Here is a 143,607-nt window from a genome sequence, read left to right on the forward strand (position 1 = left end):
CCGTTCGGACTCACCAAGACCCCGACAGTCTTCCAGAACCTGGTAAACGACATCCAGCGGAGTCACATAATGGCATTGATGTGTTTAAATAGAAATACATTTTTGATGTCCACTTTTTAATCCAAGCTGTGACATGCACGAAAAGGCAACAATAAGCAGTTATAATTATCTTAAAATGGGCGGTTTCACAGTCAAGACTTAAACCTAATCCCAGACTAAAATGCTCATTTAGGCTGTTCTAACTCTAAGTGACCTGCACAGACTCATCTTAAAATAGTCCTATATTTAGCTTGTTCTGGATTAAACTAAACTGGTTGCAAGAGGGAGGATTAGAACTACTCTAGGACTAAATTGAATCTTAAATTAATCCTTCAAGGAGGCAGGTTTAACCTCTGCTTAAATCCAACTGTTTGTTTGTGAGGTAGCATGGACTACTTGGAATACCTAAATGAAGATGAACATGCACAGCAGAGGCCAGCCGGACGAACACTTGTTGATAATCCATTAAATTACTATGATGAAATAACCTTTTGAGACCGCTTTAGAATGTACAAAGAAAATGCATTGCAAATAATATATTTGCTTGAGCCTAGCCTTCCCTCCTTGTCTCAAAGAGGAAGGCCTTTACCCACTTCGCACCAGGTTTTGCTCACTTTCAGGTTTTTGGTAACTGGAACTTTTCATCGGGAAACTGGTGATTGGTCAGTGAAGCAACTGTTTGTAGAATAGTTCACAAAGTCTACAAGGCCATTTGTGAATTGAGGAGTATTTATATAAAGTTCCCTGATGCTGCTGCCCAAGCCAACTGTAAAGTGCAATTCTATGAATATGGCCACTTCCCAGGAGGGATTGGCTGCATAGATGGATGTCATGTTCCCATCAAGTGTCCATCAACTCCTGATGCTGAGGAGTACAGGAACCTAAGAACTGGTTTTCCATCAATGTCCAGGATGTATGCAATCCTAATTGTAACGTCCCATCATGTGTGTTAATGTATTTATTTTATGTTTCATGTTTAGTTTAGAGTCTATGTTTAGTCTTGTTAAGATGGAGTTTAAAATATGAAATTAATTTGTTTATTCTGTTTATTATTAGAGAGAAGACAGAGGTTACAATTAACATTTACCTGATTTGTTGATTATTAAAGAAAGTCAGGACCAAAAGGTCGGAATATTAAGTTTATTAGCGATTAGTATTATTTTGGACCGTGTGAAGTGGTCACAAATTGCGGTGTTTTGACTTGCGCTATTAATTCATATTTATGCGCGCTTCCGGTTCATCCGTACAGAAGGTGGATGATTTCGGCCACGTATTTCCTTTGTTCCATAGTCTCATTGCTTGGGATCAATGTAGAGAAGAAATAAAGAATAAAGAAATAAATTCAAAATATGAGTTGAGTTGTCCAGGCGTCCTCTGTATTCTTCTGAGCCTTTCAAGTTTGGGCAGACATTGACTGAAAACCCACAGTAACTTGACACTCATTGTTCACTTGTTAAATTCAGTGGCGCCGTTAGGGCCAGCAAGGCCTTCTCTGCTGGCCTAAACATCATCAGAATATACATTTAAGTTTTATATATTTTTTCCACAAATATGTATTAAATTATTCCCCATAGTCTATTCTCTTCATTTCATAGCTTTCCTCTTGGTTGCGCTGCTTCCAGCCTCAGATCGAGATTTGGAGGGCTGGCCTTTACGTTAGAGCTTTTATCCAATCATATTTCAGCCATGATGTGTTGCCAGGGTCCACGAAATCTGCCCTGAGGCCTTCAGAATCAACAGTGCGGGCGCCTGTTGCTTAAAGTGAATGGAGAAAAAACTGTGGGGTTAACCAATCAGATTTCGAGTTGGGGACACCGGGGCCAGCTAGCAGGCGTACGATAACGTCAGCACGTCCACGTCTTTTGATTGGATACGCACTATTGAGAGGCAGAGCTATGCAGAGCTAGCAAACTTTGAACGAGCTAATTTGTGTAGATTTCTACAAGCTGTTTTTTCAACCCACAATGGCTGAAGGAGGAGAAGAGATCGATGTAGTCGCAGATATAATTACAACGCCATTTTCAAGACGAACTTTTCAAGAAAAGATAGACATCGTGAGAAGAGAACGGCCAACCCTGACGCTAGCGAGCCTATCGTAGCTGGGAAAAGGGTTTGTCCGCCACTTTCAAATCACTAACTATGAGCAGTACCCCCGGCTCACAGCCTCCGAGAAGCACTGCACATTGTACTGCTGGGAATGCCTGCTATTTACAACTAAATGTTTCGTGAATATTAATATAACTCTGTTGTTAGGGTGATGCAATGCCCGGTTATACTGCGTTTCTGTCTAAACGTATAGTTTCTAGACCATAATGATGGTATTAAGAGGTGGAATAATTCAGGTAGGACTGTGTAGAACAGGGGTGGCCAACCAGTCAGAGGTTAAGAGCCAAAAATGTTACTATGTTACTGCAAAGAGCCACATCATACACACAGTCACAGATGCGCACCCCCCCCCCCCCCCTTCTCGCTTTTGTTCTCAGCCTTTTTCTGTGCTCCCTCACTCTCTTCCTCCCCTCTCTCTCTCACACAGACTAAATTAAAATCTAAAACTTTACACACACACACTCAAAGACCCTCCCTCCCAAAGACACACACACACTCTGCTCAGACAGATTTATTGTAAATGTCACACACCATAATATTGACAGAAATTGAATTAAACCTCTCCTACCAGTATTCAGAGGCCAGTTATTATCAACAATGAACATTGTGTGCACTCTCACACACAAACTCTCAGTAAAAAAAACGTGAAAACGTTTTTTTATCTCCCCATGCATGTTGCTTCTTTAAATTAATGGGACTTCTAACATTCCTTGCCTTGAACAATCCTCCTCAAATCTGGCTTGTATTCGAAAACATATGGATGAGAGTCACAGTGAACGGGAGATAGTTGGAGACGCAGCTGTACCTGCCAAACAAGTTAAAACTTTATGCAAGTACCTGACAAATGTGAGGAGACCTTCCCTTATTTATTAAAAGCAGAGTCGGGCAAACTCGTGCTTTTTGTAAAGTGTGCCATTCAGATGTTAGCATCGCACACGGCGGAATAAGCGATGTTCACCAGCATGAACAATCGTCCAAGCACAAGCACGCCAAGAGGCACAAAAACATACACTGTCAATGACTTCATTTGCGACAAGAACTGTTTCGGAGGCAAACCAAGTGACCAAAGCTGAGGGAAAGATGTCGATGCTTTGCGCTAAAAAATAATGTAGCCTTCAGCTCCTGCGATGATTTCAGTCGCACTGTAGCGGACATGTTTCCAGACTCTACCATCGCAAGGAAGTCCTCGTGGGGAAAACAAAAGCCACACAACTCCTCAATCATCAAATAAATTGATGATAATAACTCATCAAATAAAATACATAAATCTTCTAAACATGTCTGTACAAGTAATACATATTTTAAATAAACATGTATTTCCTGAATGTCCCTTATGTGTTTACGTTTACATTGGTGGCTGAGAGCTGTTGGAGAGCCGGGCGGAGTCCGGCAAAAGAAATTCCCTTATTTTGAAATTCCAATGTTGACAGGTATGGACTAGCGGGGCTTTCAAACAGTCTGTCTCAGCATTAAAAGGGTTGACGAGGAACGTAATCTGTGACCTTTTCAGCTGTAGATCATGGAACCGGGTCGCAAAGTTTCCGTGCAGTTTCAACCAATGTTGCATTTCGACTTGTCTGCTTGCTTTTAGCAGAGAGGGAAAATGCGCTAATTCTCCCTTTTGAAGAAGTGTTTTAAACAGTTTCAGTTTGTTAACAAACGCAAATACACTTTGCACTAGGTCAGACAGCATTTTTATATGAATAGGAACTCTCCCACTCTACTAAAAACGTCTTATGTTGGTCTTCATATTTTCGCTTAGCTGTGCATTTTTTCCCTGCAATTTTAGGATCAAACTCAGATGGTCAGATAGTGTTTACTCTACGATAGGTTTTTCCCCCCTCGAAGGTGATTGGTTCACTGCATCGCAGGCATTTTTGTGATTGGCTCTTGGGCCACATCAAAATTAAACGCACTGTCATGCTCTCATACTGACAGCACACATACACTCACAAATAAAATTCGATATGAACTGAAGAGCCGCATGATACTGGGCAAAGAGCTGCATGCGGCTCGAGAGCCGCGGGTTGGCCACCCCTGGTGTAGAACATCACTGAAGGCCTAGGTGGGAAATGCATGGCCCGCCACTGGTTACATTACAGTTACTCATGTCTCGTCATGCACTGTCCATCATTGCACTTCATGTTTTATTTTGTAATTAGCTTTCTCACTCGTTTCAGAGCACTTCCTGTCTGTGAGGTTTCCCACCTGTTCGATTGTTGCCACCTGTTTCCCATTACTCTGTGAGTGAGTGAGTGAGTGAGTGAGTGTGTGTGTGTATAGTCCTTGTCTCCCTTTATCCTGTGCCAATTTGTCTTGTGTCTTACCACCGAGAAAGCCAGCGTTTTTGAATCCAGAACCATTGCAGAATTTTGCTTAAGTCAAGTTTAGTTTTGTTCATGTTTTTTGCAATTCCTTTTTTCTATGTTTTTTTCCTCAGCGAGTGGTTTTTTGTTGTACTTTAAACGATCTTGAGTAAAAACCTTCTTACTTTTGAAACCTCGTCTTGAGTTGTTGCTTTTTGAGTTCAACCTATTGTGTCACGTTCATAACACTAATTTAGAGTTTCATTTCATTTTTTGCTCATAAACTTCTATGGTTAACTTTTCATGCATGGTCATCTTGTTCTCTGCTGAAAGGTGGTGGCATCATCTTCTCTCAGGGACGTTACAGCAGATGTGGATGCACACACTCACTGTGCCCTGGCTCTTCAAGCCTGTTAAGATTCCTTTCCTCTGGGAATAGAACACCATTAGAAACACAAATATAACCATATGATCCACAGTCATACTCGTATAATACCAAATACCTATGTAAATTTATGTACAGTAGTATTATGTTCAGTTGTGTGTGTGTGCCACTGTGCTTCACAGATCAGCAACATGAAAGCTGTGGAAAAAGATAGACTGACAGTATAATTACCTGACAACGTAACTAATTACATTTCTGTGGTGTATTTACCATTTGTGCTCAGGTCTTCATCTGAACTTTCTACATGGTCATCGTCTGGTATACCACCCAGAGGTCGCTGGTGCTCTATAATTCCAGACAGCAAGTCACTGAATTCATCGGTGTTGTTTGTGTCACGGTAGAGAAAAGGTGAGGACTCAAATGCAAGATGGCAGACGAGGAGATTAAGAAAAAGAGGGCTTTATTCCAAAAGCTTACAAAATAACAAAAATACAAAAGGTAAACAGTAAACTGAAAAGACAAACCAGGATGGCACGAGGAAGCACAAGGAAGCATCTGCAAGGGTGACACTTGGATGATAATCTGACAAGGAACACAGGGATATGCACAAACAGACACTAACGAGGGGAACGAGACACAACCGGGGAGAGAAGCTAAAACACAAGGGCAAGGTGAACGGACACAGGAGGAACAAATCAACAATCACAGAGGGAAAACACACAGACAGGAAGTACAACTACACGTGACATAAGGGGGAGTGAACACTTCAAAATAAAACAGGATATACAAAAAACTGTGACAGTTTGTTTCTGGTGGTCCTCCACCAGTCTTAAATCTCTTCTGGCCTTGGCTTTCAAGCTTTTGAAAGCCAGTTTAAGGTTCTTCCACAGAGTCTATAAAGCCAGATATAATTCTACATGTGATTTTGGAAAATATAAATTTGAGAAATATGAAATAATTATAGTATGGTTTTTACTTTCTATAGTTGGATGGTTGGACACAATTTGCTTTAGAAGCTTTTTTACATATTCACTAAAGCTTTTGGAACGTATTCTTTTTGCATCTGCCAGACATCTGTCTCTAGATCCACATCAGAATTGGTGTTTTTGATCCATTCTGGGTTTTTATGATCACCATTACATCAACAGCATGTGCTCATACTTAACCTAATGACTGGCTTAACCCAGGTGTTCTTGTTTAGTCTTACTTACCTTACTCCAAGACTCTATAGTCTGCGACTAACTAAACCAAACTCAAGCCACTTTTATGCAAGCTACTTAAATGTTTTAGATTAACTAGTCCACATTAAGGCCTATTCCTGGCTTAATCTAAACTCTGTCTGTGAAACCGCCCTTAAGCAGTTATTAAACCGTTTAGTAAAAATGAATGCTTTTACTAAACAAGTGTTGATGCATTCTTGGAAAGAAATTGGGCAAATATGAATATAGAAAAACAGTAAACCCAGTAAAAGCTATTGGACACACTGGAGAGGCTGTGCCAAACTTGTGAGAGTGTGCTGTTTTAAAATGTCTCCCTACATTAAACTTCATTTTCATGGGAATGCTTTAAGTGCACTATAACCGTGTGAGTAGCAAACCAACAGGAACTGCTTTCCACTTATTGTTTTCATTGTGGCTTTTTGTTTACTAGAGTACGCCACATAATTTGGTTAACAGCTTAATGCTGTGAGACAAGTTGAATGACAAAAAAAGAAACGAAACACTCACTGAATAAGATCGCCCTATGTAATGCTGATATCAGCAAATGCGGTTTAATACTATAGGCTCCAGAATACGAGCGGCAGCAAAACCAACTATTATCGTTTTAATGCAGAAGTCAGGCAATGATTGGCCTTTTTCCATCATTCTGTTTTATGCTGCACATGGCATGAGTCTGCAAACAGTGTGAGTGATAGTAGTTGGTAAACTCGCTTCATGAAATAGCATCATGTGGCTGTTCCTCCTTGTTCCATTACTCCCTGCAATATTTAAAACTGAACCACAAAAAATGCAGAAAATATATATTTTTTCTTGTTTTGTTAACGCATTTTTGATGAACAAAAATAGCAGTCAGTGTCAAGCTCACTGACACACTGAACACAATGCATGTGAATACATAATGAAGGTCAACTCGTGTTTTGCCAGTTAAATGCTTTTAATGTGAAGCTGCAGCAGCAGGAAATGTTCGGTTTGCATTAGCAGTAACTTAATACAGCATCTATTCCAGGAATGTCTACACAGACACCCAGTTAATAATACTGCAAATATATAAATATTGCAATACTTTCATCAGTGGACCATAGGCTTTATCACCATTGTGTCACCTCATTCGTCAATAGTTAGTGACTTAACAGATATTTCATTCAGTGAAAATCTTCAATATTGAAACGTTAATTAATGATTGAATGCACCACTTGGCCAGCATGCTAAGTGACCCAAATCAAACACCCTAATGAGGTTGCGTGTGGCTAACATGCTAAATGCTAAAATGTTCTCCTCCAGCGGTTACTTATGCATTCACTGAGGAACTTTTACCTTCAGTGAGGTGTGTAAGGACCTTCTGCTGTGTGACAATAATCCCTGAAGTGACTACAGAGCCTAATTCAGCTCAGGTTGTTTGAAAACTCTTGAAATGCAAAATGACGTTCAGATATGTGAGTACAACAACAAACTTATTGAACTATCAAAATGAGACGTCAACAACCACTGCGTTGCCTTGCAAAGTACAGTTGTGTAAAACTGATTATGTGCAGTATCTCCTTTGCTTTAATATGTCTGTTTTTGGTCTGCAGCTGGAGTTTATATTGTTGTCCATGTTGTTGGTTTTGGCAATGTTTTATTGCGCTGTTAATTCTATAACGTAAGTATATTTATGTGTCTTTATAATGCTTGTAGCACCTGTCCTGGTGTCCACAGCTCTTTTTATATATTGTCAGGCTGCAAAGTGCCATCTATAGAAATGTAATTTAGTGTTGGTTTGGACATCAGGAGTCATGTTGCCGATGTTGGTCCACTATTGTATGTTGACATTTGACTCACGCAATTTATTTCGTAGCCTAACGATATTCTTGTACCACATTGAGTACTTCCTGATTATACTTACATACTTATACTAAAGTAACATTGCCAATAAAGGACTTCCACTGTTATTTTTACGGTTGTAAAAGTAATCGTTGTTAATCATTTTTGGAGCTCTATCGGCACAGAGGAATCAGATATATCAGGCCTTGACTACACAGGCAATCCTTGTTCTAATTTGTTGACAGTGAGAAAAGTATAGAACATCGTCAGGTTACTTTTTTAACATATATGTAATCCACCACTCCACGCAACAGCAAAGTATATGTCTCCCTGTGGTTTTATTAGCTGCTTTGGACCATGGAGGTTTCTGGACTCATTTGGGCCTGACTGAACAACGAATGGTTCAATATAAAGGACTCAAGCTGTCACACAGTTTCTACAGAGTATACCAGTGGTAGTGAGGTAAAAGCACAACAAAAGGACTGACAGTTCAGTTGTCAAGAGCACAAATGATATATTATTGTTGAAAGTAGTGATAAGAATAAAATATGCAAACTGTCAGGGTGTGAATGCTTTCCAGACGGACTATAAATAGTCTCATAAATCAAAGCTCAGTAATATGCCCTATAGCACGGGTGGCCAAAAACGTTCCCTTTTTTTTTTGACGTGTTCGATATACTAAAGGGCAAGATATCACAATATCATGTCTTGCTCCTACTTTACAGGGTTCCTCATGACACTTTTTGTTTTCCAGCATTGTCATAGAAATGTCTTTGTTGTCCCTTATAGGTTGATACAAGCTCATCTTATTCTTTTGAAAGAGAGAGTCAAGAGTAATCCTCATCATTACCAGGTGTGAATACAAAGGTTTTTTTATGATCAAGCTCGACAGAAACAAGGTCATTGACTATTATATCAGGGTGGAAGTAATCCTCATGCTGCTCTCAGTAGGTAACATAAGGGATAGCCTCCAGGGATCTGTATCAAATTTGCTGAAGACTGCTTGAAACCACTTGGCCTGATGGAACTTGCTTCAAGAGTTGTGATGCGTAGGAATGTCTGCAGTGTTAAACTCCAAAGTGTTTTCCTTGAGTGTACCTGTGGAGGCAAGAGTGGCAAATGTAGAGTGAAGAAGAGGAGGAGGGAAGGGTCCATTCCCCATGAGGAGAAGAACAGACGACAGAGAGGCGTCAAATTGTCATCCGGGACCAGGGACTCTGTGGAGACTCCTGATGGACACTGTCTGCAGGGGGCTTTGAAGAGAGAACATTTCACATTAAACCTGTAATATTACAAGGCTAATCCAGTGATTATTATTATTATTATTATTATTATTATTATTATTATTATTATTATTATTATTATTATTATTATTATTTGTTTTCTAGTAGGGTTAACTCATTTCAGTCTTCACTTATACTTAGCTTGATGAGATAATGTTAAATATACCTAATGAGACTGAGAAGCATCCAATGAAGGTCATTTTTACAGAAAGAATCAGACTGACCTTGACAGGCAAAACTTGTGGCACTCAGGGTCTGCGTCAAGCACAGCACAAATGCAGCGCTGAGTCTTTGCCAACTCATGTTCAGTTGCTTGTCCACTGACGGCACGTCTGATTCGCTGGGGTCCTCTGTAGCTTGACATTCCATAAGGCACAGTGCGTCTGAGAAGGTAAAACAAACACAGGCCATTGTTTTCAGTAATACTTCAAACGTGAGATAAATCATATTTTTGGGCAGAGAAAAGCAAAAAACTGACTAGATCACATGTCGTGGAAGTAGCACATGATACATGCAGGGGCGTCGTAGCACCCAGGGCCTCTGGGGCTGCTTATGTACAGGGCCCAGAATTTGATACACTTGCACATTCAAAGCAATTTAAAAGATATGATTTGCCTGTGAACATTTGTTTTTAGTTAAGTGACCATTGGTATGGGTATTGGTGATGGGAAAACAAAGGTGGCCAAAGAGTCTGTGAAAGTGAATAATAAACTTGAAATATAACTTCCATAGATCAAATTGAAAGTCAAAAGGTTATACTACTGTATACTTGACTGTTCTAACCCCAATCCTCCCATCTGGATGCTACTGTTAATGATTAGTGTCAGGTTGGCTTTGCTTCTATCTTTTTTCTCCTTTTTTCACTCATGTGGTTTTTCTTTACAATCTGTCATGGATTATGAAACAAAACTACAAATGTGTATGTGGCTTTAGGAGCTATAAGGTCTTAGTGGCTGAAGAGGAAGGATAATGTGTTGTAAAAAACAATTAAGAGCATCCGAGCCAGATTTGTGGATAGCTGAAAAAAAAGTCTGCCTATCAGTGCAAAACACTTCCCTGATCCATGAAGTCTGTTTTCATTACAGTACATTGACAGTAAATATATAAATGGCTTTCCACCATAGATTTGCCAGATTATCAGATTTCCTTGTTGCTACCTGTATCTGATTGACTACCTGCTGCTTCCACTGTGTTTGTCCGATCCCGCAGCCCGTCTATTTACGACTGTAAACCTGAATGACGTCGGCGTAAAAGACCTTTTAAACTCATGGCTGTTCAGTCTGAAGTGGCTGCTGTGGAGTTCTGTCTTAATGTATCACAATAGGGTCTGGATTAAACAATACGGCGAGCTGAGTAAAAGCACTTTAATTATAATTGTATTGTAGGGAACAGGTCACAAGTGAAGAAGGAGACATATATGCAAACACACTGACACTTGAAAGCTGTCTTGTGATTCTGGTGCGTCAGGGCTTCACTATGGGAGAAACGTAAAACCCTCCCTTTTTCTACTTTCCACTACATGCTGAGATTTTATGTAACTTTAGCTTGAAAGAGCCACAGCATTTTTTAGGGGTTTATCTTCTATCACAGCGCAGAGCACCCCACAATGTGAGCGAACATATATGAAAACAGACATACCACTTTTACATTAATTTCAGTCTTTAAACTATGTAAATTTGTCGTAACTTGCTAAGCAGTAGTATTAATGTTGTTCTTGGCACAAAAAGAAAGAGGAAGAAAGAATGCTTTCCTACTGTCTTGCCAGAGATTATAATGTGCAGTACGGATGTGGCAAAAACTAATTCCTGCAAACAAAAAGGTGTTGAAAATAAAACTTTAATGTTTCGCTACTAATCTGCGGTGTACAGGTCACATGTTGAACACACTTTGTGTAAGCACACGTGTCAAAAAAACTGCTACTCACTGTAATGCCAATTGGTAATCTCATTTTGTCATGGTTCCTCATCGCCTACAGAGCCGACATAACTTATCGAGTGCAGTTGGCGTATCTGTGGCCAGAACAGAGCCCTAGTTTCATGACTAACTGCGTTGGTGGTCCCAGGACCAATCCATCAAATGATCAACCTTAAATTGTGTTGCCTTCCTCAATGTTTGTCCATACACGACAACCTAAGATGTTTATGCCACAGGCCAATTCTGCCTGTCTCTCAAAGAAAAGTGTGTAATTTTAAGTTTTTAAGGTTTTTTTAATGAATTCATTTGGTTTTGAAAAAATAGCAAATACAAAACAATCTCATTGAGGACACATTTTCCACACACAGTAACTACTGTAGTACCACAAAACTACATTTAGAACAAATCCAGCTCCGAGTGATGCCCTCAACAGCCCTCATGTAGACTATTAGGTTTGTACAACATATTTGTCTGATCTCTGTCCACTCAGCCTCACAGACTGTCCACGCCGCAGACTGACAGTATTTCAACTGCTCTGCTCATGACAGGATAGTTAAAACGGTACCTTCATCTGTTATTACATCTGCACAGATGTCTTGGTGAAGACGTCATCACATGATTAAAAGCTTCACCAGTGATTTTTGTTCACATTCGCCTCAAACTTGTCAGTGCTTATAGAGAGATTTGACTATGTTTGATTAGAGCATGCATTCGGTATGTATTGTATCATGGATTTTGGTTTTCCGGTGCCTTTGATGCACATTGGATATGCATGCAAATTATTTTAAGCAACCTACTTAATAATCTTTTGATCATGGTGCAAGAATCATCTTGATGAAGATATCAAGCTGTTACTCATATATAATTCCCTATGGTTGATTCAGTTTTGCCAGCAACACAAAACAAAATACAGATTTTAGTCAAATTCTTATCTTTATTCTAATTATTCTCATTATTAGAATAACACAAATTTTAAAACTGAACTTGAAAACACAGCATCATTGACATTAACCATAACTAAACTGGTAATTAGCCACAGTTTATCGCTCATGTGAGGATTAGAAGGTGAAAAAGGAGTACCTGGAGTAAAAGTCAATAATAACCTCCACCCCCCTGACAACAAACTGTGATCTTGGGCAAGTTTGTGTTTTGTTGGGCTTGCCATCACTTGAACCATGACGGTCTGACGCCCCAGGAAAAGATTTACCGGGCGTGACTCTCTACAAACCAGTTAACCAAACCAGCCACATGTCAATCTGCGCATTAAATAGTCAATTACCGCTGTTAAACCCCACCGACGAAAAAAGTATTGTGCAAGCCCGGAGATGCTTGCACAATCGCTCGCCTAGGTGGATTGTTGGAGAATTATAGATATTTTTTAGTATTTAACAAAGAATGTCTTACTCGGGAGTGTTGATCCAGATGATATCCAAATGGCAGTAGTAGACGCACTCTTTGTCCTTGTAAGAATAACAGGTACAGCGCTTAGGTCTGGACTTTGCCTCCGTTGCCTCAGACACCGGCAAAACTGCGGATCTCCCGGAGTCAAAAGCCCTGCTGGAGTCTGGTGGACAACCGGGGTTGACCTCCGATGTGACCGAGATGTCGGACGTCACGACACCTTGTATATTACAAGAAACAAGAAAAGGTTAGAAATGAGCTAAGTAATAATTAAGTAAATACATCAAGGAATGAATGATGAGGCAAACAATTAGAAGTTCGTTGCAGTTTATCAACATAAAAGATAACCTACCTTGGAAGATAATTAATATCAGCATTTTGAAAAGCATGATTTTCGCGAGGATGGATATTATCCTTGCCATGTCAGATATTCCCAAAATGAATCATAGCCCGGTGAGGATGCAGCGCACTTGTCAAATTAATCTCCCACCAGCACAGAGTGAAAATCCATTAACTTCAGTTATGTCCATATTCAGCTCATCTCAAAGGGTCCAGATGTCAAATAACGGATGAGAGGATGCTGGTCGCGCGGTTCTTTTCATATTTATAGCTTCACGTCATAAATCATACCTGTAGGATGCACATTGGAGTCAGTCAAAACTGCGGTTTAGTGAAAACTAATTGCTCGCCAGTCACACAGCAAAGTGTGTTTTGGGAAGGAGATCTGTGGGAGCAACGATGCTCCTCTAAGGCACTTCGCCGTCTAAAAGCCCAAATCAAAGGTAAACGGCTTAGGAGAGTTTTTCGTACACGCCCACCCCATGCCCCACACCACTGTCAAACGCAGCAACACAAAAGTGTGTGTGTGCTGAGATGAACTACTCCACTTGAGATCCTGCTGATGCTTAACATGCAAATTATAATACTTTTCTTGTTTAAAGATAATAAAAGAGATCATTTTGCAACATTTAACAGCATGGGACATTAAAGGTTCAATGTGTAAGATATGCCAGAATTTAAACTTAAAACATAAAAACAATTAACTAACATTACCAACAGAATGTGAAGCGGTAACAGTGTTGATGTTATGTCAAAGATGTCTAGTGTATTGAGTTGCAGAGATAGCTACTGAAATTAGCATGCTAACTGACTAGCTGCGCTCAGTCCAGTCTTGTAATACCACTTGTTCCTCTAGAGGCGATAGTGAGTCACTGTCCCGCCAGTCTGCTCTCAGACCAGAGGGAGAAGAAGCACAGCTGCCTGACTCTGTTGTCCATATTACAGCCATGTGTCTGTTTATTGGATTATGTTCAAAGGGACAGAAAAAAAGAAACCCACCCACACCACCTCACTTTGTTTAGCTGGGGCTAGTTCTGGCTAGGCCCAAATCTCTTCGGCCACTGACTGGGGCTCCGTCTGACGATATCTCTCCTCCCCCGGCGGGCTGCTCTCCTGGCTACGCTTTCCATCTAGATAATTAGACAAATATGCCTGTTCTGCCACTTTGGATTTGTCCAATAAACAAACTAACGTAACGTTACGCGGACTACAGCCCCCGGTTAACATTAGTGCCCCAGTAAACACAGCTGGATAAGCCCCACATGAAGATTATAAAATAGCTTTGTTTTTTGACCTGCTCTCAGACTTTCAGCAGTTTGGTCGAATTTTACATATTCTTGCCGACTGACTGACTGACTGACATTACTCAAGAGTAAAAAAAATACACAGTAAACACTAGAAGAGAGCGATTTATAGCTGTAGAATGTAATACACAATATAAAGAATACATTAGAACACAATAAATATGCCAAACTACTGCAACTAAGATATAAACATTACAGATTGTATGGACCCGGTTTAGAGGTGAAATACTGCATGTGGCTCGGAATTACACACTGAACCTTTGATGATATAGCCTCAAATACGTCACATGAAGCCAACTGTATGATAATGAGGGCATTTCCCTTTTTTGTTGCTGTAATTTACCTATAAAAAATAAGACCCACACAATATGGTATATACACATAACTCCAAAATAATATTAAATCAATAATACATGTATTTCTGCTTAACATGTCCCAACAGTGGGACAAAATATCAGATATATTGAAATAAACTCTTTGGTTCAGAAGTTTAAAAAATGCTAGTGAGCTCATGTATTGCGATTTACCTGGTAGACCATGGAGGACCAACATAGTGAGATCAAGAGCCCTCTCCTGGATCTGGGTGGAGGTGTACCAATGACACCAGCAATATTTCAGAAGGTTCACAAGAACCCTCTGAATAATACAAAGACAAGGTTGCACTTTACATCTGCAGAGTTTTGAAACTAACTATTATGGACAGAAAGGTCAAACTGTTTCAGTATGGAAATGGAAAAGAACAGTTCATAATCCAAGGTAAGCCACTTGAAACACAAACATAGAGAAAGTAATGTAGCATAGACAATGACCCTCAACATGAAGCCAAAAAGCTAATGTGTTTTATTGGTCCAAAGTGTGGAATGCTGTTGACTGATTGAACCAATCACCCAACCAGTCAAATTTAGAAATGTGTTTCTCTCACTGTAGAGCAACCAATGATGCAGTTCTGGCCAGAAGAGTTGTTTGGTGAAGTATGTGAGACGTAGACGTCAAGCAGTCATTGACTGATTTACAACCAAATATAAAATGCCAATCAGATTCTTGTTAGGACCACGCCTTGCTCCTGGCACTGAAGCCACTCTGAGCAATTCAACGCAATTTAATTGATCGAACCACCGTGGGGCGTGATTGTGTATGTGAAACACACGTAAAATAGCTGAAGTAATCATGGAAGCTGAAAGGGAACGCCTTTGGGAATTTGAAGGAGATATTGTGTGCGCATAGGAGAACTGGAAAAAGGCCAGCAGATTTTATGAGGGTGTACCGAGCTGTCGGATCACTGTTATGTAAACAAACTTAGCTCACTGAGCCTCCAACTCCAATTTCCTTTCTCTTTGTGTTGCCTCCTTGGGCTATCATTACTATCAAACATCCGACTGCCATTAAAGGTTCAATAGGTAATTCTGAGCCACCTGCTCTAAAGACATAGGGGGCAGCATTTCACCTCTAAACTGGGTCCATACAATCCATCAGAAGGAGCCCCAGTCAGCTGACTGCTATACACTTGGCAAAATAGCCTCCTAACAGCTGAGAGGACGAAGTGAGGTGGTGCAGGTGGTTTTCTCGTTTCTGCCCCTTTGAATGTAATCCAATAAACAAACTATAAAACAGACACATGGCTGTAATATTTATAAGCGAGTCAGGCAGCTGTACTTCTTCTCCCTCTGCTCTGAGGGCAGACTGGCGGGACAGTGACTCACTATCACCTCTAGAGGAACAAGTGGTATTACAAGACTGGACGGAGCGCAGCTAGTCAGTTAGCATGCTAACTTCAGGAGATCTCTCTGCAACACAACACATAGACGTCTTTGACATAACGTCACTGTTACCGCTTCACATTCTGTTGGTAATGTTAGTTAATTGTTTTAATGTTTTAAGTTTAAATTCTGGCATATCTTACACATTGAACCTTTAATGTCCTACGCTGTTAAATGTTGCAAAATGATCTCTTTTATTATCTTTAAACAAGAAAAGTATTATATTTTGCATGTTAAGCATCAGCAGGCTCTCAAGTGGAGTAGTTCATCTCAGCACACACACACTTTTGTGTTGCTGCGTTTGACAGAGTGGTGTTGGGCCTATGGTTTTAAGTTTACATTTTGGTATATCTTACACATTGAACCTTTAAGACTGGAACAGAGGAGAGTAAACCTGTAATAATCTCGTCTGACTGAACTACTGTATTTCTCCATCACATGTTGAAATAATTATCCAAAGTTGAACTCATACATGTACTGTAGGATGCAAATTGATTTTGAAAGTATTTGAAATAAAAAGGTTGAGTCTTTCCTGCTTGGCTTGATAGTCAAACATACACAGAGAAACTGGAACATTCAAACAAAGAAAACAATGCAAAAACAAATGAATACCTGCATGGGAAGATTGTGGCTTGTATTTCGATGCTTTGACACGATGATCTGAAGTATCCCGTACTGTTTACCTTCTCAGTCTCTGGGTATATAAATAAGTGTCCTGGATTTGTACTTTGCTGCATCCAGTAAACCTAAATCTATCTCACTCATGATTGCCCTCTGGTTGCTTCCCAAATACCCCAAGGCCATGATTTTGTGCCATACCCCAATTCTCTGGCACGTTCCCCAAGCTGGGGAAAAGAGAGAATTCCTGATAAATTAAGACCATATTTTGTTTTCTTTCCCCTGACCAGAGTTGTGGAGACAGAATACTATCAGAAAGTTGACTGTGTGTGGTTTAACGGTCACATGATGCATGCATGCTTTCAAGGTATAATTCTGGGGGGTTTTCTGTGAAAGACCTGGTCTGGTGAATCTGATGTCTAATGAGTGTGAGCCCATATGATCATGGATGGTTATTTACAATAAATTGGCTGTAAGAAATATAAATGTACAGTACAAAATCTCCACTGGTTTGGCATAATAACTGATTGAGGCAATAAAATGGATTGAGGTATGAAACCTAATAGTAGGCCTCATTTAATTAGAGTTCTCTCACTTTATTCTCATTGTATTATGTAACACATTCAACTACTTAAATTGTTTACCTCGTGTTTATTAGCACTTTCATTGTAAAAATTCATTCTTGACCCGTCAAGCTTTCAGAAACCTCTGTTTTTCCGAGATCAGTTTTTTTTCCTTCGCTTTTTCTCCCTGTTTTACCTCAAGAAGTTAGACATGGTTTCATATTTTAGCATACAATATGTACTGTACATATACTTTCCGCCTGCCCACATGTGTTTGTGTGTAGTTGATTATAGGGCAGCAGCGGTAAACTCATCACTGTGGCTTATTTATGAGACATGAGGGAATGTAATACATTTCAAGAGGATTCCAGCTGCCAATCTGTCCTGTTTGTCTTGGCCTCCTCGTATGTTTTATTAGAAAAGATTTTGGGTGTGCAAAGCCTTGGGATCATTACCCCTGGAGAGCTGTGGAGCTATTGAGGTAGGGAGCATAGAAACAATAAACAGGTGGCATTAACATCTCAGAGGCTGCAAATATGTAAGCCTGTTAAAATGAACAAGAGGAATTGTGATGTAAAATGGTTCCTTGAATCTGATGTAAGAAAATCAGGCACAGAAAGGAAGTGGATTTCAACTGTGAAGCAGAGCCACGGATACACGGATTCAATATAGACAAAGAAACACACTACCTACTCTTTATTTCTGTCAGAACGTCTTAAAAGCCAGGTTGACGTGTATTACTCTTTGTATCAGTGGGACAGATTTAAATAGATGTAGATATATGAGAGGACACCATTGCACACAGACACTTAAAGAAGCCTGCCATGAGGGCAATCATTTCCTGACAGTTTGTCAGTTTCTGCTACCGTTTCACCCTTCAAAGCTTTACCTTTACTTGCCTTTGCTTCCTTGAACTGAATCTGTAACATACCAGACATATTTATTTGTGAAGAGGGGCTTGAACAGGGTAGAAACTATCTCTGGCTGAGCTGAACTTCCCACTAATAAGAACATCATTCCCAGGTGAGGATTATTGTTCTTAAATCAGCGAGATGACTCCCTTATGAATAAAAAAAAGTATGACCTTTGGGATGTTCAACAGTGAGTGGTGGTATTGCGATGTATGCAAAAACTCCACTGTCCCATCAAACTCAGCCATCAGTGAAACATCTAGATTTTAAATGACAATCTAAATTGGATTACAGAGATGGAATTTAATTTCAGATCCATAAAAAATACAATCTACGTGTTTGAAAGAGTCAAACCCATGGGTAGATGCGCAAAAACAATTTCCTTTCCAAGATACATGTGATCAAGTTGTTTTTTCATGTTGCATAAGGACAAAAGTGTATGTGGTTAGCCACAATGATAAGCATAAGAGGTACACATATATATACATTCTCTGAAGGGATGGCTGCCAAACCATAAACCATTGCAAATACACAAATGAAATAAATTTGCCTCAAAATAAAAGCTTGCTGAAAGTGGTGATTTCGGAGGGTTAATGTAGTAATTCTAGATTTTATTGTGTAACATGAGTTTTGTAAATAAACATAGACTTTAAAAGGGTGCGGTGTGGTTTGCCAAAATGTGTTTTCTGCTAAATTAGAAATATCTAAATACCTGTGAGCTGAGAAATCAACATTTTTGGCTTGGATGCTCAGATGGTCTTTAGACACAGGACGTTTATTTTCATCTTCTAGCTCAAATTTTATCGAATGTCACATTGCGTTTTCAGTAAATTGAAGATAAGTGGATTTGGGATTTTGTTATCAATCCCCCACTTGCCAAAGTTTGATATTTTGATTGACTGCTACAATCTCATTCTTGTTTATTCCAACCAGCCAGTATTAGATATGTACAGCTGATCTGGAGAAGATGGAAATATTTATTGACACTTTTATGGAGACTATATTAACACACGGAAACACACTCTGGAAAAAAACCTGATCAAAGGAAAGATGCCAGAGTATGCTTTTCTTGCCTGAGGCTCTCCCAAGCAGATGTTGATGAAGTTTAAAAGAAACTGATGCCATCTTATAGCCAGCTTTTCTGGATATGAAACATATTAGCGATGCCGTATTTCACTAGATTTTATTTTCTGTTCTTCAGCTATGCCATAGTTAGAAATACTATCACAATTCCTACGTGACAGCGCTTAGAAAATCAGTTCTTCCAACCGTATCTTATGTTTTGTAACCACTGCAATTTATATGAAATGACACAAATACAAAATAAAATACTTCTATAGCTTATTTTCATGACTGGAAAGCTTTAGGACTGGGTTTGAGGTCAGAATAGAGCAATATTATTAGACACTGCTGAGAGGTCTGGCCTATGTTCTTTACTACTGACACACACACATTTATTTTAAAGCCCCTTAACTCGAAGCTGTTCTGATTATTTATGTCAGAGTCTAAAGTATGGTTGATTGTTTGATTAGTGGTGGACCGCTGAGAAAGTAAAAAAGGCAATAGGAACATAGGAAACGGTAATCTACCTATTTATTTAGTTTTGCACAGGAATCTGACTCAGGTGTAAGCTCCTTTTACATAATTGACATCAAGGGGTTTAAAACAAGAAAAGGGAAATATTTTTATGAACTGGGTATATATTGAGCTGTGATTGTGCTTTATCATTCATAAATAGGGAAGAATACCGTACCCTGGCATGCACACCAACCCACCATGGTTTTATCACATAAACGACTACCGAAGGATCAATGAGACATGTATCAGCTAATTTCTTTGAGGAAAGTAATGCAGACTGATAAGACTACTACAACTAAGAAGAAAAAAACAAATGAGATGCAATCCATTCACCATTAGGTGATACGTGTATGTGAGGGGTTGAGTATGCAGGATAGTGTGTTTTCTCAATTTGACAAAGAGGTCAACACTCAGAGGTCAAAGATCAAGTGTGATCCATCTCTCTCTACTCCAGACCAATGTCTTATATAATCTTCCTGTCGTTGTAAATTCCTCGTTCACTGGGCCATTTGCCCCTCAGCCATGTTCTTTTATCTTTAATCATATAGAAGATTATCAATTAAAATATGTTGATGTCCTCTTTTTATATTCTTTTATTGGTGGATCACGTTTGGCCTTCAAAAAAGAAGAAAAAGAAAAAAGAATAATAATAGTTTAAGGGATAAATACGAAACAATGTTACTATTTGTGTTGATTTGACATTTATCATGTGATACTTTTGGTTAAGTCAGAATATCACATAGGCCAGTGAGAATAAAGCATTTACAGAATGTTAATAGAGAAACACCGAGTTAGACTAATTCAAAAGGGGATGAAGTTGGCAACTTTATCATTTGCAAAGTTAAAAGTGTTGGCTCATTTTGACTTCAAGCCTATTAAAGGGCCTACGAAATGATAAATATGTATTTCTACTGATGATAGTAAATGCTATTTGTGTTGTAAAATGATGTGTTATTTATGACACAATGATCGCAGTAATTAATAAATCATGATTTAGTATGTAGACCACCGATGTTTACATTGCCGCTACCGGAAACACCCAACGCCGTGTTCTGACGTCACAAGTAGAAAACAGTCCACCAGTTGAATACACAGACATACACAGGCAGAAGCGGCAGACGTGTCAAAAGCGGCAGACGTGGCGATGTCGGACTCTGGCTCGGATATTTCCACAGAATCGAGTGATAGTGAGTCGTCAATAGACTCGTTGCACCTTCAAGAAGAGGAGTTTATTGAAGAGGATGCCGGTGTCGTGGATTTAGATCATGCGGGCGAGTTTAACGTGGTGGAAACAGAGCAGCTCGAGACACAGTATTCAAGATGGAGACACAGACGGTATCGGACAGGCGGATGATAGTGACGGTGATCCTGGATTTGGCGGAGATCCTGTGCGACAACAGAACACAGACAGGTATATACATTGACTATAGTTCATAGAACTTCTCAATATATAGTAAATACATCATAACAAAACGTAACATTATCCTCGATCGTAAATAGATCGCAAGCTATCGATAGCTTGCTAGCGAGAATTGTTATGAACCCGACTAGTTGTCCGCAAATTGCTCGATCCCTAAATATTCAATTACTTCTCTACTTGGACACATCGACGTCTGTAAAGCTTGATAACTTGATTCTTACTCGAAGTTTCTGCGGTTGAGGTTCTATCGTTGTGTCTGATGTCAAACGTCATATATTACGAGGCTATATATAAAGCATTAGCTATTAGCTAACAAACAGACCGGATGACAGCGCTGGTTTATAAAGTATAGTCTGTCTACTGACCGTCTCACCTATAGTGCTTACGAGCCTGTTGTCAAACACAGGCATATAAATAGTATGACATTAAGATGACGTTAATATAGGCCTTTTTTCTGGATATTGCATATTGTGTACATGTCCTTACCACTCTTCTTTTGTACATTTAGGTGTACATGTGAAAACTGTACAATTATGGAAGCAATTGAAGAGCTGCTGCCAAGAAAAGGATGTCATGGAGGAACTCAATGAATATGTGGGACATGGTGCAAACATAACCTGCATAACAGATCACCCAGGATTCAAATCAAAGTGTCTGGATGTTTGGGTGTTGCAGACAGCCTACCAAAGGTATTCGAAGAGGGACAGACAACAAGCAGGTGATGAGCCACGTAATGAGTAAGTTACTTGTGTGCACAAATGTGTAGAGCTCAGAAACTTTGATGTATTTATGGGAAGTCAAATGGTCACTCTGGCAAAGTTACAGAATGCATAGATAAATAAGCAAATAAGGTTGAAGTGATTACCATTGACATGTATTATCTTGTATTTTACAGAATGTATCACTATGTGGCATACCGCCGGTGAGATTCTGCTGGGGGATACTGAACCACAGACTGCCATCATGCGCCATTCAAAAAATCTGTGCTACATTTACATCTGACAACTACACGTCGTTCAAGTATCAGCACTTTATTAGAGTCAATAACAAAACACAATGTCAGTTCAGTGATTGAATCTGCTTCTATACAGCACAACAGCATCCCTCTTGTTTGGTTCTTCCTGCTGAGTGGAGCTGGGACTTCGAAAGGTTCCTAATCAACATTGTCTTGGCACAAAGCGTAGAGTCTCGGTCAAGAGTTCAGTAACATACTCTGCAAAAAATCAATATTTATAATCAAGAATTATATATGATATGTATGTATGTATGTATGTGTGTGTGTGTGTGTGTGTGTGTGTGTGTGTGTGTATATGTATATGTATATGTATATGTATATATATATTATGATGCTGACTTTTGGAACAACCAACTTGGATTGGAACTTGCAGTCCAGCTGACCTGACACGTGGTCGCGTCTGCATGGACTTGTGGTGTGTCCGTGGAGGGGATCCGTCTGCACAGCAATTTCTTTCTGACATGTCTGAAATGTACAAAACACAACTTTACTAATAAATCTTTCAAACCAGCTTGAAATTGTATTGCATGTTTATACATGTCTGCATAAAGAAAATATCTAATAACATTCATAATAAAAGATGTGGTTGAATTGATTGAGAGAGCAATGATATCAAATGAAACAAATATATGAATTATGTACATGCATGTGGTGATTGTATGTTTAACATGTCATGTGCAGGTTTACTGGTACTACAACTGTAATGTACAGATGACGTACAGTCTGTATACTTACTGCTGCACACACAGCTTCCTCCCCAGTGTGGATGTCCAATATTACCTCTGTAATAATAGGGTGATAGTTAAAAGTTAAATAGACTCACACTTTTACTCAAACTACAGAATAAAATGGGGAAGCCTGTTATAAACATTGAATCTATACTTAATTAAGCTAATGAAGTGTAATTTCTAAAGTTATTAATACTACAAACAATAACACACACATATCGCCTAGGGCCTGGTGTAAACTTGTTACATACAGTAGGCCTAGACCGATTATGGCTTTATGCTTGAAACAATAAATACAGTAAACAAGTAGCACGGCTTACCTTTGCTCTCTCCCTTTTGGCGAATGCATTTCGTCTCTTTGGTGGAGGACTCTGCACCGGTGGACGTGTTTGAGTCGGCGTGCTGGCTTGTGCTGGCTGCGGTCTCGGCAGTATTGTAGGCACAACATCTGCGTTCAGTTTTAAATTCTTTTTGAATCTCATTTCCTTGGCGAGCATAATTTGTTCAAAACACGATCTCTCAAAATGCTGCCAACAAATCATCGGTTTCATCAACGCACTTGTCTTGTCCATAAACGCGACATTTTATCCTCTTTTGGCCACAGAAAGCTAGATTTGGAGACGGCCCCACATCCCCATACAACACATCGCTTCACAATTATCCTTGGCGATCGATTGTTGTCCGTTCTTTCTCGTAATAATTGACATCAGTCTTTGCTGGACGCTTCAACGCAGACGAACACTGGCGGCGGCTGTGACGCAGACGAACACTGGCGGTGGCTGTATTCTGCTTGCGGCGGCTGTATTATACTTGTGATGTCATCGCCCGAACATTGCCGAAGTGGATGCTCTCGGCGCAGCGATCAATTGTTGTTAGCGGAAGTCATTTTTATGCTGTTATGATCGTGATTTATTACGACTACATCAATATTAAAAAAATATATATGGCACATTTCACAATAGATATGCAACCTCTATCATATACCAAGCCCAATAACACTGACGAAATATCATTTCGTAGGCCCTTTAAGCAATCCATTGACATATCAAAAACAAACAAACTGATAGGTTAACATATATAATACATATAAGTAAATACGTAGCTGTTCTAATTGTGTTGATTGAGCACGTAATATCTAATGCTGAAATAAAAATCTATTACCATTTTTTGAGAGAACAATTAATCAACATATGCTGCCAAAAAGTTAGATGAGGTTTTGGCGCCACCAAGTGGTGATTTTATAGTAATGTTGAGGGTTGACGATAGGTATAACGTTTTTGCTGTGTCTTAACATTTAATATTTATAAGGTTAGTAGCCTAAAGAACATTATTAACTCAATACTTTTGCTGTAAAGTCAAATATCTGAGAATTTATATGTCTAACTGTTTTATCTGAAACTATGATAACTCTGTTAGACCTTTGAATAAAATGTCAACATCATGTATAAACCATGCAGACTAAACCCAGATCAGCAAAGCAAAAAGCAAATTGAAGGACCCCGCATTTTTTTCTAAAATGAATATAGCCATTTACTATTTATGTGATATGTCTATGTATAGATTATTTTAAAATATTAATTAATAAACGTACATTTTATTGTAAATATCTGCAATCATAATCATTCAGGACATACAATTTGACTTATGCTCTTGAAAGGTATTTTATTTGTTTTACAATAAACTTAATTTAATACTGTGAACTAACCTGACAGGTCATCAGGTGGTTAATTCCGGCTTTCTACGGAAAGCACACTTGGACATTCTCCCTTTGTCATTTGGTGACGTGGTTACTACATGGATGCATAATGAAAACGGGTTACCATGACAACAGTTGTCAAACACCGCGCTGGGACTAGCTAGTTTAACCGTTAACTGGACGTTACTTATTATTACTTGCGCATATTTGAAATACAACGCTAGTTAACTATCTTAGTTTTCTAATATTTCATAGCGTGCGCCACCATGTCAAAGTATAAGGTAAATATAAAGCATTGTTTGTAAATGTGGTTGTATTGTAGGCTTTTTAACTGACAAGATAATAGATGTGTGATATAGCTTCGGTTAATTAACGTTAGTTTGATTGACTCGTTTGTTAGCAAAGTTCCAACTAGTTTTACTGCTTACCCATAAGTTAATGAAAAATAGTACATGGTTGTACTTAAGACTATACCTGTTTCGAATAATAAGCAAGTAAATTGAGTTAGAGTTAACTAGCTAGCTAGTAATTAGCAAAACACTAATTGACGTGTAGTTTGCAGCTGTATAGTGTTTGGAAACATTTATTTTTGTAATGTTTTCAAGACCATGGGAATAAAGCTCAACATTGATTTTCTTTTCTTTTTTACCTTTGCAGACATCTGGACACAAAGGTTCATATGACTCTAGCAAAAGCGAGGAGCGGTGAGTGTTGTTCTTAAGTTGGTTTTAAATGAACAGTCTTTCACATTTTATTTCTATTTGCTACAATGACACAGTGGTGGAGGGAGTGTTCAGATCCTAATATCACACTGTAAAAATACTCTGTTATGAGTAAAATGTTACTTAAGTGAAAACATGGAAGTATAATCAGGAAAATGTGCTTAAAGTATTAAGTAAAAGTACTCAATGCAGAAAGATGTTCCCTGTATTATTACTCATGCATTCATTTAAAAGCAGGATTTTACTTAGTTAGTTTAGGTGAAGCTTATTGAACTATTTTGTATCAGACTGTAACAAATGATTATTTTCATTATGGTTTATTTGTTATTATTTTCTCCTTGAATTGATTGACAATGTTTGTTCTGTCCAAATAACAGCACAAACCTCAAAAGTATCAAACAATACATAAAAACTATTAAAATAATCTATAATGAGCTAATCTTTATATTTGAGAGATTGGAACCATGAAATGATTTTACAGGAACATTGTCTTATAGTCAAACTCCTGATATGATTTCTTTCCAAATATCTTGACTTGTAAAGTAACTAACTAAAGCTGTCAGATAAATGTAGTGAATTAAAAAAGTACAATATGTATCTCTGTAGTAGAGTAAAAGTAGAAAGTGTCATGAAAATAAAAGACTTAAGTTAAGTAATTGCACTTCAAAATGGTACTTATGTGCAATACTTGAGTAAATGTAAGTAGTTACATTCCACCTCTCAATGACAATAAATTAACTTTGAACCTGAAAGTACTGGTAACAGTGACTATGTCCTCAGGGAGGGAAGGAGTTGTGTGCGTTACAAATGTGGCCTACTCAACACCATACAGGATGTTCTGCGCCAAAGACCCGGTTGGGTTGAAGTCAAAGAGTGAGCAGTGTTGTCTTCTTATCATCATATCACCTTTTATTTTGTCATATATGTGGCTTAAATGTGAAATCACATTTTTTTTTCTCACAGCGAAGGCGAGTGGGACTTCAACTGGTGTGATGTGGGCTGGCTCAGGGAGAATTTTGATCATTCGTACATGGAGGAACATGTAAGGATAAACCACTTTCGCAACCATTATGAGGTGAGCCATCATCAGTCTACCATGCTTTGAGACAATAAACTGGAGATTTCAACAGTAATGATCATATGTCATTCATATCAACAAATTGAGTCATGAAGTTTATTTTCATTTTATGTTTCAGCTGACTCGCAAAAACCTCATGGTGAAAAACCTTAAAAGATACCGTAAAAATCTTGAAAGGGATGTTGGCCGCATGGAGGCAGCCAAATGTGATTTTTTCCCCTGCACCTTTGCACTACCAAGCGAATATCATCTTTTTGTAGAGGAATTCAAAAGAAGCCCTGGCAGCATCTGGATCATGAAGCCGGTTAGCTAAAGTAGACCATAGAAGTAATCCAGTGAAATAAAATGATCTTTATTAGCACCAATTTGCATTTAAGTCATGAAAATGAACTGGTATTTTTATTTAGGTAGCAAAATCCCAAGGCAAAGGCATTTTCCTGTTCAGGAAACTGAAAGACATCATGGATTGGAAGAAGGTAATGTTTTGATTTATTTCATCAATGAATTGGGTGTAAATTAAATGACTAAAAGCAGACATTCTACATACACACCCACATATTTTAATTGATAACTTTCTGTTTACACAGGATGGCACCCGCTCAGAGGAACAGAAGGATGCCGCTCAGGTGGAAAGCTATGTGGCCCAACGCTATGTTGAGAACCCCTACCTGATAAATGGTAATAAACTGAATGTAAAGCCAATTTAATAAAATAAAAACATCGAATGTGCTAATATATAATAACAAAAACTAAAAATGGAACAGGAGGATTAGTGAGCAAATAGCATTAGATTTATATCCCTGCTTACTGTCTATACTTTTTGTCCCCACAGGCCGGAAATTTGATCTGAGGGTCTATGTGCTGGTCACGTCAGTACGTACTACACCTTGTAAATCACAATGTTTTTTACAAAATATACATTTTGCTGCATGCACGAGTCAGGGTTTTCATGTTTATTTGTGTTACAGTATGTTCCCTTGAAGGCCTGGCTGTATCGAGATGGCTTTGGCCGCTTCTCAAGCACCCGCTTCTCCCTTAACAATATTGATGATAAGTGTATCCTTTTCTCACTGTCACAACATCTTTTTCTCCGTTCATTTGAATGTTGTTTTTTTGTGATCAATTATTTATTTATTGTTTGTATAAAGGAGGGGAAGCACCATTACAGTCATAAGTTACATAAGGCAGATTGTAATACTACCTTTTATTTTAATCCCCCCCCCCCCCCTTGTCCCTTTCATTTGAACAAATTAATTTGAATGTTGAATCAGTTATGTGATAGTCTGGTTCTGAGTAATGAGTTGTGAGTCATCGAATATCAAAATTTGAGCCTTTGTCTCATAACATATTCAAGCACAGTCAGTTTAAAATAGCCCTGGCTTGACCCAATTTCCGAGGCTGTTCCAAATTTCGTCACTTAAATCCACATCCCTATGGAAAACGTGATTACGTCATTAAAGTTCCCAAATTCTACTTAGTGCCTTTCTACAGATATGCACCTCACCAACGTGGCTGTACAGAAAACAGCACCAGACTATGATCCTGAAAAGGTGTGTAATTCAAGAACCTCAGAGAATAGGTAAAAGATCATGTTGTCTTGGTGTACCGATCCATCTGTTTCAACTCAATTTCTTCAATCCATCCACCCATCCTATTGGGGATGAAAATCCTTGTTTATTTTAGTCCGTTTTTATGAAATGTCTCCCCTTTGACCAATTCAATCTCCTCTTTATTCCTGCATTGTTTTATTCATCTCTAAATAGGCATGTAAGTGGCAGATGCAACCGTTTCGAAGATACCTGACTGCAAAACACGGCAGAGAGACGATAGAAACCCTGTTTAAAGAGATAGATAACATCTTTGTCCGTAGTCTACAGAGTGTGCAAAAAGTCATTATAAATGACAAACACTGCTTTGAGCTCTATGGGTACGACATTCTACTGGATCAGAACCTCAAACCGTAAGTGCTCATATGATTATACAATGTAAGCATGGCAACACGGTGCATCGTCACCTTCACAAATCCCCTTGCTAACATACACTACGGGATTCATTCTTGAAAACAAAGCAGAGCACATGCACAGACAAGCATACATGGCACATAATTGACTTGTCTTTCTTGATACTCAAAAACAAAGCAGTAAATCTGCTAGTCTTTGGCTCCAAAAATAATCATGTATGAAATACCTCATAAATCTGCACAGCGTATCGGTAAAAATGACAGACATGCAATAATCCTGCTGTAAATTATAGAACACACAACAATGACAGTGTCTGTCAGTATTGTAACATTAATTTGAGCTGTGGATGTGGATGTTTCTTATGGATTGGCCTGATGCCTGCTCAAAAGGCTAAGTGAATGTCATCACCCTCTATCTTTTTGCAGGTGGTTAATTGAGGTGAACGCCTCACCGTCACACACACCCAGTAGTCAAGAGGATTACGAGATGAAGTGCCGGCTACTGGAAGACACTTTGAATGTTGTTGATATGGAGGGAAGGTAAAGGCCTCTTTCTCATCGCATTTGCCTTTTTGTCATCAAGACTTGGGGACTCTCCGTCACATTCAATCTATAAAAATGTGGAAGTTAGGATGTATTTAAAAGTAAAGACCATGGGTGGAAAGACGGACTTTAACAGATTGTGTCATTGCAACGATAAACAATTTACTACAATTTCGCTGAGATCAGAAGGTGAATTCTGTACAATGCTGTGTTGTCTCTTTCTGTCACTAGCGCTGCTTCCTAATTAAGTGTCTTTTGTCATTAGGCTCACTGGCAAGTTGAAAAGGGTGGGAGGCTACGATCTCATGTGGAACGATGGGCCCGTCTATAGAGATGATGTCAACCTAGAAACATTTGGTGTTTCATGTTTCTCTGCCAACACACACTTAGGTAACCTGACCGTGCTGCCAATGCAAACTTCTGTAGGCTCTACATCTTTTTGGCATTCAGATAAATGTGCAAAATCATACATGCAATTCAGACCATGGAATTTCATCATGTGGAAACGCCTTTATTGTGCAATTATTTACCTATAATAATATAATTGCTGCAACTATATACCTGTTCTTTGTTGCAGGGTGTGTGAATGACAGAGATAAGCAACTGCTTCAGCTTCTAAAACCATTTCCAGGCCAGAAGAAGATGTGATTCATCATTTATGTCCCACCACTATAGCACTTGGTATGAGTCTGGTAAAAGAAAGGCTCCAGTCAACACAAATAACTGAAATAAACATTAGTAATATTGAATAGAAAATGAGTTCTCTGTGATGATCTGATCAGATTCCAAGCAGCAGAATGAAAAGTAAATTATCTTAAAACCTTGCAATAATTTGCAGTTAAGGTTGGGATTTTAACAGTGCGTCAGAAAATAAAGACAGTTGTGAACTCTGTCATCATGTGTTCCAAAGAATGGCCAGGGAATGAATAGAGTGCAAAACATTTATTTCTATGCCTTACAAATAATTGCATTCAACATTGAGAAAATACATACCACAATCTTTCTGCGTGCGTCAGCATAATGTACACATTTTTAATAACCTCGCCCCTCCTGACCCCATATCTATGGCTTTGATACTTTACATGAATATTAAGTAAAGAGGTGCAATCTGAATACCTTTTACATTGATGTAGTGTTCCCATGAATCAAGTGCACATGGTAAATCACAACAGATAAGACAATCTAATGTAAACACAGTGTTCTACAGACTTCAAGTATGCAGTGCGATATGTATAACATTACCATGTTACAGCATAACAGCTATGATGTGTTGAAATTCCATTGAATCGCAGGGATGACCAATGGTACAGTAGACATTAAGTTACATTCAGCTCTTTGACTAAATCTTTTTTCTTTTTGTGCATGACAATGTAAACATAATAATAACAATGATAAATACAAGTAAGCCACAACACTTTTCATAAATATAACTATGGTATATAAAATTTGGAAAAATATGCATTTACATTCGTAGCAAATGTTACACTGTCTTCAATGTTAGAAAGAGCTCAGCTCTTTGCAAAATACATTATATTATCGTAAACTACAATTCAAGCTGTTGAACATGAAAAGCCCTTGTAACCAAAAATGTAAAACCATCGCACAAATGTGTCTGAAACAAATCGCATCACTGCAGTACACCACCTCTCACTGCGCCTCCTTTGTCTCAGCCAAAAGATGCTTTAACTGAACATATGTTTTAAAACATGAGGCACCAAAGAAAAGATAAAATGCAACATCAAGTAAAGTAAGAGCATTGAAAACAAATACATTCCAACATGACAAACTCCACTATGACTTAAATGTAATGATCTGTGGTAAACTTCACTATGGAATACTTATGCTGAAAGCTGTCCAATGATAGAGTAGATGCTTACTTTATACCTATTGAACATTAGTAGTATACTGAGAGATGATGAGGAGCAGAGCTGTGTTTTTAGAATCCTAGTAGTGCTTCAGGTCATAATGAGCCTTCTGTCAAAACACAGTATAACATTATGACTGTATACTTACTGTACATTTTGAATGAAAGAGTTTGTACAATTTTTTTTTACTTAAGTGTCGTATTATGCTTTGAAATCATTGCTGTTTTATCTCTTTTCTAGCAGCTCAACCTCGTTAGTTTTGACCTTTAAAAGGCCGTACACCACTGACTGATTTAGACTGCTGTACAACAGTTACAACATGTTAGTATTACACAGAAAGCAAGCATAAGTTCAAGCTCCTGTACCAAGTAACAATACGTAAAAGCACTATACTGTAGGTTTATAGGGGTTACTTTGCAACAAAGTGCACATTTTTTGTTTTGCCATTCTGCTTACTACTAAGCGGAGCTTTGGAGAGCGATTGCGGATCTTTAGCAGCTCTTTTCATGGCAGTTTTAGAGGCCTGACCTACCGCCTCTGTCCTCTGCCAGTCCTTCTCTACTCTCTTTGACGTGATGACCTCTCTCTTACTTGCAGCACAAACCTGTTTTTCTGCACCAGCTGCTTTGCTACCACAAGGCTCCTTTTTAACATCGGTCTCAGAGTTAGCTCTGACGCGGCTTTTCCTCACCTGACCTCTGCTGTTTGGGTTAGTTCCAGATTCCTGGGGTTGCTTACGGGCATTGCCTGCCGCCTGCATGTGCCTGAGATGACTCCTTCCAGCTGAGGGGCTAACTGGGGTGTGGGCTCCTCCTCCACCGTTTCCTCCAACTTGTCCTCCACCTTGTCCTCCTGGGCTCCTACCTTCCGTTGATGTTGCTCGGGTCTCACTGCTGCTCCTCTTCGCTGGTGCTCCAGGCCTGGCTCTGCGCTCCAGCAGTGGGCTGAGCCTTGAGTGGCGCTGGTAGGCATAGGCAGAGCAGCTTCCATTGCACAATGGGAAGCGAATGTGACAGTGAGGGCAAACTGGAAAGCGGGAGTGCTGTTGCTGGGCTGAGGCAGGTGATGGGGGGTTGTTGACGGGTGTAAGTGGGAAGGCTCGCTGGTTGTGCCGCAGCCCTTTAGGGGAGTTGAGTCGGGACGGTGGAGCCGTGTGAGGCCTGGGTGGGTGAGCAGTGGTGGCAGAGGGGAAGCCCTGGGGCCTCGGTCGGCTCCCAGGCGGACGGCAGCTCTCTGCTTGCCCTGTTTGGATCTGGAGCCACTCAAGCTGCAGCAGCCTTTCCAGGTACTTCTCTAAGGGCCCTACAGGCTTGGGGCGGGGAGCGCCACGGCCCTCCGTATGAAGAAACACTGCCAGCTGTCTCAGGCTCCAACTGTTGAAAGGAGGAGGCAGAAAGTCTGGGTAACTGTATATGGGTTTATCACTCTCATCTTCATCACCCACAGCCCCATGAGGTCCTGGGAAGTCCGGTGGAAAGTCATTGGTGTTAATGACCTCGGCCCGGAGGTTGAGATGAGGAGGGGTGCAGGGGGTACAGGGAGAGGGCAGTACAGGCAGCCTCTCAGAGTCTGACAGATCACTGGCACTGTCAGTGTCTACATCCTTCTGGTTGTAGTGCCGCTGTAGTGCCTCTGGGATTAGGCCTGGGGAGTGTGTTAGGGGGTGTGCTGGCATGTGTCGTAGCCCTGATATTGGGGAGAGAGGCAGCGAGAGGGCTCTCCGATTTTTCCCCATCCCCCCACGATTCTGTAATAGCTCATTGCTGCACTGTGACATCTGTTGATTTTCGCGTTGCTCCTCTTTCCTGTGCACAGACAAATGTTTCCGAAGTTGAGGTCTCAAATCTTCATCTTCAGGGCTATAAAGAGACAGAAGAGTGTAATAAAATGCTGTTGGGGATTTAGGGATTTAATGTACTTGAAGCAAAGCATTCCGTATGAATAAAAACCCCTCATCATATACCTCAAGAGTTTGCTTGTATTGCGTGTAGTGCCCGATTTGACCCTGCCACCTTTTGACTGTGCACCCTGTAAAACAATCATAATAATGTTTGGTTCTGTCTTTGGGTTTAATGAAGTACAAAGCACAGAACACATCTTATCATGTATAAGGACAATAATGTTGACATAATCTTTCTTTGATTTACCAGGATGCCATAAACTCACCTTCTGCCCTGTAGCCACTGTGTCCTTATCCTGACCTGGCCCTGGGAGGCCATTTTTCATCTGGCCCACTGCTTTCTTCATCTTGTTACCTTTCTTTGAACTGTGGAAACATGATAGTGGTTTGTCAGAATCGCCTCTAACGTATGTCAGAGACTAAACATAACAGGTTTAATTACATCTTAGATCTGTCACTGTAAAATGAGGCCCACCTTGTTACTGGTGCGCTGTTTTCAGTATATTTTACCCGAATCTTCTCTTTGGACACGACTCGTTTCAGTGCCGTGGATGCTGTGCGCTCCTGCATGATGGGCCCCATGTTGCAGGTCGCCAGAGGGAATGTTGTTTTGAGTCCAGCACAATAAAATAACACGATAGCTAAAGAACCCAACCGACATCTCGGATCATACACTCTATTCTGAGAATGAGGCTAAAAACACCCATTTTCTCAAAAGTGCTGCAATGCATCATGCGCAGATCTCGACAGTCGTTGCAGGATAAACTCGTCCTTCTTCTAGCCGTCGACTCGCCTCTCAGTTGAATTACAATGAAGCGATATTTTTTTTAACGAATTGTTAACAGCAGACGTCTCTCTTTTTCGACTGTCATCCTCCTCGCCATTAAAAATGCAAGACGGTCAAACAGCGCATACGCTTTGTTAGGCTTGCCGTCCCAGTCTCAGATAGGTTTGTTTACCTGCTGCTTACTGGCTCACCGCTTGTGTCGAAGTGGGCATCAGAGGTGCATCATGGGAGTTGGAGTAAAGTCAGACTAGTCGCTCATTCAAACGAAATATACAAACGTTCTTCAAGGATACTACTTAGGCTACTATTGATAAATAATGGAGACGACAAGTGGTGAAACGACCAACGCTGAATTTGAGCAAATACATTAAAAACAATGTACACAAACGTAACTGCTAAACCTAAATTACTCAATTTCCCATGTGACGTATGTGGCGTTCTGGTCCGTTTGAAGCTTCCTGATAACTGCGCGCATGTTAGCTGATCTCCATGGAGGGCACGCCACAGACATGTATGTGTGTGAGAGAGCTGTGAAGCTGGTTACTAGTTAAAGATCAGGTTACGTGCAGCGAACAGTGTAGACTCCATGACGCACGGGAACGCGCAGCTCTAACACATACTACTTTAAATGGAGGATCTAGGCTACACCCTGCAGCTAAAATGTAACTAATGCTTCATATCTGTTTATGGTAAGATGATGTCAGCGTCTAATTTTATTCAACCATATTAAAGACCGTTTGAGTATTGCCTTAACTGTACAGAGAGACGGAGAAATAGGCTGTTTGCATTCAGGCACGTACTCCCAGAGTACACGCCTACTCTTTCCTGCTGGGACTGTGTCTGTCTTGTCTTATTTACAAACAACAACAAAATAGTCCTTGTCAAATTAGCAGCACAACATAATTTACTTTTGGGTACAGTAATGTACTTGGTCATTATGCTTTAGATAAGAGTATGTTTTAGGAATGAATAAGACATAATACTAATAAATTATGCTTCACAATTTTATTTTCAGGTCAGCAGGACTCAAGTTCTAACTGAACATGGATAGAGGGTGGTTTATTGGACCTGAGAAAATTCCCCCTTCAAATGAGGAGACGTCCAGCTCTTACAGCAGTGTCTCAAAGCCCTGCATCACTATCAACTTGACTGAAATGCTTCAAGCTGACAAACCTAGTGCAGTAAAGAAGCCAATTCCAATCCGCCCCCCGAGCCCCAGAGTATCTCTGCCAAAGAAACAAGAGCTCCACCGCAGTCTCTCCTGTGAACCCACACCTAAACCCATCATCCGACAACGGTCACACTCTCTACCTTCTGCCACAGTGAAGAAGAAGCAATTCAGAAATGTTGGTGTACGGTTTGTTGACTCTTTGGGGCTCGACCTGGAAGACATCAAGCTTTTCAAATCTGGAGATGATCCATTTGTACCACATCATGTTGCCTTTCGATTGTTGATGGGTGCAGAGTTGGAAGATGGAAGGCATCTGGAGATATCCTTGCCGTATTTGAAGCCGGTTTTTGCCCAACAACCAGGCGACAAGCAAGGATTCCTGCATCGCCTCCATGAGCGGAAAGTGTGTCTGGAGAGAGTCTTGTGTTTTGAACTGGGTGTAATCGGAATCACCCAGGTCCTCAATTTGGACTTTGAGAAAGATGTCATAGCTCGCTATTCATTTACAGATTGGAAGAGCTGCACAGAAACTAAGGCCTATTGGGTGTCCACCATCACTAAGACCAGGGAAGGAGGAGAGGGTCAACTCAGTTGTGATACATTTCGTTTCCACCTGCCTGTTCCTCCATTCCTACAGCCAGGAGCAGTGTTACAGTTTGCCATTAAATACAAAGTCTGTGGGACTGAATACTGGGACAACAATGACGGAGAGAATTATAAGTTAGTTTGCCATAACTACAAGCTCACTGTGCCCAAAGAATGCGAGGATAGCATGGTGCACTTCATTTAGGATGCAGACTAAAGGTAAAATAAATCTATTAAGAGCACTTTATGACTTTTGTCAGCTAAACCTATTAAATAGGAATATCTGCATTGTGACATATAATGTACATTTTTGTGAGACTAACAGAGGATCTCTTTGAATCGAGTTAGATTCAAGATAAACTGACATCTCTGGAAATACTTAGTCAGAGAGAACACTAACACAAGCACTTATGCACTTCTACCCGACGCCAACTTTTGTGCCACTGTTTTACTTTAGTATTTTCTTTTTTTAAATTGCACTCTATTATTTAATTGTCTTGGCTATTTATTAGCAAATGGAAGTGACATTACATAAATATTCAGTGAAATCTAAATGAATGCACGTCAGTCCACCGTTTTCTTACAGCTGAGTGTCTGACATAGAAAAAAGTTATACAATGCAGGAATTTGGTCTGTGGAACCCTTTTGCTCTGTATTCAGTGTTTATATTTGAGTCAAATGTTGTCAAACCAAATGCCATAACCATGTAATAGATACTATTTTAATGAATCAGAAATGAACACGTATTTTGTTTAACAATAAAGCACAATTCCACATAATTTTCAGCTTGTATTATTATTATTTTTTGGAAAAAAACTTTTTTGTGTAGGTTTTCGGTTAAATGGGATTGAATTACTGTAATCATCAGATGCTGCTACTGTGAAAATACAGCTCATCAAGCTGTCAAAGCTCATGGGAAATGTAGTTGTTGAGTACTAACAAATAATTGTTGTTTCATCATCTTTGTGGAAGTGAGAACCCCCTCTAAATGTACTATCCAGCACAGGACTAGACCTTAGAAACCCTGAGACACATGTTTGACCTTTCCCAGAAAGACTGATGAATGAATCCCTCCTAGAAATAACCTGGTGAGTTTTAAAATGTTTATTTTGAAATTACTTTTATTGTAAAAAACGTTTTGAAAAATATATGTTGTAATTAAAACTTAAGTCTTCAGGGAATTTAGTACAATATAGACAAAGAAACAAAAGAAAAAACAAAGGTTATTTAGTTCCATGACATAACATGGGCAACGAGGGGAACAAAACACACAGACTATATACACCAGGAAGTGGGTGGTGTAACGAGACACTGACGAACAGATTGGGAACACCTGGGGGCAGGAAGTAGACACAACTGAAATGAGAAAGAACAGGTAATTAACTAAATAAAACAGGAAGAACAAACACTTAAACATTTAACAGACAGCAGGTACCCTTATAACATGAACCCACATACGAGGTTCACTTAATCAATCCATCCATCCATCGTCTACCGCTTATCCGGGGTCGGGTCGCGGGAAAAGCAGCTCAAGTAAGGAACCCCAAACTTCCCTGCTCCAGGCCACATCCGCCAGCTCGGACTGGGGGATCCCGAGGCGTTCCCAGGCCAGTGAGGAGATATAATCTCTCCACCGAGTCCTGGGTCTTCCCCGGGGTCTCCTCCCAGCTGGACATACCTGGGACACCTCCCTAGGGAGGGGCCCAGGTGGCATCTTTACTAGATGCCCGAATCACTTCAACTGGCTCCTTTCAATGCAAAGGAGCAGCGGCTCTACTCTGAGTCTCTCACGGATGGCTGAACTTCTCACCTTATATCTAAGGGAGACGCCAGCCACCCGTCTGAGAAAACCCATTTTGGCTGCATGTACCCGTGATCTCGTTCTTTCGGTCATGACCCAGCCTTCATGACCATAGGTGAGGGTAGATCGAGAACTTTGCCTTCTGGCTCAGCTCTCTTTTTGTCACAACGGTGCGGTAAAGCGACTGCAGTACCACCCCCGCTGCTCCGATTGTCCGGCCAATCTCTCGCTCCATCATCCCCTCACTCTGATTTACTGCTGAGTATCTGGACACAACTCTCGCTTTGGGCATACAGGGATTGGATGGCCCTCAGAAGTGACCCCCTTAACCCATACTCCTGTAGCACCTCCCACAGTATCACCCGGGGGACCCGGTCATACGCCTTCTCCAGATCCACAAAACACATGTAGACCGGATGGGCATACTCCCAGGTCCCTTCCAGGATCCTTGCGAGAGTGAAGAATTGGTCCGTTGTTCCACGACCAGGATGGAGTCCGCATTGTTCCTCTTCAATCAGAGGTTCGACTATCGGCCAAACCCTCCTTTCCAGTACCTTGGAGTAGACTTTACCAGGGAGGCTGAGAAGTGTGATAGCCCTGTAGTTGGCACACACTCTCTGGTCCCCCTTTTTGAATAGGGGAACCACCACCCCGGTCTGCCACCCCCTAGGCACTGTCCCAGACTTCCACGCAATGTTGACGAGGCGTGTCAACCAAGACAGCCCCTCAACATCCAAAGCCTTCAGCATTTCTGGATGGATCTCATCAACCCCTGCGGCTTTGCCACTGTGGCGTTGTTTGACTACCTCAGTGACTTCCGTCAGGGAAATTGACAATGATCCCCCATCAGCTTCCAGCTCTGCCTCTACCATAGAGGGCGTGTTAGTCGGATTCAGGTGTTCCTCAAAGTGCTCCTTCCACCGCCCGATAACCTTCTCAGTCAAAGTCAGCAGGGTCCCACCCTTGCTGTACACAGCGTGGTTAAAATGTGATAGTGGTTGAAGATGTATGCTTAGATATGTTTGTTTAAATATAATATAAGATGGTTATTTCTGCAAGAATTTCATTTTATGAATGTAAAGTGTGGCTAAAATAATGAGCAAATTAATGATATTAATATAATAAGAATAGTATTAATAATACATCGTGATCTTTTAGTAAGATTTCCTCACCAAAATAACGTTATGTTTTAATATCCAAATGCAAATCAATCCCAAAACATTTTCACGTGTAGGCCTACACAATAAACTAGTGCATCCACCACAGAGAGGAGACTGGTGGACGGTGCGCGCATGCGCGATGAATGAAAATACTTCGCGCGGTTTCGTCAAAACCTATCAAAACTGTGGAAAAATAGGTATCATGTAATGTTTCTGGACATTTAACTTCACGGTAAGTTACGTTATTAGATCAATAAAATCACCGATTTTAGTTATTCAGTGTCTGCTTAACTTTAACTTAGAAATGTAATGTTAGCTAGGAGAGGTTACGTCAGCTAGTATTAGCAGCAGATATCGTTAAGATAACGCTACTTTTCGCGTAGCAAACTATACTGGTGAAGCCATTAATGGGGCAATATGTTAAACGTTAGCTAACCTAAAATAGTTTAATTTAAGTTAAGCTTGTTGTACAAGGTTAGTTACATAAAGCAACGTTAGCTAAAGTAGGTGGACGTAAATAGTGCTGACAGACAAATGTGACACGGTTAACTTGTCAACGGTTAGTTAACTTCCATTGACAGGTCACGAATCACTTGTAATGGGCCCGTCATTGAGTTTAATCGACTGCCTAACTAGATTAACAAATAACGTTATGTACAAGTAGCGTTAAGATTGGTAGGTTGATATTTACAATGAACTTTTACAGTGTTTCTGAGGACAGCAACTGAGGCCAAGCCGCAGTTGAGCTGTAACTCAGAAGAAACATGGCACCGGGGAAGGACCCTCAGGTGGGAATGAAAACCTACTACAAAGCTTACCAACATCCCTGTCCTTCAACGTTACATTACTTAAATATGTTTTTGTATAAATAGGTTTGAAAAGTAAACTTTGATGAACCCTTTTCATGTGCAGTTGGAGAAAATAATTGATAAAGTGTTAAAGAGTGGGCATGTCCAAGCACTGGATGTGTTCTTGCAAATGAACACATGTGAAGGGACCGCCATAAAATGTTCCCAACAGTTTCTCACCAAATTGAATAAACTTGTCAGCACGGTAAGATGTAGCCCAGCACAATCACTAACATGCCATGATGCTCTTTTGTTTGTATGTTTAATGCAACCACATCTATATTGTTGATGTAGAGTTTGGATCAAAATGATTTAAAGTCAGCCAGTTTGGGTCTCGCTGTCCTCTACAAGTGTGGGAAAAACCTGAAACTACCTGATGGCTGTCAAGGACTGTCAGGAATAATAGCTCAAGGCCTGCTCAAAAAGATAAGTATACATTGAATACATACAGGCACACAGTGTTTGTGCTTTATTAGTAAATGTAATTGGCCAGTTGTTAATTGAACCTGGTTCTGTGCACATGGTGCAGTGGTTTGAAAAATGCAGGAAACTGTGGATCCAGTGTGGCCCGCAGTGGGATGAGTCCTTGTTCAACCTCTCTGAGGACTTCTTTGATGCCTTAATGGTGAGCTGATGTCTGACAGCAAAACACACTTTGTATAAAAGAACAATATACCACTCATGTTGTGTCCATATTATAAAACTGATTTCTCTTCTCCCTGTTACAGGTGGTTCATGAAGCATGCAAAGAAGGTACGCCTTCAGTGTATGCCTGCAACTAATAATTTTTTCATTGTCGATTAATCTGCAGATTATTTTCTAGATGAATCTATTACTTGTTTGGTCTATAAAATGTCAGAAAATAGTGAAACTGTCCAACACAGTTCAAGTCCAAGGTGATGTCTTTAAATATCTTGTTTTGTCAGTCAACTACCTATATTTATTTCGTTTATTATGATATAAAACACAGAAAAGCAAGAAATCTCCATATTTGAGAGGCTGAAAACAACATTTTCTGACATTTTTGCAACGATTAATCGATTATCAAAATAGTTGGCGATTTTTCTTCTGTCAATCAACTAATCAATTAGTCGACTTATCGCTGCAGCTCTTGTGCTGTTTTTACTCAAATACAACTATTGATGACGCAGTGGAGTATATTCCACCTGAAACTAGTGAATGTTTAGAAACTTCATTATTTATTTAACAGTATAATCTGAAAGTCACAGTATTACTTTGTCTCTTTGTTTGTTCCACAGATAGTAGAGTGTTTAATTCTCCTCACCAAATTAGTCATTTTGATCCCACTAGTTTGAGGGCACTATCAAATCAGGTGCTCTTAAATTGTTTTAGGCAATTCTGTTCCTTAAGGACTGAAAGATTGTGGGAAGAGATTAAGGTGGAAGATTATGAGCATTTTAGGACCACGACACTTTTCATGATGAATCTCAGTATATAAGAAAACGCATTGTCTCTATTCACAGTATTGCTGTAACATGTTTTTTGCAGGAACATACAAAATCACAGAGTTATTCCTGTTTCCTGTTGGTCAATTAGCAGTAGACCCCAAAATCTACATCCTGATCCAAAAAGAGGTTTGAAATGGTTTTAATAACTTATTTTTTTAAGTAACATTAAACACTGGAAGTCAGATGTTTGCTCATAAATTAACTTGCTAACAATGTTTTTCCAGGCAATCCGTAAATTTAACTTAATTCTGGACAAGATCCCAGTGGAGCTTAAGAAAGAGAGGAAGATCCTAACATCACAGGAGGCCTCAGATATCATGTATGTCATTTTAGTAAGCATCATTATTACTCATTTTGTAATGTATCAGCACACTCTTGAACTTTTGCTTGTTTCTACAGGATCAAGCTGGCTGGTCAGATATTAAAGGGTGGTGGTAAGCCTTTTTTATATATAGTACCATCTTCTTTCACTCAGAACCATACATAGACACAAAAAATGTACAACACAGTTTGTTTGTGTCAGATTACGACTTGCAGACAGCCCTGATGGAGGCATTGTGCAGAATGGCCACTATTAACCAGAGGAAGCAGCTGGCAGATAGATGGTTCAGCATGGAGCATGTGGCCAGTGCATTTGTCAAAATCTGCGATTCTGAGTTTGAGACGGTAAAAATGTGTAATTTATCAAAGTGCATCTCCTTTGCCTCTTATTTGCATTTACATTTAAAAATGGTTATGTATTCTAATAATATTACAATAGGAGCTACAGCTACATAAAATGTAATATAAGTGTGTGATTTCAGGATTGTCGCAAATTTCTGAACTTGGTGAATGGAATGCAGGGAGACAGGAGAAGGTACACAAATACCATAACTCAGTGCCTCCCAAGACACATTCTGGGGAATTTAAGGGTCCATTGGGGTTAGGTTTATATTTCAATTGAACTGTTATTTTACACCCTTTACTCAATGAGAAAATTAACAAGAGTGACTCTGTTGGTTATAGTTCTGCCTCTCTACCCAGTTATGTCATGTAACTATAGAATAAACCATTTTGTAATTATGTGCCAGCTAATTTCTAGCATATTTTCATTCAATTCTCTAAATACAAACAGTATTTGGGGAATGCATGGATCACATGCAGTGACAGATGCACATAACTGAATAACAATCTTCTCTGTACTATAGAGTGCATTCCTATCCTTGTTTGGAGGTTTATCTGGACAAGCATGAGGTCAGTATCAAGAGGATCAAAAAATGGAAGAAAACAAATACAGATTTAGTCTGTCTGATTCTGCCAGCACATTCAAGGCAATTATATACAAGTCATCAAGAAGCCTTTTCCTTCTTGGTTCAATAAACTGTTCTTTTAAATGTTAAAATAGTTTGCATGTAAGGCGGAATTTAACATTCCATAATATACTCCTAATACTCCTAATATATAAGTGTATTCGTAGTTGTGTTGAAAGGATTGTGGTTATGTTGTCAGCTGCTGATGCCCGCTGATGAGAAGCTGGAAGAATTTTGGATCGACTTTAACCTCGACAGCCACAGCATCTCCTTTTACTTCTCTTTGTGTGATGAAGAAGCACAGGTATCTCACAATCATTCATGAAAGTGAAAATCAAAAAGCATTTACAGAATCAACACCAGATGTATATCTGTTACAGCCTAACATAATGATTTCCTCATCCTATAGGAGGGCCAGTGGGAAACAATATGTATCAATGAGAATGAAGTCCAAAGCTACACCGTTACAGGTAATAAAAGCACTGACACCACTGCGTTTGTATTTACTTGCTCAGCCATCTAGCTGCACATTTCACCGTCAACACAATTCTATGAAATGTATTGTGGTATTCATCCATATGTGGATAGATAGAAACATAACACTGGTTCGTTAAAGCACAGGCATTTTGATGCATGAATAAAATAGATAGATTTATTTGTCTTTATTGTCAGGAAACAAGTTTAACAGATTCATCAAGAGCACTAAACTTCAGGAAGATAACATCCCCTTTTGATTTGCATGTGATTGGCCATGTCTTTTAAATATTTGATGAGTGCTTCTTCTCCAGAGGAGGGCAAGAGGAAAGTCTTGCAGTTAAAGTTGTCAGAGGTGGTGGTCGTGGGTTCGGTGGAAGGCTCGAGTCTTATCATCCACTTCAGCTCCTCCCTGGACATCCTGCACACTGCTCGTACCGTCTATGGACACAGAAAAAACGAAGTAGGTCATGTCCCTATCTTTTGGCCACAATGTTTATAAGAATATTCTATTTTCTTGTGACACCAAAATACATGACTATTAAATGTTAGAGACACAAAAATTACAATTAAAAGAAGTTGCATTCTTGCTTTGGCTCGAGTGTCAGAGTCTAGTGTGTCTATAATACATTTGGCGTCTCTTCCTGTCAGGGCTTTGTGGGGAAGACAGGCAAATCTGTAGTGAAGACTACAGTTAAAATCATAATGGAAGATAACATCTCCCAGGTAAACAATGGTCTGTTAACATAATGCTCTCACTACACAGCTATAATGTGGCCATTACAAAAACCAAGACCTATTAAACTGGAGACAGATGGGGGGGTTGCGTATTTGTGGATTGGACTCATTTTTTTAGATCGGCTTAGATAAAATAGTTGGGATTAAACGTGTAAATTACGTTCAGTAAATGGGATGTTGCTTCAGACAAAAAAATTGTATGGCTGGTGTTAAGGCTTTGAAATGTGGTTTGTGGCAAATGGTTGGAATTATTTTAATATTATTGTATCAGAAGCACTTTAAATATTTTGAAAAACACACGGGAAAAAGTGCAAATCGGCATGACAGCTCTGAGGCATTTGTTTGTCCTGCATGCAGGTTGTTCCAGAGAGTCAGATGTCCCTTGGTGAAAGTGAGAAAAATACTGCTCCCTACCTACCTGCACCGTCTGCACCTTTACAGGTGAAAGAGTTTAGTACTCAAATATATAAAGCACTTCAATGCACAACACAGGTTTCTCAATGACGCCTTCGACAGTTCACTGAGCTCATAAACATACATAACATACATACATACTGTCCAGGTCTTTTGGATTTTTATGGTTACAGTAGTAATTAATACTAATTCAGTCAAAAGTTAATAATAAAAGTACATTAAATTGACGTTATTACACTATATTGTAAAAAAAATATTTAAATAAAATGTAACAATACAATAAATAACACCACTATGTTTTATGCCTTCAAAAGATGACTCGCCAGTGGATTGTTAGAGAGGAAGAATAATAAGAAGAGTTAAGAGGACTTTAATTTAAAGTGTTTAACTATTATGATTTTAAATGACTTCAATTGAGTTTGTTAACAAATAGTGGTCAATTTATAAATGTAATTTGTAACTACTGTAGCATCCTGAGTTATGTTTCCATAACAAACAAAACCTAAAAGAAATCCTGAATATATATCTTTGGTTGCAGTTCTGCTGTAAAAATATGCACCGGACACTTGGATCTCCAAATGAAACACCTTAAAAACTACCAGTCAAAGCCAGTAGGGGGCGTAAGGAACCAACCTTTTGCTGGCCAGTATTTCCCCTAGGCATTGAATTCCTATTGAGTGCAGAATTTTCATATTTCCATTCTGTTTCCATCCTGTGATCCTTCATGTGGAAGGAATTACACAAAAAAAGATTCACAGACACTTTCTGATTTTCCATCCAGATGGTGACCCCAACCAAGATGAGGATTTCAGAGTCGACCACCTTCATCAGCAGCAGTGCAAGGGGAAGTGTGCATGGTGCCAATTCCTTCTCTGCTGTTATCTCATCAAGTAAGTGTCACCAGAAATTGTCCAGAATTGCTGTCACACCAGTTCCAGCGTTTTTTGTATTATGTTCATGGTGGCGGTTCTAGACCAATATCACTAGGGGGGCCTGGCTGGGGCCAAGTGTTTTGTCAGAGGGGCACATTCAACCCGAGGTACATTCAACCCGGGACAAAAGAGGAAGCAATGTTCAAGCCTTCAATACCTTTAGTTAAGTATAAATAATCGCGCACAACAAAAACAATTCCATGATTGGTATGTTCCTGACTGATTACAGCATCTCTCCAGTGATCAATCATGGCATGCGTGTTTATCTAGGTTCCCATGGTAACGAGTCAGACTGTTCATACTAGCGATGGGAGGTCCGGCTCTTTTCAAAGATTTGGCTCTTACGGTTCCCAAATGGCTCTTCATTTAGTATCACTCGGAGCCTTATATTTTAGCCTAATTTAGCAATTATAAATGTTTTTTCTGTTGGTAAGCAATTTTTCATTCAGTGTTTTCATAAAAGCCTTATTTTTATGAATTTATTTCGTTACAGTTACTATTGTTTAACAACTCTTAAATCTCTTTTTTTGCACAATTTGCATCTGCTTCATACCGCTAAATCTTAGGACATAATTCAAGTTAATAACCTTTATCCATCATAACCTTTCTTTAAATCAAAAGTCTTTAGTGCAGTGCTTCTTTTTCTGTTTTCGCTCATTTCTTCACTTTCACCCGACGCACTTCCATTTAAATCCGGCTCTCCGTCTCTCTGTCGCTCTGTTTGTATCGTATCTGGCCTGTACCACTACACTCGCTGTCTTTGGAGCATCTGCCCCCTTCCTTCTTTCACATAATGGTATGATCCTAGCCTGTCCTTGCATGTGATTGACCGCATGGTGTGCCCATCAAAATAAAGTCCCGCCCCTGCCTGGCTCATAGACAAAAAATCAGTACTTTTTGTATATTGTACAATCTTCGTTCGGAGGGGGGGGGGGCACAGGTGGCTCCAGGCTCAGTGTTACAGGGGCACTGGCCCCCGTTGGCCCCACCCCTGAACCGCCACTGAATCAATCCTTAAAAGTGTCAAAGTTTAAAATAAATATAATTTTCATTCTTTAATTGAATTTAAATTCACTCAAAGCAATGATAAAGATTTGTTTTATTTGCAATGGAATAACATATTTGTATATATGTTTATATTCTTAGATGAATTCAGGGTTAATAGTACAACATGCAAACATTTATTTTGCATTAAATCAACTTCACTGTAAACTACTTAATCACATGTTTCTTATTACAGGGCTTCTTGAACTTTTTCATGTCAAGGACAAATTAGCAGTACACTGTGAACCTTTGTTAGATGATATCTATGACATCAAGTTTTTTTTTTTATCATTGCTTAACTGCCCTGTAGTTGTGGATGAAACAGTTTAGGATAGATCCTTCTAGGTCACATCTAATGAGAGAAATATAGTTGTTAAAGTACAATAAATCAAACAATCAAAGAGCATTTTTTATTATCTTGTTCTAACTTTGTTATTGTTATTACAGATTAATTAAACCAAGTTTAGTCAATTTAGTTCTTAACTATGACATTGCACTGTTCTACTTCTTTCTCTTTTCGACACTTCAGCCAAGGGTAAAGGGAAGCCATGTCTCGAGATGGTTCGTTCATGTGAAAGGCGAGGGGAATTGTACCTGGGAGAGCTCCGGACAACGGCTAAGACCTGCAGTAATGGCACAACACCTAACAGCACAGTAGCAGGTGGCATGACAGAGCAGGTATGACGCATCCTGAATATACTCAATGTGATATTACAGTATACAAAATGTGATTTTGTTTAATTTCATGGTGTCTGTTTCAGAGTGCTACATCTCTACAGAGCACGGCTTCCACACTGTCCAATAAGAATAAGGTTGGCAAACACAAAAAGGTATAATCACCAAATTATTATGTTTAATATAAAGTTAAGTTTGTATGTGTTGTCTACTTTTGCACAATCGCTCTGAACTGTTTTCAGTATACATGTTTGAGGGTATGACACGATTGAACTATGAACACAGCATTCCTGCTTTGAATCCTTTTAGTAATGACATTTATTAACTTTTAAGATTAAATGTGACGACCCCAGGCCCAGATTATGTTTGAGGCTATTGGTCCTAACCGGCCCTCAATACAGGATTTCTCTTCTAGCTGTCTGGTGCAAAATATCATTCCGTTGCATTTGTTGTCATTGCTTGTCCTACAGAACATACCACTGACGAAAGCAGTAGAAATGGTTCTAGCTGCACAGGGAGAGGAACAGTCTCTGGGTATTGTATTTCTATAGTGACTTTGACTTTAGTTTAGCCAGGAAATACAGCTACATTGCTATTTTTCAGACACTCTTAAACAAACCACCATCTTTTTACTTACAGATTCTAATTTTGTGCCTGACACCCAACCCAGAACTGGGAGAAACATGTAAGCACTGTGACAAACCTCCACACTGCACATCTACTGCTATCAGAGCAGTTGATGCTCCGATTAGTAATGTTGTGTGTATTTGTGTGTATACACTTCGTGTATATAGAGTGTGTATCTTAACATGTATTTGTTCCAATTGCAGATCTTTTAACTGGAACAAACTGTCAGTTTCTGAAATGCTAACGATGCCTACACAGAAAATCAATTCTCAGCCAAGAACTGGTAATTAAAGAAGTCCTAAAATATCTATATTATCTCCAAGGCACTAAATATGTTGCTCATCAAAGATAATTACAGACACAAAACCTCGCTAGCTAATATCATCAAACCTTTTGTTTTGAAATCAAATTGAATTATTTTTTCTCTTTAGAGTCTTGCTCAAGTTTGGCACAACAGCAGAAGCGCCCTTCCTCAGCACAGCGATTGTCCGTTTCTGACAAAAGCTTAATCAGCCAAAAGCAACTCCATTCCGAACTCACCCAGCGCCTGCAGCAGGTCCTCGGTGAGAGGAACAAAGATCCTGCACATCAGGAGCCTTCTACAGCACAGACAAAAATGTCTGATATTAAAGATGACTCTAAAGGCAGAAGCTGTTTGGACCGGAGTGCTTCAACACTGTGTAGTACCAAAGAGCAGCAGGCCCAGAGCCTGGCCAAAGGGAAGAGCAAACACCAGATGTCACTGGAGATAGATGCCACCCCAATCAAAGCTCAATCCAAGGCCTCCAAAACCAAAGCTCTGCAGAAGAGAGAACCACCGAATGTTAAGGGTAAAACTAATAGGGCCCTTTCAAGCAAAGAGAAGGTATGTATTCTGTTAGCTTTGAGCATCTTACTGTTGATTCTAAGGTGATGTTGTATATTGTGATTCTCACACCTACTGTCTCTATGCAGAGAGATGCAGAGGTTACAGGCAGCATGGTGAAGCTCATCTCTAGCCGTTATGAGCTTACCGCCCAATCTTCAACAAAAGATACTGCAGAAATGATCCAGAATAGCCGGGTTCCTTCTCTCGTCAACAGGTACACACATTGATGATTGAATTGCTAAATTATGTTGTACTGTCTTAATGAACAAATGTCATTGCTAGCATAATTGTTCCTCTTATTGAGTGTGTTTTTGTAATAGGCCTATCTTCAATATGAGCTGGTTATCAACTGCTAAAGTAAGTGATCATTACTTCATTTATGGTGAAGAGTAACTTAAAGTTACCTTTCTCCTGCTTGATTTACTAAAGATCTTTATCTGCTATAGAAAGAAGTATCTGGAGGCGTAAGCCCAATGAAATCCCACAGCAAAACCACAACAAACTCTACGCATCAGAAGTAATACAATTCAGTTACAATATTTGAGTTACATTGGGATGTTCAGTGACTTTCAGTGCATTTTAGGATGTATTAATGCTTTTTTTCTGTTGTACAGAAAAGATGTTTTTGCTTTCAACATGGATGCAACATTGAGTGTTGGGGTAAATATTACTAATGTTAGTTGTTTTTGACCTTGACCTACCTGCCACTGTAGTGTTTAAAGTCTGTTTCATTGGTCTTTAGAGAAAGAGCAAAACCTTCAGCAACACTTCTGCCATATCAAGCAGGTAGGTCTGACAGATGAAAATGTCTTGCGGACTGTCAAGAAATGCAACCTTTGAAACAGTGACCTGTTGTTAAGATTTTGTATTAAAAACTGTCTGATTTCATATTCCCCATATTGTTTGACAGTGGCATTGATGACTCATCAGCACTCCTCAGCACAACCAAGAAAGGACAACCTGTGGCAAAAGTATACTTACATTTTTACTGTAGTGTTTTATTATAGATATTAAAAGTTGAAGCTGGTAGAGGCACTGTGTGTGCATGTGTCCTCATTTAGTTCTGCTCTTTTGTCAGGGAAAAATGTCAAGCATTATGGCTTACACTTATTGAAATACACCATGTACTAATCAATAAACCATCTCACTCACATCTCCAGTGTATCTCTTTTACACATTTTTGTATTTATGTCCCTGTCTTGTGTTGCAGGAGAAGCGGCATGTGAAGAAGCACCTGTTCAGCGACACAGACACAGACTGTGTCATGACAGATGTCAGCTGGCTGAGGGAATCAAACAGGAAACCTAAACCCAAAGTTACCACATACTCTAGGCAGGCGCCCGTCAAGCCTAAAGCTGTTTCTACTCATACTTCATGTAGGCCATTAAAGCCACACATCTGGAATTCATCAGATTAAGACTGAATGTTGATACAATTACTTAAAGAAATTAGTATTTACATAAACAGGATGGTTTTCTTTTCATTACAGATGAATCCCCAGATATACCCCCACCCTCTCAAAAACCTGGAAAGGGCAATACCAAACCCAAAAAGGTACGGCAGTATTGTTTAGTTTTTTTTTTTTTTTTTAAATAATGTGTTTTAAAGGCACGGTGTTGCAGATTTACAAACTAAAAATAGCTGTGGTAACGAGCCGTCGAGTGCAACATCGTGCTATCTTTCAAGACCTTTACGTCGCCCAGAGGCCAACATTACCATAACACTAAATGTTTTTTGTTCTCTATATCCATAAATAAAAGCAATCAATCAACTTTACTTTAGCAGCAATTAAATTCAGGCGGCGGCTGTTTTTACGGCAGAGAACTACAGTTCCTATCTTTAGCCAGTGTTTTGTTTGTCCGCTCTGAGCTACTGTAGAAACGTGGCAGTGTAATATGGCGGACTCCCTAGATATGAAGCGCTCATTCTAAGGTAACAATAACACGATTCTTAGTTTAATTTGATTATACACTAATTCACTAATACATTAATAACAAAGTTATGAATATTATATTCCATTTCTGCTAAAAGATCCTCCTAAATATTACACACTGCCCTTTAAAGCCTGTGATGCACTATCCCAGTCAGCCACAGAGTGTCGTTCTTTAATCAGAAGAAGCCTGATGTGAAGGAGAGATGGGAGCAGCCAAAAAAGACAGTGGAGCCAGCAGCAGCACCCAACAGACCACATGTTGCAGGCAGGAGGCCCCAGAGAACTGCTGCCATCTCTACCAAGAGCTACAGAGAGGCAGACACTGATGACAGCCAGTCAGAATCAGAGAAGGCTCTGTCTCCCAAGGCAAAATATTTCTCTATGTCTTATATCACTTTCTCTTTTTAAAGGTTCAATGTGTAAGATATGCCAGAATTTTAACTTTTAACAACAGAATGTGAAGATGTAACAGTGCTGATGTGACGTGCTGCAGAGGTATCTAGTGAAATCAGCAGTCTAACTGACAAGCGCCGGCCCGTCCAGTCTAAGATGAATAGTGAGTCATTGTAGCGCCAGCCTGCCCTCAGTACAGAGGGAGACGAAGTACAGCTGCCTGACTCAGGCAGACTCAGGGCTTGTCAACATTACATTCATGATCCCTGCACGTTTTTATAGATAGTACATATTAACATGTGAATGGTAAATATTACTTATTCGAAAGACAACTACCTGAAAATGTTTGGTGCCAAGCACAGGTACTACGTAAAGTATGATACATAAATGTTATGGTTGGGCAGATTCCATTTTCCAAGAACAAATGCAAAAACACTGGTGGGATTCCTTCCATGCCGTTGGTGACACAGTCGACAATGTCTTGCACAAAATGTCGATGTATTTTAGAAAGACGCAGTTAATTATAGTGCTGTAGCAAATAGACTAAACTCATACTGTCTTTGTTCACATTATAATAGCACTCCTCCACTAATCATCTGCAGAATGCTGAGAAGACTCATGAGGCTGCCAAAGTGACAAAGAAAAAGACTGCCAGCAAACAACCAACCAAAAGCTATATGAAGCCAGAGAGCATCATAGCAGCCAGTCAGTCAGAGGTTGTAGAGTTTATACCTCATGTTACTGTGAGCCAGTGCTAATCTTTTTTTTTGCATACGACAAAGCGTGAATGTGTGAGTCTGAATATATCTTCCAACGTATCCATATCACCACATGCTCACTATTTATTGTATGTGACTTTGGAACTGACATCTATAATGTTACATCATTTTGGGCAAAATAATGTAGCCTCTGTCCAAACTTGTCAAACAATTTGAATGCAACTACATCAGAGCTCTCAGTGAACTCCCCAGTTGGATGCAGTTGTTCTCCAAGAATCATATATTGTTTTTAGAGCTAATGTTTTTGAAACAAAGTTACACACTGGCAGGAAAAAACAAGGGGTGGAAAACGATTTTTCTTTTGGCAAACAATGACCAAGAAAAGTTCAGCCTCATGCAACTTCTCTCAGATATAAAGCTTGTTGGAAATCCACACATCATCTTAGTCTCAGTCTACTTACTGAGCTAGAATATACAAATTATGGATATATTAGATACTAGATAACAGTCTGTTGCAGAAATATTTCATTTATTTTTGGTTTGTCTGCCAATAGAAATATTCTGCAGGCCAGCGGGGGAAGAGCCGTTTAGAGGTTCCAGAGGTAAAGAAGAGAAAACCCTCCTCTGAGCAGTCCGCAGACACACACAGGAGACTGGACAGCAACAACCAGTCAGATCTGAAAAAGCCATCTGGATACAAGGTGGGAGCCCAGCCCTCTATTTAGGTTATTTTCACTTTCCTTTTGAAAAGTTAGGTTAAATTATGTTGTGTGAATTAGGACATCTGAGGATACAAGGTTAATCATGAAGATTGACTCTTAATTGTCCTATTTGGAAAATGTAGAAAAGCATATGAACATTCTCACCATATTGGACAACTAATATGTTACGTAGTCCTGATAGAATGCAATAAATAAATATTGACTTTACTTGACTGGTAGAAACATTAGAAACTTCCTAGAAACATATCTAGATATAGCATACCGTATCATTTAACACCAAAAGGTGAACAAATATCAAGATGTTACTTTTCAGCTGTATCAAGCTGGGGAAAAGATCAAAATGGTCTTGAACGTGAACATTCACATTATAACCAAGAACGGTTTTCAGTTGTTGTTATATAACAGAAGCACTTTGCTTTTCAGCAGCAGAGGTCTGAGAATGTTCTTCTGGAAACTTCGAAGTTTAATAAGAAAAATGTCGTCCCTGCCCAAGAACAGATGAATGGATTGAAGGATTCCTGGGCTGCCCGCCAGACCTCTTTCTGTCCGTCCCCTCCTTTCATCGAGAGGATGAGATGTAAGACTGTGGAAAGCCACTCACCAACAGTTACATAACAGTCATTTGACTCCTTTGACATCAGTTAATGTCTGTTTCGTACTGGGTCAAATGGTTCGTTAATTCTATCACAGTGGCCACATATATGACTTAAGAGCCCTTTTGACACCTTGGAAGTTGTTTCCCATCATTGAAAAGATTGTATAGCGGGATAATATTTGGTTTTCACTTGGTGTAGCGACCCTGCCTGTTTGTTTAACTAGCTCAAGCCTTTGGAGATTAATCTGCCTGATGGGGGGGCCTGACTTACTCTCAGTCAAGTCCTCATGTGGCCTTTAAAGTGGAGCCCTGTTTGTCAAAAAAACAACAACATTAAGACTTTTATTTTAAAGGCCAGAGAGAAGATTTGTTCTCTAAATATGTACAAAATAATATTCTTCACCTAAAAACCAAATTATTGCACGTATTATATTATTAAACACATTAACTTGGCTAAGTTTCAGTCATGGTATTTTATCTTAACCCCTGTAAAAGTGTAAACTTTGTGTGTGTATTAATCTATGTTTGCACTAGTTGCATTTTCAATGTTACCTTTATGCATAACGTTTCAAAACTTACATAAATGACCCTTTTGCTCTCCAACCTCTTAACTGTAAATGGATATGTGAAAAAGCATGTATATATTGACCTTGTACTCTCTGTCCAACTTCTGAGGCCAGCTGCTTGAACATCTGTGCTTATTTTGGACCCTCACAGCTGCCGAGAGGTCAGCCCCAACCTTGGGTTTGACCTGCTCCCCTCTCCTCACCCCGCGGGGATCCCCTCTCCCTGCCTCCTCCGACCCTCCCTGCGAGGACACCCCCTTGCCAATCCTGCTGCTACCCAAACCTCGCTCTACAGTTAGCAGTGAAGGAAACTTTAGGCCATCCTTTTTCTACAGTGCGGAAAAGAAGCGCAGCTCATCCAAAACTCAATCCATCCTGTCTGGACCCTCTCTCCCTTCACTGACCCCCAAAGGTCAAACCCCTGCTGCCAGTTTTCCCCCAGGACCTCGTGCAGCAGAGGTAAAACAGCACCTCTCTGACACCTTATTGAGGTCACATGGCCAAATATGGATTACTGTGTTAAAGGTTACAATCACAATCAGAGACTTTTATTGTAGCATAATACCACATTCTCTCTTTCACCCCAATGACATACACAGTTACTGGGCAGTGTAGCCGAGAATGTTTTATATTAGTCAATCGCAACTGGACTTTATCTTAAATATGTTTAACCACAAACGTCAGAATCTTCATCAGTTCCATTGACTGGTGGGGAGTCCGCTGGTATTTAACATCTTCCAGTGATTCGAAGACACACCTTTACACTACATGGAAGTCATTGATGTCTCTCAGCAGTCATGCGAGAATCACTACAGTGACATGAATGGAGGTGTGAAATATTAGATAACTGGAGGCCTTCATAAACAGTAACCGAGAGTGTAAGTAAGTAGGTCTGTGATCTCAGCATTGCTGGTTGAAACTCCCAGGTCAGCTGAAGAGAATGTGTGCAGAGAAAGTAAAGAAATAACACTTCTCTCTGTAAAGACTTTCTGAAGTTGTTTTTAAGGTAAATTGGAGGACTGAGGCGATACCAAGACACTCCCAGGGGTTAATGTGTGTGTAACAATGAGTCTGAAGTGGCCATTTTAGAGTTAGAACTTTCTCAGATAAATACATCATGTAATTAAGAAGCAAATGTTGGAATTGCACATGATGATCCGAATGATTAAGTAGCATGATTGAAATGACCTATTTAACTCCCGGCAGAGCAGATAATAGCACTGCAACACTTCATCTGTGCCTCTTATGCATCTTTGAAAATGTCTTTCTCATTGTTCTGTCCCCAATCTATGACAGACATTGTGATTAGACACCCACTAAATGAGTGCCCATATCTCTTCTTGTCCATCATTATTCTCATCACTTTATGTCCCTCTTTATTTTTTATTTATTTGTTTCCAGATAAATCCAATCCAGCAGAGTCTACCTTCAGCATCTCAATCTCCTTTGTCTCTGCCCCTGTTGACATCCACACTCCTCGAGCTGGACAAGCCGTCCATGCCCTCTCCTCCTCAGTCTCCGATCCCTGAAGCCCCTGTCCATAGTAGCCATTATGGCTTTAGTAAAATGTCTTCAGTATCCTGGGTTTCGAGCCAGTCGTCCACTAAATCATCAGTACTCACTAGTACAGTTAAGGACAGCCCCATCGCTGCCCTGGCTGTGTCTCATCAAACGGAGGTAGGGCTTTGCCACACTTTTTGTTTTAAGATTGATTGATTATAATTGGATGAATAGATGGACGGACGGACGGAAGGATGAGAGCACCGAAAGACCACCGAGTCACTGACTTATTGTGACTTTTAAATAGCTGTAGCCGATCAAATACACGACTAATGCATTACTGTCCATCCTGACAGAAAACGCCTTCTTCAGACCGAGACGAAAAGTCTGAAGAGCTTCATATATCAGGTAAATACAATGTACAATGGATTTATCAGTTGCTCCAGGCTAAGCCCTCAGCTAGGTCCCCTCTACACCTAAACAACTCAAATGGGGCTCCACGGTCAAATTAGTGGTTCTGCTTTAGAGGAAACTTCTGTGTTTAGAAACGGTCGTATACTAGGTAATGTATTATAACAGCTGCTTCTTGTTACAGGACCCAGTCGCAAGCGCCACATCTCCTCATCCAGTAATTCCGAAGAAGATGAGAAGGAAGAGAGGAAGAAAAGCAAGATGAGAGCGCAGCATTCTCCTCGGATGAAACCAAGGAAGTTGTTCAAGTCCTGTAAGACATATTATTTACCTACTAGTTAACAGTTAACTGCTAAATAATTGTCGATTCAGTCCGGAATAACACTTCCAAATGTCCTTGTAAAATAAAATCCATTGAGAAGTCTGCCTCTTCCAGAGAAAAACAAATGTGTTAATAACTCAGTGTTATGAATGTCACCACGTTTTTTAACAACATGACAAATGTGTGCCATGATTTTATAAACTAACAAAAACATTTTTTTATATATATTTTTTTTATGATTCTCTGTAATTAAGTTTAGCCGGATCCCGTGAGGCATCTTGGTGAAACATTGTTTCAGCACTAGACCTCATGATCAGGCCCAAAGCTGGGGAGAGCAAAGTAGTTTAGAAGAAGAGGAAAGCAGGCCAAAGGATAAAACTTTCAAGGTTACTAAAGAAAGAATCACAGAAGAATATCAGAATATCAAGAATAAGACTGTAAGACTAACAACTCATAATCCAATTATGTTGTCTGGTGTTCACCACGAGAAACATTTTAAGTTTTGTCTTATAATAAAATATAATGTAATAGTTAAAAAATATATATACATACAACTGTATCTTCCCTAACGGATCAGTGATTAGTCTTTCTGTTACCCTCAGTCGTTGGGGTGTCTGCTGACGATGAGGTGAGCCGCGTGATGTCCTCTTCGCACACAATGAGCTCCAGTCACTGGGAGGCTGAGGTGGGGGATGGAGACATGGACATGGATGAGGATTTTGAGTTGCCGAAAATTGCTGTAAACCAGAGTGGCTTGTGCCAGCAATTCAGCACTGGGCTGAAGAGGAAGTTCAAGGTTATACACACACACACACACACACACACACACACACACACACACACACACACACACACACACACACACACACACACACACACATTTAAATAGTCAACAAGGAAAGAGAATATGCAGCAGTAACTGCATTACTGACATTCTGCATTATAAGGTTCCCCTTTTTCTGAAGGAATTTAAAAGACACTTAACAGCACTAATAAAATTTTTTATTTATTTATTTAAACAGGAAGGTCCCAGTGCGATTATAAACCTGGCCAAGACAAGCAGCAGCATAAACAAAACCCACAGTTACAGACAGAAAACACGAAAGGAGACACAAATGAAAAGCAATCAAAAATCAATCATGTGAACTTGCATTTCAAAAAAGAAATTTAAAAGAAAACCAGGTTATTTTATAAACACTGAGATCTAAAGGAATGTACTTGGATTTAAAAGCATTTTTAACAAGATCTATTCATTCAGTTTCAAGTCTTTCTGCAACATATTCCATGCCAGGGGTGCAAAATACACAAATGCCCTTTTCAAATGTCCATACAGGACAGAAAGCTCAAAGAAGTCCTGAGAACTTTTACTTTAAAAAGAAAAACACAACTTATTTGGAAAATAAAAGGTGATGACCATGTGTGTTTGAGAAAGCAGTAATTTTTAGACTTGATATATTCTCAGAACTTCTCGAGCACTTTGTGTAATCCTGAGCCACTGAAATGTTGTTGGATGATGTCCGGGCTGAACCACTTTCTATTAACTCTGTTTGTATACAGAACCGTCACAATATGGTGGAGGTTTACAACAAGCAGTCTTTGAAGACCGTCCAGCAACATGTCTCCTCCCTCAACATTGAAGTTACCAAATACAGGTCAGTTAGTAAGTAGTTAGTGTTATAAAGCTGACATTTACATCAACTAGTCATAGTGGCTAATAGATTTCAAAATGAATATGCACATTCGATGTTTTTTACCATCAAGATAAAGCTTATTTTGATGGCTGGTTGCCCATCACGGTGGTTCTTAGAGAAAACGAGTACAGTCAGCACAGCAGTCAGTATTCACTTGGTACATAAAGTACTTGTGTGTTTTATGGGCTCAAAGTCTACAGTGTTCTGCGACCCTGCAATCTGAAACACACGGTGTATTTTTTGTCGGCTTTATGTTTTAGATTTCCACTTGACTGGTTAATTCTCTCCTCTGTTCAGGACTCAGAGGCTTGAACAGGTTCAGAAGGTCCTCTTGGACGAGATCAACAAACTGGAGCAGGACGACACTGTGCTTAACCACATGGAGACAGACCTGACTGTATGTCCCTCAGTCTCGGTCTTTTATTAATATTATTCTGTTAAATGAGATTGCCACTTATTATAGTGTGTTCTTGATGTTGATTTAATCAGTGTTTTGTCTCTCACAGATGTACTGGAAAAAGCAGACTGTGGCTTTCCATTCTTACCAGGAGCGGGAAACTATGAGGTGAAAGTTAACTATGTGTGTGTGTGTGTGTGTGTGTGTGTTTGTGTGTGTTTGTGTGAGCACTGAAAGAGACATATTGTTAGCGTGATGCTGTCTTCCTGCCACACTGATCAATGCAGTTCCCACAGGCTTAAACCCGAACACTCTGAAAGGTTTCCTAACACACTCGTTTATAAAGTGGAACATGGATTAAAAAGCTTGAAAAGCTTGGAAAATAAGTTCTTCCTCAGGCTTATCATAAGCTATTTTTACAGGGATGTGAGCAGTGTTTCTTCATATGACTAAGCTGAGTTCACTGATGTTTATTCATCAAGCTTCTCTCTGCCATTATCCAGCCAGACACTGCTGCCCTGACTGCAAAGGGCCATCTTGTTATACTCAGATTCCTCACAGTAAAATGTGACAAAATATAAGGTCATTGTGGTTTTTCAAAATGAATGGCCATGAATGTACTTCATTTTTGTGTTAATAAAGAGCATCCAAGTTCCTTAACATGCCTCTCCTCTCTCCATGCTTTAACGATCATGATCCAATCAGTGTCCTGTCATACATGTAAGAAGAAAATGAGGATTTCAACATTGTTCCTGAAATCCTTCTGCCTGACTTTGCTCAAAATACTCTGTTTTTGAGTGGACGACATTCTTTGTAACTTCTTTCCATACGAGTCGAACGTCTCAGTTCCTTCTGCTGAAATGCAACTCGTATATTATCTCACTGCCTCCATGATTCAGAACAGTGATGGTGTTAGGAAGGTGAGCTGCGTCTTTTTGGCCACTCACGTAAATGATTCAAACTACAGAAATGATGTCTCAGAGCTTTGACCAGATCCGTGCTTCCCCACATTCATAGACTTCATCGCAGGCTTTCTGCTTTACCAGACATAAGAAATGTGTTTGCTTCTCAATCACTGACATCCAATGAAGGGAGCCAGTGGTGGACTTTCTACTGTAATTGTTGATTCATATCATGAAAAACATGTAAAGCAAATCAAGTACATCTTTAAACCATTTAGAATGAATACGTACTGTAATTGTATCAAGTAAACCAAAAATGTTTTTCCACACCAAGTGCACTTTTTAAGAAATAGTCCATTTAATGTTTATCCCGTTTAACCCACAGTATATGTACATTTTTCCTTTACTTTGAGCGTGTGTGTTCTCCCATCTTCTTCGTCTCTCCTTCATTCGGTTGTGTGACCGTCTGTCTCCTTCCTTCCAGCAATGAGGCCCTGAAGAAAGCCCTCCGGAGCAACGTGTGTCACAGCTTGGAGTATGAGGAGAGAATATTCACATCCCAGGTGTGATCCTCAGGCCTGAACTTCACCACTGACATCTAATATGTGCTCCATTGTGTTGCCCAAGTGTTAGTGCTCTAATATTCTGTGTAAATCAAGAGCTCAGCTGGTTTTATATCAAGAATTTATATCTTTCTTTTTTAAATAGAGCTTGTGTCACCTCTGCCCGTCAACCTGTCGGTCCAATGACTTTTCGCTGAGTGGCCTTAATAGAATTTTGCTTATCTCATTGTCTCACGTGTCAACTTGTCCCCTGATTGTCCTGACTGTCATATTCTGTTACCACACCTAAAACCCTGCTGCTCTGCCTGCTGTTCTCAGATGTGCCTGATAAGAAAAGACATGAAGTCGGTTCAGGACAGACTCCTCAGCGAGATGGTGAGTGGACACGACACCGGTGACCCATCAGCGAGGATTAAACCACAGCAATTAGGCTAGCTTTCATTTTGTGTCCTTCACTCTGTCAGCAGAACAATGCTCATTTGAAAGCCTGTACAGAACACACAGCCTTGAGAGAATCTATGACTCAGATGATGTTGTGTAAAGGTTTCTCCTTCTTTGTGCTTGTGTGCCTTTTTGTAGCAAGAGGGGGAGATCCAGAGTGTGAAGAGAGGCCTGCATGCTTTGTTTTTCCCCTGATGGAGTCTGGTGTTGAGCTGAAAAATATCCTGCCAAAGGTCTCTACACTATAAACAAGGTTGTGTATTACACCACATGACGTACACTGCGCTGTTTACTTCAGCCGTGCTGGTTTCATTTCACAAGTGTTTGAGTGCTGATTGTTCCAGGTTCTGCTTTTATTCTATGTGGATGTGTTTGGTTTATTCTGACCTGGATGTGTTGTTACTCAATGTTAGCTTTTTTATTAGACGTGTAATGTTATTCTGATATGTATTACCTAATGAAATGTATTAATTTAATTATTTTTAGTGTTCTTGAAAGTAAATACAGGTAATAAGCGCTTGTTGGCTCTGTGATATTTTTAATACAAATTCCTGATATATTCATGTAGGTTATTTAAGTACTGAAGAATTTAACATTTCACTTGTTAAATACATCATTTGTTTTTAAATACCTCTTCAACCTGATTCTTGATTGAAAATAAAACTGTTAAAAAATGAGATCAGCCATTCTTTAAAAAAGACCTTGTATTTTGAAGACAAGTAGTGCTTACAAAGGTATTTCTCTTTTCAGTGAAGACATTGACGTCCCATTCAGATTGACATACTGTATGTACATCCCCAAAACCACCTCCCCCAGACTGCACAGTCTTTACACAGTCCAAGTGACACATTATTCATCAATTAAGAAAAGGTGAAGCTGGTCACATGCACAACTTCTTTCCACTACACAGATTCACACTGCCTTGTCAAAGGAGTCCATGAAATAGTACAAAAAAAACAACACTGACTGAATGACAAGATTGTTTTTTTCCCTCCGCTCTCATCCTGAGAGTCAGAGGCTCCAGCAGAGACGTCTTCCACCAGCCAGCTTCCATGTGGCGACATTCAGTAGTCTCCAGGACACACTGCCGCAAACATTACCGTCATCTTCTCTCCCACACCCGTGCCCTCATACAGACGATATGATAGTCAAGGGTGCTGGAAGAATGTTAAAGAAACGCTGAAGACAAAAAGGCTCCAGGCTCTTTGAACTGTCCAGAAAATGTCCAAGCTCAGCATTTCTTCACAGAAGAAAGTCCTCGCGTTCATGGCCGGTGGAACCTGGCGAGACAAACATGCAGATAAATCAAGTGTGAAGGGGAAAAGCACAAATCCTGAGAACAGAGGGCGACTTTGTCATCGCACACAGGCAGCTATTATTGCAGCTATTAATCAGACGTGTGAGGCTATTTTTAGCACAGTCAGTACGTGTGCTGAGGGGACATACTCGCATCCATTCCTCCCTCTGGGTCACTATTACAACTAGCAACAAAGACCCCTGCTTTCCAAACAAGCTTAGCCAAGGAGGCCGTGGCCTTTTATCATTTTTCTCTACAGCACGAGCTCTCCAGAGGACAAACCCCCACCCCCCAGATTACAAGACTCCCATCTATCTTTAGCTCCTCTCGATCAGCAAGGAGAGCTAAATTTAGACCGCTGTAGCCCGGAATAGAGCATGTATGCGTTTCCCAAACACAAACTACGCACAGACATATATTTCAGAATACTGACCTCGTTAGGTGTTTGCTTGAGGCATGCACTTCCATCTCGGTGCTTTTGAACTCGTTGAGCTCCTTTCGGATTGCAGCCTGTGGGAAAGAAGAAAAACAACATTAGTGCATCCCTAAGTACACCCTGAGCCATCGGGGTGCTGCATCCTCCGGACAGCAAAGTGACAGCAGGAGGAAGACGAGAAATATAATCAAGCTTAAAAAAGAAATAGTCTTAATGATCAAAAGGTCATAGAAGAATTAGGGGGAATTTTGTAATCAGACTGGCCTTACAGGTGAACTTGCTCTGGTGTTAATTCCAATTTATTAGTGGCAGGTCATTAAGGTTCACATATACAGATGTTATTTCTTCACTGTCAAATATTATTTCTTTCCACACACATACACACCTTGTCTGCTGCCGAGAGCCGAGTCCAGGGCTTGTCTGCTCTCCTGTCATAGTCCTGAGCTTTGGCCACCTCCACATAGTCACTGAAGCGGATCAGAATCTTTCTGTCTCGTAGTTCGTCTACTGTGGGCCGCTGGTTGAGCTGGAGCACACAAGAAATTGGACAAACATTTATAGAAAGCTGACAGATGTGGAAATATATGGAAAATATACAATGTTGTACCTTTCTGTTTAGCCTCTGTTTGATCTCCCTCCTCTCCTCTTGCTCTGTCTGGTCATTTCTCTCTGGGAAAGAAAACAGCCAAATTAGAAATTTACACCATCAGCACATAAACACATTAAAACATATTTCCTTCACTTCAGGGTATTATTTTATTTAAATGATTAAAAAACACATTCTTCACCCATATATGCAGTAAAATTGTAGTAAAACTATGTAAGTGATAACAAGTTTGTCATAGCCAGTCTATAGAAATGCAGTTCCTATAGTACCTTTAGCTGGGTTCACAGTGGTGAAGAAATGTGCACTCATGCATTATTCTGCTCCTGAATAATGTACACTGGGCAATCTGTGCTATCATTAATGCATCATCTTGCCCTGTGTTTTTCCATATATATATATATTTAGTTGTAAATATTAGTACACAGACAGAAATGTGAGTTTTTGAACTTACGTTTCAGGATGTTTCGACCCTCCAGCTCCTCCACATTCGGTCTCTGGCTCAGCCTCCTGCGGAGAAACACCAAAACCACGTTTTGAACCATTTCGACTTTGAACAGCCCCTCTCCTATCCTCTTTAAACCGGCTGTAGTTTCTTCACTGTGCGCGTTCTCGAGAGGAATCCCCTATGTCTCCATCTTGCATCCAAACCGCGGCTGTGCTGCTTCGGCAGAGGCGCTCCCCACATCTGGAATACTGGAGAAGCGCAATTCTCTTGTTTGAGAATCCTCCACCAAATTATTTGTCGATTTCAATATGCTGCATGTCAGGTGCAGCTGCTCTGTAGCGTTAAGTCTACACCGCCGCTGCAGCTCCGGCACTCCTCTACTATCCAACACAGAGAACTGGCGCTTTTGAAGGCGGTCGTGACAAGCTGCTGGTGCGCGACTCCCCTAGTTTCCCCGGTTACTGCATGCATAATTTGAGGAGGCGGAGCCTAACAGGCTCCTACTCACGGCATCCCCCAACCTCCTCCTGGTGTACACTGTGCTACTGGCACATTCATTTTACCCACGTTGTTGCCAAAGCTCATTTTATTTTTAGTCACGTAAAACACACTTTTTCTCTCTCTTTCTTTAGAGAAAGGAAAATAATCTTTCAAACGGGGAATAAAATACTGTAGCCTATTTTATGATCTGATACGATTCCCATCTCTTCTTTGCTATAACGACTAAGTTAACACTTCACAGATCACACTTATAGTGACATTCATTTCAAGCTGCCATGTTCGCTCATAATGAAAGCATCCAAAAGGTCTCCAAACCCAATGTTTTCCTGGAGTCCCCTCTGTGTGTGAACTATTCATACTTTGTATAAATAATAAATGTGAGCTGCACAACAGGGCTCAGCCTGACAGCATGTGGCACACCCCACACAGCACACCTCCAGAGGTGAAAAGGACAGAGAGGGCAGAATGCCGCCACACAGCGGGACTCTCTTCATCCCTTCACCCAAGATAACACTGGGCACTTTGTAGTTCTGTCCTGTAAAGGATCAAAGTTAGGTCACACCGACTGAGACCTGGACACCCACAAAGCAGGTGGTCCAATGTTTGTGTACCACTGGGTAGATGGGCACTGGAACGCTTATACAATCATTTTAGTCTTCTAAACCCTGTTAATACTATTTAAGTGGGACTTAAACCAACTCACAAACACATTTGTGTAACAACAGATGTCACCATCGAAACAGAAAATGCATCTGAACTAAACTGCATTATGTAACAAGCATTTGTCTTAGATTTGTTTTCTCTATCACAGCAGAAGAAAGAAAGCAGGCTGTACAGACACACAATCACACTCGTAGATATCTATACAGTAATGAGTACAGGCAAGCAGTCAGGTCTGTGTTAATGAATACATGTGCGACTAGACTTCCTGGAATAGCACGAGGAATAATGCAATAATTTGACTCCCCTCTGAGAAATGAGATTAAAAGTGGAGCACAAACAAAAGGTGGTCCATTTCAGCATTTAGCACATAATCGGTACGCGGGCGGGTGATTTATTTCTTCCTACTTGCTTTTTATCCTTCTCTGTGAAGTTCCCCTTTTTATTTTAAGTAGTCTTTGATCAGACACGCTTTACGCTACTCTCTTAAAATCTCATCAGGTGGGGAACAGCCCAACACGACGACTCTTTGATAAACAAACCTAGAGACAAAGTGTTTCCAGAGCTTTTACCAAATTACATTTCAAACAGATGACACAGAAAATCGCTTCCAAAGCCCCAGCGAATACAACCATCCACTGTATCATTGACCTGGCCACCGGGTTGCTAAGCAACAACACTTGGTATCCTTGAGACAATAGCGTCTTCTCGCAGAAACTCTCACTTCTCCCTAGCAACACACTAATGGGGTTTTCACGACTGCACACAGAGCTGTGTGGGCTTTACAGAGAGTCTGTGGGTCTATTTTTAGCAACAGACCATTTTCTTTGCCGGTGGGCTGAATAAATCAGAGATGGCTGCAAATATTTAACACTATTTTGGTCCCAAATTCACATGTCCTTTGTGAGCCACAAAACCTTATTACTCGGCTGCTCTCAAGTGACAGAATATATTTAGCATAACTGAGATCATCACTACAACACATGACTACACAGATGTCTCACCCGCTGCTTTCTACATTTGGGTATGACTTCATAAATGAGATTTTGGAAAGGTATCCCCAGAATACCATGATGACGCTTAAACGCCTGTTGGCATGAGGGTTTCCATTTCCTACTCAGGATGTTTTGCAACAAAATTAGTTAGAAAAGAAAATCTAACCGTCAGCCAAGGGAGGAATGAAAAATCCAAACAAAGGAATACAAATGAAAGGAGTGGGTTGCAGAGGCTTCCAGTCTGTTCTTGTACTTCAGCTGCCAACTGCACGGAGATAAAATTGGCCTTTCCCAGCTTTCTTCCTTTAAGTACAGTAGCAGGCCCCCACCTGCCCCCCCTATTATTTCTGCCGATATAACTCCCAAACAACACATTTGTGGAGAGAAGGGTGTGCATGGGGAGATGCATTATTGAACAGTGTCAGGAGCTAAGAATAGAAACAGCAGAGTGCGGCTGCAGCACAAGTGCCGGGCTGGGAGTCTCTTAAGTTAGAAAGGTCATCTATCAATAGACAATAGACAGACAAGGTGTCATTATCCACCATAATTACTGATGGCATTTTATGCTTGATCGGCAACAATGGTAACAGTAGGTCTTCATCGGGAGCGGCAGATAGGACGGGAAAAAGAGCAGATTGAATGTATGATGGGAGTCACCCGGAGAAATCCAGAGGAGTGTTTGATGGATTGTTTTGTCATTCAGTATGAAAGCCCAGGGGAAATTAGATTTCTTTCCTCCTCCTTACCATTTTGAGCTATTTTTAGCCAGGATTTCCTTCCAAAATGGTGCAGTATGCCTTTAATGAATGCATTTACTGTAGGATGAAAAATCTTTTTCTTGCATATGCTTCACTGTAAGTAAAGTAATCAAATTTAAATACCGTATTTTCCGCACTATAAGGCGCACTTAAAAGCCTTTAATTTTCTCAAAAAGCGACAGTGCGCCTTATAATCCGGAGCGCTTTACAGTATATCTCAAAAGTGAGTACACCCTTTAGATTTTTGCAAATATTCTGTTATATCCTTTCAGGGGATAACATTATCCTACTGAAACTTTGATATAACTTAAAGTAGTCAGTGTGCTGCTTGAATAACAGTATAGATTTATTGTCCTTTGAAAATTACTCAGTACACAGCTGTTAATGTCTAAACAGCTGGCAACAAAAGTGAGTACACCCCATAGTGAACATGTCCTAATTGTGCCCAATGATGTTGTTTTCCCGCCCTGGTGTCATGTGACTCGTTAGTGTTACAAGGATTCAGGTGTAAATGATAAGCAGGGCTGTTAAATTTGGTGTTTTGGGCACAATTCTCTCTGAATGCTGGACAACATGGCACCTCATGGCAAGGAACTCTCTGAGCGGCTGAAAAAAAGGATTATTGCGCTTCACAAAGATGGCCTTGGCTATAAGAAGATTGCCAACACCATGAAAATGAGTTGCAGCACAGTGGCTAAGATCATACAGCGGTTTTCCAGGACAGGTTCCACTCGGAACAGGCCTCGCCAGGGTCGACCAAAGAAGTTGAGTCCACGTGCTCAGCGTCATATCCAGAGGTTGGTTTCCAAAAATAGACGTGCGAGTGCTTCCAGCATTGCTGCAGAGGTTGCAGAAGTGGGATGTCAGCCTGTCAGTGCCCAGACCATACGCCGCACACTGCATCAAATCGGTTTGTATGGCCATCGCCCCAGACAGAAGCCCCTTCTGAAACCGATGCATAAGAAAGCCCGCAAACAGTTTGCTGAAGACAATGAATCCAAGAACATGAGTTACTGGAACCATGTCCTGTGGTCTGATGAGACCAAAATAAACCTGTTTGGGTCAGATAGTGTCCGGCGTGTGTGGCGGCACCCTGGTGAGGAGTACCAAGACAAATGTGTTTTGCCTACAGTCAAGCATGGTGGTGGCAGCATCATGGTCTGGGGCTGCATGAGTGCTGCCGGCACTGGGGAGCTGCATTTCATTGAGGGACACATGAATTCCAATATATACTGTGACATCCTGCAGCAGAGCATGATCCCCTCTCTTCGGAAACTGGGCCGTAGGGCAGTTTTCCAACATGATAATGACCCTAAACACACCTCCAAGATGACAACGGCCTTGCTGAAGAAGCTGAAGGTTAAGGTGATGGACTGGCCAAGTATGTCTCCAGACCTAAACCCAATTGAGCACATGTGGGGCATCCTCAAGAGGAAGGTGGAGGAGTGCAAGGTGTCCAACATCCGTGCGCTCCGTGATGTCGTCGTGGAGGAGTGGAAGAAGATTCCAGAAGCAACCTGTGCAGCTCTGGTGAATTCCATGCCCAGGAGGGTTAAAGCAGTGCTAGATAACAATGGTGGTCACACAAAATATTGACACTTTGGGCACAATTTAGACATGTTCACTATGGGGTGTACTCACTTTTGTTGCCAGCTGTTTAGACATTAACAGCTGTGTACTGAGTAATTTTCAAAGGACAATAAATCTATACTGTTATTCAAGCAGCACACTGACTACTTTAAGTTATATCAAAGTTTCAGTAGAATAATGTTATCCCCTGAAAGGATATAACAGAATATTTGCAAAAATCTAAAGGGTGTACTCACTTTTGAGATATACTGTATATATGGATTAATTCTGGTTGTGGTTACTGATCACGAAGCGATTTTGTGTGGTACACGGCGCTCTGTCAAAATGTTTTAGTACGACTTTGGTAAACTACAAAGCCACACCGCTTGCAGCATTACGGCTACCGTAGTCCGCGTCGCGGAGTAATACATACTGTGCTTCACCATAATATTACAGTGTGTGTGTATAAGGACCCCAAAATGGCACCTGTCAAGAGACACGCTTACGACGCGGACTTCAAACTCAAGGCTATCAGTCACGCAGTAGAACATGGGAATAGAGCAGCTGCGAGAGAATTCAACATTAATGAATCAATGGTACGGAAGTGGAGGAAGCAAGAAGATGAACTGCGCCAAGTAAAGAAGACCATTTGGCGGTATCAGACTGTTTTTTTTACGTGTTACAACTGAACAAGGTTGGGAGTTATTGTGAATATGCTCATTAACGTTTGAACAATGTTGAGAGTTATTGTGAACACGTTTAATAAAGTTTGACTGACTGACTTATCTGACTGTTTTGTTTCGCTTAATGCGCCTTATAGTCCGGTGCGCTTTATATATGAAAAAAGATCGAAAATGGACCATTCATTGACAGTGCGCCTTATAATCCAGTGCGCTCTATAGTGCGGAAAATACGGTAGGTTTTTTTTTTAGAGCCTCGTGCTTTATAGATAATAACTCAAGACAAAGCTGAAAACTTGAACATCTGCCAGAAGCCTTTTACACGCGCATACATTAAACACAAGGACCTGGAGCAAAGGCTGAGCGACGTCCACATGCAGCACACAAATAAAGCTGCTACAAGAATCCTTGTTGATCACCCCAAAATCTATTTATTCTTTATTATTCGGCAATTAAAACTGTTTTAAATCAAGACGATGGGTTCACGATCAATTGAACCCGCTGCTGTGTAGAACGAGCTCTTTATGTAACGTAAGCGTTTTGTCTCACTGCTGTGCTACAAGTGGAACCTCTGTCTTGAAAGCACGGACCCTGCTGGCTCTTATGCAAGCCACAGTCATGCTCCATCCTCACATTTTGTATAAGCTGTTTGCTTGTGAACTCCTATTCATTTCACAAATAACAAAATGTGTCCTTGCAGTGAATCTAAGAATAGATCAGGGAGCCAGTATTCTTAGTTGTCTCACAGACAGAACGATACACCTTGTTTTCTAGAAAGTGTGGGTGGCACTGCAACTGCCTGGTTGCGAGTTATTGCACAGCAGGTTATGTAACACCGTGGTGTGGCCCTGTCTGATACGCAGGTGTTAAAGAACCTGGGTCTTGTGACACGTTCACTCACGAGACTGCTGCTGTCAGTCTTTGCACATTAAGTTTCTCAGTTGTTTTATTAATTAATGTCCGAGCAGGGGAGCACAGATACAAACATCAGCGTACGTCTCGCTCAGGGAGATTTCCTGGAAGCAGCGCCTAAAAGCTGATGCTTTTGAAAGCATCCAGGAATTTACTTAACACATGTGTACTCCTTGCACCAACGGACTTCTGGGACTCTACACCATTTGGCCGCTTCACTGGTTTGAATAGATGTATCATTTCTGAACTTCGGGAATATTGTCAGTTTTAAAAGATGGAGCGCTCTTTTAGAATATAATAGAGAAGCTTCCCAGCAGGAGGATTGGCGCAGAGTAAAAAGCATTACACCATCAGAGCAGCTGCAGATTACATAACATAAATCAAGTCTGTGCAAAACAATCAGATAATCCCTGTAAATCAGATATTTTATCCCAACTCCTCCTACTAGTGGGTGTTATGTAACTGAAGCAATCAAGCATACAGGTTTACCCTGCAAAGCATTGCCCAGATCTGTCGTGGGCTTGCATTGTTGCATCATGACAAACATGGACATCAATAACTAACTGCAGAGTAATATTAAGGGCTATTTAAGCAATGACAAAGAGATATGTTGTTACTGATATCATTAAACCATTTCAGATTTACAACACTAATACTCAATGTAGAGAAAGTTTCATTTCTTACTTGGCAAGTTTCATCTCAATCTGCTGGCGGATCTCCTGGCGCTCCTGGTCGCTCCTGACTGGGAAGATATTCCTGTCTTCCAGCTCCTGCTTGCTCGGCCTGTTTCGTAGTTTGACAGCAAGTAACTCCTTCCTTAGCCTGCGAGGAAGTGTGCCTGCAACCATGCATACACACATTAACACTATATGTATATTAACTTAACTATATGGAAAAACATACTGTAAATGAATTAAGCCTTCCAATCCGTCATCTCAAAAATGCCCATGATGAGCACTTTTGCTCTGTACTGCAGCAAATTGGAATTGAAAAGAAACAATGACTATTACTGTACGACTCGTTGCCCCTTTTATATGTAACAGCTAATGCTGCATTACCCAATGTCCAAACAATTTGCAAATTACACATATGTTTAGGGATATTTAAGCACAATATCAACTGAAATAATCAGGACCAGGAGGCATTATGGGGGCTCCTTTTTTTGTAGAGCGGCCAAAGAAGTTGTTATCTTATCTGTCTGCTGTTTGGTGCAGAGCAGGTAGAGTACAGTGTGATGTATCCTGCCTGCTGTGGTTAGAAACAACACTGATGGGAGCAGTGAGAAATGAACCAAAACAATACAGTTCCTTAAAAACCAAAATAATTAGCTGAAGGACACTAAAATATTGAGTCATATCACCCATTGTTGTTATAAAAACATTGATTAAATTGTGCAATTCCCAAACAAATTAGAGTTTTAATAAAATTCTACAAACTGATTGACGCCACAGGTGGGGGACCAGGTCGTTTTTGGGATTGTGCTGTAAAACAATGACGAGGCTATTCTCCCAGTATAGATGTGAGCACTGAGCGTAAGTCAACACTAACCTCATAGTCATTGTTTCATTAAATCCAAGTGCAGAGCCAAAACAAAAACAAAAAAATGTGTGAATTTGTAAATGCTTTTCGGACTGTGTTGTAAATCAAACTTTTAAGCTCTTCAACCCACCAGAGATGACCGAGTCATTCCAGCCTTCCAAGTCGTTGGGGAGGCCTGAGGTGTTGGAGAAGCACTGGTCCAGCCGCATGTTCTCCTTATTCTCCTCCGCCTCCTTCTTGGGCCAGTCGGACCCTCCACCTCCCACACAGATGCCCCCAAAAGATAATGTGTGTTGGTTCTCAGAGCTGCAGGAGCGAGAGAGCCGTCCGTCTGAACACCACAGCCTCGGGGGTGAGGCCTGCTCACACCCTTCATGGACACTGAGGAGGGAACATATAGGATTAATGTGGAAGGCAGTCGGAGGATAATGTCTGGAATTTAAATATAGAATATTTTAAAGGTGTCATTCCACAAAGCAAGACTAAAGGAATAATTCCCCAAATGATCATTTATACATCAACTACTCACCCTGTGTTGCCTTGAATACTTGAAGGAAACTTAGTTTTTCTCGGAAGCCTCCGCGATGAAGGAAGAAAAAACAGAGAACATTTTTGATGAATTGAAGTAAATGGGGGGGGGGGGGGGGGGGGGGTGCGTTCAACAACAGCAAAATGATATACATATATATATATATATTTCATTGATTCTCTGTTCACCGTGGAGGCATGTGAGACAAAAACAAAGGTCTCTCCATGAATTCAAGGTAACACGGGAAGAGTAATGGATATACAAAGGATACTTTTGGGGGTGAATTAATCTTTAATCTATTCAGGGGAACATTTTAACAAATTTGAGATTTGTTAGCAAATTACATTATAGTCAACAAATCTATCGAAGACAGCACATTAGCTTAAACAGCAGTAAGACTGAACAAAGCAACACATTTGTTTTTCACAGTCCCAGTATGTCTGAGTGAGATAAACATATGTATGTGGTGAACCTGAGTGCTCACCTGTCCTGTCTGTTCTTGGAAGCGAATGCTCTCTGCAGTTCCTCCATAATGCAGCTAGGGGGCATAGGAGGGTGCATCATATTGCCTAAATGTGGGGACCCTGAGGTGTTGGCCAGGTGCCCTCGTAGCGGCAGGGTCATTGAAACCATGCTTTCTGTGGCCCTGGGTGGAGGCTCTTTGGGGAGGTAGGAGTTGGGCAGATGAGTGGGGAGCGACACAGGGCCTGAATCTGAAAGGGAAAGATGAGCAGATGTACACGGGAGGTTAATTAACATAATCTCTCTCTTTTTTCTTTCATTTTCTCTTATTCTCATATTCATCCCATGGGGCGCTGGAGTTTATCTCACTGATACTGAGCTGAAGTTTTGGAAACACATTTTTTATTTATGGGAATATAGACGCCCCAGTACACTTGACTCACACATCTTTAATATGAGAGGAACATTTTACATCTGGAGTTTTGTCTAGTCGGGATTCACAAAGGAGTCTACATGAACCTGAGTTACTTCAACTTTCAAACAAGATAACTGTAGCAACATGATGATTTGTCAAACTCCACAGTTGGTAACGTGTCGAGTCACCCTGACCCTCCAGAGTAGCTTTAATGCATCAAGCCTCTGGAGCTCCATTCTTACAAAAGATATTCCCTCATATAGATTTTCAACAGTGGTGAGAAGTTACTAAGAACATTTACTCCAGTACTTTGCTGAAGTATACTTGTGAGTTATTGGTTAAAGCGCCTGGAGTAAACGGGAGATCTCCCCAAATATCTTCTTCAACAATTTCCCTCAGGATAATTAAAACTTATCTTTTTTTTTAGCTATTTCCATTTTATGCCAATAGAAACATTTCAGGAAACGATTGTACTTTTTACTCCACTACATTTATTAACCAGCTGTCGTTACTAGTTACTTACTCAGATTAAGATTTGACATAAAAAAATAAAAATAGTTATATGTAGCTCCATAGTAACCAAAGTAAATATCGGACATATTTTTCATAAGCCACAAATCTTCTGAACATTCTGACACTAAAACAGCATTTTCAGACAGAAAACATCAAATTAGTTGGAGACCAATCTGTGATCGTGCACCACAGAGCGTTAATGGAATTCAAACTGTCACAATGTTGAGCTAACATCAATGTTTGCCAACATCATGATGCTAACTATATTTGATAGCCGCGGAAATATCTAATGTTAGCTAAATAAAATTTAAATAAATTAGACCCCGTCCACTCAGGACACCATAAGTGTTTATCATGTGACACTACTGGCGCCGCTTGTAATGCGTCGTCTTTAGTGATAGAGCAACTTTGATTATTATTCCAAAGTCTAATAAATGTGTACAAAAATGTGTGTAGTAAAACTTAGTTTTTTCCTCCCATTAATCATCTACACCCCTCATCTTACCAAGCCCCAGGTTGGGAACCGCTGGGCTAAACTACCCGGTAACAGTAAAATGCTGCTCACACATTGGTGCATCAGTATCAGTCACAGTACTACTGAAAGATTACTTTTACTTTTGATACTTTAAGTATATTTCGCTCATAATGCTTAAAGTATGATTGTGAGTGCAGCACATGTACTTGTAATGGAGTATTTTGTTACATCGTGGTAGCACTCACCATCTCCAATGCTCAGCGGGGGCAAAGGTTTTGGAGGTACTTGTGGCGGGGACGTTCCTGAAATAATGTCTTCCTCTGGTCTTTCCTCCGACTGCTCGCCCGCGTCCTGCAGCCCCTCAGGTAAATCCCCGTCAGGGTGCACCTCCTCGCCTCCGTCCTCCTCTGGTAGTAGTACATTCTCCTCCACCCGGTCACAGTCCTGAGGAGGGGCAGCTGCTGGAGTACATTAAAGAAGAAAAAAAGCATTTCAATTTACGTTAAATTGGTTTTGCAGTAGCATTTTGCCAATCTGCATGAGTTATGATAATCACATTTCCCTACAATTTACAACTCCAGATTGTAGTGTATTGTACTGGTTTTGTAAATATTTATATACTGTAGTTGACCTCTTGTGGCAGCTGAGAGAGAGAACTCATTGAATTGTCTTTGCTGCCCTCTAGAGGTACATGTGTAGAGAATTGGCACACACACACACACACACACACACACACACACACACACACACACACACACACACACACGTTTCAGCTTCATCAAGTAATTGCTTTGTGGATTACATAAAAATGTAAAAGGTACACAAATCATTCAACCTTTTACTCATGATTCGTACATACAGCCCTACTTAAATTAGGTCATAACGTCAACAACTTGTAAAAAAACTGTAAAAAATCTCTCACATTGATTGTAAAGTTTCTCTTTGTCTTTTCTTCAATGTCCCCCTCATCTGTTGCTCTTGCAGCATTATAATGTCCATTGATTAGTTGACTCTGAGTAGAGCGAGGGTTTGTCCTACCTGGTGGGGGAAGATCCTCCTCAGGACAGAGGTATTCCACACTGCTGCCTGTGAGGTTTGAAGTCAAAGACCCCCCGAATCCTCCAACCAGGACTGCACCGTCTGAGCAGCAGCCCTGGGTGGGGGAGTTTGCACCGTGGCATAGAAGATTGCTGGATAATGCTACATCTGTGAGAGGAGAAGAGAGAAGTATGTCAAGATTGTGGATAAATAAAACTTTGTGACATTCATATGAATTATCTCCAGTAATAGAAATGATTTTCTAGTACTGATGCTGCACCTCCTGTTGCTTAATCTCTTCTGTCTTCTGACACTATTTTACTGCCTTGATGTGAGTACTGCCTGTTAAATTTACGAGATGGTATGAGATAAAAGCGAAAATACACTTTTCTTATAAATAGATATAACGTATAATGTGAATAGAAATCAATATTTTCTTTACAGAAATGAACATATTGTGAAAATGAGCCCATGGAGAGGAAGGTTCATGTACTCTTTATGTCACCTTGATTTAATAGCACTCTCCATTACAGTAAGAGCATCACATTTAGCCATGTGTTCAGCAAATATAATGCTGGACATATTTAGAAACCGGCTATGTACCTGCTTTTAAAGCAAGCACTCAAGGTGACTCATTGTGTCATAACGATCTGATCGAATCGTGTTATCATTTTACAAAATTCGGTTGTCCAAATGTAATGCTTGGAAGAGAACTGTAATTTGAGATCAGCCTGAGCTTGTGTCTCTTGTGTGTTACCATTATATCCGAGCCACAGAGCTAAGCATATGATTTACTGAAAAAATAAATACCAGGCGACATTTTTAAAACCCAGAAGGTCGTTTAACAAAGCTTACTGCTGCTCTGAAGGTGTTTCCAGAATATCAAAGACTCCTCCAACCATCTGGATGAAAGAATATTCAGTTTGATGCACAATGCAACAGTTGTGACTCTGATCCGAACAAAGAGCTGGAAATGTGTACAACGGAAACCAACCTTAAAGCATTTAATGCTTTTTCTTACTAGAATATTATCAAAATAACGTGTTTTTTCTTGTGTTGTACAAAATAAACTATGTGGTTTCTGACTTTCTGGCCTGGAAACAATCGTAACTTGAGAAACAGGTTAAGAACATTTTGTATTGTTTGGAAGAATATTATATTTTATTATTATTATTATACAATGTTTTTTTCATCCAGATTTTTTAGGGGGTTCTGGAAATCAGAACAGAAGTAAGAGGAAAAGATTCTTCTGTTTTTTTCCGCTTATTATTATTTTCTGATTGGATGTTTAGCTCTGTGACTCAAATGTAATGCGAGGCACACACTTGGACTGTGTCTGATGCAACACAACACAGAAATTTAGTTCATTGCAATGACATCTAATTGGATCATGATTTTGTATAGATGTTCCTTATTGTGCTACATTTTGATACTGGCAAAACATTATTGGGTTCTTGTGCTCAGCCAGCAACGACTGTTTGATTGTTTCATCTTTTTTTAAATACTGCACATCTCAGCAGCTTCAACCAAGTAAAAATGTATAAAACTCTTCTCTTACATCATAATAAATGTTGGAGGACTGACTTAATTCAAACAATTGGAGCATGATTGGCCACATATTTCCATCCGCACCCTGTCATTATCTCTCCCTAACCTCCATCATTAGAGGAGATGAGGAGTAATGTGCATTTGAATGTGTGTGGGTGAATCAGGAAATCTACATCCACCCTCTACCATCACTTCCCCCATCCAGCACTGTACCTGTGGAACTCTGCTTTAGCTTCTCATTTTTCTTTTTCCTCCACTTCCAGGGCTTGAAGATGCGCCCCAGGGTGGCCAGCTTGCTGTTACGTCGGATGGGTGGAGTGTGGACACCGCTCACCAGGCAACCGGTCCTCAGCACCCTCTGCTGGTCCACCAACTCTACTACAGGGACAGTTGGAGAAGAAGCCCAGAGAAGAGTTGTTGCAGGAGGATGAAATGGGGTAAGGAAAGAGTGGGGGTTGGTTTGTAGGGGAGAAGGATCAAAAGCAGGGGTAAAGGGGAGGTGGGGATACAAAGGAGGAAGAAAAAAATCACCAAAGGGGCAAAAGTAAAAGTGAGAGGAGACAGGGAGAGAGACCAGAGCACAATTAGTATGCTCACCTTACTGAATAAACCATGATGGACTCCAAGTGCTGTGAACAGATTGAATTAGAAAGACTAATTTGATCAAGGCACACTCCCTCACGGCTGTTATTTCCCTGTGAATCCCCTCCCTCAGAGCCATACGTCACATGTAAAAATAAATATCCAAATTTGGAGGGAACATAGGAGCTCATAGACACAGACAGCCTCATAACGCTACAAAAGATGCATTTCCCCGGAGACCAACAGGTGTGCCAGACTCTCTGCTTTCCCAGAAACGGCATTAGACTCGGCCGGTAAAACAAGGATGATTGTTTTATTGTGACGACCTTCTTTTTTTCTAATACACTGCTCGTCTGCTACATGTGTATGTTCTCTGTCCGAGCTCTCACAGGACAGGTCTCCCAAATGATCAGTGTTCTGCGGAGGTACAAACATCTCTGCAATATGTGTCATAATGCAACAAAACAAGCAGAAAACACGAGTAGCATGCAGTGTACTTGTATCATTTCATCCCACAAAGGCCATGATGATGTGGTTGTGTTCATGTCGACTATATTGTTAAATAAATAGCAAATTAAAAGCTCACAGGTGGCAGTAACCAAACGTACTGTAAACATCAGAAAATAAGTGAGCTGATTTTGCAAATGAAAATGATACAAACAAACATAAAAAGACACAAAAAAAGTCTAAATACCTATAAAAAAACTACATCTATGTACAGTTTCATATACAAACTATGTTTTAGATAAAAGGAATGAAAGCAAATGAAAGTACCGGTATGCAGCGATCTATGACGAGTGCAGTCCATGATGTTAATTAATCTATAATATAAATGTGCTGTCCCCATCTACTGTGCTGCCATCCTTGCACAGAGAGCTCTTTTCTCTCTCCAAAGGCAACGTCTATTTGAATGAATGACGGCTATGACTCATATCAGGCAAAGTGTTGGCCTACAGATCCATGTGCGAACATTGCTGCTGAGTTGTAATCACTAAGAGAGCCAAGAAAGAGGAAATGCACAATATATTCCATGTATTTAAGAGCTATGTGCGTCATTGTGACAAAAATGCCTTCAGGAGGCTGATATCTTTGTTCAAAAATTCAGTTGAGGAGTAGGCAAGGATTTGTGATGGGGGAGGTTGGGGAGAGGAAGGGGTTGGGGAGGGGGGTGCAGAGTGGCTCAGGGTGTGATGTGGAGTACAGTGATGGAGGAGGGAGGATACAGCTGACTCCTTTTCACGCTTTTTTTTTTTTGCGGCCCCTTGCTACTGCCCTGAAGCACATGGGTAGGGTGTAGAGAGAGGATGGTGGTGGTGCTTGGGGGAGGATGAAAGAGTAGAAGAGGAGAAACAAGGAGAGGAGAACCGTTAAGAGTAGAGGAAAGGAGAGAGGAGACAGGGGCAAGGGAGGAAAGGAAAGCTCTTGGCAGGAAAGAAAGAAGAAAGAAGAACCAAGAAAGAAGTAGAGATGAGATGAGAAGGAAAAGGCAGTGGCAAGAGGAACAGGGAGGGAGAAACAAGCAGATGAGAGGAAAGGAGAAACTAACAGCAAGACAGAAAACAGAGGGAGACGTAAAGGAGGATAGATGAGATGAAAGGTAATCATTTCCAGTTTGACGTTTGACCCCAAAAGTTTCTTAAAGGGGTCAGTCGATCATGCACACCCTCTCTAACTGTGTCATCATCACCGCTGTCACACAAGCGGCGTGGCAGACGTGGCGCCGCACGCAGAATCCAGGTCAAGCTCAAAGGAAACGCACCCAGTCGCGCAGAGAGGGGAAAAAAAGCTTAAGAGAAGGAGAGGGGGAGCAGGAGGGGTAAAGGCGTTGTGTCTGTGTGAGAGAGTGTGTGTGTGTGTGTGTGTGTGTGTGTGTGTGTGTGTGTGTGTGTGTGTGTGTGTGTGTGGAGAGAGAGATGAGAAGGGGAGAGTAGAGGAGGTGGGGTCAGGCTGCTGTTGCCATGGCGACCACATCCACATCCAGATGCTGCCGCAGCAGTGGGAGCCAGCGGGTGGAGCGAGTCAGTCAGTAGCTTAGAGGAGAGGAGGAGGAGAGCAGAGGAGCCCCCTACACAGTCACTGTCTGCCACATCCAAAGCCAGTGGCAACAGTGCATTGTGGGTAGGGGGTGAAGCCACATGGAGGACGAGATCTGTCTGCGTTTTTTGAAAGACAGAGGGAAGGAGATTGGGAGGGGGAAGGAGGAGAGAAAGGGGGGATTCCTGGGAGAAGCGGCGAGAAGGAGGGATGGGAGGGGGCTGTTGCTATACGGAAGAGCTTGCAGGAGAATCTGGGCTCGTCCAATCACGGAGCAGCTATTTATAATGCATATCAAGTAACCCTTCATTTTTCATAGAAGGGGTGGTTGTTCAGAGAAAATGACAGGAGCATAGGAATTAGGTGAAAACACATGCACAAGGAGATTTATTTTATCCGCCGGATGAGGATGTATCGAAATGTGTGTAAAATAAGCTTGAATGAACTACATGCCCCATGTGGCGATTCTAATTAATATGCTAATGCAAATAGGATTTATTAAATCCATGTGTCATACTGATGCAGTAGACCAATAGCCGTTTGCTCTAAGCACATAGTCCTCTCCAACTTAAGTCTGCACATACTTTAATTCCAATGAGGTGGTGTCGTCACAGCTTTACACGAGTTAAAAGATTAAATTCCCAATAGAAAACCTAATACAATTCATAAACCACCTCGGGAGTGCAGGCAAATATAAACTTTGAATGCTACTCTCTATGGGGCATTAGTGCAGTGTGAACTCTAAAATGATTTAAGAGTGGAATAAAGTAAGCAATATGATAATGTGACTTGGCAAGAAAACTACATCAGAGCGTGTCACCAGGGACCACACCCCACTTAACCAGCTCGTCAGCACATTCAGGAGCATAAGATCTCCCCCCACATGTACACAATGAGCACATCCCCTTGCCCAAGTGCCTAGGGTGAGCAAACCAACAGGAACATAAACTGTAGGAAGTCTAAAAGCATGCGGAAGTTCCTCAAACTTGCATTCTCCCTAATATCCATCGGTTACAAAAACAAATTGTATAGAAGTCTATGAGAAAATGACTCTACTTCTTACTTGATTTATTTACCTCAGTAAACACTCTCCTGATGAGTTTATGGTCTTAATTGCTTTTTTAAGTCTTCTTCAATACAGCATGATCATTTTGTAAATGATGATAATATTTAGAGTAAAATAGACAATAAAACAAGGCACGCTTCAGGGCGTGGCTAACAGAGTCGCTAACATGGTTTGGGTGTTGTCTGTGTTTTCCTCGTAGAACTTTCACCCTTTCTACAATGTGTACAATTTTCAGTTCATGTAAGTCACTTGCAACATTTTGGTGACGTAAAAATGTCTTGTTCAGCGTGCGGTACCGCCCTCTTGTGTCGCTTCTGATTACAAACAAAACAAGATGGCAACGGCCAAAACGAGGTTTCAAATCCATAATCCACAAACCAATCGATAACATCACGGTAACTGCGTCCACTTCTTAAATACAGTCGATCTCTAAAAGTGAAAGGTGAGTTTTAAAGGGAGTGCTTTGTCAATGAATAAGTGTCAAACACACTGTGTTCCTGCTCTGTTGTGACACTGACAACGACAAAGGCAAAGAATGTGAGTGAGCAATGAATACAAGTCTAGATATCTGTATGTGACCTTTTCAGATTTTACAATGAAAGCGATTCACACTGAGGGATAATACCAGTGACATAGATTTCAGCAGGGAGGTTGAATGAGGCAAAGCCTTGCTTTACAAAATCACCTGATAGACGGATCTAATGAAGTGTTTACCTTTTAGTGTTAGTGTTTACTAAAGCTCTCTCTATAGTATTAAAACACAAATCAGACTAAAACTGCACTCCAGTACTCTTGCACTCTCAAATGATGTCAAAAATGTTTGCATCATTAGACTGCATTACAAGTCCATTGAACATTGAAGTATGTATCATCTTATTTTACAAGCACATGTTTAAACCTTTCAAACACAATCAGCACTCAGATCTCTGGAATAGCAAAGCTGAAAAGGCCTTGGAGGATTGTCAAGTGAGTCAGAAAATACTATTTTACTACTATAACATAATACACAATACTATTTATTGCTTGAAACGACTAAAAAACGTCTTGTATAGTAAAGTTCAACTTAGGCAATCTGTTCAATTAATTATAGTTTCATTTTGTAGCCATTTTAGCAGCATGGCTCTGCAAGGAGTGCAGGTCTGTCAGTTTATCTATCTTCATGTTGACCTCAGGATGAACTGTAATAACCTTGGTGATCCCCTCGCTTTACTTCCAGCGCCTTCATCAGGTCAACGTTGTAATAAGTTACTACCTGACATTCCCATCAGCCTCAGCTGTACTTTATATTCAGGGCTGATTCACAAGTGTTTGCATGCTAATATATACTTAAATGATAATGGTAAACATTACACCTGCAAAACATTAGCATGTTAGCATTGTGAGCATGTTGCCATGTAGCGTTCGCATGTTGCTCACAGCACGGCTGTGTGTAAGTTCAGCCTCACACAGCCTCTAGCGTGGCTGTAGATGGTTGTTACTATGTTCTACCTGCTACAGGCACCTCTGGACCAAACCTGTGGCTAATAACAAAAATAATAAATCTCACTGTGCAACATTTCCTGCCAAACCCTGTGGGGGGCTTCAGTGGTCTCATCGCAGCTCTAAATAACATCAGATTGACCCTTGACTCTAAGCTCCACAGTGCATCGTATCCACCCTGCTCTTTCCACCCAGGATACTGACAATGAGCCCTTGAATGGACCACCTCCTCACCCGCTGCCACGTCAGCTAACCTCCTCACTTTACCCCCCTGGCTTTACAACTGTGCTGCCATCTGTCTGTAGTCCCGCTGCCTCGGGGACCCATGCACAGTCAGGGCACACAGCTAACAACTCGCAGGGAGAGAGTGAAGAACAGAAGGGCTGAAGCAACGACAAATGAAAAGAGTGTGAATGAGAGACAAAGGCGGAGATCAAGTGTAGAATGATTTATTAAAGGAGAAGTAGAGAGAATATTGAACACCTTCACAAAATGACTCTATTGTGCCTCTAAAAAGAGCAAAGTCTACTCAGCATTTCATTAACAACATCTGAATGCCTTGTCTCAGGAAGCTTTCTGTCTTCTATGAGATTTGTTTTGTCACAGCTCATATATTTTCCTTTTTATATTTGCATTTCCAATCACCACTATTTAAACTGTTTTTTAACAATACATAAATAAATACTAATGAGTACAAGATGTTTCATCTGTCCAGGACAGTTTTATTATAAAGTGCATTGTGGACAGTTCCCCGACCGTAGATTCATTAGGCAGAGGACCACATTCACCATTGAGTACGCAAAAAGGTCATATCCTTGTTTTTTCAATTTTTTTAATGTTTGTTCATTTCCATTTTTCATACAACAATGTACTTCATTATGCAGGAAAATAATAGTCCTTTGAAAGCCCAATCTAAAGTACAACATTCTCCTTTTAAAACCTACTCTAAATGAAATGATTTACATTGAAGCTACGGTGGGTAATGTCATTTACAATTGAAATGTTTTTGTTATATTTGAAATACTCTTTACATCCCGACAGCAATGAATAAATCAAATGATCTGACAAAATAAAAGTCTGGTATCTGTCGCAGGACTGTAACACGTCCACACGCTGCCAGCTTGATTGCTGTGAGTACTAACAATAGCCGTTTTTGTTTGCGTTCATTATAATATGTTTATGTTCATAATGCTAATTTTAGGGGAGTTGCATTGGAAGGGGGCCTGAAGAGACAGGTTTTCATTGTTGCCAACTAGCCGACTTTCTGGCTAGATTTAGAAACTTCTGGAGCTGGTGCTGCTAGCTACTCTCATTGGGAAAGAGTTGGCAACATTGGGCGGTGTTTTTCGGTTGAATAATTACAAAAAATCGAGTTTACTTTTCCTGGCTTCTCCAATGTTACTCAGTTTTAAAGAAAGAAAACACATTGTGTCATGTATTTTACATACTGTAACTGGTTTGGGAATGAAACTCATTTCTTGGAAAACAGGGAACCTCAGTGTACGGCTACATGAGTCCGCAAAGGTCAAGCCTCCAGATCATCAAAGTGATTACAGCCCAAGTGTGAAACTCCAGCATGTGGGCTTCTGGCATTAAGAGAGTGAAATGATGTCAGTGAAGCCAGCAACCAATAGGAAATGCCCGAGGCCCTTGTTTGTTACCATATGGTTGTGTTGAGAATGAGGACTAGTGGGTGGATTGTGTGTAAGCCTTTGCTGCATCAACAAGGACAACTAAGAATCTAGTTCATTCTCAGTTTCACTCGTCAGTTTTCACAACAGAATTTTGTTCAGTTAACAGCGAGTGCATATTAATATCTGTGCAAAGCTATTTAAGGGACACTGATTTTATGCATCAACGATAGTTTACTCGTCATAGAAGTACAGTAGCAGTACTGAGCCTGTGTACTGTATAATGTCTTCTGTAGCTTTGTGTGTTAAAAATGACTCCTAGTGATGTCATCGGGGCTACGTGTGTTCAACTTGGAGACTTCAATTTTTTTAACCGAAAGCCTTTGTTACAAACTGGGGGCATGGCGTTGGAAAGTGTTTTTGGAGCTTGACTCATACTCGGGGATGTCTCACCCTGACTGGCAGTACATTATGCTGGAACTTCAAAGCTCAATCTCAAGTATCTCAAATATTGATGGAATTGTAAAATGTTCATGAATAATAATTTTGTTAATTCAAAGCCCCCTAAGCTCGGTTTTAAATCTTAAGTACTTTTCTTTAACAATATTATCTATAACTATATTTGTGACTAAATAAGCAACAAGTTAACGGTCACAAAGTCATCTGCTTCATCAGCTCTGTGTAGGGAAACAACACACCTACCAAAGCTATGGGACACTTTACCTGCAGACATTAGGGAGGCAAGCTCTCGCAGTATCTTCAAAAGTAAACTAAAAACATATCTTTTTACTTAAGCCTTTTAATAGTGATATTTTATATCTCTTTACTTTTGCCTTTTAATGGTGAATTATTACTGGTTTAACATTGAATGTGTAAAGGTAACTAGGATACATTTTCAGAGTGTGTATTTTTGAAAAACTTGAGATCACATAGACTGTTTTACCACGGGGAACAAGAGGAAGTTTCTCTGATAAATGTGTTTACATGTTCTTTACACAATTAGTGGAAAAATGAAAGATTAAAGAATATATTGGAGAAAAACTGGCTTTAACCGCTTTAACATAAAACTTAATAAACAGGGGTTTGTTTATGAAGCAGGCTTTAACCAAGATTTTGCCAAAAGAATCTGGACTCACGGAGATGTCTGTGTTTTATACGTTAAAAGGTCAATAAAGAGGTTGACACTGTAAACGTAAATACAAAGACTACCAGGAATGGGTAGCAAAGGGAGTAAACCAGTTGAAGGGCCACAGGGACCCATTGTTGATCTCATGCTTTCAAAATATGGCCCTGATAGTTTAAAACATTTACAAGAAGGGTGTGATGAATGTGGTTTTCCGACGGGAGGGTCGTTAAGTACTGCACAGATAGGGAAACTAGGCACAATACTCCAATGTTATTTTAGACTATTTTAATTCTGGTTATGTTAATTCTGCTATTTTTATAATGGTACTTCAGACTCAACATCAACATCAATACTGTGATTATTGTACTGTAAATGCTCTTATTCTGTCCTTGTACTAATTGTAATGTTTTTGCTGTGAAGCACTTTGGGCTGCAATTCTTGTATGAAAGGTGCTATACAAATAAAGCTTATTATTATTATTATTATTATTATTATTATTATTATTATTATTATTATTATTATTATTATTATTATTATTATTATTATTATTACTGTCTTCAAGTCTTATTGGTGCACGGCAGTACGCAATAATGTGCCTCGCCCAGACACTCACAACAACACACATACAGAAATCTCAAGTGAAATAACCAAAACTGTTCTACTTTATTTTTTTCTTTTTCTTTTAAGTTTTGTTTGCTGGGTTATAAAACAATATTTTAGTTTAATATAAAATTAACAGAAATAATATTGAATAAAAACAAGTTTAAGAATTGTTCAGCACTGGTGAAGGTTTACGCTCTTCAAATGTTTATAAATGGTTCCTGGCCTTGGCAATAATTGACCCTTAATGTTGAAAATGAGTACCGCTGCTTACACAGAACTACTTAAAATGTGGATGACTTACACACATGACACGTTTAAACACAGACACGCCTCTGCATCTCAACCCAAAAAAAAGACAGGCTATCTTTGACCAACTGTGAAAGCCTTGCTGCAGCCATCACATGCACCCCGTGGGCCAAAAATGTTCCGCTCATCCAGCAACAACCACCAGAAGAAGAATAAAGGCTTCCAATCCGTAGTTAAGTTTTGGGCTGCGTTCCCGTTAAAAGAAATCTCATCCTGCTCCATTAAACAGCTCTCTCCAATCAGGTAATGGAAGTTTTGGTTCACCCTTTGTACCTTGGGCTGTTCCTGCAGTCTATCACATTAATCTAACAAACTCATATTGACTAATTCAGCTCCTTTTACATCTTCAAAAGTGCTGCTTGCAAAAAGATTCTCCTCTTCAGAGAGACGGTGTAAATATAAAGTTACATTTTTAGTCCCCGATGACTAAAAAGCGGTGCGCGGCCTTGTGCTTCGAAAGGTTTTACCAGCAACAAAAAGGTCACAGCTTCAATCCTGCAGTAGCCAATGTGTCTTTCAACAGGATATTATTCAAGCGTCCTTGAACAATATCCTTTTTTTTTTTTATTCCTCGAGATAACAGCGAATGCAAATGTGAGCAGTCATTGCTTCCTGGGAGCAGCTGCTACTCTTAAATTTATGCTCAGGTGAGTTAGCTGTGGGTCTTCAATGGGGCGTGGGCGTTTTTAGTCAACGAAGCTAGTTATAGACTCCAGTATCAGTCAGGTGGGTGAGCAATGTGTGTAATTTGTTCCTGCCTGAAACATTTATATAAAGCATATGGAGTGTGTGCATGAGACAGAGAGGAAGATCAGGAGAGTAAATATTCACTGCACCCACAATCTGTGCGACTCCACGAGTGTGTCTACATGTTTTTGTGTCTACACTTGATACAGAAGCTGATAGCTCATTTCCACTGGGCCCCCGTCGCTCTGCAGGGAGGAGAGCACATCACGGTCTCCAGGCAGGAAAGACAATGGGAGGTGCACAGAAGAACAGAACAAATCACCGCTCTCAGCGTTGTAATCTCCAAACATGTTCCCATGGCAAGGATGCCACTCGCATTTAGATTCCCTCAAGTGTGCAAGTGTGGGACGGTTTGGGCCTACTAAGAACAACTAGATGTACCTGCCCGAGCAGTGGCTGGAACTACAACAGGGAGCCACAGTGTACAGTAGTGTGTGCAGAGCTGCTGCAACAAAATAGCATCATGTTGACATCATGTTATTGTCCAGAAAGCTGTGTGTGTCCCATGTGCTGGACCTCAAATAGATCATCACCAGGATGAAAAGTGGCCAACGACTCATTTTGTGACGTCAGACAGTGCAGACACGAGTCAGTGCACTAACTGTCCCGTAACCTCATTTGTCATGGACATACGGATATACTTAAATGGGCCAGGCAATACAGGCGATACCGCCATTTGTCATTACACCATGTAATAACCATGTCAATAGCCATCTCATGCATATCATGCAACATACTGAGGACATGGGGTCAAACAAATACGCTGGTTCTATTGAGAGATCAGAGATAGGAAATGTGATGTGTGTGTAATATAATTACAAGACTGCAGTTAAAATGATGACCGTAGTAATTAAAGCTAAGCTAATTGATTTTATGATACATTTCTTAAAGTATTGATGTTATGCATCCAATTCAATTCCTAACACCCGCAAGTAGATGTAGGTCTCGATTGAGTATCTCTTGCCTCAAATGATGTAAACAGAAATAAATGTTTTGTTGATTTGGTCTGGAGCAAAACATGAGTCAGTCCTATTGCAGAATCTGTCGTGAGTGTCTGGGACTGATGGCAAATGAGGAAAACTTTTTGCCCAGTTACACAAACATATGTACTTGTGTGAGCACACAGGCTTCCCTGCAGTCGCTCAGTGCCAGAGGGATGCTGCGGTGCTGAGAAAAAGACATTATCTGGAAGTCTAACAGGTTCGGGCCATATGATGAATCAGTGTCGATGGAGAAGGTGCTAGAAGCCACTCACTCATCAATAATGACCACAGACTCTGTTCTACAGGCTTGGCCATAGTACTAATAGCTGTTTTAATGGGATTGGATTTAAGCTTTTGGCTTACATCAATGTATGGGATGATTAAATTAAATGGAATTTGTGCCTGGATCTGCGCAATGTGCTTTCCTCACTAATGTGTCATCAGTGCAAAAAAAATAAATAAAAAAAATGTCGGGTGTCTTTCGCAGCAGATCAAGAGCCCAGCTGAGTCGATGCATCTGTGATCCAGGACAAACTTATCAGCACACAAGACACGGCTCTGCTCCGCTCAGCAGCCTGCTGCAATGCAAAGGCTGGTGCTCTCCATGGTGCTGAAACTCACTCTGCTATAAGACCAGAAAACCTCAAGTCCAACATCACTCAACGATCATCATTAGCACCCCAGTGCAAGATATTTCCTTTCCACCATTTACCCAACTACTGCTGATGTTCTCTTTGTGTGAATGTGAATTGAATATCTTTAGGTTTTGGACTGTAAGTCAAATAAAAACAATATATTGAAATACATCAACGCTGTTGTGTCTCGTCAGCTATGTTAAATGTATTCATGTTCATGTTTAGGGTTTAGATCAGGCTTTTGTTTAATTTCATGTTAGTCTGTGGTTGTCATGTGCTTTTTGTGTAGTTAGATTCACTCATGTCTTGTCTCGTCGTGCACTTCCTGTTTTGTTTTGAAATGTTCTCTTCCCCTTGTGTCATGTCTTGTTTTACTTCCTTCCTTGGTGTGATTGTCTGCCCCACCCCTGATTGTTTCCACCTGTGCCCTCTCACCTCATGTTTAAATAGTCCTGTGCCCCCCCCTTGTCTTGCGCCAGTTCGTACTTGTTCATGTGTTGTGAGTATCGGTCTCGTGATCAGGTCAGTTTAGCTTTTTCCATGTGCCTCTTTGTGAGAGGTTTTTGTTTTGTATTTAGATTGTTGATATCCTCTGAGAGAGGGATCTTTTGTTTAATACTTTGTGTTATTCATTGTTCTCCTCCTTATGAGTGAGTCTTTATTTTTGATACTTTGTTTGTTTGTATTCCTCCTTGTGAGCGCTATTGTTTTGTACTTTGTTTGCAGTAAAACATTTCTTTACATCCGTCTCGGAGTCGTGCATTTGAGTTCACCATTCTTGAGTTCCTTAACAAACGCAGGCTCTGGGAAATAGAAATGAGAATTTTCTTTTACTTAATTTATTGGCAAAATTTAGTCTATTTATCAAAAATGTAATCAAAAGATTAATCAATAATTACAATAGTAGTCAAGTGGTTTCTGGCAGTTATTTTTCCCTGTATAGCAGCTTTATACCCTCAATGCAAACAAAGTAGTAGACTACATTTCATGGGCACTAACTAAGATTAACTACCATCATGCATTGTGCACACGGCTGCCAGATGAGAGGAAGTGGACAATAGTATCTGAAATAGTTTTTTGACTTCACAGCATATGTACTACCTTTGCTAAAAATCCCACAATGCAGTGCTTCACCTTTTTTAATAGACGTAAAATGTTATGTGATAATCAGTAATGGTGCAAAACGATGATTAACACGTGTCCAAAACCTGTATTTAACATTAATATCAATATGTGAAACTTTAAAATAACTTTAAATGTTGTGGTATTTGGCTTTGGTCAATCTACTACTTCTCCTCTACACAACATCATGGAAATACATTTCAGAAATGTAGAGTGCTGTAGTATTGTGTAGGGAATATTGAATGAGTTATCAGCGGAGTGATTTTGAACACAGCCAAAGACTAAAACTCTCCACTCGTCCCATAAAATACTCTCTTTACCTCACACGCAGTCACTTCAACACAATGAAACGCTTTGATTCATTTTCTTTTTATGACTGCATTTCTTTTTGTGCAGTTATCTGATCTGGCTATGTATTTAATTTACCATCTCCTGAGAGGCCCTGAAGGAGATGTTCAATAACACTGTAGTGTAAGTGCCCATCAAACAGTCACTCTCTGGAAGGCCTCACACCACTTCATCTCATTTCTGCGGTGATTTAAAGTCTGTCAGTCTGCCTCATTATACCTCCTCTACTTTAGGTACATGAGCGTTACCTGCTTCTGGTTCTTCTTCTCTCTTTCTTACTCCACCCTTAATGTATGCCTCGTTCCTGCCTGTCCCCTTTGTTTCTCTGTCCCAGACAGGAGCGTTTATCGTTTATGGGGCCGGGGACTCCACTCTGCCCTCTTCATCTATCTCTGACTGAATCTGGCAGGTTCGTTAGGAGAGAGGGACACAGCGGCTATGAACAGGTGTGAAGATACAAAGCATCGATTTATGAGTCTGTGTGTGAGAGGAAGAGAGAGATAGAGAGACACTGGGAGTGCTGCTGTGGATGTTACAAACGTACTTACTGGGAGAGGTGGGAGCACTTGCTAAAAGCAACTATGATCACTATTTTTATATTGATAAATCACTTGAATCGGAGAAGAGTTGTACGCAATGAAGAACCCACACTGCGTATCAGCAGCTCTGCAGCTCCCGAAGCTTTCAGCATTGTTTTGATATTATGGTCTGCATTTTACTGTTTTTGTTTTTTCACTATCAATATTCTCATAGCATTGTTTTTGGCAGCAACAGGGAACTCTTTTCAGCGAAGGAACTCTAAAATCCCACAGTGCGCTACGTGCATCAGCAGACAGACAAAGGTAGAGAACATTTAGCTGCTACAGCGGCAGATATTTTTCTCAGGAGTTGGCGGGGACTAAAAATCTAGCTACAGTAACAGGAGTTTAAATACATATACATATATACATATACATGTTATATTACTGCTTTTCCTCCCTCCCAGGCAGCCTTTCAGGAAAATAGTAACTGTTTCGAATAGAGAGATAATCTTTGCAAACATTTGACCCTTCCTATTTTTGTGACTGTTAATTTAATATCTTTGGGTTTAGCAAAAACAACCACATTTGAAAAAGTCACCGTGGGAAATTTAAAGGCTTTTTCTTTTTTAGCATATCAGTCGTGTAAATGTCGGATGTCTGAAGTGAAACAAAGAGCAGAACCAGAGCAGTACCTGCTCACAACAATAACTGTACTTAATATATCCAAATAAATGTTCCCTGTGACAACTGATCCATCACAAGCATCTTCAAGTCACTGCAAGTAGATGTTTGTAAGTTTATCGGCATGAATGGCTGCCTGTAAGAAATAAATCAAATTTTAAAAGTATGATAGTGTAGAAATACAAAATCAAAGTTGAGTAAACGAGGAAAATCCCTGAAGAAAGAATCTTATAAATAAAAGGTACAATGAGGAATTCAGTGCTCTATATCACTTTCTGGTCACATAGATCAATGGAAAACTGTCCAGCACTGCTCATGCTGAGGCTTTACAAATCAGACCCACACAGCCACTGCCTCTTTGTTAATGGTCTCCTGTAGACGATCCATCATCTCAACATGGCCAGTTAGCAAAAGGGACAACTTCTTGGCTTTATTTCAACAAAGGCAGCCTCCTCATCTCTTTCTCCCACTGCTCTGTTTCCCTCTGCTCCATCTCCTCTCTGCCTCACTGATTCAGTTTCCTGTCCTTTTCTTCAAAGAAATGTCCCCACTCCTCTACAGACGCCATACCTAGAGGAGTTTCCTTTCCTAGCTCTTTTTCCTTCAGAGCATATTGCAAGCAACTTCCTGAACTCCATTTAACCTCCGCCTTTAAAGGCTAAATAGCTTCTTTACATATTGCCTTTACGCCGGGGTCTCTGACACGTGTTGAGGGCTGCTCGGGTCTTCATTCTCTGTTCTCCAAGGGCTGTCTGGCTCTAGCATATTCCGGCTGTGATTTTGCGATTGCTTTCATTGCATGCGTCTCCTCAGACCTGCCAGTTCTCCTGCAGATCAATGCACACTTGGATGCACACGCCAAAAAGAAACATGCAGGTGTACGCACACAAACAACAGGCACAGCCACACATGGCTCAAACACTGTCAGATGCCTAATGTGCTCCCACATCCACAGGGAGCAGGCATGATGTAGGGCTTTTGTTGTTCTCGTCATTTTTGCCCTCCGTTTTCATGGGCGGCTGAAAGAGAGTTAAGGCGTCCGCAGAGAGCGGAGCTCAACAAGACGTTCAGATGCAGCTTATCCCCATTCACTCCTCAGCGGTCGTGGATCCACAATGTGACAGTGTAGTTGGTACAACATGCAGTTATGTTACGGACAGAGAGGAGAAAGGAAGACTAACAACACAAAGCAAAGCATTTGCTGGCTCTAGCTTCTCAAATGTAAGAATTGGCTGCTTTTCTGTTTTATATCATTGCATATTTAATATCCTTTAGTTTCAGACTGTTGATTGGACAAAACAAGACATTTGAAAACTGTTGTGATGTAATTGTGACTAAGTTATTTTTATACAATTCCATCATTTGAAAAACTTATAATAGTTAGTTGCAGTTGTATCTAAGAGACAACAAAGAGAGTTATCATCCAGTAGAGATATTGCTATGCAATTTCTACAAAGGTGTTCTGTTAATATCTCTGATGGAGTTATGCCATTGTTGGCAGTGTTGTAGATCAGTGAGCAGGTCTGCTTTATGAAAACGACATTCCCAACTTTGTATTTGAACAGTGTTCAAATTGATTTGGCAAAAAACAAAACAATCAGATGGGTGACAAATTAAAGGGAAAAAACAACATGAAAAGGTAACAATAGCTTCAACTCTTCTTGGCATAGATGCTGTAAGAATTAAACTGGAGTGATGAACACATTCCTTCAACAGATATATTATATTTAGATATATGTGTAGAAAACTCTTAACACGTCGCTCCAAAAGGTCTGATTACTGTGAAGGCCACAACATATGATAGTGGAGAGCGGGTGCCCATGTTTCTAAGGTTCAAATCTGACCCCTGGCTCTTTGTGCAAGTCGTACCCTCTCTTTCCTCCTTCCCTGTCTCCCAATAAAGCCAAAGAAAATATCTTAAATAAAATAAATATATGTATATAATATGGTATGGTACATATGTATTCACATCACCCACCCTTACTAAGGGCAGTAAACTTTCAAATGAGTCGGTGCTTGTAGTCGTGGATCCACAGATATGTATCACGATCTTAAAGTGGCAGCTTTGAAACACAGTCTCAACTGCATCAATTAATAATATCTTCAGCACACATTTCATGGTGCTGAGACATTTTGTTAGGCAACCAAGAAGCTACTCTCAGACTCTAGATGGCTGAGTGTTTCTCCTTGGCCTCTGTGGGAACCTCAATAGCATCATGGAGGACAGGAATGAATTGCTCTCCTGTGGCTACTACTAACAGGTGGCCTTGACTGACTCACAGTCCCCTAAGGCTGACCATGACGAATGAGTCGTGACACTGGTGTGAAGTACGGCTCCGCTGCGCTGGGCTTCATGAAGGTGCAGGTACTTCTTCTGAAGAACAAATCTAGCAACACATGTGTCTATCATCTATGTGTGCATTTTCTATTGTGTTCTATCTTTCAGGACCGTCATTTTCATAACACTACTTTAGGAGCAACAACATTAGCCTACACACCCAACAAATATTAGGCTACTGTGACTTTACTGTATTTGAAAGATTTCTTTAAATTCAAGATCTCCCCTTATAAAACTAATACAACAGTTATTACTTGCATCTTGGTTTACTGTATTCAAATATTTAGTATTTAAGTTTAGCAATACTGATAACATGGCCAAACAGCAGGATGTAATATTGAAATATATATATACAGTTTTTGATTTTTACTTCCTTATTTGTTTTTAGGCTGAAAACCTTCCCCGCTCAGTCACTGTTGCTCCTGCTGTTTTATCCTCTTAAGACATAAAATCATCATCTGAATGCAACATGTGTTAGAAGGCCCTGTTTCTAGACAGGAGGTTGAAAATCATTGAGAAATATAGGCAGAATAGAAGACATTATTTTAAGAAACACATGTTTCCTTGCCGAAAGTTAGATGAGACAATTGGAATCGCTCTACCGTAATATGTAGTTACAGATGGCATCTTGATAAATAGCTAGATTTACCTGTGGCACTAACACCATTTTGCATCCATTATCACATTTTAATTTTAAACAAAGTCTTGTTAAATGCATGGGGGGCACATTACATAAGACCCACTGCCTCAGAATTTCCCGTATTTACTCATGAAGGCCTGAGTATAAGGAAGGTATTATATTCAAGACATTGCTCTGGTTTGGGATGAGTCATCGTTACGCCTCAATATCCGCTTTCACAGGGCTTGATGTATCTCCTTGTTCATTGGGGGGGCTCCACTTATACCTGCAATCCTCAGAGATTCTTCTGATGTCAGATCTGAGAGGATTATCCAGGTATCAGTCAGACCGGCGGAGTAGGATGAGACCTCAAAGATCACTGATCAGTGGGCACTTGTGGTAAGAGAAACTGTCCTATAACCAAACAAATTGGGTCTGACTGTTTGCGGGTTTAAGCCGCCATGTGAGCTGAGATCCACCACGTTCAAGTCGCCTTGAGCAAGATGACAAATACCTGTGAGCTCTAAGAATACTGTTCTTTCATTTAACTTGCACTCTGACTTCTCAGAAAGGAGGGCAAGTGAAAAGCAATTTTCTCCATGAATTATTACAGCATTTTGTGAGTGGTTGGTGTTGCACCTACAGCAATACTGAAACAATTAGTCGATTAATCAAAGAATTGAGAAACAGAAGTCTGTTTACTTTGATTATTATTTATTTATTTATTTATTTATATAATCATTTAGGGAGCAAAAATGTGTTTGTTCCCGCTCCTCAAGGAAGAGGATATGCTGCTTTTCTCTATTTTATATCATTGTACATTGAATATTTGGGGGTTTTTCACTGTTCATCAGACACAACTAATAATCTGAAGGCATCCTCTTAGCCTCTAGGAAATTGCGATGGCCAGTTTTACTCTTTTTATGAAATTCTATAGATTATTAATCCAATATAATTGTTTGATCAAAAATGCAAACGTTGTGCCTAAATCTTCCCCACCAGTGCTTCTCTTGCTGTTTACATCTTTCTGTAGGACAGAGGAATGACTTAGTGGAATGAAGCCACAGGGACAGTCCTGTTTGGACATGCTCCCTGTCCGCAAAGATTCAAGGTGTCCTCTCCACACCATTACCTTGGTCAACACTCTGCGATGACTAAGTGGAAGTTTGAGTGAAAGTGACATTTTATAAGAAGGACAATCTAAAGGGTCCTTGTCTGAACATACTGACTAAACATGTTTTTATATTGCTGCATTGTTACTGGACTTCTGTTACTAAATAACTGGAATATAAATCAGCAGCTCAAAGAGGATTTCTCCAATCAGCCCACAAGACAAACTATCAGAGTAAAAGATTTTATCAACAATGAGAGAAAACATTATCAGAGTCGAGCCTAAACACTTTCAAATGTTATTCCACAAACGTAATAAGAAGTGTTGGATAGGATTGACTCGTCCTGCTGTATCATCACTGCACCTTCATTCCACAGAAAAACATTGCTAGGATTTTCTGTGACGGGCAACTGTGACTGCTGTCTCTATTGACTCTTCTCCCCAGTGATGAGTAAGTGGATGAATACAGTGTCAGCCTCTGCAGCTGCAAAGTCCACTGTGTTGGGGGAAAAAGGCAGTCTTTGCCAAAGTAATCCTTTGGCAAAGACTGGTGTCCCAGACGCTAGCGCAGTGATGATCCTCACAGAGAGGGGATGGGCCATGTTGTGTGTACTTTGGGTCACCAGACACCTGACATTGTCCTTGCAGTGTATTGACAACTGTATTCACATCTTTTACAGTAATGCAGTTGTGCATATTCCAGCATAGGAGGATGATATTCAGTGTCCACTGATAGCTGTAGCTCTCATCACTAGCACTGGCTGATCTGCCAGGCCGCTGTGCTGTTCATCCACTCCCAGTGTGACATTATCACATCCACCTATGTGTGAATTAAATCATCCATGGGAGGGTTGAATTCAACAAGGGTCCATTAAAATGTGTGATGGCCAGTTGATGATTGCGGACAGGTGTGATTTGAGAGATGTGAAAAACACAGGCCCTCATTAGTGAACAGTTGAAAGGTGAAGGACATTGGATTTTTTTCTGAATCATTCAGTCAAGCATTCTTCATGTGCGTAAAACTGCGTGGGAGTACAGGCTATGACTTTCCAAGCCCACACAATATGTCCATAAATACCCTCACTTATGTAAAAATCTAACCATGTATTTGCACTGAAGGTAAGATTTAGGAGCGAAAATAATTTACAACAAACACAAGAACCACATTAGACACAAGTCTATTTGCAGGAGTTCATCAGAGAACATGACTGCTCCCTGGTGTTCTCCTCTTATTAATGAAAGATCAATTAATTATTTCCGTATGCAGAGGGATGACTAACAGACCACATGAGAGATAAACAAAGGCTCCATGTTGGAAAGACACCTGCAGGATGCATGAATTGGTAAATCGAGTGAATGGCGGTGCTGAATTGGGGGTATTTCCACCCATAGCCTACATCACGTGGACGGACGCTCATTGATCATAACAGTGATCATTTCAGTACAGAGGAGAGTGAAGGGGGTGGGGTGACAGAGCTGTCAATACGCAGGGTCAGAGCGAAAGGCTTAATACAAAAAAACATGTGCATGTGTCTTTTAAAATACCAAAATCAAACGTCAAACCCCATGTGTCTCTTGAATAACGAGGCGGTAATGGTGGATGAGACCAGAAATACGTACAGAATAGCATCATGGACCACACATGCATGCGGATTTTGTGACGATAAATGTAATCACTAAATAGGGAGGTTGGCATCGTGCAGAAGGCAATAGAAACTGCAAATGTTGCACGCGTTAATATCATATTAAACGGCCTACACGCTGATTCCTAAATACTACTTTCAGCCATACCAGCCCCAATGGGCTACAGGCGTCTTTATAACGCGCAAATCTGGAGGGGCATGCAGTCCATTCATAGACGCGCTGATATGGCACATTAATTTTCAATTTGCAGCTCCACGATTCAGTGTTACCGCCTGTATTTTACGTCCAAGGTTGGAAGCATATGCGCTAATTATCCCTTAATGCTCCGATATCCCGCTGGGGAAGCAATGATGCCTATTGGAAACCGCTGCATCGCCAAAGAAGCGGAAACATAAAAACACTTGCATATATAGAAAATAATATCCAGACACTGACGCGTCTATCTTACCTGTGCCATGAGCCAAATCGATGCCCGGTTCGGTGAGTATGTTGGGGTCACTTTGAGATCTGCATCGTTGCAGACAGCCGTCTAGTCCATCCGATGTAGCCATGGGGAGACAGCACAGGAATCCTGAATAAAATATTGAAAACCCAACCAGAGGCAGGCAAGGTCAGGAGGAAAGCAACGAGCGAGTGCAGATTTAATTTGCTCCGACAACAGCCGCTCTGAGCATCTACCAGGGAGCCATGGCTGAGCTGAAATTGTGTGTGTGTGTGTGTGTGTGTGTGTTCGTGTGTGTGTGTCTGTGTCTGGGCTGTGTGCGTGCGATGATGTGTAGATGTGGGAGGGGTGATATGCCCCCGATGATGCCCGTCCCTGTCCAGCAACACGACAAAATACTAGCATGTTGCAAACATTGATACATTTTTTGGGAGCGTATACCGAATATGTATGCAGGCTATTTTATATTGACAAGAAATTGGCAACGCAGCAGTAAGATACCCTTTTACGCTCACCCTCGCCTCGTTTATTTAGGCTCTATAATCGTTACTATTGGTTTAAACAGTCCTGGTAACGCTGAGAAATGCCAGATGAAGTCGAACAAGCACTGCAATAGCTCATTATTCCATAATGTATATGACATTGCCTGAAGTTGGTTAATTTGTTTGGATGCACCATTGGACATATGACATTGGCCAGCTGGTGATGTAGCATACATTTGCTGTACTCTTAGATATATGCAGAAATACATTGATTAGATATGTATCTATGTATTATGCGTTGTAATTTAACATTTTCCTCCAGGTCACCATAAAGTATATCATTTAGAAGAATAAACAAATCTGTTTATTTAAAAAACATATGATGCAACATTATTACGTCAAAAAACGGGGCAGGCATATTGTATATGAAAACCCCAAATCTAAAATCCTAGCAAAGGAAAAATAAATAAAAATATATATGCTCCCACTTCCACATAAAATAAGTACTTCTAATATGTATTAAAATTCCATTATGTTTAGAAAAATTGCTTAAAATAAAGCATATGACGCTTCCATATTCGTATTTACTCGTAAAATATCTTAAAAATGACAATATTTTGCTTAAAACAAAGAAGGGTAACATCAGTGCCTCAGAATACATATGGAAGCAGTCCATTGGCTGATTCCACGTATGACGCGCCAATGCGGAAGTGAACCACCGCAGTAGAAGAAAGATGGCAGCTCACAGGTGCAGCTACTCGGCTCTGTTACTTATTGTTTGTAGTTTATCAGTGTTTAGTGTCGCAGACAGTCAAGAAACGACACTCGCTGGTGATCACCATGACACTGCGGTCGATGATAATCCACGAACTGATACAGTAACAGCCGAACAAACGGCTGAGCAGCCTGCGGTGGATCAGAGGCGGTGGGAAGCAACTGAGGTTGAAGAAGCGACTCTGGATGATGCTGATACCGACACACGGGACTCTATTCCCCCTGAAACTGCGGTCCCCTCCTCGGTACCACACCCTAAAGATGATTTTCAGGAGGAATTGGTCATCAGACCGCTGCACTCAGGAGATATTTATGCCAGCTTCCAGTTCCGCACCCTGTGGGAGACTGACTTCATGAGAGGAAACAAAGGTAAGCTAACTATTAGCACTGATTAAGCATGCCATTCTTTTTGAGGCAGAAATGAACATGTTATTTTCTCTTCTGCTAATAGAATGCATCTGGAAACATTCAGACCCTCCATTTATATGATGGTGATTATTTCAGTGTATGTGGAAGTTGTAAAACAGTCCCAGTGGTTCCCTGGTGTAGTTTGGTGAGAACAGAAATAAACAGCATGTCTTGTTCTTTTTTCAGATTTGAATTTGTTTTATGCTTTATGCTTTATTAGTCCCACAGTTTTTGATGATTGTAGTAATCACTGTAATAATATCAACATTTTAGTAAAGTAAATGACAAGATCGAAGTACTGTTCATTGATTAAGCTGTGAAATATTATTACACTCGCTTGATGAATTCCATAAACACTTTTCCTATTGTTAATTCTTATGTACATCATTAGACAATGATTATGCTCACCATAACCCTAAACGGTGTCATTTTATTTGATGTTTCTCAGTGTCCCACTACCGGCTCTTTCCCAAGTCTCTGGGCCAGGTCATCTCCAAGTTCTCAGTGCGAGAGCTGCACATCTCCTTCACGCAGGGCTACTGGAGGACCATGCAGTGGGGGCAGCCCTTTCAGCCGTCCCCTCCTGGAGCTGAACTCTGGGTGTGGTTCCAGGACTCTGTGACAGAGTGAGTACGGCCCTCTGGTGGCTGCAGAGCATCAGAGGTGAAATAAATGTTCTGTATTTGTGGGTTTAGAAGTTCATCCTAAAACAAGCACTATTTTTCCCAAATCCTTGGATGTGCTTGTTGTGTCATTTCAACATTTGTGTACCTTTTTCTGCCCTTTTTAGTGTCGATGGCACGTGGAAGGAGCTGACTAATGTTTTGTCTGGGATCTTCTGCGCTTCACTGAACTTCATTGACTCCACCAACACTGTTCAGCCCAGCGCATCTTTCAAACCGCTGGGTATAGGCAATGGTACAGAGATGCTTCTTCAATATTTGTAATGTGTAAAGCTAAAACCGCTCTCTAGTGACGAGCCTGAATAAAAGCTAATGCTGTAATTGGACACCTTAAATTATTGCAGCATGCAGGTTCTCCAGATACTGTCCAAGATGCATTGTTATTATTTATAGACTGATTTTGTTTTTTGGTTTGAACTTGCAGTGACAGACCACCGCTTCCTTCGCTATGCCATCCTCCCACGAGAGATTGTTTGCACTGAGAATTTGACTCCCTGGAAGAAACTCTTGCCATGTGGATCCAAGGTGGGCAACTATGTGCGTCTCTTTTATTTGTTTCTTTCTCTTTACTTTCTGCAGCTAACTGAGTTTCTTCTTCTGTTTCTCTACGTGATGTTGCACTTGCAGGCTGGTCTCGCTGTCCTGTTGAAGTCAGAGAAACTCTTCCACAGCAGTTTTCATTCCCAAGCAGTGCACATCAGACCCGTGTGCCAGGACTGGCAATGTAAAACCACGTCCTGGGAGCTGAGACAGACGCTGAATGTTGTCTTTGACCTGCACACCCCTGGACAAGGCAAACGAGGTGAGAAAAAGCACATTTTTCCTGCATTCATCCCACATTTTAGTTTAGAGTTCCTGAGTTTTGTTGTGCTGGCCTTAGTTAACCCAAGCTGTTTGTTCCCTCAGAGTGGTCTCTGTTTAAGATGTTCTCTCGGACCCTGACAGAAGCGTGTCCACTGGCCTCCTCCAGTAAGATCTACATCGACATCACAGACGACCCTCAGGTTTGACTCTCACATAATATGCCATCATCCACTCTAAACGAGTAGTTATTTCCCTCAATGCAAACTACACAAAAAGCAAAAGAGGATTAGTTTACTGAACTAGCAAAGTAGTATGAAGTTTAAGATATTTAAAGGTTTTTTTCTTTTGGAGTTAAATTTTTTTATTTTTTGGGCTTCTTGCCTTTTTTTGCCTCCACGCCGGCGACATCTGAGGCCATTCTGGTGAACGTGACATCTCAGGAACGCACAGGGATTTTCTTTAAATTTGGCACAAACGTCCCGTTCAACTCAAGGATGAGCTGATTTTAGACTTTGGTCGTCAAGGTCACTGTGACCTCACAAAACACGTTTTTGGCCTTAACTCAAGAACTCTTGCGCTAATTATGACAATTTCAGACAAATGTCTAACAGGAAACTATCATGAGGTGATGACATTTTGGACAGACATGGATGTAAACTGCAACTTGACTGGTTGGCGGAGACATAAACCCGCTAGGCGGTAATTCTATTACTAATCTTATTAAATAGATAGTAAGAAGATAGACAGGAAAGGGGTAGGGTGAGGAGACGACCTGCAGCAAAGGGCTGCAGGACTAAGCCTTAATACATAGGGTGCCAATCTACCGGGTGAGCCACCGAGGCGCCGCCCACCCTCCGTAAAATGTTTGACCTTTAGTAGCTATTGAACGGTTTATTTATGAGCCGGCCAAGATATGCTGCAATGCTCCCACAAAAGTTCACAATGCAAGATATAAATGACTTTTTTTTCTTTTCTTAAACGCCCTTCCTATGTTTGATGAGGAAGGAAATGCACTCAACACATTTGTTAGAGCTCAAGGATACTCTCAATGTAACACTGAATGAAAACTCCACAGGGTACCTGTTCAACACAGACTGTAGCAACATGTATAATGTTTTAACACTATGGATGGAGATATGCAACGCAAGTGAAATTCAATGTCACTTTGCAGGGGGAGCAGTTTGAGGTGAGCCCGGCCACTCCCCTGCTGAGCCAGGCGATGGTGCTGGGGGACAGACGAACCTTCTCCGTCTACGATCTGACACAACAACTCACCTTTGGCACCGCGCGCTCCCTCAACCTGCTGATCCGCTGGAAATCCAGTGAGGGTGAGTGAGAACAGCAGAGCACGACACACAGCTTTGTATAAGAAGCTGGAAATACAGTAGCCTCGAGTAATCACTGCAACAAGACGGACTATAAAGGAGTTAACACAAATGTGTCAACTGCATCTCTTTGTCCTAAATCTGTTGGTTACATCTTCTGATCTTCTATTCTCAGTGTTGTCTGTGTTTGCATTGATATCGTTGTATCTGCAATCTGTTCCCTCTGCAAACTCTTTTTTGGGATAGAAAGCATCAACGAGCAGCAGCTGAAGTCACTTTCAGATTGCAACATGGGACCGTTTTCATGAAACATTTTTTCAAACCCAAAAAAGCAAATAAGAAAGCACTACTTGTTTCTGAGACTGCTGTACTTCGTACGGCAGCGACATTGTTGCTATTTGTTCCCAGAGGTTCCCCCGTTAAGTTGTCAAACATTAGGGTGACATTTGTTTTTCCCTGTTTTTCAAATCAAGTACTCCAACTTTGCTACTTTTTAAATTTAAACATTAGCCGTCTTTTATTGTCATATTTATTTTCTCTTCTGCAGTGTTTCCCACATGGTTAAACCTCCTTGTCTCATACTCTCCTCCTGCAGGAGAGATGCTGCGTCCCCTGCTCCACGCTGAGCGCTATGTGGCTGGTTACGGGCTGCAGACGGGAGAGATTCACACGCTGATGTACAACAACCACCCCTACAGGTCTTTCCCTGTGCTGCTGCTGGACTCGGTGCCTTGGTACCTTCGCCTCTACATCCACACCCTCACTGTGACCAGCAAGGGAAAGGACAACAAACCCAGTGAGTCACGTTAGAAAGCTGAGAAGGATGCGTGTGGCGTGCGCTCAAAATTGCAATTACGCTCTGAAATGAACAATTACAGAATAAGCCAATTGCTGGAACGATTTGTCTAGGATTGGTATATTAATAAAATCCACTTACAAGTGGTTACTTGTTGAGATTATAGAAATCAGGTCAGCTTTATACAAAGAGTATGCGTGAAATGAGATATTTCTGTGTAAATGCGCTTTTGTTAACCATCCAAAAAGATGTTTTTAGACGCTACCTACTCTACATGCACATACATAGACAACAAGCATGGCTGTTTCGGCCCAAGATTCTAACACTAACTGCAGTTAAAGGGTCAACACTTCCGTATTACGTAATTGAGGTATTGATTGTCGGCACATGCTGAAGTGAACACGAGGCTGATTTGTCATCAACATGTGGAGCTGCTGAGCAAGTGAAAATAACTGTGGACCATTTAAGGAAAGAATAATAATGTACTTCTAACAGACGAGATTTCTGCTAAATTATTGATGACTATGCTTTTATTGTTTATGACGGGCCATACAGTTTTTGTTGTTGTTGCTTAAGACATATTACCCCTACACCGTTACAATCACTGCACTAGCTGCATGAGTTAAACACACAGTACATCCTTATTCCCTACAGGAATCATTGTTTCATGTAATTCAATGCAGTTGTGTCTTTTCACCAGAAGGAGGAGAACACGAGTCATATTCTCACATTCTCATGAATTTTTTTTGGTCTACCTAATTGTGGTGCTTGTTCAAACATTACAGACACATTACATGAAATGATATTTATATTTATGGAATATTTTTAAGTTAAGTTCATTGACAGGCGGAGATTAAATAAAAATACAAATATAAAACAAATAGGCAATGATCATACTTAACAAACATAAGATAAAGTATTATTAATAATAATAATAATAATAATAATAATAATAATAATAATAGTAATAATAATAATAGTAATAATAATAATAATAATAATAATGTAAAGGGAATAATCCTGATTAAAAAATAAATAATAATGTTTTACCCGTTACTTTAAACTTAACTAAAAGCTTAGTCCGCTTTTAAACAAACTTTGTTAATATGGTACAGAACTCCAGAGAGAAGGACCATAATGATTGAGGGCACCATAAGATGATTTAGAACTATAAATATAACTAGATGTCAATATATTGTTTTTAAAATGGTTGCAACTCGAGTGGATGGCCACACCACAAGTATAAAAACGACAGTCCGAACGATGCCGTTAAAGCAATTTGATGAATGATAGAAACACTGACGGCCAATTAAAATCCATCGAATGCGAAGGTGTTTGTTCCACAAGAAGGGTGGATTAGTGACATGGTCTTTGTCATGGTTATATATGTCACGGTCTTTGAGTGCACAGCGGTGGCTACTTTTGAATTATTCTTTAAATATCCTAATCTTAATTTATTTCTCTGTGCAGTAGCAGGTCGTCAATACCCACTTTGGGGCTCTAACGCTTGGCGCTGCTGTTTACAAAACGTTCGTGGATGCTCACATCATTATATTAATAGTTATAGCCATTCATAGATTTAAAAATAATAATAAGTATTTTATCGATTCTTCGTTTTACTGGGAGCCAGTGAAGAAAGAAGTTAAAATAGGAGGGAGGTGTTCAAGCCACCACTTGTGCACAAAAAGTGCATTGCAGTAATCGAGTCTCTTTGTCACATAGCATCACATGAATATACAACTTAGTGAAACTACAAAGGGTTATGGCTAAACATTAGAATAGTGTAGCAATGGTCACTCATGTTCTCTTCCTCCACCAGGCTACATCCACTACCAGCCGTCTAAGGACCGTGTGAGGCCCCACCTGCTGGAGATGCTCGTCCAGCTTCCTCCCAACTCCGTCACCGAGGTCACAGTGCAGTTTGAGAGGGCTCTGCTCAAGTGGACCGAATACACCCCCGATCCCAACCACGGCTTCTATGTCGGGTATGCAGCATGTAGCGTAGTTCTCTCAACCCAGTTCCAGACGGTGTCTCAGAGTGGATGGTCTGTTAAAATCTTTTCTTTTCTTCTGACTTTCAAAAAATGTGTTTCTTCAACATTCAGGTCTTCAGTAATCAGCTCTCTTGTACCAAGCATCGTCGCCATGGATACAAACAGCACTCAGGAACGTCCACTTTTCAGCAGCTTGTAAGTACAGAGTTGTTTTCCTGAGGAGCCTGTCTGATGTTGAGCTACCTGTACAGAAACTGATTTGTCGGGGAAAGTCGAATGATCAAATGTCATCTCTCCCCCAGTTTTCCCTGTAAAGAGGAGTCCAGCTACTTCGTGCGCGTCTACACAGAGCCTCTGCTGGTCAACCTGCCGACTCCAGACTTCAGCATGCCTTATAATGTCATCTGCCTGACCTGCACTGTAGTGGCCGTGGGCTACGGCTCCCTCTACAACCTCCTGACCCGGAGCTTCCAGATAGAAGAGCCCAGCCCGGGATTGGCCAAGCGGATAGCCAACGTCATCCGCAAGATGAGGGGCGTTCCTCCTCTCTGAGGCCGGACACGGACGCCAACTGGCTCTACTTTATAGAAAGGACGTTTTCCTCTTGGTGAAACCACTGGTAGACATGTGATATTCAGGGAAGAACTGAGTCAAGCACTGGTATGAATGTCAATGTGAAGGTTTTGTTTTCAAATGGAAGACGACAAATCACAAACATAAATTTATTCAGGATCATTTCCTGACGGCTAAGGACAAGAAAATATAGACATTTCTCTACCTGGATGGAAAGTAAGAGCTTTGTTGTTTTGACGAGGAACCAAAGCGATGCAGTATGCTGCTATAGTAACTGTATCTCTGTGGTTTGCTTTGATTATTTCTTGTTTTTCTGGATTTTAGAAGCCATAACTCCACAACATCATTATATAGCACAATGTCTCTGAGACATTTTGTTTCGTTGAAGGATGTTTCTACAAATATATGAGACTGGTGGCCTCACACAGCATTACAAAGCCTCAGAGCTTGTTCTCATACTGCGTTCCTGACACGTTGATGCTAACTCCCGGCTAGGAAAGATCAAATATAATCTTAATCGGTCAGAATGTCACATTTCCTCAAGCCCAACTAAGACAGGATATCAAGTAACTTTCCACGTCCAAACATAAATGAACACAGCATCAGTCTAACTAAGGGACATCCAGTGGTATGTCTTCTTTTTTTAAATAGTTAATAGGCACATGTTTTATAGTAGTTTTAATATATGAGAAAAGAAGACGTGCCCACAAAATACTGAGAAAGTAGCATTGCTTGTCTGGAACTTGTTCTATTAAAAAAGGAACAGCACTCTTACCTAACATTTATTTTGCACTTGTTGGTTATGGGATGCATGCTTGAATGTTAAACGCGATTGTCTGCAGGTCTCTTCATAAATAATTGCCTTTTTAGTTTGTCGGCTTAATTAATTCACTCATTAGTTCAATGCACTCTCTGTGTGTGTCGTATAGCGAATAGAAGTCTGTCATTATGGAAATGAGCTTACCCTCCCATGAAATACTACCATGCATTTGTTTGTCAAACTTCTTGTTATGTTTGTCTGTCTAGAAGTCCATTCTGGTTCACTTGCTGGGAAAAAGTGCACAGAATGTGAATGTTTGAAGCGGTACTGAGTGTGTGTGTGTGTTGTGTGTGTGTGAGAGAAAATGTGTGTTCTTTTATTGCTTTTCAATAAACTGCAACATCTTTCCTGTAATTTTATTCAAATGTCTTGCTGATGAAGAAGGTACGGCGTTCTAAACTGCACTGGAGCTGTATTACTTCCCACCGAGCGCCCACATTTTTGTGTAAACAAACTTGGCCCCACTTCTGGCAGACTGCGAGAACAAACACAGACGTCTCTGTGTTTGGCCGGTCAGCTATTCTCACCCCTGCACGTTTTGGCAACAGTGTGGAAGAAAAACAAAGGGAAAAAAAGCAGCATTCCACACAAGTGATGTTCATATCTCAACTGCAAACTATGTTATCTCTCCAATCAAGTACATGTACACAGCCAGAGAACACGGTCTGCATATCTTCATTGATAAGCGGCTTCTCACAGCCCTCAGTGACACAACCTTCACTTCATTTAGCACATGTTTGGGACTGACATTTATATACAAATGGATTTTAAAATATGTGAAGTTATGTTGCAACAGTGTTGAAATCCTCGAGCAGTAGACGTGTCTTGGCCACCTCTTTAAATAGCCTTGTTTTCTTCCAGTAAGCACTTTCCATTCTTGGCATATTTCATCATTTTGTTTTTTCAGCCAAGCTCTCGCCTAATAAGTCCACAAAAGAGACCTGTGAAACTCGAGACCTAAAACCAGCAAGGTGATAAATACGTGAGACGTTTTATACGTTCTGGAAACATTTTTATTAGTTTGAAATACAAGTTGCTCCATACCGTCAAACTCTACAAGCAACTAACATAAGTACAGTACATGTTTCATCAATGTGGAATATACTAGAAGATACAATATCAATGCTCGTACACAAAAACTGTAAAATAATTGACATGTTATATGTTGTATAGGTCTTTTGAAGACTGAATGGCATCCTACCAACTATTTTCATCCTGCATGTTATTCTATAGTTCTTGCTTGACTAGAAAACTATTTGATTGTTAAAGTACATAAAATAGTGTCTTAACTATATTAATGGAGCACAATTGACTTTCTCCCCCAAATAATCCATCTTTGTGCAAACTGAAGCTCACATATTGTACCAAAGTGGGCTTCTATGGAGTTGAAAAAGTGAACATGACACATTTTCTGTGTTGTTGCTCCACGTGCAGCTGAGTCTCTGAGCTGTACGATCAGCAGGGCTCACTGCAGGCGTGGCCGCAGGTTGTCTTGCAGCACTTCTGCTCTCCTGGGCACTGACCGTCATGATAGCAGAACTCAGCACACATGAGGGTTCCCTGGGGAAGAGTGCAGCGACCCGGCTTCACTGACAAAACAAAAGCACAGTGTTAACACAGTTATCACACAAACACTACCGGAGGAGTTATTTTGCCACTGTTTTCCCTCCCACATCTAACCTGTGTATGGTGCAATGCACTCATGTCCACATCCATTGTGGCAGCACTTCTCATCGTTGAGGCAGTCACTGTCATCGGAGCAAAATTCAGCACACAGTCCTGAGCCCCACTGCCTGCGAGGACACACTCCTGGCTTGGCTGAAGGGAAAAGAGAAATTAATATATACAAAAAAAACTTCTACAAGAATCTGTCCATTCTTGATTCCGGCGTCAGTTCAGTCACTATGAAGATTCAACTAAAGATTTAACAGCTGCCCACTTGAGAAAAAGTTTGTGTCTCGTACTGAAAGCAGGAGGGACACAGACAGCTCCACAGTCAAAGACACAGCATTTGTGGTCAGCAGGACAGTCTTCATCACACACACACCCCTTATGTGATGGGACAACATTCAGGAGACGTGGGCAGTGGCCTGGTTTGGGAAGAATCACTGCAGTGATTCAGAAGAGGAGAAAGATCAGCTGTGACTTTGATGAAGGTGCATTGGTTGTGGAATGAAACACACAAAACAAGCTCTCTCTCCCCCCCAGAAGTAAACAATTACATTGGCAGATTATACATTTAACGAAACAAACATACCTGTTAAATTGCATTCAGCTTCTGCAGCAAAAACTACGTCAAAGTGCACACATGCACCGAGTGCTAAAATGAGTGCACAAACTGACGACCAGTGTTGCTCCATGTTAACGTCTTTCTCACAAGAATGTGCTCCTGTTTGGACAAATATCCCAGCGCACAACCTGCGGGCTGAGGATGCGGGGTCCTCGTGCCTGTAGAGTTACATTCAAATCTCTGCACTTTACGGCTTTCTGAAGGGATTTGACACCAGCACCACTTTTCCCCCCAAATAAATGATTCTCATCGAGTTTCTTTAGGATTTAATGATGTATTGTTTTGGTTATAACATGTATATGTTATATTTGTAAAAGTTTTCTTTACTAGTGAACATAGTGATCTGTATTTTATTTTGACTTGAATTGAACTAGAAAGCTGACATTTTTTAAATAATGTTTTCTGCACACATTCATTCCTAAAGTTTGACTATAACCCCATGTTAATCTGGTAAGATTACAACGATTTCATTCTCGAGCAGGTTATGGTAGATGATGATGATGACAATGATAAGAATACATGATTAGCAGTATCTGTTATTCATCCTGTTTCTGTCTTTCACCTTAGTGCTGCTGTACATGTGCTTTTAATATAACTTTGTGCTGTTACAACTTGCATCAGCATTTCATATCTACAACGTTATCTCTGTGTTAGTTTATTGTTTTGTGTTGTAGCTTTTGTTGTCCTTTTTATGCAACATTTAATTTGAACTACACCATGTAACACTCACAGATCCCCTAAGAATGTTATGTATCGAGCGTAGACTCAGTCTGACCCTGTGTTGCCATCTATTGGTATAATCAGGAGTTACATGTAAACTGTTGTCACTGACTGTACAGTACAGAAACACTGTTAATGTTTTGTTTGACTGTCCGCCATGAATATCAAGGAAAAGCAACTAAAATGTTTCCTTTATTTGCAAATCACGCTTTTCAATTTCGTTTTTTCAGGGACGAGATAAGCGGATTACTCATCATTAAAGTTAATGTGCATTTAAATTGTAGCTATTTCCAAGTGAAGTCAAAATATGCTGACCATTTTGAATCGAGGGAGATGATTACATAATCGTATAAAAAAAGCTGTTCTCCCAAAATATAAATGGAGGGGAACAGAAAGTTTACTTTTAATTCCCTCTCACGTGTTTTTTCCCCATGTCCTTTTCTGCCATGTTTCTTTTTCTTGTTTTACTCCCTGTATGACTCCAGAACACGACTTCTTGCTTGTCTCTGTTGAAGGTTACCAGCATCTCTAACTGAGTATCTTTTTCTGTAGATGAAATCTGCCTTCAGCTAATAGGAGCATGAAAAACAACGCCGCGTCCATGAGTAACAATAGTGGCACATTAATGAGATAGTCTGCACAATTTAATTTAGTTTATTCAAGAGACAGCCTGCAGCTTTGCATGTATTTGATTCAACATGAGTCTGGCTGAGAGCCCTCTGCTGTGAGTCTGGAATATCTGATTCAGTCCCCTGATCCTGATGAGGTGGGGCCGATGCACTTAATCTACTGTGCTGTATCATGATGTACCAGCCGAAAGCACAATATGTCAGAATTACATTGTGGGTCAAAACTACAGATTCATGAAAGGGTCTAAACTGTTTTTATGCCGACTGTTTTCATTTCTGGAAGAAGATGCTGTATTTTTATGTAATATTTCATAAACCATTAACGTACATTGTATCAGGGAGGAGGCAAAACATCCAGTGGTAGAATAAGTCCTGAATTTAACATGTACTTGAAGTGTAACCCCACACAGCAGAATGGCCCCTATGAGTGAAATATTATATCAAAAGAATATTACTGCCATTACTTTAATATGTAAGCAACATATGCATGTTGTAGCTGGTTTGAAATGTAGGTAATTCAAACTATTTTATTAATTAAATAAATGTGGTTGGTTTAATACATCCGTTACAGAGTAAAAAACAAAAAAGCATAGCTCATCAGTCAGTCACATGAAAAAGTCCTGATACAAAAAGAGATAAAGCAGCAGCTGCAGCAGAGAAGAGGCTGCTGGTGTGTCTGCGGCCGCAGGAGGGCAGAGCTTTGCAGAGACGACACTCCGGAGATGATACATGAATGTGTATGTTGGCCCCACTACAAACCCAGTGGTGCAGGCACACCTGGGCCGGGGCTTGCAGTTCGTGATTTGTACATAAAAGCACATTAATGCAATGATAAAAAAGGCTGACATCATTATGATTTATGGTCGGTCTTATTGAACCTCATTATAGTAAAAAAAAAAAAAAGTTGCATCTGCCTTAATCACTGATTTATTGCACCCCCGGCCAGCACGCTAAGGGCCCCGAATCAAACACACCTACAGGTGCTTTCTGGGTCCGGATAACGTGCTAACTGCTCATGGTGGAGCCTCCATATTACACAGGAACTTTTACATTCAGTGAGCTGTGTGAGGACTTTCTACTATTTGTGACAGCAGAGCCTCGTTCAGCTCAACCTGTTTGAACACTTTAAGGAGCGTAGTGCATATTATATTATATATTATATTATATTATGCTTGAGGAAAAAAGGAGCATGGAAGATAAACCTGGTGCAGATAGAGGAAGACTTCGCGGTGCAGTCGCAAAATGACGTTCAGATAGGTGAGTACAACAACACACTCTCACCAGAGGAGGGCCTCATTGTAGGGTTTACCTAGTAAACTGTGTAGCTTCTACCTTTTTGCATTAATGTGTGTGATTGTTGTTTATATTGTTTTTACATATCTGTGTTGTTGCCTTGATATTGATTATATGTCTAACTTATAACACCATCATCATTATATCATATACACTTATTTTATTTATCCATAATGGGTTAGTATGAGAACAACTGTGTTCAACAAGGTGCAGTACCATTTATAGCCTCTGGGTGGGTGTCTTCACTTGGAGATATCATCAGCCTGAGCCTGTTTTTTTAATCTTCCACCAATCTGCACATTATTATTGAAGTCAACTAAGTTTTATAATGAAACATTATTACAGTTCGCCGATTCCTGACAACAGACATGGTTCAGCATCAGTGTAATTATATGTATGTTAATATGTATGTTTTAAGTCAAAAGCATCACATCTGATAATAACCCATATTTTTGGTCAACATCTGATCCTTTTTGGAGATATCTCTCTTCTTCAGTGTGTCTCAGATGTTGCAATGTAGTGTAACTATGTAAATGTATTCTGTCTGGCATTGATTTGATTGACAGGTATCCCCCAAACCTTAACACAGGGAGAATCCAGAGGGTTATTATACAGGGTGCAGTGAGCAGTGAGGAGTAATTTTACCCCCAGGAGTGGAGAGGTCATGCAATTTACATGTTCAACCGCATTGCTTATAGCAAGCTCAGTAGCCAATAGGATCTTAGCTGTGAGCTTTTTGAGATCAAATATCTGTTGTTATTCTCATTTACTTTCACATATCTATGACATATGACACATGCAAGGGTGTCTGTTCATGTGTGCATTGGTTATAGCATTGTCATAATTTGGAGTATATGTATGTATATATATATATTTGGTGTTGCTTTCTCACCACGCAAAACCTTAGAAACACCTTGTTTCTGCTACATCCCCTCCCTTTTCATTTCCCCAATTTTTTATTTTTTCCTCTTGTCCTTGGGAATTCAATCATAGAATAATGTTGCTGGAAACCTTTCCTCTATGTATTCATGTAACAAGGCTTGGCTAGTGGGTGTTATTGTATGTCCTTGAAATGATGTAGATGCTATCAGTTTCACTGCTGGCTGTGAATGCTGAACATGTGAATGAGATGGAGAAAAAAGATGATTCGGTGTGACTGTACGTGAAAGTTGGAGAAGGTAGTATATGGTGACGACTGGAGTTTTGGGAAATCTTCTCGTTTTTATGGCCTCCTTGTGCCTTTTTCTATTGTCACCAAAGACAGGCTCGTAGATGGAAGGTGGAGATGAACAATAGCACATTGATATGCTTGCATAACGGAACCAAGGAAAGAGAAAATATGGCTGACAAGAAGTAAAATGAAGACGTGTCAGCAAGTATTAATAGTTGATCGCAGTTTTTTCAGCACGACTGGTACTCTAAAATTCAATATCTACTTCTTATGTGACACCTTAAATATCTAACAGCAAATATCAAAGCAAATTATTCTTTTGAGGATATGGGAAAATGGCTACATATATATATATATCTTTTGAGATATCAAATGAATGTAAAACATTAGTTTCAAAAATGGATATAGTGTGATGTAAAAAAGATTATTTGTGCAGGATTCTTGTGCAGTTAGAATCTTTCGGGCCAAAGTCATATGACAAACATGATAAATGGGCATAATTCCCCACCCCATGCTCATATTGTTTCCAGACTGACCCAAAACAAGTCTCAACGCCACCCCTTGACCTCGAGGCCCCTCCCCCCTGGGCTCCCATAGTCAATCATGTATTACATTGTGCATTAACCTGCCATGGACCTCTGTATGCTAAACCCAATTGCCATATTATCTCCACCGTAATGTTCCACTCTTAGTTATCTTCCTAGGACTGAATCAGATTTTGTGTCCCACTTTACCCTCCGGCATAAAAAAAAGGTCTCAAATGACTGCCAGGCACTATGGAGGGATGTGAGGGTGGGGGGGTTGTCTCATCTAAATCACCGAAATTGGGATCTGAGGTAGAAGCTGCATCAGTAAAGGGGAGAGGATATTTTTTCTGCTGCTGGAAAGGAGAGTTTCACATTGCGGTGTAAAACAGTCGTTATATTTTACCATTAGAATGGATAAATATTTTTAAATGTAGTTCCTTCGAAAAGTGTCTTCTGACACCTGACACTTTTATTGTCTCTAATTATCAGTTACTGGCATGAGCAATTATTACATCTGTTATTACGACCAATACGCTTGACCGATGCTCCCACAAATGTGCCTACTTATCCCGCTAATGCCGAGAATAATGATAATCCCATGATAATGTTTTGAAGTCAAAATAATGCTAATGCCTCTAATGATGAAGCATGCTCAGAAATCCTTCCCCGTCATCCCATTGTCTCCCGTGGTGGAGGAGCTGGCCCCCCGCGGCCCCATGGGAAATCTGTAATGTATTCAGGCAGGCCTTGGGAGTAAAATGAAAACAAATGTGGTGTAATAAAGGAGAGAAGATGAAGCGATTCTGTGATGATGCTCTCCACCAGCCTTATAAATCAAAATAAAAGTGGAGCAGGTCATATGTACCCCCGCCCTCACTGAATACACTCATACATATACGTATATGCGTGTATGTGTGTGTGTGTGTGTGTGTGTGTGTGTGTCTGTGTTGTGTGTGTGTGTGTATATATATATGTGTGAGTTTATATGTATATTTATATGTATCTAAATATATATAGATATATACCTTTTGTATATATTTGCATCTATATCAGTAAAACTGCAAAAGATTAGTTTATTCTCTAAACATGTGCAAACAAAATCTAGTTCAGCTACGATCAAGTTTCTAATTGATAGCTTTGACTTAAACTTCACACATACTCGTATCCTGACTTTCAAACATGTCTACCTGTTCTTGCAGCTCAGAAAACATATTTTAGCCCTTTTTACCGTCTAACCCCTTAAAAGGAAGCAATGTCTACTTGTGCTCCATCGTCACGGTTGCATGCGTCTAAGGGTTGTAACCAGGTCAACCACAAAGTGCTTTTTGTGAATGTGTTTTATTTGAATATTTTTAGATGCCTGAAGAGGTAAAATAATCTATTAATTCAAAAGAAAAAGAAAAGATTATAAGAACATCTGAAAAAAATATATAATTTTGTGCAGTTAAAAGGGTTTTTTTTCCAGCTTTCCTACTTTGTTAATCGTCTCCCCGTAGATGTGTGTAGCAAGTCCTTTTAGCGGTCTCGAGCCCCAGTTTGGAAACCACCATTTCTGTAATTAAACACGATTTAAGCGGATGGCAGTAGCAGTACTGCCGTCCACCTGTAGGGGCTGCTGTGGTGTCAGTGTACTTACTGTATGAAGCCAATGGTCCCGAACCGAGAGACTGGAGGCTTGCTGATGGTACAGTACAGCGGCAGCACTCATTATACAGAAAATCCTCAGAAATTAAAATGGAAAAAATAAAATCTCACAAACAGCTGGCTATCTTGGCCCAGATTTGAAGCAGGCAACTGAAGAATCAGAGATTTGTTGAGGGGGGAATTGGGGTTGATTTGAAAATTGTCACCCTCATGTACTCGTGGTGTGTTTTTAGGGTCAATAACAAGAAGTGAGGGTTTTTTTCTTTGGGATGCTTCTGCATTGTGAAAAACACTCTTTCAGTCGCTGCAAACTTTGAAGATGGATTTGAGACCTTCTCTGACAAGGTGGCTGCTTATTACACAGATAAAGAATAGTAAACAGAGAGTACAATAAATAATTGATGCCTAATAAGTTGAAGGAGAGCGCGCCAGGGCTCCTTTTTTATTTTCGGGCCAAGAATAGAGAAAGCCTTGTGAGTTGTTTATTTCCTCTCTTCGTTCTTTCTTTTCATGTCCTTCTCATTTTACGAGCCATGAGTCAACACAGCACACGTAAATGATATTTTGACACAGAGAGCCATGAATAATGCATTTGAATTTACTTTTATGCTGGAGTTAGACCCCTCTCAGCACCCTTTCCCTCCCCATCTATTCTTTTTCTCCCCTCAGTTCCCCCCTTTCTCCCCACCTGACACTCCCTACCCCTCATTCCACCCTACCCAACCCTCCTCCTCTTGTTCCTCTTCCTCTCTCTTCCCTATTCATCCTCATCAGAGCTCAACCTCATTTCTCCTCTCCTTGCCCCTTCCTCTTTTTCTCCTCTTCCTCCTGCTCTCTCCTCCTCCTCCGCCTCCGCCTCCTCCTCCTCTTCCTCCTCCTCCTCCTCCTCCTCCTCCTCCTCCTCCTCCTCCTCCTCCGGTGCAGGATGTGTCTCGAGCTTTCAGAACTGAAGATCTTCTGTATCAGTGTTTATCATCCAGGTCTCGCTCAGGTGGCTGCTCACTGACACATTTTTATAATCATGAGATAGGAATTGTGACACAGGCGAGATATTTTTTGCAAAAGTTGAGTGCAAAGATTGACTTCCTTGCTTACTGATTGAGATACTATGATCCAATGGTCTGAAATAACGTAGATAAAGTAGAAAAAAAGAAGAAATGGGAATGAATACCGGTTCATACTTGATAAAAAAAAACCAACAAGATGTTGAGTGACGTTTAATTTTTAAAGTAATCAACCTTTTCAAAAGCAGGGAAGCCTTTTTTACATATGTCTCTTTACACCACCTAATGAAGGCCTCTAAGGTCAGCGAAACCCTGATGAAACCAACCGAACGCATTGATTCACTGTCTAAATTAATCATCAATAACTTGATCTGTTCCAATAAAGTCATCAGCAGCCGGCACACTGCATGATCAGCAGCAATCATTCTTCCCTGCCATGTAGCTGATGTTTGGCCCGGGGCCCACAAACCACAAGTCAGCCAGACACAGCTGTGATTCAAAAGTAAATTAAAAACATTTATTCTGCTGCTAAATAGCTCGCTTGTAGTCATGACAAACGGAGGGAATGAGGACGAAGGACAAAGTTCAGGGCGCCATCCCATCATCATCTCCGTCATCATTTTAATAAGGTTTATGCTCCTCCACCTACCGTTTTTATCTGACAGTATTGACCTGCCGCTATCCGACGTTGCATTTGGTCTTTTTCTATGTTAATCCACTCTGTGGAGGATATTTGTGTATTTGTAGTTCTGTATATTCTATTAAATTGTTTCTTATTTTCTGTTAAATCTCCTGCCAGGACTGTCTCAATATATCCTGATGTCAAGAGATGTTTCCAGTAAAATAAAGGTTAAATGAAATACATTTTAGAAAATGAGAGAAACAGTCTCAGTGATTTTTACACTATGATCTGGATTCACCACAAAATCCTCCAAAAAATGAGGAACAGCTTAATTTAAATAAAAAGAATGAGAGAGAGTGTGGAGTCTGGCAGTTTATACCACTAACACATGTTGTCACCATACTGACAGTATTTACATCCCATCATCTGTCACTAGTTTGTCCCTTTTGTCATTTGTTTTGTTAAACCACACAGTCGAGTTGCATGAAATTGAATCTACGTTATTTAAATCTTTTTCTGTAAACTGTACTCTCTCTTTGTCCAGGATTCAGATCTCAGAGACTATCCAGGTAAAATAAAGGTTACATTTAAATGCCAGATAAAGCATCAGTGACTCAACATCAACACCTCCTGCAAGAAAAATCTCCTCTAAGCTACTTCAGATACAATCTTATCATGCAGGAGCCTGTGGCTGAATGTATATTGATGTGGAAGTCTTTGACATTAAAAAGTTTGGGAACCCCTGATCCAGACCATAATCCAGATGGTGATAGCAGTTGCTTGCTGTGGCCTGTAATCTACTTACTTTACACTTGTGAGGAATAAAGTCCTCATCCCTCTGGTGTGAAATCCCTCTGGTGAGAAGTGGCTTTGAACGGAAGCAGGGATGAATAATCTGCATCATGCTCACCGTCCACAGAGTGGTTCTTCATTCATAATTTACAACCCCCCCCATTACATCTGATGAAAGCCACTGACCTGAAAATACAGAGCGAATGAGCTCCTTCAAGTATGGCGTTAACTTTGTCTTCGTTCGACCTGAACATGCTGCCAGCAAACATCAAAACATGAGTCCAATGGCAACGCTGGGATCTGATGTCATTCCTGTTCGTCCACATGGGAATATGACACGCATATGTCTTATATTTGAATAAAACACTGTAACATCGCCTCACATATAATGCACATTTATAGTGCCTATTAAAGGGATCTGTAGAGTGTAATTGCATGTTTCACGACAAGACTCACAATTATTAAACTCCCGAGATGTGATCAAATGTTTTAATAATGCAGCAAATTTAGATTTAAGACCACATGCAGGGCTGATTTATAAGTGAGATGACATCAGAGAGTGTTTCCCATTTACAGGGTGATGTTTTTTTCAATTCATCATGCATCATATACAGTACAGTATGCATAGGTCCGTGCAGTATTGGAAAGTCAAATGTATTAAATGCATTTCTCGCCGGCTTTTTTTTTCTCATGCTGTGACCCAGAAACTTGCATTCTCCCAGTGGTATTTGAAAAGTGCAAAGGTACACAGTATGTGGTTATATTTATTTAAATCGTGTGTGTGCGTGTGTGTGTTTCCTTGTAGCCATACATTTTCCTGAGCTCAAACCTCTCTTAGTAGGCATCCTTTTGTTCTTCTGATTGGATTGTGATGAACAATGGAAAAAGCTTAGCCCACAATAACAACTAAACAGTAAATTAGTCTATCATTCTTTTCCCACAATGCACTGCCCTGCACTGAAGACGCAAGAAAAAGCTCTATTTAGTATAGTTATTTGAATAAACTTAAATAATATTTTTTTTAGCTAGAGTGTGCAAAAATAATGTTATATAAGCAGATTCTCGGCCAACACAACTTTGATGCTCTCCCTTTTCTTTCTTGTAAAACATGACCAGTTTTCACATTAAATATATAGGCTGTTTGATCGCAGCTAAATGCATTAGTCACCGTGTTGCCCCGAGGCAAGGACTGTGTTCACAGCACATCATTTGCTGTGATATCTAAAGCTACCATATCCCTTTAAGCTAGTTTCACCAAGTGCATTTCTTGTTGCAGTTAAGTGCATATTAACAGACTAGTAGTTTCTCCTACAAAGTTATTCATATCAAGCTTTTCAGAGATAAGCCAGCCTCTGAGAGCACAGTTTAAGAACTTCCCACCCCCTCCACCCCAAAAAACAGAGTTAAAAAGTGGAACATAAAGAAGAATCTCCAACCTTGTCAACACTGTACCCATCCTGTATCGGCATGAACATCAGTTTATATTGAGAACCTGCGACTTCAACGCACCACATGAGTCATCTGGGATTATGAGTCATATTCTACCTCAATACAACAAGAGCGCCAGCTTCACCACACACCTACAGACAGGAAACTTTGCACAGACTGAAGTTACCACCTCAGCATGCCTGCGACTGTCGACTTTACTAAAAATGGGACAATGGCATTTTTTTTTTATAGTACAGCCTAAATGTTCAACACATGTGACTAGATTAGGTTTAAACTGACTTTACAGGATGAATAATCTCCACAGCAGTGAGAAAATGTGACTGATAGGAAGCCTTTGACCTTACACATGTATTTTGTGTACTGCATTTAAAGTAGGTAGGTAGAAAGATTGGAGTGAATAGCTTGAATGGAATTGTTCTTATAAGCAGTATAACTTCATTAAATTGAAATAGTTGTATGAAGAATCACACTCGAACGTAAACAATCAGGAACAAAGAACCTCAACTCTGGCTTAATTAAGTAAACTTTATCTGAAGTTGCAACCTCACTTTGAAATACATGCATCTACGCTATTATAGGGAAATAATTGTGGCCACTTTCTTCCCCCGCGCAATTAGTCTCTCGTCTGTGAAGTCGTCAGTCAGATAAAGGACAAGAGCAGACAGAACCTTTGTCACTTTAATCATTCCTATGTTGGGTTTTTTTCCCCCACTCTGGAATGAAATGAGTTCCCTACAGTTGAATGTCAACAACTGGATGTGTCCTTCAGGCCTATTTCACATCATTAGTGCTCTTGTGAAAGTGTTGATACTGTGGCACTACCAACCTGTGTGTGTGTGTGTGTATGTGTGTATGTGTGTGTGTGTGTGTGTGTGTGTGTGTGTGTGTGTGTGTGTGTGCGTGTGCGTGTGCGTGCGTGCGTGCGTGCGTGCGTGTGTGTGTGCGTGTCATTTGTGTCAAATTAGACCACTATTAACAAGTTATTATAGTTACACAGGTTTGTGTAATAACGGATTAATTAATCAGATTACAAACATTTGTAACTAAATCAACCCAGATTACATTTAACAAATGTAATTAGATTATAGTTACAATGTCAAGGAAAACTTGATTGCAATTTTGAATATGAATTTGAATACTTTAAAATAATGACCCTTTTTTCATGAAAAGCTCGTCCCACAAGTTGTAGAATACACACAGTACACACAGTACACGCAGTACACACAGTACACGCAGTACACACGGTACACACGGTACACACGTACACACGGTACACACGGTACACACGGTACACACAGTACACACAGTACACACCTGCATTTTGTGCCAGTGCTGTTATTGAAGTGGTACTTTTCTTTGATCAACTCTAAATGCATTTTATTGGCATTGGAAATGTTTTGAGATATTTTTAAAGACAAACAATAATATCTGTGGAACTCAACTTGTTGTGGCTGCGTCCATTTTGTTTAGTATAAAGTGCAGTATATTCAATGTTTGATTATGAAGTAATCCATCATTTTTGTAATCCAATGGAATATGGTACTAATTACAAAAAATGGCGTTTAATTTGTATTCAGTAGCTGACTACATTTTAAGTTATCTCATCCAACCCTGTATTATATGATCACAAGGCTGCTAATATTTATATTATAAAATAATCTGTCATTTTAAAATAAGTACATTTCTATGTTAATCACAAAAAATAGCACAAGCATGAGATTTATAAAGAAGATGTTTTCCTTCTGTCAAAGAAAATTATGAAGATAAACAGTTCAAACTCTAAAATGTACTTATTAGTAATATGTGTTTTCATCGACACTATGATAACAAATGCAGCTGAAAGTAACACGATATACTGTGTAACGGCCCGTGTTTTTGTTGTTTCACACGTACACACGCTTTCGTTTCATACATTAGTTCTTGTTTCATGTTGTGGTTTTACATATCATATGACTTTGTGCTGAATCTGTTAAATAAAACCTTTTCTTGTCACATATCCCCTGAACTCACTGGTGCAAAGTAACAAAGTACATTTACTGAACTAAGTACTATGTTTAATGAGAGTATTACCACTTTATACTTCTCCTTACATTTGTTCCACCACATTCATTCGACACATGCATATTTCTTTTGAAGATTAAGATTTTACATACAATACCTAATTAGCATATTATAAAATATGACGCATTGTTAAAGCACTCTACCGCACAGATTTGTTCAAATGAGCTAAATCAACATCATAAATAGATGACATGTTACGGCTATACAATCAGTAGTTATAGTAATACAACAATACACTATATTAAATAATCTCTGAACATAATAAATACTTTTGCTTTTAACACTTAAAATAAGTTTTGCAAAAATACCTCAACTGTTTGTTTTTATTGTACGTTTACTTGAACAAAGTATCTACTGTATGTATATTTATTGAATTGCTGCCTTTAATTAGTGTAAATAGAAGATCTGATTACCTTCTTGATCACTTCTGACTTTTCACTTGTAGTTCTCCCACTAATCACAGATTAAAGTGACTTATTGTCTTGTTGTGGATCTTTGGTGCACACAGTCACTCTCCGTGGCGACCGCCGTGAAGCCCAGTGAACCAAAGCTAGAGTTTGAACCCCCCCTCACCCCTCCCTCGCCCCCCCCCCCCCCCCCAACACCTCCCAATAAAACTGATTTGCTCTGGCATGTATTGTTTTGGAAAATAAATCAGTCGACTCTTTCCACTTCATGCACTCATGACATCATTTGTTTCCCCTCTTAACTCAATTATTGTCACTTAGTTCATCTGTACGGCAACAATGACCTGTAGCTACAGTACACAGGGCCCTTCCCACTCTCTGAAGCATGACGGAAAGAACTAGGAAACGGTTACGCCTTGAGCCTGTAAGTTTGTCAAAGTTAAATACAAGAGAGCATATTATCCGCCTTATTTTTCTGTCACCCAATCCTTTTTTTCCCGCCTCGAAAATAAGCTTTAAGGTAATTGTGTCATTGTGTCATAAGGCACAAGGGAAAATGGTAATCCATTAAATTGTACTCAGTGTTCTCTGTCGCCTTTGTAGTGCAGAGCGACACCGCAGGATTTTGGAAAGGTGAATTATGAATAATTGCCTTTGATCCAGAGAGCCTGACGAGTAATAACATTTAATACTATAGCTGATCAATGAAATGAGGCTCCATGTTTTATATGTCCGATGAGATGGTACCAGCTTGTTTATTATCATATTCGCAAAGAGAAATTGAGATTCACCACAAAGTTGTTAAGTTTACTTTGGCGCACGTGACTTTAGTTTGACCTTTAACCTTTGCTGCCTGACACGTTCATCAGCCGCTGACACGTGAGGTGCAGCTGGTTTGGATGCAAAAAAAGTCGTCCTGGTGAATAATTTATCTTTAAACATGAGAGGGGACAGATGTTATTGAACACACATCGAAAAGGTCTTTGTTGTGTCAATTAGTTGATTAAGTATCATCTACTCCACTGTTGCCACCGGAAACCTGATCTGTTTTTAAACAGATTCATATTACAGGGATAGTGGCGAGCACGAGAACTGGGACATTTTCAATTACATGTCAGCATATTTGACCGACTGTCAGCCACCATTTGATCAGGCTTTTACTTTAATTGCTTGCATTTCATTAAGCGTAATCATTTATGTTGGAATTTAATCAGCGGGGGTTCAGAGACGCGCTGTGTGGAAGCCAAACAGACAGCAGAATACGTTCAATTAAAGTATGAGAGGTTTTAGACGGTCTCATCATTAGGGTTAATTTAACTGTAAAATTAACAATATGTTGGTTTAATTAGGTTCATACTACTTGATTCAACATGTTTAGATTGTGTACATGCAGGTCAAAGACATCAGCTCACTAAGTGGACAAACAACTGTATAGTAAATACTTGTCAGCACTAAATTACTGAATGAAAGTTTAAACACTGGAAGTGAACAACAGGCCTCTCAGCGCTAATATTTTAAAGGGTTTGAAAGACCCTTGAAATCCTTTCAGAGAACTGAAACCCTTTGTTTAAGGAAGAAAATCATTCTTCCTACATGAAATTCTTTCTTCCTACACAAAATCTACTGTTCTGTAGATGCAATCACTTACAGAAAAGAGGACAACAGCGGAGAAATACAAAGACACAAAGAAGACAGAGCGGGCATGAGGAAAGAGAAAGATACGGACTGAAAAATTAAGTAAGACACCAGTTGTAGAAGAAATATTGAGATAAGCAAATAACACAGTTTAAAAATACTGAATTACAAATAAAGTCTTCATTCAGAATTGTATAAAGTAAAAGTACATAACTATTACCACTATGTTATACACTTTATACTTCTACTGTACTATATGTATATATATATATATATTATAGTATAATATATATATATAGATATATATATAATATATATATGTGTGTATATATATATATATATATATATATTATCTATCATATATATAATCTATATCAGCCCATATATACACATATATATGTATATCTAGTATATATTATATTTATATCTATATATATGTGTTATATATATAGTATATACCACACATATATATATATATTTACTATATATTATATAGTGGTATATATATATATATGATATGTGGTGTGTGGTATATGTATATATAGTTAGTATATATAACACATATATCTATATATTATATAATCTATATACTAATATAAATATATATATATAGGTTCTATATATATATATATAAATATATATATATACTACTATATATTAATATAATATATATATATATATAATATATCTATTATATATATATATATGTATATAGTATATATACACATATATATAAATATCTATATATATATATATATATATAGATATATATATATATATATATATATATATATATACACACACACATATAAATATATATATACATATACACACACACACATATATATATATACACATATAGTACAGTCGAAGTATAAAGTTGTATAACATGGAAATACTAAAGTTAAGTAGAGGTACATCAAAATAGTTCTTAAGGACAATACTTGAATACATTTACTTAGTTACATTCCACCACCGTAAAACACAGAAAAGAAGCCTTGAGCCTTATGACGAGTGCTTCTGCTCAGCAGGACTTCTTCATCCTCCTAAATATTTAGCAAGCACCTGATTCTCAGCTGATAGTCCAGATCTGGCCATATTAGGTCAGGAACATCACAAGACCTGATCCTCCACCACCTGCCAGAAGGACACATCAACATCTCGTCTGTTTTCTCCATCAGATTCTCTGGTTCACGTGCGAGGAGGAAATGATTTTGCAGTGAGCCAGATTATCCCTGCAACTGATGAAAGAAGATATGTTACCTGTGGATTTGTAAAAATCTTTGGTTTGCTGATCAAACACATTTTTTATCTAAAATATCGGTACACATAACTGTTATCGAGAATTGCTGTCAATCAGCAAAGCAGGAAAAAGCACTCAGACTTAATTGTTTGCCCACGACATTTAATAAAGCTTGTTTTGTTTTGAAAATAACAGGATATATGAAAAATGCATTTACATGACAAATAGTACATTAGTAATAGTACAAATGACATAAAAACACACTAATCTAGCCATGCAGATAGATTGAGATTTACAGTATGTGTCTGAGATTTAAGTAACGTGTCTTTCCAGAAACTTCTCTCTACAGAAAGAATAGTTCCTATAAGAAATAGTTGAGAGTGTGTTCTGTGGAGTAAATAAAATAACTGGGACACTCTTTCTGGAAAACACATTGCTGTTGAATGTATAAATTGCAAAGTATTCAACATTTTAAATGCCACAAACTAAATTCCAATCACCTCCATTATATTGGGATGAAGGCAACAATCTCAGAGGCTGATATTCAAAGATGTGGGCAAATGAAACCAAAGTGAGTAACAACTAGTGAATCCTGTGAGGAGATGTGTTTCATGCAACTAGGCATCACCTTAAGACTAACTGAAACACATTTATTGAACTTTTTAAGACATTTTATGACCTTAAAGTTTGATCCACGGAAACTCTGCTAAAAGAAACACGAGGAGCCAGTACCGCGTTCTGGCAAAGACTTCTATCAAGTACAAATCTACTGAATAGAAATGGCAGCTAAAACTTTCTTACAGCACGTTTCACAACACAAACACATAAAACAAGACTAAAAAACGTATAAAAAAGTCATTCTGTTTATGGTTCACTATATGCACCGCCATGTTGCTTTGACTGTCGGATGGTTATGTCGGCGAACTCGGGCTAGATGGATCTTTCCCAAGTTGCACTTTTTCGTGTCAGAGGTCATTTTCTTCCGAGTACAATAGATTGCAGCACGATAGGCTAGCTGCTCTCCTTGAGCGTGTTAACATTGTCATTGTGGGCATGTTAGCATTTAGCTCGAAGCACAGCTGTGCTGAAATACAGCCGCGCAGGGCTGCTAGCTTGGTTGTAGACTGTTAGTCTTGGTGTTATTGTGATCATATTAAATGACTCTCGGCTGATTTCAGTTAAATAGTCATCTCCACAACATCCACAACCAGATGTTGGTTTCACCATCATAATCTCGTGGGATTTGGCTTGTTAAGGTTGTGCTCACTCTGAGACAGTACCACGCAGGCCTGTGCTATTCTCACCCAGTGTCAGCTCAGTGCTAATCCATTCAGTTAGGGCCGAAATGCCACGAATAAAAACAGAAATAGAAGGCAACACTGTAGGAGACTGGCATGAACAAAACCTTCTCTTTGACTGCTTTCGCTGACATTGTTTCTCTGTAAGAAGTGGGGGAAACCATGAGGCGGTTTCTTTCATCCTATATGCACGGCGAGGTGCGTGGGTGTTCACCTAACAGATGGACATCCCGATCTAAATTATAATCAGGTTATCCAGTGAGAAAAGGGACAGCTCATCATTGATGGGCATGTAATTTGCATAAAAATACACACTGCTGTGAAAACCCCCATTGCCTGTGACATATGCCTTCAGTTTACTTTATCTAGGAATGCACAGCATCAAAATCACAGGGTGACAAGGCGTTAAAAAAGAAAGGAAAAAATGATTCCCGAGCATTGTGGAGAAGCAGTTCACTCTTCTTGTTGCATTTGTTTTTTCATAAATACCGCAGCTCTGAGGGCTGTTAATACTTTGTGTATCAGTTTGTTCTTGTTTGCCAGACTGTGTTCAGCAGCAGCCTCTGGGGCTTGTCTGCAGTCAAACAGGCTTTCTCCTCTCATTCTCTGTTTTCTGTCAGTTTTAAATGATAGAAGACAAGGGTGAGGGATGTCAGCAACAAGCAGCTGTACAGGAGTAGTGTGTTGATGCTGGTCTCTCCTGGCACATGTGAGAGCTGTCACTTTTCCTCTCAATCACAAATTCTTGAGTGTCAACACACCGAGGCCGAAGTGATATTTAAAATATCTTACTGCAATCTTTATCAATGTAAATGTGTGAATACTATTGAGAATGAAAGAAATGGCAACATTTGGGAACATGTTTGTCATTAAAAGCAGAATTATCTGTTAAATTAGAGAAAAGAAAAAGAAAATCTTGCTGTGTTTATTTCAGTTTCCTGTGCTTACTCTTTTGTATCGTAATGGCAATATTTTCACAATGTTCCCCACCATCTGTGGGAATGTGATACCTTTCTATAGCTGAGTGAAAGAGGGGTGGGGGGAGGAAGTGGTGTTCTCTAATCCCAGAATCCCTCACATCGAATCATGCAAATTTGGTGCACTTTGAAGCGAATCCAGCTCCTACCATATGCAGAGTGAAAACAACAATCTATTATGCATGCATTGCACCAAGCTTATGGTAATGTTATTTCACTGCTTTTCCTATAAAGTCAAATTTGCAGATTCACAACATATCTAAAGTTTCTTTTAAAATAATATTTGTCTCCATTGTGGCGTATATTTGTGAATAACAAGCAAAGTGTTTGGAGGTAGCTGCTGAGATCTGTTTGTGTCTCGCAGGGGAAGTGATACTTGGAAATTGGATGGGTGATATTTTCTTCTTCCAATCTGTGTTTAAGAGGTTGTATTTTTCCCATTTTCACTGTAAGTATGTTCTCATGATTCAAGCTGTGCTCTTCAAAGACAACAACACAATTGAAAAGTTCCTGCAATACAATGCTGTTTGTTTTTTTAATGGTGTTTGTCACTCCCTCGGCACCGAGGAGCTTAGCGTTCATGATGTCTTTGTCATGTTATTCATCAGTAACAGACCATGTTATCCTGTCAGAGCAGCATGATGAAGTTAGAGATCTGCATCAGCCACAAATAAACTTTTTAATGACCAGGTATGTGTTTAAGCTCTCAGGCTGCTCATCACAACAAACTGTTGGGCGCTCTCGCATTATATATTTCACAAGCCAAAAAGCTGTCAGTGCGTTTTGTTGCTCTCTGTCTACGGGTGGATTAAGAACACAACATCAACGATATTTCCATTTGTTCAATGGATAATTAGGGCCCACGACATGCCAAGAATCATTTTCCATCTTGGCTCATCCTAATTTGGGGGAGGAATCATGCAAAGTGTAATTGGCAAGACGAGATGTGACTGGTGTCTCCCAAGCGTATCCATGCTTTGTTACTACATGAGTTTTTAATGAAGAGACCGGCAGCTCGCTTGATTATGTTTTGTTGTAATATAAAATCATATTTATAAGCCAGCACTGTGTAAGTAAACTATATTAAAACTTAAGTCAATACCTGACATCTTTGTCTATATATCTGTCTATCAGTGTTTCTATCTGTCCTTCTGACCATCCATCTGTCTATCTGCATAGTTTGCATGTCCGTCTGTCTTTCTGCTGCATCTATCATCTAGCTATTTGCTTATTTGCTGAATTTGCATAAACTTGCATCTTCAGGATAGAAGTTGTTTCATCTCTTTCTCTCCCTCTGAGCAGATCTGAAAGAAGAAACCTTACTGAAAGCAAAATCAGCAGGTTTGAGACTCTGGGTCAGAAGGGTTGAAAGGACACACACACACACACACACATACACACACACACACACACACACACACACACACACACACACACACACACACACACACACACACACACACACACACACACACACACACACACACACACATGCTGATAAGCACGCTTTGCGGTGTACCTGTGACAATACTGTTATGAAACTGTTTCTTGTTGATTATAAAACCTATTTCACACACTGAAGCACTGTTTTCCGGCCGTGTTGCATTTACCCAAATGTGGTAGATACACACGCTTACTTGCTCACTTGTATTGTGACGGTGTTTAGGTGTAACTCTACACTCTTGATGGTGGATTCAGAGGTGGTTAAATACATTGGGAATCCTCTAGAACCAATTTCCCCCCTCAACATCCACTTCCATTTTCTTTTTAAAGTTTATTTAAGAGTGAAACATATCTTCTTATTCTCTATATGATGTTTACACTGAAAGAAATAGTCAAGCCCCAGACCAAATGTTTTTCATGGCTGCACCATTCCACAAAATTAAAATATTTTAAAAGTCTCCTCAAAATTCAACCTGACCTAGCCTATTTCTCATCTCTGGAAACTTTGGCATTTCCACCCGAATTTAAAACACAACTTTTAGGTTTGACTGAACCATTGCCAGCCGTGTAGTGTTAACATACATAATACATATACAACACTGACATATACACAAACATGCATACAGGAGTCACAGTCGCACTCACAGCTATTATGCTCACAAAGCCTCATAGCACCAGCACACAACTTATAAATCCACATGATTTGGGGAATAAAACGGTTAACCTAGTGTTGAGAGTGAGTGTGGCTCGGCAGGGGCGGCTGCATATCATGCAGGATGAGAGACGGGACGTGGGGTGGCTTTATCGCTCAAACTGGCCTCACGGAGCCCAGTGCTCTCTTCCAGTCAGACTCCCAAGTTATTCTATGCCAGTGGAGCATTGATTTTCCACACTGTTAGCTCACATGATTCTCCCTTTCCTCAGAGCAAAATTGCCGGGATGGAAAAAAAAGGACTCCCTGTGATCGATTGGTCCACTGCGCTACTGAATTCAGGTTACAAGCTGAGGGAGATGAGGAGAGAGGGAGTGTAGGGAGGGAGGGTGAGAATGAAGACAGTACACGGGGGGGGGATCTCACTGAGGTAAATCAGGACAACTAGGGCTGAGGAGGAATAGGCACAGTTGTAAAGCAACAGCAATATAACAGGGAGCAGGTACTTGTTTTACACCCTTAACATTTACCATTATCCTTACAGAGGTCCCACACACGAGTAGACTTATGTATCAGACCTATCAACCTTTTAATGGTCGTTTTTAAATGTTATTAATCTTGGTTGCTCACATAAAGATCATAAATGATCTGTGTAACAGAAGCCGCTCATTGTTTTTGGACGTACACTTTTCTTTATGTAACAGCATTCTATAGTCAATATTTCACACATTAAACCTTTTAGGGAAAAGCCAGTAATTATTCAAAAAGTCCTGGAGGCAGAGCCAACAATGCAGATAAGCAACAGAACACAATAATGTGGTTTTCTTCCTTTTTTGAAGAACTTGGCAACATAGAAAGAACATGAAGTGTATTGAGACCGTATGAAAATAGCCCCTGCCATCAACAGCCAGTCACTTAGCCATTTACTATTAATAAATAATGCTCCTTTTTCCTCTTAGCCATTACTTCTACTAGTTTTGAATGGTATACATTTTCATTAATGTCAGTGGCTTCTTCTTTATTGTGCCATCCTGCATGTTAGGTGAGCCTCTCTCTCAGCCTCTTAAGACCATTATGTTAGCAGTGATGCATATGAACTCATTTTCACATGATGGATGTGAAGGATGAGAGAGGCACAATGTCCCAGACAGTAGCTCATCGATGAGTGAGAAAAGAGTAGCTTCCTGTGTGTTTTACATTGAAACATCATGTCATTCATATATGTATATTATTTACATTTTGGATCGATCTTTAAGGGACACTAGTGGCAATTCCCTTCACCTAAATTGTACTGGGGCGGTGGCAGCAGCATCAAAGACAGATATTTAAAAAACAAACTATAAAGTGCACTCAGTAGAGTGCCAGGTGTGTCTCCCTCTCCCCTCCCACACAAAGAAGAGATGAGTTTCACTCAATTGTCCCTCCCGACTAGCTTACAGACGAGATGCGAAGATAACAAAAACGTGGATTTAATGATCTCGCATCGTGCATCACTTCAGTGGATCACAACATATCGGGGATGGAATAATCTGAAGATGCTCCGGTCCAAAATGTGATAAAACTTTTCTGTGGATGTCCGTTCTTGAGTTAGACAAAGCCCAAAGTGTGGCCTGCAACGGACTCGGTAAGGCTTGTTTTTAGCCGAGCCGATTGCCGGAATCACCGGCAGCCACGACAGGTACAAATATTAGGCTGATGTGTCCAGGAGTATGCGAGATTAGTTGCAGACAGACATGACCCAACACATTATATCCCCACAGGTTTATGTCTGGCAGGGATAATAAAACCAAAACTATCTTTATGGTTAGATGGCACTATTGGTATAAATCTGGGGGGTTTTGTACTTTTTTGGATGAAAAAACTCTTCCAGGGGCAACCTGAGTTTAGCCCTGCAGCATTTATTTAAAAAATTATGTTTGAATTGGGGCCTGTGAGGACTATTTTCATACACGGGAGTCTTCAGCGGGCCAGCAGGTAAACATTAGCCCTGCTCCCACAAGTGAAACACACATGTAAAGTGTACTGTATGCTTTTGATACAACAGAAAAGGACTTATTTCACCGTGACACTGCCCACATTTGCATGTGTAGAGATGAACCGGCAGTAGTGCTCTGCGTAGGGTCTTGTTTGGGTTAAGAGACTTCTATAAACCTTTGATGTCGTTTGATTGAGTTTCCCTGTTGCCATTAATATTTCAAATCATAGAGGCATGATGTTTACAGGTGTTAAATGCAGCTTTTATTTATTTCAAGTAAGAAAATACAGATTGTTGTGTGACGGTCATAAGTTAAAGTCACATTCTGTACTATACTATGTACTACTACTACATATACATCGCAGGTATATTTGCATATAATGTCAAAGTACATTTTAAATAAGCTTTTGTTGCCCACAGATCATTAAAAATGTAGGTTTAATCAGCTTTACAAGCATTACTGATGCAAACACACCTTGAAGACCTCCTGAAAACCTTCATAAGGTTTGATGGTTTATTAATCTTGTGTGAATTAAAGGAGCTGTCGATCAACTGGAGGTGATTGACAGGGATTCCCGTGCTTTTGTTTTCACTTTGAGGATGACCCTTTTGTTTAGATTTAGATCACGGATTGTGCCTTTTTTAAAGAAGTAAAAAAAACCTGCTTCTTAATCATGTTTCCTGTAATTAGACGATGGTCTCACAGGGTTAAAAATAATGGATTATTCTAATCAAGTTATGTAGTTTACATGCAACAACACAACATCAGATAAAAAAGTTAGGTTCCTAAAAAGGGGGCTTTACCTGTTGTATCTCTGCATATGCAAACATTCATATAAGGACAATCATTGTTTTAAAATGTATCAAAATGGGGCATTTCTTTCTTTCTTTTGCGCCAGAATGGGTGAGAAGCTTTGCCACTTTAATTACGTCAATGTAAATATTTCATATTGGCTAAATCAGATCTTGTGGCTGCAACATTCTTGTAAATGGAATTTTATCTGTAGCTCGGGACCATTAGTGGCACTGAGTTCTGAGGCAGCCTAGAGGACGGTAATTAAGTCCACTCAGCCGTGACTAAACATTTTTGACATTTTTCCTAGTCCGGAATGAACTGTCAGTGTGCAGAGAGAGTAACCATCTTGTCACTTTGTGTTTGTATAAGAATAGCAGAAAGCTGGGTGCTGTGCTGCGAGCCCAGAGTTTCATATCAGACATTTTTCATTATCTACAAAGAAAAAAAAGGAAAGAAATGCAGAAAAAGAGAAAATGGTGCTGGCTTTAAACATGGGCTTGTCTGTCTATCTGTACAGCATGTGTGTGTGTGTGCGTGTGTGTGTGTGTGTGTGTGTGTGTGTGTGTGGGTGTGTGACTCGGATAAAGTGAGAGGAAGAAAGACACAGAATGTAACCTATTTCTAATTCAAAATTATTTCATTTCACAACAGTACTGACGAGAGAGCAGCCTAAAATACAGTATGTGTAAAAAAATTAGAAAATGTTTCAAGCTGAGCTAGTGCAAAGAAAAGTAGGGCACATTTGACTTTGCTTTGCATCATGGTTTGCTGATGGATCAAAGCTGTCAGAATAGCCCAGTTTCTCATGGGTGCTTTTGTTAGATCTTCTCTATATTTGTTTGGACCTTCAACCAAGGTGTGTGTATATGTGTGTGTGTGTGTGTGTGTGTGTGTGTGTGTGTGTGTGTGTGTGTGTGTGTGTGTGTGTGCGCGTGTGTGTTAGCACATTCATTAGCAGAAACTGAGGTCGATTTCAACAAAGTTACTGCATATTGTGATACATTTTGCATCTTATATTAGTAAGATACCAGGATACTAATACGTCTCTCCTCTTGTTCGTGCAGATATAATGAGTTACAGTGGTATCGAAGACAAAATCCAGAGATAACAAGGTGACTTTGAACTTGCCTCTGAAGATATTCCACTGGCATTCTTAAGAAGAAGAAAACAACCAATGCCTTAATAGCCAATACAAGCATTCCATCAACTTTGGTATGCTTGAGTAAATTGAATACCCCTGCTTTGCCTTTTGTTCTAGAAAATGCATCAAATTGATTGAAAGAAGCAATTACGGTGCCAGGGAGCGGTATTGATTTCATGAAAGTGTGCAATTACTTTAATTGGAATAACCGTGTCTCGATTAGATGTTCGTAGTAGGCTATGTTTAAAAAAAAAAAAAACGTCTGCATTTTACATAGTTGTTTGGATTTTGAGCAAAATCCATTTCCAGTGCAGCCCGACCTTTGTACCTGATTAGCCTGTTTATTTTCTTCTGTAACCATTTTCTCTGGGGATGCAAAAGACTTCCAATCAACATGGGTTCAATGGTAATGAAACAAGTCAATGTGAACATTAGTGAAAATTATTTTCAGTGTCACATGTTTGGATGATTCTTCTGCACAATACTGGATTTCATTTGCGCATCAAGCACGCTGTGAAAGCCCGTTTATGAGCAAATAAGAACTGTATCCTTGAATATGTTGGTTACCAGGTACGATTCAAATGAATCTTCTGTTCCAGTAATACTGAGTTACAGAAGAAGAAGAAAAGGGGGGGAAAATGAACAGTGAAGTCAAGCCTTAAATCTGGCTGCATACCATGTGACTTGACATAGAGCAACCGACTAAAAAGAGAGAGAGCGGTAGAAAGAGAAGAAGAGTGTGTGTGTGAGAGAGAGAGAGGAGAGAGGAGAGAAGAGAGAGAGCAATACCCCCATAAAACCATCTCTGCTTTCAGTTCAAATAGGTCCTATCATCTCCATGACAACAGTCGTAATGGTAACATGGAAATATATTAATGTAAAACCATGGCAACGTTCTCCAATTGAATTAAGCAGCACCTGTGCACATTACAGAAGAAGATAAAAGACAAAAGGAGCCAGCTTCTGCTTGCCAAGCAGCTGTGGCTTTCAGACCTTAAAAACCCATCTACATTTCCTGAACGCATTTGTTTTCCAATGTTTCTGTGCAGAACATTACCGTAGCGTTGAGCGCTTTTTTTGAGGGGTTTTCTGTCGTATTTGTGCAAACAGATGAGAAACTGGATAATTATGTTCCTTTTTTTTATTCCGTCAACCATAAGCCCAGCTCCTCTGCCAGAGTGGTGTAGCCGGATTAAGAGTATGTGTGTTTTACCATTAAATCACATAATGGTGGGGCAATCATTCTGATAGGTAAAAGGGCACAGTGTTTGTGCACAAAGGGACGTGTTAGACGCACAAACCAAGTACATTGTGCTCCCTTTCATTCAAAACAGAGGGTGTGTGAGGGAGTGAAAGTGGTTGTGTTCTGCCTTCTTTTCTCTGAGCTGAGCTGAAAAGAGAAAACATTATCTACATCACCATGCCATCAAATCTGATGGATTTTATCCCATCCCTCCCCCCCTCCCTCTTTCTTCTCTCTCCCCCTAGCCTCTGTGTTCACTGGTAATGGCAATGTAGCATTCTCTCACCCTTGAAAATGTGAGTCAGTGTGTGTGTTTGTTTGCGTCTGTAAAAGAGGAAGAAAGAAGGGGTGAGGCTGCCTAAGTGAAATTACTCTTAAAAGAATATTGCCGTGTTGAACAGCATGTTCAACGGCCATATTTTATTCATGCGAGCAGTCATGTCCAACACAGAGACCCATACAGTACTTTGGCTCAACTCTGTCTGTCTCCTGGGAGAAAATCCTCATCCTGTTTCAAGGTAGCGTAGATAAAACTCTAATCTCCAATCTCTCAAGGGATCCGGTGAGAAACTATTTTCTCCATCCTGCGCTTTCCATTGTGCAACAATGCCACTCCTTCCAGGCTGATGGAGGTCCAAACCGTCAGTGCTAAGTGTGCTTATACATTATAAGGCACTCAGGCTTCCCTAGAGGCACCTTCTCTGCAATAGGTCAAAATTGCATAACCATCTCTTTCAAATCCTCCAGCTGTTTAATGCCAGGAAAAAAGTGAAGGTGGAGATTAACAAGATCACAACACTGAGGGAAAATATAGAGGCAAGATTGTCTTTCTATCATACAGTACATCCATGTGCTGCACAAGAAGAGTGTGCAGTGCACCAAACCTTGTTGATTTAAGTCATTGTACAATGACACTGATGCTCACTTAGTGGGAAATTGCAATCATTTCTCAGATATTTTACAAGCATGAGATTTTTATAGGAATTTGACCGTGACACACATTTTTCAGTATTCAGTGTCTTGTACTCACCGACATGTCTCACCACATGAATCCACTTGAGTGAGATTATAATAGGATTTCTTCATTTTTTATAAAGCCAAGTTGAGAAGGCATTCGGAAAAATAGCCTTGAATTATGAGTTAAATACTACATTTATTCCGTTCTCAGCTTCCTGGAAAAGGATTAATTTCAGTTTCTGTTGCTCAAATTTCAGTCTAAAGACAAAATATATTTACAGTCTAGGGGTTACATTTATACTGTGATTTGGACAAAAGGCTTTCCCCCAGAATTAGGCCTTTCTCAGGTTGTGGTATTTTCAGATTAAAAAGATATTGAGAATGTCAATCAATGGACTCTGAGTACAAATACTTTAGTTTTGTGGAAGTTCCAACATTTGTGATTACTTCTGATACAATTATGTCCATTTAGACAAAGAAAACAAAACATTTCAACACCTGAAAAAATTAATTAAAACATCTTTTATGAAATCAGAGAACCTTTTACACAGATGTTGGAGTAGTTTTACTGACAATAAAGTCATTTAGATGCTAAATAAATACAATTAATTAGGATAATTATAAGTATGATGAGAGTCTGACCTTACATTCTTCCATATTTCATCCTAACAAAGGATGCTTAGCATACATACATACATACTGAGGTTAGATTTACGCTTTTGAAGTATTAACGTTTAACTCAATTTTAACGTTACAAAACAGGTTTAAAGGGAAATTTGTCTTACCGACAAAGCTGATTTTGCAGATGCTCCTTCCTGCATTCAGCACTGTCATTTGACGTGACAGTGACGAAGTTGGATGTGAGGAAGAACTACAGGCTATTTCAGCTTTTATTTCTCCCGGTAGACAGGGGGCGCGCGTGCACAGAAATTCCTAGTTCTCTTTGCTTGTATCACAGACTAGCTACGTTTCCAACAGCGGCCGAAGAAATGCAGCGGAGGGAGGCCGACGCTGCGGCTGCAAGGGGATATGGCCGGTGGGGACCCTGCACGCAATGCATCCTGGTACATGTAGGCACTGCTGGCAGCACGGCTCTGGGAGCGGGTGAACTCAGCTTTCTTGGTCAATATAGCACACACTGAGGAATTCATTGCTTTAATCGACTACATTTACCATCAAAACTGTACATCCACATAAACAGTTATACATTTAAGAATACCCTTTAAGAATGAGAACAAAGTCATTTGTTAGGTGAACGTGACACGATCTCAAATAATGAGTGGCTGGAGTTTGCTTACGCGTAAACTTCCTTAAATACAATAAAGTGCAGGACACTGGTGCTAAGCTATGATTACATATTACATGCAGTGTGTTTGATTATTGATAGTTTTATTCCTTTAGCTCCCAGTCAATGGATATTTGAAATGAAATATACTTTTAACATCAACTACACTTGTACTCCTTACAACTTTCAGAATTCATCCACAGATAAAAAACATCTCAATGTCTCTAATAAATGTACCGTGTTTGTTTTATATCGCAGCCTACAGGACCTGGATAGAGGCCAGTGCAGGCATCATCCTTCAACCCAGATAAAAATCAAGTATGCTTCATTTAATCAGTGGATGGAACATGAGAAGCAAAAGCATTGTTTCAGCACCATGCATGATAGAGATTACATAGGATCTGCATGTCTTGACTTCAACAGAGAGTAAAAAAATAAAAGGTTTTTTTTTTACAGAAAATGATGCTTGTATCGTATCTTCATAAATTGAGGGTTTAGCATCAGTTTACTGCGAGGCTGTGAAGGTTAACAGCTCCTGTAAAAGGATGATACAAAATTAAAATGTTGACTTCTGACCAAATAAATTCCTAAAATGTGCAGTCACTAGAAGATAAAATGTATTTAATGCTTGTTATTGCTGTTAGGTCACATTAAAAAGATGACTGAATTCTAATTGGCCTCATTTTTTCTTTTCTCTTTTCTCCCCCCCCCCCCCCCACCATTTGGTAAAAACATCTATAATTTCAGCTACTCAAAAAGATGCCTAATTGCTCATCTGAAAGGGACTATGATTGGATGCTAGGATTTCTTTATATAGGAATGACTCACAATTCCTCCGCTTGAATGACAAACAATTTTCACTGGAAAATGATGCCATGTGTCTCGTTGAGTACAAATAAGAATAGGTTCTGTTTTCCGACATGTGCACGAAACATGCACCCAGTCATATGCATGAGATCAATTGTATTCAAAATGCAAAATAAAAAAAAACCTGAGCAAATGTCACAGACTTGTTTTGATCACGCATACCAAACACTGGCAAACAAAACAACACTAACTCTCTGTACTTTTTATACAAGGTCCAAAGTATGAAACTTTCCCTTGACATTATCACCATGTGCAAATGTTGGCCTTTCTAATGATATGAAAACACTGAGCTAAGCTCCTGCAGACTGCAATACATTCTTCCCCAAATGAGAGTTGAAATGCTATAGGCAATTAGAAGACTCTCTAGAATTTCCTTGAAATGAAGTGCTAAATGAAACGTGGTCAGACTGACAAGTCTGCTCTCTTTCTCACTGAGCTTCTCTGTCTTCCTGCAGCCCTTTTTGCAGAGGGGAAAGGTATACATGTCTCTTTAACCAAATCAAGAGGCAATGCATGTAAGCCCTGTGGTGGTTTGCCTTAATTATGCTTCAGGGTGATTTGCAAGGTGGATGACACAATGAGGACATGAAGTCAGTCATGCTGAGATTTACAGGCGTACTGTACTGTTTCTTACTTATGTTAGGGAGTCAGCATTTTCCATTTATGGAATAATTCAAGAAAAAAACCACACATGGACATAATCTTTTAGTGGTTCGGATGTCAGAGGCTTAAAGTCCTGCAACAGAGTACGGAAGCTGACCTCTGGGGAACTGGGTCATGACCTCCTTGTCTGCAGAGCTGCATCGAGGACATTATAGGATCACTACATATATTTCAAAAGGAATCTGGGAGGAAGAAGAGGCTGGCTGGTGTTTCACGCTGTGTTACCAGAGCTAAAATTACTTTCACTATAGATGGGAAATTGCAACTTTTGTCCTCGAGGAAACGGATGATCCCTGAATCATTATCTTAACTGCTGTTTGTGCTCTTCGACCAGATTGTTGACACACTCTGGACACACCGATGGTTCCCATGCCCTACTGAGACATGCAGGGTCAGGGCAGCCTGGCACAGGGGTCAAAGGTCAGCAAGCTGGGCCAGAGAAATGTCCTCAAGTTTCCCTAAGGTGATTTTTGAGATTCAAAATCTTTGTTTTTGGAAGTCCTGAGATGTCCCCATTTGCGCTTTACCCACATCCCCCAAAACATATATTTTTACTTATTGCACCAGCAGCAAGTCATCTTTTTATATATTTTCCTCTTGACTACATTTGAAGGGGAGAAGTGGAATTATTCTCAATAAATAAATGTTGATTCTTAGTAAATATTTGACACTTATTTCTTAGTTCCAAGCGTCCTGCAGGCGGACTGTACAGCTCATTATGGCAAACAGGAACAAGTATATCAGACAGGTAAGTCATTAATTTAACTTAATGGGACACACTGATCAAGGTCCTGTTTTACACTATGTAGTGGTGAAAAAACAAAAAAATTGTAAAAACAAATGTAGTGTTGACTCTTTCTTTAGTAACAAATGTGTATATTCATATACTGTATGAATGACAGACTAATCATTCTTGGTCGATGTGTTTTGAGACTGTTACGTCAGAGCAACATAGTCACAGTGAGTTTATCATAATGGTATCAGTTGCATGTTCCTTTCCATAGCTGCTCTTCGTTTGCATGAACAGATCAAATGGCTCTAAATGATAGATAGTAAAAGTACAACATGTCCTGCACTTCTGTGGGCGTCATGTGTACATCAGGAACTAACACTGGTTTCAGAGAGTCATCTGTTATTATTTAAATCCACTGTCAACTCATTTACTGTCCATCTTTTTACTATTTTCTGTATTGGATCACATAAAAATAAGTATGTCTGCAGTCACAAGTATGCAAAATGCCACTGATAAGAGTTCTGACAAAATGATTTTATTTTAAACAAGGTTTTTGGCCGTTCACTGAGTTTATTATTCCCAAACTCCAACAGCTGGCAGCCAGAAGCTCGAACTCTACAAATATAAATAAATGTGGTATAACTTCATCACATCACTTCATCGTCATAAAAATAAATAAATAAACACATTTCTTTGAATGTAACACCTACATTTCATTGTCTCTTTTAAAATAAATAGTTTTCATTGTTGTGCTCGTTATTGTCCTCTGTCAGCTGCTACATTAGTTTCTGGTTTATATGTTATTTCATTATAGGAGGACCTTTGTCACTTACCCAGGCCAACAAATGTATTTATTACTAGCATTTCTGATTTAAAAAATGTTTGAAAAATATCTGAATTAATTTAAACCATCAGTGACACTGTCTGGAAATTGTTACACCGGACTCTTATTTGAGCCATGAATGACTAATTACTATTTTAGTTTGGTTGGTTTATTCATTATTTATTAGCTAGCAGGATAGGCATTTAAAGAAGCAATCCATGTTGCATTGTGTTTGAGTGGTTTGCAATCTAAACTGATCAGCAATTATAAATATAGGATTTTATGTACTGTGTATATATAGAGAGAGACATGATGGGCAATTATTAAATAGATTGTGAGTGCAAATCTACCATTTAATTGTTTATGAATGTCTTGAAGTACAAATGCATGGAGGCTTACAGTACAAGGACACATGTAGCTTCAGGCTACGTTGTACGGTAATTACTAAATGTTTTGAAACAGTTTTAGTGTTGCATAAATCAGGACCAATGATGTTTAAAAAGACCGTGATACTTTCAAAAAAACGGTGAAAAGTTTGAACTGAATGCAGAGGGTGCACTGTGCTTGATTCTCAGCATGAGAGACACAACTGCTGCATGGAAAAGGACACAATTAAAAAGTGAAACAATGATACAGAATTTTCCATTAGCTTTTAACCTAAGATCTTGGCTTCAGTTGGTTAATACTCACAGTAATTTTCAATTGAATACAGTCATCAGTCATACAGTTATCTTTGAGAAACTTCAGATGCCGTACAACGTAAACTGTATTTCTGAAGGAATGTACACAGCCACAATGGATGCTATACAGCTGTAGCTGCCCATACCAGCTCTGCACAGTTTGCTCTGTAGTATGAAATGAAGCTCACATGGGTGTAAAACAATCAGTGTGTTACTCTACATAGTTATTTATTGTAATAGTAGTCATCATTTAATGACTTCACAAACTGAGGGCTGTAACTTTGGGAAAGAGATGTTCAGCATTCACTTTTTATTTTATTTAGCTATCCAAGGTGACAGAAATATCACGTGCAGATTCCGTTTTGAGATGATTTTCGGTTAAAATTAGCACAACCCTCAGCAGTTCTTTTGTCCTCCCACGCTTTTCTCAAATCAGCCGTCGTTTTCGGCAGAACGAACCGAAAGCCAAATTATCTTATCTACCTTTCATCTTCCAAAATGTTTTCATCTGCATCACATTTTATTTGAGATTAAAGTAGGGCTGTGTCTTTGTGCAGCACTAATTGCCATAGAGCTTCAGTAATTAAAGGACAATAAAGCCTTAGTAGTAATTAGTTTCTCTTGTTTGGTTGCTAGCCCATCAATTGTGCCTCAATAATACTGATCATTAGCATGCGCCTGGGCAGTGAGGGATGCTGGGAAAGGAGCCCTGCACACACAGCACTCCACATTCCATTCCCATGAAGCCATGGCACCGGGCCATGTGTTTAACCCTCTGTGTGCGGGGCCTGGGAGAGTGGCAGGCTGTGCCTAACAGCGATGGCCACCACTGTAACATAAATACAATTTCACTGTAACATAATAGACCTGCTGAAATAATGACCAGCTTCTTACATTTCTGAAGTTTGGGAACACAGGTGCTGCAGCAGTGGGGAGATGCTTCTGTGGACCCTTCTCAGTGTTGCATTCTCCTCTTTTCACATCAAGGTTCACCTAATTAAAGCCTGTCTGCAATACTGTTGAGGAGTGATAAAGAGGATGGGCAATACATACAAAATAAATACAAATTCTGTATGTAGCACTTAAATTGGTTTGTCTTATTTAAAGCTACAGCAATTGCACTTAAAATAGTTTGGCCTATGTGAAGCTAATGTACTTCCAAGATTCTTGCTGTTCTGAGTTTGTATCCTCATGGTTGCATTTATTGTCGCTTTGAACAAAAGCGTCAGCTAAATGAAATGTAATGTTATGATATATATTATCACTGTTTTAATGCTGATTCATCCTAAAAAACAGTTAAAATTAGATATCTTTAAACAGAACCGCATCAGGAGAATAAAGAATATTTCTGAGCAGGCAGGGTGTATGGATTGTGCTGTAAACTGTGGCATAGTAATAACGCCAGGCAGCATAAAATGTGCTCTGTTCTGTACTTTGCCTTGACATGATTGAAAGACAATGGTCCCATGGATAGGCCATTTCAACATCAAATGTGCATGCACATCACAGGGCAAGGGTGTGCTATCCATCACATTCAGTGGGCTGTCAGAGGCAGCTCTCACAGCCCCAGCTTCTCTCCACACACATTTGCAACTGTATGGCAATATAAGATTAAACCTCCTTGTACATATTCCACCCTGCATGTACGATATTTCACACACTTTTAAAATAGATCGTTGTTACCTGCTCTGCATTGGTGTGTGACGCCAAACGTAACACAACACTTTAAAATGCAAGCACTACTGGAGACCAAAACAACTTTATGATTATTGAAATGTACTTTTCCAAAAAAAAAGCAACCGAACACAAGTAAAACTCTTTATAAAAAACTGGACTTTATAAGAATGAAACTATCTGGCATGTCCTTTTGCTTTAACCTTATCACTGGCATTACGGTGAAATGAGAGCGGCCTTTCCAAGTGGATTTTTCTCACTGCCTGAGGCTATAGGCTGTGATCGGTTTTGTATCTGTATCAGGTGACGTTGACATTAAACAGGTTCAGGTTGTAGGCATGCAAATAAAAAAATAAGAAATACATAAAAACAACTACAGAGAGATTCTGTTCAACCGCATCCCATCCACCTAGGCACAACAACCCAAATGGACGCCTTTATGAAGCTCTGATGGAAGCAGAGTGCGCTTTATAATGCACAGCCGTGCACACTACTACATTTCCAGCTAATCAGAAGCGCGCAGTTGCAGAAAGGAGAGTGGTTGCCAAGGCAGCCACCAATCTCCCCTCCCCCTTCTCCCTCCGTTCCTCTTTCCCGTTTATTATCGGCAGAGGTCGCATGGCAGAGGGAAGTCCGACCACTTCTGTACTGGAACCAATGCAAGAATATGCACCTCCATAACAAAGCCTGTATGGAGTCCTGAGAGCAGTAGTGGGAAACAGAGGCTGCACATTTATGGACTGCTGTTCAGCCGTAGTTAAATATCTTAAAAAAGAGGGGAATCTAAGTTGGGGGGCTTTGCTTTTATTTGTTGTGGAACAACGGGATAGTTTTGCCAACACGTGTATCCATGATATTTGTGCTCTCCGTTTTGAGTGAGTGAGTGAGTGAGTGCTTCGCATCCTGGTGCGGGGCTCTGAGGAGGACTGCGCATCTTCACCAGAGTTGGTGCCGAAGTTCGGCCGTGAACGGATGTGAGGGAAGAGTGTACCGAGTAAAACTCCCCCACTTCTTTTTGTCTCTCCTGCTTCGGCGTTGTGTGTTTGCTGAGACAATAGTGAGTCAAAGACGCTGAAAGTGATTTCATGCCTTCAGTCTCGCACAACCTGAGATGGACGTGAGATTTTATCCTGCGCCCCCGGCTAATGTGGGTTCATGCTCCCTACCGACTGATCCAAGTTGTCTGAGCTCGTTGGACTATTACCACTCGAACAAGGTAAATAACAAACTGTGTTGCCTCGTGCTTTGAAATGCTTAATATCTCACCTGTCTCTCTATATCTATATGAGCCTGCAACATTCACGCAATGCATGCGTTTTTATCCACGGGCGCTCACTTGCCCCCAAACATACAGCTACACACGCCTCAAAAACATGTCAAGTGTCCGCAAATAAAGTGACCTGAGCTAGGATGGGCTGGTTTTAATTTAGTCTAGAACGGGACACATAATTTGTATTCACTGTTACTTTTACTGAAACCAGCAATCATTCTATTTTGCTGTTGAAAGAAAAATGTGTAGTACAACTTTTCTTTCCCTCCTCTAACCAGCATGGTTATTATGTTATTTCCCCGGTGAGATTGTGCCGTTGTGTCTCGCACAAAGCTGGCATTAAGTGTCCCACCCGATGTGGAATACCAGGGGCTGTATAGAATCCATACTGCCCCACTCTGCTCCAACATTATCTTCCCTCTCAATGATTTCTTATAGCTTACATGGTTTTCCGCTGGGAGTTCAACGATTAAATGGATGTGTGCCAGTAATGTACTGTTAATTACTTTGTAAGTAGAAACCACAGAGTCTGGCTGCTACAAAGTATCACTCTTTTCTCTCGCAGTTTTGACACCCCGCGGCTTTCGGCTTGTGACCTGCACTGAATCCATTGCAAGAGCGCAGGTGGCATTTAAAACAGCATTAGGAATATTTTGTAGTCCGACATTTTCCCCCAAATTTTTTAATCATCAGTTTTTCGAAAAACAACCAGTGCTTCACTTCCCCTGTTATAAATAACCCAAAGATGGGGAACTATACATCTTTAGATGTATTGCCATAAGAAATACAAACACCTCAAAGTAAGTAAGCTCACACCAAAAGTACTAATGAGCAGCAACAACCCAATATATACCCTGTGGTAATACAAGGAAAACTGTTTAAAACTGTTTACTTAGAGTAATTAGACCTTGTTGTGGTCACTTACCATGTTGGAATACATCAACAGGCTCTAGATGTGGACCTGCTGCTGGAGATGGAGATGGTTTGGGGTTCTTTGGCTTGCTTTCTCAGATAAAGATGGTTATATACGGGTATATGACATTGAGGTGGAATGATACACGGTTGGGGATGTTTTGTCTTTCACTGAGTGGGCAATGGAAAGTCTCTGTAACCGAACGGAACATTCCAGTAATCATAAAGATCATCTCCCAATTTTAAAATAATGGTGCTACAATAGTCTCTGCTCAGGGTTGGGCACAGATAGCTTGTTCAAGTGTGAAGAACAGAAAAAAACTCAATCAGGACAGTTTTATTTAGCGACTCCTATTCGATGAAATAAGGTCTATCTGTATAAAACATTTACTGATACGGCAGGTTTACACCTGTGACAAACAAATGGGCTCATATAACTGCCTCCTCCGCACAGGCTATCTTTTTTGTAGGTCAAACGAATTAGGATCATCCGCCATGCGGATAATCTCAAGAATATGCTGATATCCCCACACTGCATGAATCCTGGAAACAAAGCCACGAGATATTAAAGATATAAAGTGTTTTCACAAGGGAGAAGAAAGTGACACCAACTACTGTCACCGATACAAAAGTGTGGCGCCCCTCAAAATGACAAGTGTTCATTTAAATTATTGAAATCCCCCCATTCCCTTTGCTTGAGGGAGTGGGGGCTCTTTCCACAAGGGGAGGTCTAATTTGCTGTCATCACATGTGTAACACTAACTACCTTCACTAGTAATGCAAATTAGGTCCGGCGGCAGCGGGGATCACTTGGTGTCCTGTTAACACGGGGTCAAGTTCCTCTTCTCAAAAGCTTGTCAAACTGGCCGGGGCACTAAAGAGACATGTGATGTGTTATGTAGGTACTGTATCTACGCATCAGATCTGCCCGCTGCTGATCATCTCTGACAGCCCTAGTTGGTCAAATTCTGCCCTGGTCTCTCCGTGAAGCAGTGTGGAGGCAAAAGGCTAATCATAGCATTAAGTCAATTGTTTTTTTATGGGCTTACTTTGCATATTTATGTGGGTATTTTGGTTTGTGGCTGAATTTGTTGGCTTCTAGTTTAGCTTCGATATTCTTTTGGGATAATATATTTGGAAAAGAGTCAAAATAATTTGAATAAAAAGAAGTTTTTGGTAAGATGGTTACAATTTGGCAACCAGTATTGAGATATATTACCATTATACTCCTTTCTGGCTGCTCCAGTATCCCTGTTGGAAAAAAAGAAAAAAAGAAGCAATTTACAGCCTGAGAAAAGATCTCTCCTGTTATCGCTGTGAAATTAACAGTGTCAATCTGACTCACAGACAAGCTTAATTGGATAAAATGAGCATGTGCTGGTATTTTAGCTTTATAGTGTGTTTATTTGCGAACCTGTTTTCTGTGCTACTGACTCACTCTGGATGCTGTGCGCAGACATAAGCCTAGTTTAAGTAATTATCAAGTTTATGTCACTTCCAGAGAACATGTGTGCTGCTGTCATGCGTTCAGCCTTTGTCCCACTGCTCATTTGGAGCCGCAGCTTGTTTCATTTCTAATAGTTTATGTGCATGCTTTGCTTCCGGATGTATTCTTTCTTTCACCTTTTTTAATGTGCTGATAATTACTGTGATCACTCTTTGCTCAGTGAATCATTTCCGTTACTTTGACACTGTTGTCCACGATCCACAAAAGCGTCTTGCACGGAGGAAATGCAAACATTTTCCCTGCCAACATTTGTCATCGACGAGTGCTTAAGTAACATGAATCATTCTTGCTGCCAAATCAGTTTGTGCTGTAATCACTGAGAAGTTCAGAGCCGCAAAACTGCTAAAGGTGAAGACTGCAAAAAAAAGAGATGCATAAATTGAGCAGAGAAGGTACTTCAAGCGCAGATTGAGATGATTCAGAAAGATCAATAAATAACCCTGAAGATTTCTACTTCAATTCTTTCAATACTCACTTTATTTCACTGCGAGTGTGCGTGTCTTTTTACTGCTGTGTTGCTCTCCCCCTGCCGAGGAGAAATGACACAGAATAATACCATTATAACAGCTTTGTGCTCAGATGGTAATATTAAACTTTGCCATGTTTTAATGCTGTCTGCTGCCTTACAGGCTGCACGGTACATATATTAACCATACATACAGTGCAAATACTATACTAATATGTATTGTAGAAAGCATTGGAAGTATAAAGATGCATTTTGTCTTACACAACATGTACGACTGTAATTGCCGTTTGTCCGGCACTTTTAGTTTGCTCTGTGAAATGGGCACACAGTGTCTGCTCCTTTATTTGAATACCTTAATCAAACAGTGCTGCTGCTGCTGGGGTGAGGTGCTGCATACAGTATAGCAATAGCATAGAGTGCAGAGAGAGTCGTCCCTGTGTTTATACACTCAGGCCCCACCCAGCTCATATATCCTCCCAACAACTGATATCTGCTTAGATAGGGCATGACTGAAGAGCTGGCTTTGTTAGTTGGTGGTCTCCTCTGCCTCAGATAAGCTGTGGTATGATGCGCTCCATTTGAATGCCTTATCTTAGTTTTATTTTTTATTACAGGACTGCCTGGTGTATACTGTGCAAAGGTTTGAATACTTTGCATTAATATATTCAGTCGGCTTCCATCCTCAAGTGAAAAAAGCTCTCGAATAAACACAGACATATTTATTGTAAGCTAAATGTACATGGGTTACTTTCAGTACCTTCGAGTACTTCAACGTGGCCGACAAATTAACCAGTCCCTGTAATGCAGGCTTTAGTGTATGTTCATGTTGAGTGGCGTTGTCGCTATTAGCTAATGACAAACTCTGTGGTATGTGTCAGAGAGGCAGAAAGGGAGAATCAAAGGATGAGTGAGAGAGTCAAATGGGTTGAAGTAATCAGTGGCCCAGTATGGGGACAGTGTGTGTGTTTGTGTGTGTGTGTGCGTGTGCGTGCCTGTGCATGATAACTCGGGGCCATTCAAGCGTTTTGCTGACTACGGAATCACAATCACAATTGCTTTCATAGCCCCGTGCAGAGGACGGCCATGCATACCTCAGTAAGGGCCTGCGACACACAGCGAGCAGGGGCAAAGCAAAAACAGCCACTAAATCATATTCTCCCTGCCCTGACACACGGAGGAGATTTTTTAATATGGATTCCGACCATTTGAAATCATTTCAATAAAGCTGGAATTGGCTCTGGCATTGGCTGAGTCACAGAGACTCCATATGGCACAGAGATTTCTTGCCTTAAATGATTTTTTTCACCTAGGTGACTCTGTGTAAAAAGTAATTTTCCCAACTAACCACAAGTTGTCTACGTCTACTGTTTTTTTAGTGACTGAATTTCTCTGATGGATGTAGACAGACGTGAGTATTGATGAAAGGAAATAAGACACGTGATGCTGTAATACCACATACATGGATAGCTTTTCTCGCCATTTAAATGCCCCGTGTCTCTTTGTTTGGCCTTTAAATGCAGAGAGTGACAGTATAAATGTATGTGTGTGGTAGTGCCGTTGGTGGGGGGGTTACCCATGTGCTAATTGTTGGCCCTGGCAGTGCTAAGCAACTTCCTCGTTGGTGGGTACCAGTGCTTCCCCCTAAGCGTCTGTTACCATAATTAAGACCAGCCGCCCCACTGTAGTGTGCTTACATTAGTCAGCCCGGGCCTTCCCATGGGGCAGTGTGATGGCATTCTCATTCTTACTAAAGGAGAAGAAAGAAAAAGAAACAGCACCAGCACCTGCTGCAGAGGAGGCCCCTGGGTGTTTAGTTAAATGTTGATTATGTTTATTAATGGCTGCAAACACTCAGAAGGAACGACGCGTGGCAAAATTGATGTGCAAAGTAAGCAGCACGTCAGTCTATCTGTTGATCTATCTATAATAAATAAACATGCATTGTTGTAGCTGTTATTGAGGTTTTTCTAGTGGTTTAAGCTCCGTTGCACTGACAAGATTATGGGAGCTTCGAGCTGTCCCATCATGGGTTTTTGTCATCAATTGTCAAGCAATAGACAACTAAACTATTTGAAGTCATCACCTTGGGTTAGGGTTAGGGTTTTCATTTTACAACACAGTAATCAACAGATAAATCAGTAATTAAAATAAGCAATAATCACAGCCCTAGTATATGAATACAGCATTCCTACTGTGTGCACTCAACGTCTAATT

The 143,607-nt window shown here is 40.1% G+C and overlaps 9 protein-coding genes across 20 annotated transcripts in view; 5 read left to right on the forward strand and 4 right to left on the reverse strand.

Moving 5' to 3' along the window:
- Positions 1 to 8,746: 8,746 nt before the first annotated feature.
- On the reverse strand, positions 8,747 to 12,909 carry edn3b (endothelin 3b). Its single transcript, XM_029436399.1, has 4 exons — positions 12,807 to 12,909; positions 12,458 to 12,674; positions 9,364 to 9,522; positions 8,747 to 9,109 (listed from the first exon to the last, which is right to left on the reverse strand). The coding sequence occupies exons 1-4, from the start codon at positions 12,874 to 12,876 to the stop codon at positions 9,055 to 9,057; spliced, it is 501 nt and encodes a 166-aa protein (XP_029292259.1). The 5' UTR covers positions 12,877 to 12,909; the 3' UTR covers positions 8,747 to 9,054.
- An 11,617-nt stretch (positions 12,910 to 24,526) lies between these two features.
- ttll9 (tubulin tyrosine ligase-like family, member 9) lies at positions 24,527 to 29,572 on the forward strand. The gene is made up of 14 exons (XM_029435401.1): positions 24,527 to 24,664; positions 25,041 to 25,087; positions 25,886 to 25,978; positions 26,069 to 26,180; positions 26,302 to 26,487; positions 26,591 to 26,659; positions 26,771 to 26,861; positions 27,016 to 27,056; positions 27,152 to 27,239; positions 27,675 to 27,733; positions 27,947 to 28,143; positions 28,570 to 28,683; positions 28,952 to 29,076; positions 29,264 to 29,572. Exons 1-14 carry the CDS (start codon positions 24,650 to 24,652, stop codon positions 29,332 to 29,334), a joined length of 1,308 nt encoding a protein of 435 aa, XP_029291261.1. The 5' UTR covers positions 24,527 to 24,649; the 3' UTR covers positions 29,335 to 29,572.
- Positions 29,573 to 29,613: 41 nt separating this feature from the next.
- Positions 29,614 to 33,445, reverse strand: fam217ba (family with sequence similarity 217 member Ba). The gene is made up of 4 exons (XM_029435400.1): positions 32,927 to 33,445; positions 32,718 to 32,817; positions 32,515 to 32,579; positions 29,614 to 32,410 (listed from the first exon to the last, which is right to left on the reverse strand). Exons 1-4 carry the CDS (start codon positions 33,031 to 33,033, stop codon positions 30,961 to 30,963), a joined length of 1,722 nt encoding a protein of 573 aa, XP_029291260.1. The 5' UTR covers positions 33,034 to 33,445; the 3' UTR covers positions 29,614 to 30,960.
- Positions 33,446 to 33,693: 248 nt separating this feature from the next.
- Positions 33,694 to 35,773, forward strand: ppp1r3da (protein phosphatase 1, regulatory subunit 3Da). Of its 3 annotated transcripts, none has more exons than XM_029435404.1 (2): positions 33,694 to 33,749; positions 34,254 to 35,773. In XM_029435404.1, exon 2 carries the CDS (start codon positions 34,282 to 34,284, stop codon positions 35,197 to 35,199), a length of 918 nt encoding a protein of 305 aa, XP_029291264.1. In that variant the 5' UTR covers positions 33,694 to 33,749; positions 34,254 to 34,281; the 3' UTR covers positions 35,200 to 35,773. The 3 variants fall into 3 exon arrangements, with proteins under 3 accessions (XP_029291264.1, XP_029291263.1, XP_029291262.1); XM_029435403.1 differs by having other exon boundaries at positions 33,713 to 33,900; XM_029435402.1 differs by having other exon boundaries at positions 33,715 to 33,927.
- A 2,299-nt stretch (positions 35,774 to 38,072) lies between these two features.
- Positions 38,073 to 59,436, forward strand: sycp2 (synaptonemal complex protein 2). Of its 5 annotated transcripts, none has more exons than XM_029436374.1 (46): positions 38,073 to 38,187; positions 38,662 to 38,743; positions 38,868 to 39,008; positions 39,098 to 39,229; positions 39,324 to 39,428; positions 39,532 to 39,556; positions 40,313 to 40,398; positions 40,497 to 40,591; positions 40,672 to 40,706; positions 40,796 to 40,938; positions 41,076 to 41,128; positions 41,460 to 41,505; positions 41,761 to 41,865; positions 41,971 to 42,031; positions 42,350 to 42,498; positions 42,687 to 42,761; positions 43,131 to 43,214; positions 43,969 to 44,077; positions 45,693 to 45,841; positions 45,925 to 45,993; positions 46,309 to 46,372; positions 46,478 to 46,523; positions 46,669 to 46,748; positions 46,897 to 47,330; positions 47,420 to 47,547; positions 47,654 to 47,690; positions 47,780 to 47,850; positions 47,948 to 47,993; positions 48,076 to 48,119; positions 48,244 to 48,304; positions 48,544 to 48,709; positions 48,823 to 48,887; positions 49,447 to 49,632; positions 50,933 to 51,079; positions 51,524 to 51,677; positions 52,413 to 52,720; positions 53,663 to 53,938; positions 54,118 to 54,169; positions 54,357 to 54,485; positions 55,097 to 55,290; positions 56,052 to 56,146; positions 56,483 to 56,582; positions 56,692 to 56,750; positions 57,969 to 58,047; positions 58,366 to 58,422; positions 58,627 to 59,436. In XM_029436374.1, exons 2-46 carry the CDS (start codon positions 38,720 to 38,722, stop codon positions 58,681 to 58,683), a joined length of 4,821 nt encoding a protein of 1,606 aa, XP_029292234.1. In that variant the 5' UTR covers positions 38,073 to 38,187; positions 38,662 to 38,719; the 3' UTR covers positions 58,684 to 59,436. The 5 variants fall into 5 exon arrangements, with proteins under 5 accessions (XP_029292234.1, XP_029292236.1, XP_029292237.1 ...); XM_029436376.1 differs by having other exon boundaries at positions 51,527 to 51,677; XM_029436377.1 differs by having other exon boundaries at positions 49,450 to 49,632.
- A 47-nt stretch (positions 59,437 to 59,483) lies between these two features.
- Positions 59,484 to 94,167, reverse strand: phactr3a (phosphatase and actin regulator 3a). Of its 3 annotated transcripts, XM_029436382.1 has the most exons (13): positions 93,892 to 94,162; positions 74,081 to 74,245; positions 72,320 to 72,487; positions 71,527 to 71,742; positions 69,901 to 70,129; positions 69,417 to 69,464; positions 69,018 to 69,268; positions 68,033 to 68,186; positions 61,280 to 61,335; positions 60,829 to 60,890; positions 60,607 to 60,747; positions 60,219 to 60,295; positions 59,484 to 59,768 (listed from the first exon to the last, which is right to left on the reverse strand). In XM_029436382.1, the coding sequence occupies exons 1-13, from the start codon at positions 93,992 to 93,994 to the stop codon at positions 59,753 to 59,755; spliced, it is 1,686 nt and encodes a 561-aa protein (XP_029292242.1). In that variant the 5' UTR covers positions 93,995 to 94,162; the 3' UTR covers positions 59,484 to 59,752. The 3 variants fall into 3 exon arrangements, with proteins under 3 accessions (XP_029292242.1, XP_029292241.1, XP_029292240.1); XM_029436381.1 differs by having other exon boundaries at positions 60,607 to 60,890; positions 71,527 to 71,739; positions 93,892 to 94,167; XM_029436380.1 differs by having other exon boundaries at positions 60,607 to 60,890; positions 93,892 to 94,167.
- An 881-nt stretch (positions 94,168 to 95,048) lies between these two features.
- On the forward strand, positions 95,049 to 102,898 carry pigt (phosphatidylinositol glycan anchor biosynthesis, class T). Its single transcript, XM_029436170.1, has 11 exons — positions 95,049 to 95,510; positions 95,998 to 96,175; positions 96,340 to 96,467; positions 96,657 to 96,757; positions 96,860 to 97,034; positions 97,139 to 97,236; positions 98,208 to 98,364; positions 98,957 to 99,157; positions 100,977 to 101,142; positions 101,263 to 101,346; positions 101,454 to 102,898. The coding sequence occupies exons 1-11, from the start codon at positions 95,102 to 95,104 to the stop codon at positions 101,701 to 101,703; spliced, it is 1,947 nt and encodes a 648-aa protein (XP_029292030.1). The 5' UTR covers positions 95,049 to 95,101; the 3' UTR covers positions 101,704 to 102,898.
- A 654-nt stretch (positions 102,899 to 103,552) lies between these two features.
- Positions 103,553 to 104,967, reverse strand: wfdc2 (WAP four-disulfide core domain 2). Of its 2 annotated transcripts, XM_029436171.1 has the most exons (4): positions 104,802 to 104,967; positions 104,509 to 104,652; positions 104,225 to 104,362; positions 103,553 to 104,133 (listed from the first exon to the last, which is right to left on the reverse strand). In XM_029436171.1, exons 1-4 carry the CDS (start codon positions 104,902 to 104,904, stop codon positions 104,000 to 104,002), a joined length of 519 nt encoding a protein of 172 aa, XP_029292031.1. In that variant the 5' UTR covers positions 104,905 to 104,967; the 3' UTR covers positions 103,553 to 103,999. The 2 variants fall into 2 exon arrangements, with proteins under 2 accessions (XP_029292031.1, XP_029292032.1); XM_029436172.1 differs by lacking the exon at positions 104,509 to 104,652 and having other exon boundaries at positions 103,561 to 104,133; positions 104,802 to 104,954.
- A 32,878-nt stretch (positions 104,968 to 137,845) lies between these two features.
- Positions 137,846 to 143,607, forward strand: part of LOC115011123 (thymocyte selection-associated high mobility group box protein TOX-like) — a 72,544-nt gene continuing 66,782 nt past the window's right edge. For all 3 annotated transcript variants that reach the window (XM_029436097.1, XM_029436098.1, XM_029436099.1), the window contains exon 1: positions 137,846 to 138,454. In XM_029436097.1, the coding sequence (XP_029291957.1) occupies positions 138,350 to 138,454 (105 nt within the window). In that variant the 5' untranslated portion in view covers positions 137,846 to 138,349. The remainder of the gene's footprint in view (positions 138,455 to 143,607) is intronic.

Source organism: Cottoperca gobio, chromosome 7, assembly GCF_900634415.1.
Source record: "Cottoperca gobio chromosome 7, fCotGob3.1, whole genome shotgun sequence".
NCBI lineage: Eukaryota > Metazoa > Chordata > Actinopteri > Perciformes > Bovichtidae > Cottoperca > Cottoperca gobio.

Coding starts and splice junctions, on each gene's coding strand:
- edn3b (XM_029436399.1), bottom strand. CDS start 12,876: ATGGCAAGGATAATATCCATCCTCGCGAAAATCATGCTTTTCAAAATG. Junction 9,523..12,457: donor ATCTGGATCAACACTCCCGA/GTAAGACATTCT, acceptor TTACCTTCTCAG/ACGCACTGTGCCTTATGGAA. Junction 9,110..9,363: donor CACAAGTTTTGCCTGTCAAG/GTCAGTCTGATT, acceptor CTCTCTTCAAAG/CCCCCTGCAGACAGTGTCCA.
- ttll9 (XM_029435401.1), top strand. Junction 26,488..26,590: donor GCATCTGGATCATGAAGCCG/GTTAGCTAAAGT, acceptor ATTTTTATTTAG/GTAGCAAAATCCCAAGGCAA. Junction 27,734..27,946: donor CAGACTATGATCCTGAAAAG/GTGTGTAATTCA, acceptor ATCTCTAAATAG/GCATGTAAGTGGCAGATGCA.
- fam217ba (XM_029435400.1), bottom strand. CDS start 33,033: ATGGGGCCCATCATGCAGGAGCGCACAGCATCCACGGCACTGAAACGA. Junction 32,818..32,926: donor AACAGCGCACCAGTAACAAG/GTGGGCCTCATT, acceptor ATGTTTCCACAG/TTCAAAGAAAGGTAACAAGA. Junction 32,411..32,514: donor AATACAAGCAAACTCTTGAG/GTATATGATGAG, acceptor GTCTCTTTATAG/CCCTGAAGATGAAGATTTGA.
- ppp1r3da (XM_029435404.1), top strand. CDS start 34,282: ATGGATAGAGGGTGGTTTATTGGACCTGAGAAAATTCCCCCTTCAAAT.
- sycp2 (XM_029436374.1), top strand. CDS start 38,720: ATGGCACCGGGGAAGGACCCTCAG. Junction 45,842..45,924: donor CAGGTGGCATGACAGAGCAG/GTATGACGCATC, acceptor TGTCTGTTTCAG/AGTGCTACATCTCTACAGAG. Junction 48,305..48,543: donor AAGGACAACCTGTGGCAAAA/GTATACTTACAT, acceptor CTTGTGTTGCAG/GAGAAGCGGCATGTGAAGAA.
- phactr3a (XM_029436380.1), bottom strand. CDS start 93,994: ATGGCTACATCGGATGGACTAGACGGCTGTCTGCAACGATGCAGATCT. Junction 71,743..72,319: donor GGAGGATCTTCCCCCACCAG/GTAGGACAAACC, acceptor AATGTACTCCAG/CAGCTGCCCCTCCTCAGGAC. Junction 61,336..68,032: donor ATTGAGATGAAACTTGCCAA/GTAAGAAATGAA, acceptor GTTTCTCCGCAG/GAGGCTGAGCCAGAGACCGA.
- pigt (XM_029436170.1), top strand. CDS start 95,102: ATGGCAGCTCACAGGTGCAGCTACTCGGCTCTGTTACTTATTGTTTGT. Junction 97,035..97,138: donor CCCTGGACAAGGCAAACGAG/GTGAGAAAAAGC, acceptor TTGTTCCCTCAG/AGTGGTCTCTGTTTAAGATG. Junction 98,365..98,956: donor CCGCTGGAAATCCAGTGAGG/GTGAGTGAGAAC, acceptor CTCCTCCTGCAG/GAGAGATGCTGCGTCCCCTG.
- wfdc2 (XM_029436171.1), bottom strand. CDS start 104,904: ATGGAGCAACACTGGTCGTCAGTTTGTGCACTCATTTTAGCACTCGGT. Junction 104,363..104,508: donor CTGTGTCCCTCCTGCTTTCA/GTACGAGACACA, acceptor TTTTCCCTTCAG/CCAAGCCAGGAGTGTGTCCT. Junction 104,134..104,224: donor GTGCATTGCACCATACACAG/GTTAGATGTGGG, acceptor TTGTTTTGTCAG/TGAAGCCGGGTCGCTGCACT.